The sequence below is a fragment of the Apium graveolens genome, chromosome 4 (assembly GCF_009905375.1).
Source record: "Apium graveolens cultivar Ventura chromosome 4, ASM990537v1, whole genome shotgun sequence".
NCBI lineage: Eukaryota > Viridiplantae > Streptophyta > Magnoliopsida > Apiales > Apiaceae > Apium > Apium graveolens.
In genome coordinates this window covers 259,538,904-259,683,082 of record NC_133650.1, presented here as the reverse complement: position 1 = coordinate 259,683,082, position 144,179 = coordinate 259,538,904, and the positions used below count along the sequence as shown (strand labels likewise).

General features: G+C 37.4%; 4 protein-coding genes and 2 non-coding genes across 6 annotated transcripts; all 6 read left to right on the top strand.

Annotated features, from left to right (window-relative positions):
• Positions 1 to 16,116: 16,116 nt before the first annotated feature.
• LOC141719564 (uncharacterized) lies at positions 16,117 to 16,557 on the top strand. Its single transcript, XM_074521941.1, has one exon. The coding sequence runs from the start codon at positions 16,117 to 16,119 to the stop codon at positions 16,555 to 16,557; it is 441 nt and encodes a 146-aa protein (XP_074378042.1).
• Positions 16,558 to 44,680: 28,123 nt separating this feature from the next.
• Positions 44,681 to 44,787, top strand: LOC141722703 (small nucleolar RNA R71). Its single transcript, XR_012575708.1, has one exon. It is a non-coding gene; the product is annotated as a small nucleolar RNA R71 (small nucleolar RNA).
• A 3,651-nt stretch (positions 44,788 to 48,438) lies between these two features.
• LOC141720878 (small nuclear ribonucleoprotein SmD3b-like) lies at positions 48,439 to 51,976 on the top strand. Its single transcript, XM_074523530.1, has 5 exons — positions 48,439 to 48,685; positions 50,180 to 50,232; positions 50,324 to 50,390; positions 50,506 to 50,562; positions 51,615 to 51,976. The coding sequence occupies exons 1-5, from the start codon at positions 48,527 to 48,529 to the stop codon at positions 51,675 to 51,677; spliced, it is 399 nt and encodes a 132-aa protein (XP_074379631.1). The 5' UTR covers positions 48,439 to 48,526; the 3' UTR covers positions 51,678 to 51,976.
• Positions 51,977 to 59,000: 7,024 nt separating this feature from the next.
• Positions 59,001 to 59,106, top strand: LOC141722160 (small nucleolar RNA R71). Its single transcript, XR_012575186.1, has one exon. It is a non-coding gene; the product is annotated as a small nucleolar RNA R71 (small nucleolar RNA).
• Positions 59,107 to 73,813: 14,707 nt separating this feature from the next.
• Positions 73,814 to 74,137, top strand: LOC141719562 (uncharacterized). The gene has a single exon (XM_074521940.1). The coding sequence runs from the start codon at positions 73,814 to 73,816 to the stop codon at positions 74,135 to 74,137; it is 324 nt and encodes a 107-aa protein (XP_074378041.1).
• An 18,809-nt stretch (positions 74,138 to 92,946) lies between these two features.
• Positions 92,947 to 94,628, top strand: LOC141719561 (uncharacterized). The gene is made up of 3 exons (XM_074521939.1): positions 92,947 to 93,569; positions 93,873 to 93,974; positions 94,031 to 94,628. Exons 1-3 carry the CDS (start codon positions 92,947 to 92,949, stop codon positions 94,626 to 94,628), a joined length of 1,323 nt encoding a protein of 440 aa, XP_074378040.1.
• The last annotated feature ends 49,551 nt before the right edge of the window (positions 94,629 to 144,179 follow it).

The window sequence follows — 144,179 nt, the reverse complement described above, 5'->3', positions numbered from 1 at the left end:
GATAGTAGAATATCAGAAAAAGGCTTCATTCTATTACAACCTAAGGGTTAAAGAGAGATTTTTCAAACAAGGAGATCTAGTCTTGAGAAAAATAGAGGCTTCTGGTGTCGGACAGAGAGGAAAGCTTGCCCCGAATTGGGAAGGGCCGTACAGAGTCAAGAGCGTTCAGGGTAGAGGAACCTACAAGCTGGAAACTATGGAAGGTTTTGAAGTCCCGAGGACCTGGCACGCACAAAACCTGAAGGTTTACTACGTGTAAGCTAGGCGAAGTACGATTCTCACTTGTCATTGTGACAAGTAGGTTTAAAAGCACCTTGAAGCTTTGCTTGCGTAGGATTTTATATTCCAGTAGAATTTACATTGTCTAGTTATTGTTGATTAGGGTCGAACCCATGCTGTGTAAGGTTTTGGAAAACCAGACTTCATATTAAAGAGTTTGAAGTTATTTCTATCTAAGGATGTTTAAAGTTCAAATGCATATTAAGATTGTAAAGTTAAAACAGAAAGAGGCAAGAAAAGCAATATATGAAATATAACCCTGAAGGGTAACAAGTTTAGATATGAATAAAGTTCAAAAAGAAGATATACAAAAAGTTAGGCCTTGGAAGGCTGAGATTCCTCAGAACCACTATCTGAAGTCTCCTCGGAAGTCTCAGTCGTTCCTTCGGACGTCTCGGTTGTCCCCTCCGAAGTCCCTGTAGAAGTTCCCTCTGCAGGAGATGCTGGCTGTTGAGGCGCTGCTTTTGGAGGCTCTTCCACCCTGGCCTTCTTAGCGACAGGCTCAAACTCCTCTTCGGAAGAATCTTCCTCCTCTCCGTCCTTGATCATAACAGCAAGCTTCTCTGTAACACCTCCAAGCTCTGGAACCCGCACAGGGCAAGGAAAGGGGGACTGCTCAAGGACCTCTGGAAACTCATCCTGGATGGCCTCCACAGCAGCATCCTAGCCCTCTTTATAGCTAACTGGGTGAAGAAGGGCATCATGCTCCACCATCAAGTCCTTGAATTCTTGGGTGTCCATCCAGCCATCAAAGGCTTTGTCCTTCTGCGCCTTCAGAATGACATTTTCGGCCCGGGCCGTCTCCAGGTCAGAAGTGGAAGAGGCCAGTTGAGCTTCAAGGGCCTCTATTTTTTGGTTGGCCTCCTCCAACTTCTTGTTGGCATCTTCCAGGCCAACCTTCCAAGCCTTAGCTTGGTGAATTGCCCCTTGGAAATGGGCGTTAGCCTGCAAGAGAAACAGCGAAAGTTTAGAAAAGAAACATGGAAAGATAAGTACGAAGGGCATAAGTAAAGGACGTACCGTCGCCAGAGCCTGGGCTCCAAATAGCTCATTCCCCTCTAAGTCCTGTTGAAGGACAACATCTTGATAATCCACCGGGGAGATGGAATGCTTAGACCATTCCTTGGACAGCGCCGTGCTGCCCACAATTGAGTCCTTGCCCCGGATCCCCCAAGCAGGTTGAAAATAGGCCCCTGGCCTCTGCTTGGTGCGCAGAACTTGGCTGGGGCCTTCCTCATCTGGCTCTGTTGCCTGAAGAAGGAACTCGGGGAAGCGGTCACCCAGTCGAGGGTCTTTAAAGATCTTCCCGGCCCTCTTCATCCTGGTTGTCTCCAGGTCCTTCGGCTTGGTAGCCTCCTCAATCTTCTCAGCCACTGCAACAAACAAAGTCAGTTGAAAACCAATGAAATAAAAGTGCAAGAAATAAAGGAGGTAAGAAAGGGAACTTACTTTTCTTATGAATGGGCGAAAGGCCGCGTTATACCAGGACGGTCTCCCGGATAAGGTCCCAAGAATGCAAAGTACCGTTGTCTTGCGTAAGGAGGTTGAAACCTCTAGCCTCCTCCTCAGACAAAGTTATGTCATTTGGGCTCCCGTCCACGGCCAGCCCAAAGGATGATCGAAACAGGGAGCCCCAATCTCCACCTTCCCAAATAATAAACAAAAAATCTTTCTTCTACCCCAAGTTGTTGTCAGGGATGGACTTCCCATTCACGATATGGGGGATAGTGGGGCGCTGGTTGATAGAAACCCAACCCGGACTTTTATCAGGGCTGTTTTTGAACTGAAAAATCTTCCTGAAGACAGCAACAGATGTGGGGACGTTGTGCTTGGCGCATTGCGACAGATAGCACAGAATCAACCTCCAGGAATTAGGGGGAAGTTGGCAAGGGCTGATGCCCACATCAGCCAGTAGCAAAGGAATGAATGGATGAAAAGGGAGTCTAATACCTGCCCTTAGAGTATCCCTATAGACGCATAGCGCGTCCTTCTTCCACTGACAGGCCCTGTCGGCCGGACCTGCAAGAACCAGCTTAAACGGTTCCTTGATTCTGAAGCAACTGATCAACTTTTCCAGCTCCTTGGGATCCCGTAAGGCGCTGATATGATCGTGTGCATCCAGATGCGCATCAGACGGGTACTCGTCCCCTCGAGTGTTGATCATGTCGATTAAGGAAGTATACCTCGATCGAATAGGAAAATCGTTGGACTTTCTAGCCACGTTCATCTTGGCCAAGCGAGTCATTCTTTTGTCAGCCATCTGAAAAAAGTAAGGGGCATGTAAATAGGCTATCTTAAAATGGCACATAATGGAAAAATAGACACGAATAGCAAAGGGAGGAATCTTACCTGAAGAAGCGCTCCTGAAAAAGGCTTTGAGCTCCGACTTGCTGTTATTGCTCTGAGAATCTTAGCAGGAAGATAAAGAAGAAAACTAAGAAATGAGAAGGTGAGGAGTAATAGCCTTTCCTCATTCCTTTATATAAGAGGAAAAGGAAGTTGAAGGGACGAAAAGCCCATTGAGAACAAAGGCCCATAAGAAAAGGCCCAGAAAAAGGAATATTCTAGAATATTCCTAGGAATTCCAGAGCATTCTAAACAGGGTGTATTAAGCCCAGTAATATTTGGTAAAGCCCAATAAAGAGGCCTAGTAATATTTGGTAAAGCCCAATAAAGAGGCCCAGTAATATTTGAAAAGTCCAATAAAGAGGCCCAGTAATATTTGAAAAGCCCAAAAGAAAAAGCCAGGCCCAAATCCAATTAGGATTTGGAAAATTCAATTTTAGCCCTAAAAGATGTAAGGACCAATGGAGAAGGCTAGAAAAAGACCAGAATCCAGGTCGAGATCCAGATCGTGAATCCTGCCCGAAAACTTTCGAGCAGACTCCCGAAAATAACGGGTAATAAAGACCAGAATTCAGGTCGAAATCCAGATCGTGAATCCTACTCGAAAACTTTCGAGCAGGCACCCGAAAATAACGGGCAAAAAAGACCAGGATTCAGGTTGAAATCCAGGTCATGATCCCTGCCCGAAATTTTTTGAATAGGCTCACAAAAACAACGGGAAAAAATAGGATTAAATTGAAGTCGAAATTTTGACCAGGAATGAGGTCGAATTAGCCAAGCATCTTTCAGGAAAAAAGATTAAAAACCCAGGTCGAATTTCGACTAGGATCCTGGTCGAAATCCAGGTCGTGGATCCTAGTCGAAATCCTTCGACCAAGAATCAAGAAAACCAAAGAATTTTCGACCAGGATTCAGGTCGAAATTTCGACTAGGATCCTGGTCGAAATCCTAGTCGATGGGCTCAAGATCAGAAGCTAAAAGTGGGGAATTGACGAACTAGATCCAGGTCGAAATTTCGACTAGGATCCTGGTCGAAATCCAGGTCGTGAATCCTAGTCGAAATCCTTCGACCAGGATGACAAGGCTGACCCCTATTTTCGACTAGGATCCAGGTCGAAATTTCAACTAGGATCCTGGTCGAAAAAGGGCTGGAAATCTGAAAAATCCAGAAAATTAGGGAAAAATCTCAGAAAATTAGGGAAAATCCCAGAAAATTAGGGAAAATCCCAATAAATTAGGGGAAAATCCCAAAAAATTAGGGAAAATCCCAGAAAATTAGGGAAAAATCCCAGAAAATTAGGGAAAAATCCCAGAAAATTAGGGAAAATCCCAGAAAATTAGGGAAAATCCCAGAAAATTAGGGAAAAATCCCAGAAAATTAGGGAAAATCCCAGAAAATTAGGGAAAAATCCCAGAAAATTAGGGAAAAATCCTAGAAAATTAGGGAAAATCCCAGAAAATTAGGGAAAAATCCCAGAAAATTAGGGAAAATCCCAGAAAATTAGGGAAAAATCCCAGAAAATTAGGGAAAATCCTAGAAAATTAGGAAAAAATCCAGAAAATTAGGGGAAAATCCCGGAAATAAGGGAAATAAATTCCTGGAAATTAACATAATTCCTGAATAAAAGGAAAATTCATTGTAAATGTGTAGGTCGCTCCACACTTTACGAAAAAACGAAATCCTGTAAGGGAACGAATAGACTTAACTTCTGCGAAACCTAATCAATGTTTCCCAAAAGTTGGGGGGCAAATGATAGAGATAAATAAATTATGATTGTATAATTAAATACTGCATTAATTGTACAAGCTGTGGACTGCCAGGCCCAATAAAAAGATATATGATACTCAGACCAGAAAGGTTAAGCCTGATGGACCAGATCAGGCCTGATGGAATAAAAAATGCCCAAAAGCCCTGATTATTAATTAATTTCGTAATTAATTAATAAGGGAAAAATTAGATGTTGAGAAGAGTCCCGATAAGGATATAAATCCTTAGAGATTAGCCTCAAGGGGACCTAAAAGGATAAGGAATCAGTTTCCTACTATCTAGGACTCCAAAGTCCATTCTAATTATGAGACTTGCCCACCAAGTCTCCTATACCAAGTCCAATTCAAGGACTCCCAACATCTATATAAGGGGCCTCGCCCCACAAATCAGAACTACGTTTTTTGGCTTGATTCTCTAATTCACAGAGATACGTAGGCATCTCGTAAAGGCAGATCGAGCCACGAAACACGAGAGCAGCCATTAAAGGCCTTGAGCTCCCGAATCTTAGTAATAAATACAGCAAATAATAACCTTAGTTTTTTATCCATAACATTATCATTTTGTAAGCAGCTGTGAGCTTTTTGTACACAGAGTTCTCTGGATATATATTATATATCTCTAGTGGACTCATTCAAATCCACCAGAAAGTTTTAAAAGACTCTTGTTTTTAATTACTTGTGTTTTGATTCATTTCAAGTAACTATTCCGCATTCTGCTAATCAATCCACACATATATATAATTGAGTTAGAACAATTTTTATTCAAGAAAAAGTTTCAAGAATTTCATTCAACCCCCCTTCTGTAATTCTTGTTATATTGTTAAGGGAATAACAATATGGATCCCCAAGGTGAGCGAATTGAAAAATGAGGTTTTGCGAGAAGCTCATAATTCCAGGTTCTCTATTCACCCCGGGAGTACCAAAATGTATCAAGATTTACAGAAAAATATTCTGGTGGCCAGGAATAAAAAAGGAGATTGCGGACTGGGTCAGCAAATATCACGTGTGTCAGACGGTAAAGGCAGAACATCAAAGACCCAGTGGATTATTGCAACCCTTGGAGATTCCACAGTGGAAATGGGAAGAAATTGTCATGGATTTCGTGGTAGGATTGTCAAAGACAAAGTCAAATCATGGCCCTATTTGGGTAATCGTCGATAGATTGACTAAGTCAGCACATTTCCTCCCTATTAACGAGAGATATTCATTGGAAAAGATGGTTAAAATGTATTTGGATGAAATTGTAACCAAGCATGGAGTTCCCGTGCCCATCGTATCAGATCGAGACCCAAGATTCAACTCAAGATTTTGAACCAAATTTCAAGAATGTTTAGGATCTAAGTTAAATACGAGCACTGCTTATCATCCTCAGACCGATGGCCAAAGTGAGAGAACAATTCAGACAATAGAAGATATGTTAAGGGTTTGTGCTTTGGATTTCAAGGGAAATTGGGATGATCATCTACCGTTGATTGAGTTTTCGTATAACAACAGTTACCATACCAGCATTGGAATGCCACCCTACGAGGCCTTATATAGACGTAGGTGCAGATCACCTTTGTATTGGGATGAAGTAGGAGAAAAGAAAGTACTAGGACCTGAGTTAGTGCAACAGACTAGAGATGTAGTGGCATTGATTCAGAAAAGATTGGAAGCCGCTCAGGATAGGCATAGGAAGAATGCAGATTTATATTGGAAGGATATGAACTTTGAAATAAGATCCTTAGTATTGCTAAAGGTATCGCCATGGAAAGGGTTAGTTCAATTTGGGCAGAAATGTAAACTTAGTCCAGGGTATATAGGGTCATTTGAAGTCTTGAAGCAAATAGGGAAGGTCGCGTATGAGATAGCATTACCGCCACAGTTGTAACATATTCATAATGTGTTCCACGTATCCATGTTGAAGCCATGTATCTCTGATTCGAATCAAGTAATTGAGTATGAACCGATCGAGCTTCAATCAGATTTGTCCTATGTGGAGTGGCCAATCCAGATATTAGATCATAAAGAGCGTGTACTTTGGAATAAATATATCCCTATAGTTAAAGTACTTTGGAGAAACCCTAGGGTAGAAGAGTCTACCTGGGAGTTAGAGTCAGATATGCTTGACAAATATCCTCACTTATTTAATTAGTTAAGATTCTGGGGAGAGAATCTTTTTAAGGGGGGAAGGATATAACGACTCGTATATTTTTGTAATATTTAAATGTGTAATTATTGCGTAATTAATTAAATAAAGAATTTTATATTGATTTTGATCTCTGTGTTTTATTTATTATTATTTATATGTGATTGTTGGGTTGTGTGGATTGTTTGTATGATTAATTGTTGCACCATATTATTTTTGTTTCGTTTTTAGAAGTGATTTTATGACAAACTTATTTTCAAAATATTTGGATTGTCTTAAAAATTCTTTTTATGATTTTATAATTTTAATAATTTTTTTTGGGATTTTATAAAATTTACAAATCAATATTTTGTTAATTATTTATTTTTAAATGATTTTCTGATTATGTTTATTTGTAAAATCTATATGTAATTCCAGAATTCTTCAAAAATCATGAAACTCATATTTTATTAAGTTCATAATATTCTGAGAATTTTAAAATTATTTTGGAGATTTTCGGGATCAAACTTACCCGCGCATGGTTCCGTTTAATGGCTAAAAGCGGGTATAAATCGCGTTTCGAAAATTGTTTTAAAATTTCAAAAATGTTTTTACAAACTTCGGGATATTTGTGATATTTTAAGATTATTTCCGTAATTTTATGAAACTGTTTTGCGTGCACCTCAGTTCGTTAATTTCCAATTTTGGGACAAATCGAGCCACAAAACAACCCACGTATTAATCCTAAAGACTATGTGTCTATTTTGTATCACAATAGAAGACACGTGTTACTCGCCTATGCCTAGTTGCAATATCTGTTAAAAAAATATAATAAACCATTACCCCCACCCCCTGTACTTGGTTCCTCTTCCATTCTTGTTGTTGTCTTCTCTCTCTGTCCTCTCTCGCAATCTCTCTATCTTTGTTCCCTCTTATCTCCGTTTGCTTCTTTTTCAGTAATTCCTACAACGCCTATTTTCAGTTATTTTTCCGCCATTTGTTTCCCATTTCCGGCAACCTGTTGCCGCTGGTTCTCCGGTATGGTGGCGGCGGTAGGTGGTGGTGCTCGATTATGTGCACTGTGTGTGATTATGTGTGTGTATTGTGTAATTATATGTGTGTATTGTGTGATGTGTGTATGTGAAGTGTGCGTGTGTGTGTACTGTGTATGTGTGTGTGGGTTGTACAGAGTGTGGTTGTGTGTGTTGTTCGACCGTTGTTTGGCTGACCGTGTTTCTGTGTTCTGCGGGGGGGCTTCTCTGTTTGGGCCTCGCTGTTGGATCCTGTTGTTGGGCTTCTGGTTAAGCCCTGTGCATGCAGTTGGATTTGGTTATTATAATTTTTAATTTTAATTCCCTTTTTTTGTAGGGAATTATTGACTAAAATTCGTGATGTTAAATTATTCTATATGCGAGCAATAATTTTAATCGGTGAAATTTACTCGGACACCCAGATTTTTTTTTGGGCACCAATAAGTTTTGTCGCCGTGCGCGATGAATTCTTTTTACGAGTGCACGGTGGAAGGTGATGACCTGTATCTGAGTCCTAAATATTTTGAATAAATAAACGATTCGCATAAATTATTTTCGAACGTAAATGAATATTGTAGGACGAGTCATTTTGAATTGTGAACTGCGAATTGTGATTTGTTGGATTATGATGTCGATTGATGTTTCGACGGGTAGGTCTATAAATAGAGGAGTCGCTGTCTAAATTTTTCTAAAAACTACTTTTGAATATGAACCAAGTATACATATTTAAATAAATACTAATCGAACCCTAATTGTTACGTGTATTATTACGTGCATTACTACGTGTATATTATTATTATGCATATATGTGCGAGTCATGAATTGTATCGTTGGGTAATGTGTTTAGTGAGGATAAGTCAAGCATGACCGATCGTTTAACCTAGGTTGTTTCGATTTTGTAGGTTCGAGTCGAAGGGCCCAGTAGTCGAAGTCGGTTTAGGGCCAAGTTAGTGTCAGTGTAAAGCTTCGCAAGGCAAGTACCCTTGAATAAATCTTTTACAGTTCAGTATATATGAATGATTGTTGATTTAAATTACGTACTGGAACAGAACGTTTTAAGTTACGTATTCCCCGTATTTAAATATATTTTATTAACTGGTATTTTGGGGAAAAAGTAACTTCTGAAAATGCCTATCTCTAGATTGTGATTAAATTGAAAAGATTTTAGAATGTGTGTTATGAGATAATTGTTTAAAAAGAGATAGGTGTAATTAATTTTGAAAACTAGATAAAAACGGATCAGATGGTGGATGGCTATGTAAGAGGCCTGCAACGGCCCAGCATGGGTCGCATAAGAGGCTAAGTCGGTTGCGCGCCCTATTTAGACCGCTTAGTCCAGCATGACAGAGACCTAGCTAGTCTCTGAGTTCCGGAACAAATTGTGGTGGGATAGACTGATCAGCTGTCCCTAGGATTTGTCCAATTATATATCTGATTTTGGTTTAGTGGTTCCTGTAACTGAACAAATGGTTTTGGTGGTCCCCATAACGGGATAAATGATTTATGGTTCCTGTAATGGGACAGTGATTTTGGAAAAGACAATAGCATGCTAAAATTGGACTCTGGTATTTTTACACAACACACTACAGATGATATTGTTTTTCAGAGCATGCTAGTTTTGATATCCAGTTTGTACCTATTTTACTTGTTTTCATAAAAGAGATCTGATATATGTTCATATACTATTTTTTATATACACTGTTTTACTTGTTATTCATATAGTGGTACTATTGAGCAATTGATTGCTCACCCTTGCAGCTTATTTTGTACTTATTTATTGCAGATGTCTAGAAGACCAGGGCAGAGTAGAGTGTCAGCCCCTCCGGCTGAGGTAGTTGTATCAGACTCTGAGGTCTGATGAGTTGCTGTAATAAGTTAGGGTGCCGGATTATGGAATAATTTAGTTTTTGTGTTGTAACCTAAATAATACTTGAACCTGCATCGGCTCCGGGTTTGGGGTCATATTTTATAAAAAAGTTTAATTAGTAATTTATATTCGTAGCTTGTTATATTTTGGTGACGTCAGCCCCTGACCCCGGGGTTGAGGCCATCACATCCACTTCCTCCAACCTCGGGGTATAGGGGCATCCCATAAGGGGGGTTAGTGGTCACAATAGTAGAATACTCATACCCAACGGGTTGAGAATTCACAGGTGTATGTAGCTATTAAAATTGAGAATCGTCCCTTGAGAAGCCGGGGGATTCGTCCCTTGTGGCTGAGGCTCAGTTGCCTTTATCTTGGTTCCTCCTTGGGTAGTGGCATAGGTCGAATGCGGGGGTATCTCCACGGTTGATGAAATCGTTTGGGTAGTCCCAGCTGGTTCTCCTTCGGGGGCATTGTTTTCACTTCGTGTTCTTGCCATGGTTGTTGTTATGCCTTCCCACAGACGGCGCCAAATGTTATGGATAAAAAACTAGGGTGTACTAATTGCTGTATTTATTACTAGGGTTCGGGAGCTCAAGGCCTTTAATGGCTGCTCTCATGTTTCGTAGCTTAACTCTGCCTTTACGAGATGCCTACGTATCTCTGCGAATTAGAGAAACAAACCAAAAAATGTAGTTCTGATTTGTGGGGTGAGGTCCCTTATATATATGTTAGGAGTCCTTGAATTGGACTAGGGTTAGGAGACTTGGTGAACAAGTCTCAGAATTAGAATGGACTTTGGAGTCCTACAATGCAGGAAGTTCATTCCTTATCCTATGGGATTTCTTGGAGGCCAATCTCCAAGGAATTTTGTCCTTGTTTGGACTTTATCATCTGCTGATTTATCCCTTATTAATTAATTACAAAATTAATTAATATTCAGGGTTTTGGGCCCTTTCTAAAGGGCTTAACTGTCATCCAAATTCAGGTATAATTAATGCGATATTAATTACACAGTCATGGTTTATTTTATTCTCTATCAAATAGTTGTTGAACATATATTAATTTTTATAATTATTAAAATGACTTTTTATTTATTTCTCAGTATAATTCCCAAAAAAAACCACACATCAATTTAATGATTTGATATGGATAGAAAATACATCCCAAAGACACATTAAATGTCGCATTAATTACGCTTGGGCTTCTTGTCCGAAAAGTCCAATACAAACCTGTCTGGTCTAAACTTCATAGTAGACCTGTGTGGTCCAAAGTTTCGTAACAGGCCTATGATAGCCCAAATAACCAAGGCCCACCAGTAGAGGTCGTCCAAGTCCACAAACCTGAGTTGTTCATGGATTAGGCCCAATACGGCTGGAAGAGGAGAGATGTGTGTGTTCTAAACGGACTCAAAGTCCTGCATAGAAGGTTCTGGATCTCCTTCCTCAAGGGGACTCCTAATCACCATCTAAGTTGGAGACTTGTCCACCAAGTCTCCCAACAGAAGTCTAACCCTAGACTCACCTCTATATAAAGGGCTCTACCCCTCATTCTAAAACTATATTTTTGGCTTGATTCTCTACAACACAGAGATACGTATGCATCTTGCAAGGATCGATAGTCCCGAACGCAAGAATAGCCATTAAAGCTTGAAGCTCACCAACCCTAGCATTAAATACTAAAGTACTCAGGTTTTTATTCAACAACATTTGGCTCCGTCTGTGGGAAACTTACAACAACCATGGTGAACACACGGAGCAGAAACACTAGTGGAACAGACACTCATGTCCCATTGCGAACAATCGCATCAGCGGTGGAAGTACCGCCACACTCAACTTATGCCTCCACCCAAGGAGGAACCCTAGTAGGGCAACTGAGGCTCAGCCACAAGGGACGAATCCCCCGGCTCCTCAAGGGACGAACCCCCAACTTCAGCAGCTGCATGCACCTGTGAACTCTCAACCCCTTGGGTATGAGTACTCGACAATTATGACTACTAACCCCCCTTACGGGATGCCTCTATACCCCGAAGTTGGAGGAAGTGGACACTCTGGTAGGAGTGAAGCACAAGGGTTGATGCCCCAATACATACGTGGTTTGGCTCCTATTTCGGAGGATCAAGAATTCTCTGGGCCTTATACTGAAAGAGACTCCGAGTCATCGGATGACGATGTTGCTCCAAGAAGGAGGCGTGCTGGCAAGGAGCCGATGGCTGACACTGAACAACGCTCCAGGAGCACTCAAGGGATGAATCTCCAAGATGTTCAAGAGAGTATTAGGGCTCATGAAGAAGAGATCCAAAGACTGAAGTGAGACCTGGAGACATATCTGGCCCCAAGACCCCCACTCACTCCAAGGCGGAGAAATCCTCCTCCAATCATAGACCTGGATGGTCCAATACCAAGAAGGGCAGTTGCCCCAAGGGCTGATCGAAGTGATCTTATGCCCCTAGGAGATCCTGATGATCCAAACCCACCATTCACTGATGAGATAATGAATGCTCGTATCTCAAGGAAGTTCAAGATGCCCACCATTAAAGCATACGATGGTATTGGCGACCCCGCTAATCATGTTAGGACGTTCTCTAACGCCCTGTTATTACAGCCCGTGAACGACGCTATTAAGTGTCGTGCCTTCCCTCAAACCCTATCGGGCATGGCTCAAAGGTGGTATAGCCGTCTACCCCCAAACTCTATTGGATCCTTTAAGGACTTGAGTCAAGCTTTTATTAAGCAGTTCATAAGTGGTAGAGTGCATGAGAAGAGCTCAGCATCTCGCATGGGTATAGTCCAAGGAGCAAAGGAGTCCCTGAGAGAGTATCTGAATCGATTTACGAAGGAGGCTTTGAAGGTCCCTGATCTTGATGATAAAGTAGCTATGATAGCCCTGCAGCAAGGGACTAGAGACGAGTTCTTTAAGATGTCCTTGGCTAAGCGCCCTCTCGAAAGCATGTTGCAGCTCCAGGATAGAGCTGGGAAATATATTAAGGTGGAGGAAAGTATGAAGAAGATAGTTGTGAGTAACGAACCTACTGGGAACAAGAAGCGGAAGACGGATCAGGAGTATGATGCCAAGGACAAGTATCCACGAATTGGAAAAAACTCTGACTCCTCCTCTTCTAAAAAGAATCAGCAACCAAGGTTCGCTGAATATGCAAGGATGAATGCTCCAAGGAGCCAAATCCTTATGGAAATTGAAAAGGACAAAGACTTCAAATGGCCGAAGCCACTAAGGGGAGATCCCGAAAAAAGAGACAAGAGTCGGTACTGCAGATTTCACAAAGATGTCGGTCATGATACTGACGATTGTAGGCAACTTAAGGATGAGATTGAGTATCTGATCCGAAGGGGAAAGTTTCGACATTTCACCAAGCGTGAAGAGGCCGGAGGCCAAAAGAGAGATAATGATCGAAGAGATGACGATCGAAGGGGTAACGATAGAGATCGCAACCCACAGCCCTGAGGGCCGGTAATAAATATGATCTCAGGAGGACCTACTGCAGCCGGTACTACAATGAACTCCCGAAATGCTTATGCAAGAGAAGTGATGAGCATATTTGGAGAGCCATATAAGCATTCTAAGTCGGAGATGACACTTGAATTTGGTGACCCAGACCTTGAAGCTTTGAAATTTCCCCAGGATGATCCTCTGGTTATCACTTAGATAATTGGAAATTGTCCTGTTATGAGGGTTCTAGTGGACAATGGAGCTTCCGTGGACATTCTGTTCCATGACACATTCATAAGGATGGCCTACAATGATTCTCAGCTAACTCCATTCGACGCACCCATCTACGAGTTTAACCATATGGAATGTAAAGTCGAAGGAGCAATACAACTTCCCATAACTATCGGGGAAGAGCCCAGGGAGGCCACTCAGATGTTGAACTTTCAAGTTGTCAAGGAAGCCTCTACTTACAATGCTATCATGGGTAGAACAGGGATCCATGCTTTTAAAGCCGTGCCCTCAACCTACCACATGGTACTGAAGTTCCCAACTAGAAATGGTGCTGGAGAAGCAAGGGGAGATCAGAAGATGGCCCGTAGTTGCTATGTTGCAGCATTTAGGCCCGATGGAACAGGGGGCAAGTCCTCCCCATAGAAGACATGGATGTCCGAGAAGATGATGAACTGCGAGGGAAGCCAGCCGAGGACTTGCTCCCAATTCCTTTAGACCCTTTAGACCCGGAGAAGGTCACGTACATGGGGGCATCTCTAGACAAGCCCTTGAAGGGTCGAATGACAACTTTCCTCCAGGAAAACAATGATGTATTTGCTTGGACAACAGCTGATATGCCGGGGATTGACCCAAACCTTATAATATATAGGTTGAACGTTGATCCAACTTGGAAGGCTGTAAAGCAAAAGAAGAGAACTTATGCCCCTGTTAGGCCGGAAGCCATTAAGCAGGAGGTTGAGAAGCTTTTAGAAGTTGGATTTATTGAGGAAGTGCAATTCCCTGAATGGCTGGCTAACCCTGTAATGGTCAAAAAGGCCAATGGAAAGTGGAGGATATGTATTGACTTCACTGACTTGAATGATGCTTGTCCCAAGGACTGTTACCCCCTACCAAGGATTGATACCATAATCGATGCCACTGCTGGACATGAGATACTGAGCTTCATGGATGGCTTCAGTGGTTACAATCAGATCAGAATGCATAAGGATTACACCCCCAAGGTATCTTTCATAATTGACTTTGGTGTATTCTGTTATCTTGTTATGGCTTTTGGACTTAAGAATGCAGGAGCTACTTACCAAAGACTGGTAAACAAGATATTTGCCCATCTAATTGGGAAGACCATGGAGGTCTATGTTGATGACATGTTAGTCAAAAGCCTAAGCAAGGCCGATCATATTAGTCACCTCAGAGAGGCATTTGAAGTACTAAGGCACCATAAGATGATGTTAAACCCAGCCAAGTGTGCTTTTGGCGTTGGGTATGGAAAATTTTTGGGTCACATGGTCTCTAAGAGGGGAATATAGGACAACCCCGACAAGATCAAAGCCATCCTAGACATGGAGCCACCATGCTTCATCAAGGACGTTCAGAAGCTGACAGGAAGAATTGCAACTCTAGGGAGGTTCATCTCCAAGTCTGGAGATAAATGCCTGCCCTTCTTCAAAACCCTTAAGAAGGTGAAGGACTTTGAATGGACAACAAAGAGCCAAGAGGCCTTTAAACAGCTGAAGAAGTACATGACTGAAGCCCCGTTGTTGGCCAAACCAAGTCCGGAAGACATTCTTTATTTGTACCTCGCGGTATCTGAATAAGCCGTGAGTGCAGTCCTCGTGAAGGAAGAGCAGAAGCTCCAGAAGCCTGTATACTATGTAAGCAAGGTGCTCCACGGAGCAGAGTTGAATTACTCCAACATGAAGAAGTTTACGCTTGCTCTCATCTCAACCTCGAGGAATTTAAGACCATACTTCCAGGCTCACAAGATCGAAGTCCTGACCGACCAACCCTTGAGGAACATTCTTCATAGCCCAAAGGCTAGTGGAAGGCTCATCAAGTGGGTGATTGAGTTAGGAGAGTTTGATATCAAGTACAAGCCTCGAACGGCCATCAAGGCTCAGGCCTTAGCAGACTTCGTGGTCGAATGCATCATTAACGACCAAGAAGTTGGGGGCAAGAGATAGTAACCCCAGAGGGAGAAGAGAAGGAGAAGGATGAAGAAACAACCTTAAAAGAGTATTGGGTTCTCCATTTTGATGGAGCATCCAAAACAAAATCTAGTGGTGCAGGCCTAGTTTTGCAAATTCCTAATGGGTTTATGATTGAATATGCTTTGAAGTTGGACTTTCCGACTACGAACAACGAAGCAGAATATGAAGCATTGATAGCTGGCTTAGGCTTGGCTAGAGCCCTGAGGGACAAAAACTTGAAGGTCTGCGGAGACTCAAGACTTGTAGTTGCTCAAGTTAATGGAGAGTTTGAGGCCAAAGATGAAACTATGGCCAAGTACCTGAGAGTCGTAAAGGGAATACTGACTCAGTTCGATGAATGGTACGCAGAACATGTTATGAGAGAGGAGAACACTACGGCAGATGCCTTGTCTCAGTTCGCCTCATCTGAAATCGAGAACTATCCGAGAAGTATTTACTTCCAGGTCTTGAAGACCCCACTATTCATGTCATAAATCTGATAGCGCCAGCTGGTGTGGCAAGCTGTTGGATAGACCCGATCAAGACCCACTTAGAAACTGGGTGGCTCCCCGATGATGCCCAAGAGGCACGCAACCTGTCGGTTAGAGCGTTGAGATACTCGTTGATCGAAGGCCTTCTTTACAAAATGTCCTTTGTTATTCAGTATTTGAAGTGCTTAAGACCTCTTGAAGCAGAGGAGGCACTTAAAGAAGCCCATGAAAGAATTTGTGGACAACACTTGGGGGGCAGGGTCCTCGCTCATAAGATAACTCGGTTGGGATTCTACTGGCCAACTATGCTAGCTGATGCAAAGGCTTATGTTAAGAAATGTGACAGATGTCAAAGGCACGCTCCGATAGTGACATCCCCCAGAGAGGCTTATATCGATCAGCACACCCATCCATTTTGCAATGTGGGGAATGGTCATACTTGGACCATTTCCTATAGCATCGGGATAGAGGAAGTTCATTGTGGTATCCATAGACTACTTTAAAAAGTGGATTGAGGCTAGGGCACTGGCCAAGATAACCACCAAGCAGATTAACCAATTCTTTTGGGAGAATGTGATTTGCCGATATGGAATCCCACACATCCTTTGTCACGGATAATGGGAAACAATTTGATAATGCAGAGTTCGGAGAGTACTGCGATAATAACAGCATAGAACTTCGCTTCACCTCGGTTGCTCATCCTCAGGAAAACGGGCAAGCGGAAGTTGCTAACAGGATCATCCTTGATGGACTTAAGAAGAGGGTTGAATGCTCGAGAAACACTTGGGTGGATGAGCTGCTGCCTGTATTATGGGCATATCGAACCACCTGCAAAGTGACAACTGAAGCAACCCCATTCATGCTGGCTTACGGAGCCGAGGCAGTGGTGCCCCTTGAGATCACTCATGGATCCCCTAGGATCGAAGCTTACGAACCAGAGATAAACGAAGAAGGCATGAGGCTCGCTCTCGATCTCATTGACGAGGTCAGGGATGAAGCCAACACCCACAATACAGAGCATCAATGAAGAGCCTCCCTATATTACAATAGACGGGTTAAAGAAAGGTTCTTTTAATAGGGGGATTTGGTTCTGAGGAAGATTGAGGCATCAGGAGTAGGGGAGAGATGAAAGCTAGCCCCCAACTGGGAAGGGCCTTATAAGGTCAGGAAGACACTAGGACAAGGATCCTACAAGTTAGAGACCTTGAATGGTAATGAAGTGCCTCGCACTTGGCATGCTTCGGACCTGAAGGTTTATTATGTTTAGGACATTCACTACATGTTCCTATTACTTAACATTAGTTTTACAAATAAGGTCGACAAAACCATTTTATGTAAGGGTTGAACCCACTTCTTAGAGATATTATTTATTTATGCAAGTTTATTTCTATCATCTTGTCTGCCAATTTATTTAAGTACGAGCATCGAAGGAATGCAAGTCCCAAAAGACCAAATACCGAAAATAAAAGACAAGTATGAAATGAGATCAAACAAATTACATATATAAAAGATCCTGAAGGATCATAAGTTAAAAGTCCCGAAGGACCAATAGGTTACAAACCAATAAAAGTTTAAATAAATAAGTTCTGAAAATAAAAGCCACATGCAATCAAGGCCATGCAAGGCCACATCATTCACTCATCAGAAGAGTCCTCCCCCTCTCCTTTCGAGCCTTCCTCAGAAGAAGAACCACTGCTCCCTGGAATCGGCTCCCTCATCTTCCCTCGAAGGGCTGCCTTGGACTTGGGACTACCCGAAGGGGCCTTGCCTTTGGAGCCAGAACCGGATCCCAAGTGGCTGGAGCTTGACTGGGACCTCATACGAGGAGTCGAGGGCACCGATCCAAAAGGTTGCTCAGATAGGTCCATAACAGGCATCTGCCAAGGGCAAGATAGAAGGCTTGGATCAACCACATCCGGCCATATGCCTTGAACATCTTTGACACCCCTATTCCAACCTATTGTCATGTTAATGGGGCGCATCTTGTCATCGTGCTCAGCCATCATTGTAGTGAACCTAGTGGATCTATGATAAGCAGCCTCGAGGTCCTTCCATTCCTTCTTCCTCCTCTCTTCCGAGCTAGCATACTTCTTCCCAATGATGGCAAGCTTTCCCTCCACCTCATGGACCCTAGACTCCCACTCTCCTGAAGAGATAGTCATCTGCTTCATAGAAGCCTGCAGTGCATGGTAGTCGCCTCTCATTTTGATAGCTTGAGTAGAGGACGCATAAAAATAAGCATTGGTCTGACAAAGAAAATATGAGTTTGAGAATAAAGGGCCGAGCCCCCAAGGAGTGATTTCTATAGTATTTTTCAAGTTCTAAGAAAAAGAGAACTTAAGCAAAAATTTGCATAAGTAGAAACACACCTGATAGAGGGCATGAGCCCCCAGCATCTCAGCCTCGAGGAGTTTCTTACCAGAGGAGACGGATAAGAGGTCGGGAGGAGTAATGCAATTTTTAGACCACTCAATAACAAGGGCCGGGTTGCCGAAAATGGAGTCGTTGGAAGAAATACCCCAACCGGGCTCGAAAGGAGTCCTGGCACTCCCGTCAAAATCCCTGGTCCTCTTAAGGCCAGATCCTGACGCCTCGAGGAAGGCAGGGACCTTTGGGATATGGTTGGCCTTCTTGATGGCATCTATAGCCATCCTTCCCATAACAGCACCGCTCGGCTTGGCTTTGGCGTCAAGAGCCTTAGCAGCTGAAATAAGAAGAAAAAAAACAAATGTAAGAATAAACTTGTACAAAGTAATGGAAAACAAGGATAAATACCCTATATGGAGAGGCAGCTAAGGCCAGCCTCGACAAGCTTGACTTCCGTCATGAACTCCCAATAAGGGGTCCTCCCGCCATCGTCAATAAAAAGATCTCGGGCGTGAAGCTCAACATCAGAAAGGTTGAGAATAAAGTGGGAGCTATCGACTGGGCTACTAAAATCGCGTCTGAAGTATACACCCCAGTCTCCGTCCTTCCACTCAAAAACCACAAACTTCTTGTTCCAGTAATGGTTTGAGTCATTTAGGGAACTGGTGTTCACCATTTGAGGAACGTGGGCTCGGTGATGAATCACTACCCAACCAGGCCTAGTCATAGGAGATGCCTTCAACATGAAGATGTTACGGGACATTGTCACACTCAAAGGGATGCCTAAGTTATGGCATCTCACTATGAATAGGATGATGAAAGACCACCCGTTAGGGTAGAGCTGGCACAGATGGATCTTCAGCTCGGCTAGAAGCCTCGAAATGAAGGGGTGTAGAGGGAACCTTAGCCCGGAGTTAAGGGCCTCCTTGAACACAAACAACCTCTGGTGGCAAAGATTACATGCCCTCTCACTTGGCTTGGCTCTATGAACCCTCAAGCAGTCGGGCCATGAGTAAGTCAACTTAATCTCCTCAACGTCCTTCTCCCAAAGTACACTTCGGTGATGGAATGCATCAAAATGGATGGTACTAGGGTTCTCGTCCGCTCTCTCGTCCAGCATATTCTTCAAACTATTAGAACAACAATTAATGAGAAGGGGGAGACAAGAGCTATACCTTGGAGTGAGCGTATAGTAGCCCTCTTATGTATAGCTTCCTTTTTGGAGAAAGAGGACTTGACAGGGCCTTGTCCACCTGACATACTTGAGAACTTGAAGAGAGTTAAGAGTTTGAGAGAATTTTAGAAGTTAAGAAATGAAGGTGTGAATGAAAATGAGCACTTCTCATCTTATTTTATAGGAAAAAGGTCACCTGCTACATCAGGTCGTAAGTCAGCCTGGTTCGCGCTAACAGGTACCTCGTTTAAAGAACACCGAAAGTAGTGAGAAAAAATGATCGAAAGGCAATAAAAGACGACAAAAATAGACAAGAAAAGCGATGCAGGACACCGCTTATCGTATCAGTCCTCCGAAACAAGCCTGGATGAAACCAAATATAAGTCATTAGTCTTAACTAAAGGATGATTATATTAATCATTATGATTAAAAATATTAGTAGGGATTAAGAGAAGATTAGCTTTTCAGTTGAACTCACGAGTACGAGAAGGAAACGTTCTCCTCTGTATCAGAGCCATGATGACCATAATTTGTGTGCGGGGAAGCCCCGACCGACCAAGAAACAATTGGAGGCCTTTTGGCCAACCAGGAACCTCTGTATTAGAGCCATGACGGCCACAATTTGTGTGCGGGGAAGCCCCGGCCGACCAGGCAACAATTGGAGGCCTTTTGGCCTACCAGAAGCCTCTGTATCAGAGCCATGACGACCACAATTTGTGTGTGGGGAAGCCCCGCCCGACCAGGAAACAATTGGAGACCCTTTGGCCTACCAGGAGCCTCTGTATCAGAGCCATGACGGTCACAATTTGTGTGTGGGGAAGCCCCGGCCGACCAGGCAACAATTGGAGGCCTTTTGGCATACCAGGGGCCTCTGTATCAGAGCCATGACAACCAAAATTTGTGTACGGAGAAGCCCCGGCCGACCAGGCAACAATTGGAGGCCTTTTGGCCTACCAGGAGCCTCTATATCAGAGCCATGACGGCCACAATTTGTGTGCGGGGAAGCCCCGGCCGACCAACCAACAATTGGAGGCCTTTTGGCCTACCAGGAGCCTCTGTATCAGAGTCATGACGGTCATAACTTACCTCCATAGTGGCCTTGGCCTACCAGTCAACAAATTGAGGCCTTTCAGCCTATCAGAAACTCCCGAAGGAGAACCATGAGGCCTTCAAAAGATGTCCCGGAGACCCTCTAAGGAGGTCCTTGGGAAATTTCTCGAAAACGATAATTCTCCGCAGAACCAAGTTTCGTGAAGACTAGAATGTCTACGAGAACGAGTTGGTTGGGGTGCATAACATCCTACAAGAGAAGTTTGGATTAGTTCAAAGAAGTATAAGGCTCCCTACAAAGGGGAAGTTGTTAGGGCGAAAACATGCGCTAATAACACACACAAGTATACGCGTTCGCAAGTAATATAGAATACTTTCTAGTTCATTCCCACAGAGACTCAGACTAATTATGTTCAATTAAACTCACTCACCAATGTATGATTACTTCTCAATGTTAAGATAATAACACTTAAAATTGATTAACTAGTTATTAACTACAATTAACTACGAGAATTAAACGCTTAATTAACACTTAAATTAACAATATTAAAACACTCATGAGATCACAACTTCATTACTACTTCCTTCAATAGCCATTGTTATCACCCTTAGCATGCAACAGTGATGATATTAATCGAATAACACGAAACTGATAAAAGCCGACTTTCATTGTACTAATACCATTCTACCAAGCATCCACAATTAAGATAGAAGTTGAATAGGCATCAATTATGTTAAGTCCCTGTATGTCTACAAAAATTGACAACATAACGATTTAAGCACAAGTTATTCCTTTTGATTACACAGGGCGAATAAAACGGTTAGAGTTACCCACTAATCATGCATACTCATACATGAATCTATGCTAGCATGACAAGTTCTAAATCTCAAGATCCACCGTCGCTTCACAAGAGATTAACACCCTATCTTATATGTTTGCGACGCACATAAGACGAATACACACAACCAATACTAGATATCATACAATCATCACACACTAAGGTATTAAACAACTAACTAAAGAATTCCATAGTAAATCCGATACAACCCCATGATCACGATTATCCCATGATAGCACTCATCGTCATCATGGGTTCATATGAAAACATGATAATAACACACGAGAATAATAACTAAAACTACTTATATTAAACCAGAGTACGTCACAAGAGTAAATAGGTTCAAAGTAAAGAAAACTAGCATCCAATGTTACAACGAAATAAAGAATCACAAGAAAATATGCTTCCTCTTCGTTGTGGTGTGCTAAAACGGTCTTCTTCCTTATCTCCTCGCTCTTCGATTAATACTACGATCCAACCTTTGTGAAACGTCTCTGAAATCTACTTATATAGGAGTCCCATAAAGCCCAGCTAACTCTGAAGTTGGAAGTCAAACAGAAATAGGAGTCTAAAATATTAATTCTGAAAATCCGACCCTGCGCGGCCGCTCAGCATTTCTGAGCGGGCGCTCAGCCCCCTTCAGGAAACTGATCCATTTTTCTTCCGTTTCTTCGCTGCAATCTGCTCTTATCTTCCCACTTGCAATGCTAAACACATGCCAAGGCTTATTATTGATGAATTCTCTCCCGAAATGCAATTAATACCCTGAAATGCACAAACACTAGAAAAATGCATCAAATACACAAAATACTTGATTTCAAGACACCAATTCAAGCTATTTTAAGACGTTCTAAGTGGTATAAAATGCCACTTATCACATCCCCAAACTTAAATCGATGATTGTCCTCAAGCGTCACAGACTCAAAAACAAAACAAAAATATGCATGAATATAATCTATATGAAATACAGCGATCCCCTTACTACGACCAAACCAACCAACTTACGACATCTCAACAAATGTAATTAGGCGAATAAAGTTCAATCAAATCATGCAAACTAACATACAGCCAGAAACGTGGTGTGTGCAGATGCTTAACAGATATGCTTCGAAACTAGATCCATTATCATAACTCAACTATCCTCAAGGCAATCGCATGATTATACGAAGAATAAAAATTCTAGGCACAAAGTGACTTGTAACACTTCAAGATTTTTGGAGCTTATTACGGAATCATGCTTTTTATTTATAACTAGAGCCGGCAAAATCGTACACGATACGAAAACACGACACGAAAACGACATGAAAATTATGGGTTTGGTTTTAAATTTTTAGTACATGAACACGAAAGTACACGAACACGAAATTACACGAATAAATTTAGTGTTGGTTTTGGTTTTACTCATACGTACATGACACGAAACGAAAGTACAGGAAATAAATAAATAAATATTTATTTAAAAATTATATTTATACTTATATTATTTATATATTATGCATAAATAAATAAATAATTTACATTGCCAACTGGAACACAAAGTGACAAAGTAGGAAACATAACATTGTTGACCAAATTGAATCCAGTCTTTAGTCTTTGTAACTTAAACATTTTAGCTTTTAGGGTTTCACTCACTCTCTTTCAAACATCGTCGTTTCTTACAAAAAAAAACTACTTTCTTCTTTCTTGTTGAGTTCCTGGGTTCTAAACTTCTAATGGAGGAAACAAATACTAATATTCCGGTAATCTTCATCATTTTACATATATCATATATCGACATATAGTATTGATTGAATATGTTTCTTAATTGAATATGTATGTTAGGTGTTTGATGGAAGTCCTGAAAAGAATTATATATATGCGTATTGATTGAATATGTTTGCGCATTGATTGATATCTCTGTGTTTGATTGAAAATGTATTGATTGAATTTCTTCGCGAGGATGTATGTATGTTAAGTGTTTGATGGAAGTCCTGTGTTAATATAGATGTCTGTAATGTTTATGCAGGACTATGAAACTCTTAGCGAGGATGAAGGAGATAATCACTGTGTTTTGTGATATATTCTGCCATTTGGGAGTCTACATAGTTTAGACTTTGATGACTTTTTAAGCATTTTAATATGTTATGTATGCTGAGATTAATAGCTATTTTGGTTCCTCTGGATTTCTAGAGATTTAATCCATTTTTAAGGTTTTTCTGATGTAAACATTAGCTTTAATTATTTGGTAGACTATTTTTTTTTAATTTTTATGTACTATTTTGTGTATCATTACGTTTTCGTTTTCGTTTTCGTTTCGTTTTCGTGTAGTACACGAAAAGTACACGAAATATTTCGTGTACTTTTCGTTTCGTTTCGTTTTAACATATAATGTTTGTTTCGTGTTTCGTTTCTTAACTTGGGTACACGAAATATTTTCGTTTCGTTCATGGATGATCATGTTGGTACACGAAAAACGAAAGTACACGATACGACACGAATTGCCAGGTCTATTTATAACAACAAATGCTTATTTGACCGTGCAATGAGTGAGGTCCACAAAAGACTTATGCAATGTCATCCATGTAGCGAGCGTTAGGTTAGTGGATCCCAGACTATAAAAGCCTTAGGTCACTAGGCACAAAGTCCCCTAAGAACTTAATAACTCGAATATCAAAGAGCCCACTCGTGATCAATTATGCATTAACTCTCTTTTTTTCTTCTTTTTTTTCTTTTTTCTATTTTTTTTTCTTTTTTTTCTCAAAATTTCTGAGCAAGTGCGTTTCGCTCCATCTTGCTCAACCCTAGACTACTCGCATAAAATACGAGCCGGCTACTAGCCATTTGACGCCTAGCCACAATTAGCAATGAATTCCATTTTTCACTCCATTTTTTCTTTTCATGCCTTTTATCACTAAGAACCTATTATAAAATTTTAAGCATAATCAATAGATTAACCTCGAAAACCATCAAACCATAACAACAATCTAGTCCTTAAGCATTCTCTAAGACTTAGTGAAATTACAAGTGTTTCTAGCATGCATATCAACCTACACGACTCAACATCACTTCAACGCTATCACTACACTCGCATAAACATCATAAATTAATTGATAAATAAGCGCAAAAGGGATCATGATATATGCATGAGCTACATGACATGATAAATAAAGCTATAAATAATAAAAAAACTATATGGCAAAAAATATGCAATTATATGAACTAAACTATCATGAATATGCAAATATATGACACACACACAAAATATTCCTTAACTACCACCCCCAAACTTAAAATCTTCACTGTCCCCAGTGAAGGTAGTAGAAAGGAACACATGGCATACCTACTCGGAGAGATCATCATCATCATCACTCTCAGAGGGTGGTGTATCAGGAGGCGGATATGCAGAGTCCTCACCAAAAACTGGCCACTGGATGTCAGCTCCAAGGCCTCTGTAATAACCCCAATTTTTGAGAAATTTTGAAACCCTTATGAATAGTGTTTTTGCTGAACGAGAAAACTTTTCAGACCACACTATATAGGAGTACTTTTATGGAAATTCTAAGATCGTATTAGTATTCCATAAAGTAAATGAGTGTATGTAAAGGTCGTTAAAATTCGAATCCGGACACTTTGATTTTTCCCGAAAATCCACCAGATACCGAAAGAAATGAGTATAAGGTAACATGATTAAAAGGATTTAAATTCAAGGATTATAAGAGAGGATCATAAAAGGAATATAAAATATTGAGAAAGCTTTAGGGGAACCCAAGTAATAAGATCCCAGATATGATCCCTCAAACGACGAACGAGAACGAAAGTTAAGCGAACCGTAAAACAAATAAGCGACCAAGAGACAAGCTTGTACAAGAAGCCAAGGATTATGACATCATCAAACCACAAGGAAAGGACATGTGTTAAAAAGGTGACACAAGCATGGTGACATAAGCATGACAAAAAGAAGTGTGTTGTTGGTTGATTCTTGGCCATGCAAAAGTTACCATGGTAAAAGATCAAAATTGCCAAGCCAAAAAGGAAATCAACCAAGCAAAATATCATAACACAAAAATTAAAAATTTGACTTTGCTCCCATGAAGAGAAGCTCTCGGCCAAAACAAACCCAGCAACTTGAAATTGTCATATCTCCTTCAATACTCACTCAAATGTTGTGTTCTATAGCTCTTTGGAAAGGTATTGAGATAGCCTACAACTCTTGTTCACAAGTCTCTTCCAAATAAGCATGGTAAGACCCTCATTTTTACAGTTCTTTAAATCGGACTTTTAGAAACTTCAAAGCCTAACTTTGCATTCTTGATTTCTTTGGAAAGATCAAGCTTGTAGGAGGCTCCATAAGGCTTCCTAGTAACTTTCCACCCTCCAAGAAAGGTATAAATCTTCACACCCTTTAGTAATAAGTTTTAATGTTGAAGTTTGGTGATGGTTTGGATGGATGAGTAGTTATTCGAACGATAAGCATGATTCGAGCTTAATTGTTAAGTAGTTTAGTTGAATTTGGAGATGTTATAATATATGATTGGATTGAGATCCTTGAGCTTATTATGACTGAAATCAGTATCATTGATATGTATCTTGAGTTTTTGTTGATTGGTAGTTGGATTGATATGATTTGGAATGGTTTAAAATATATTGGAAATCGCGTAAACATAGCCGTCGTAACGTCCGATTTTCTTTGGACTGTTTTTGTGCATAACATTAGGACCCGAGAACCCCCTGCTAGATTGTGACCACTGCCATGTTTAGATAGCTCATGTTACGAGCTTCGTTTTGATATGTAGTTCGTTCGATTCCGATTTACGGTTTAGGAGAAACGACCGTTTCAAGTAACGGCGTTTCACGAACGAAACTTTTTCCCTCGCCTTACTTTGAAATGTAGGTTAAAGACCAAAAAGGGTTAATTAATGCATGAAACATTTATGGTAAGTGTTTTAGGCAGTTGGTAAGTCACTCGCGAAGGAATCGCTTTAAAACTCGTAAAGGTTAAATTATTAAAAATGAAGGAGCCGAGGGTACCCGAGTGACTTAAGCAAATCAGTGAGCGCAAAATCAAGCGTTAGAGTCTAAGTTAGTTAAAGTATAGATTTACAAGTGATTTTGGTTTAATTCCAACTTACTTGTTGTTTATAGGTTACCAGACTCGTCCCGAGCCTTTTATCACCCCAAGTCGCTCAGGCAAGTTTTCTACCCGTTATACTGTTGTTGTGATGAATATATGTATATGCATTATCTTGCGATAGATGCATGTTGGTTAATTAGCAAATGTTGCGATATATTGAAGCATGCTGATATGGTATATATATATATGCATGCCTGTTTCGTATTCTTGATTTATATATCTGTTGGTTCAAGTGCTTATTCGTTGCATAATACCTATGCTAGAGATAAGCGGTATTTGCGTATACCCTTAGTATAGGGACCCAAAGGTGAAAACATTTTCTAAAACCGGGAGTCGAGGATCCCGAGTAGATTTTATATATATATATATATTTATATATATATATGGTTATAGTTTTCAAAACTATTAATCGAATAAGGTTTATTCGATAACTTTATTTTATTATTGAATATTATCTTGAATATTCATTCGAGGACTTATGACTCCTTTATATTATTTATTGAATATTATCTTGAATATTCATTCGAGGACTTATGACTCTTTTATATTATTTATTGAATATTATCTTGAATATTCATTCGAGGACTTATGACTCCTTTATATTATTTATTGAATATTATCTTGAATATTCATTCGAGGACTTATGACTCTTTTATTTTATTTATTGAATATTATTTGAATATTCATTTGAGGATGTATGACTCCTTTATTTTATTTAATGAATATTATTTATAATATTCATTCGAGGTATTATGACTCAGCTTATTTTATTTATTGAATATTATTTGAATATTCATTTGAGGATCTATGACTCCGATTATTTGTTGAGGTATATTCTTTATTCTATTAAAGAATAAGGTGTTAATAATCAAACTTATTTTCGATTATTCAAATAAAGATAATACTTTCATATAAGTATATCTTTGGTTATTTAATGTTTATTTCAAGTATAAGTTAATACTTCTACTTCAATTATTTTTATAAAGATTATTCTTTATGGGAATATTATTTAAAATAATAATATTCAGTCATTTTCTAAAATATTCTGGGGACTGATTTACTTCATTAAATCAGCCTTACTCCAAACACTCTTTAAAGTGTTTTCGAGTCTTCAAAATGATTTTTAAAAGTCAGAGCGGATCCCAAAAAAACTCATTTTTATATTTAAGATCTTCCTTTTAAGGGGATTTAAATACTCGCTCAAAACCTGGGGAATCCGGCTCTGTGGTGTATTTTATATTCGCAACAAGGTTGCAGATTTGGTAAATGAATTGATTACTTGCCCAACGTTCGGGAAGTAAGCCCCTCTCATTGAGTCGGCATAAGCGACAGGCCGAGGTACGGTCTATTATTGTGTAAGTGGCTCAGTGGGAGTCCATCAAATGCATAGGTGGCTGAGTGGCAGTCCAGCATAGGTCTTAATTATGACCAGGGTGATGACCAGTGGGGAATTCGTCCATCTACTAGTAGAAAAGGTTACTTATTGGTATCTTTGCCTGATCAGCAAGATATCGGGTTTATGCCAAAATTCTTTTCCTTTCCAAAATTCATTGGATGTTTCGAACTCTGTTCATACTTCACATAACAGAGGTTCCAGGAAATGTTTAAAGGGATATATATATGTGGTTATATATATATCGGGACTAAATAAAGTATCTCATAACTTTTTCATTCAATAATCTTTCAAAGATTGAATCTATTCAAGTCTTATCTTGTGGTCTCATCAGTGGGATGAACTTTTGAAATTGATTATAACTTGAACGGTGGTAGTTCAAGTAGTATTGGGAATGATATAAATGTAGTGAAGTATTTGGTAACTTCATCTTTTAAACTTATATCTAATTAATAATTGTCTTATGAATGACAAAGATTTTCAGAAAAACGTTGAGACAAGGTTAGATATATGAGATCACCTTGCAACGATATTTTTTATATACAGTTATACACTGGGACTTTGTGTATATTATGCATGGAAGAGGACTTCCAATATTTTGAAAAGTATATATGTATATATATATATACTGAATATTTTGCGACTTCATCGCATTAAGTTATCAACTTGGGTCATTTCTTTTGACCAAGACTTTCATGAGTATTATGAGTAGGCTCATATATTGTAAATAATTATGCATATTATTTTGGTGGGCTTGCTGCTCACCCTTGCTTTCTTCTTTCATCACACAACAATAGTTAGGAAAGATGACCAGACTCCAGCAGACCCAGCGCAAGCGCGTGGAAAGCGTTCCGCGTCTTCCCGTTGATGTCGTAGCTGCTATAGCTGTAGAGGTAGATCTATTATAGATTAGACCATCTGCTTTTGGAGAATCAATTATGTATAATTATAACTTGGGGCAGATAATGGCAATTAACTGTAAATTTATCAAGTAATCGTTTTGGGTTGTAATAACTTTTAAATTGTGGATTCAAAGACTTGTACTTATTTGAATTTCATCTCTGAGACTATAACGGGTTGTGGTGTATGTTAGTGTGGGGTCACAGCATAAGGTTGGTTATTATTAATTAAGTGAAGTGATATTGTGGAAAGAAAGACCGTGACGACCCGGATCCCCGACCCCGGATCTGGGGGTGTTACAGAAATGGTATCAGAGCTAAGCGTTATAAACCTCAGAGATGATGGGACGTTAAGATAATAAGTTCACTAAGATAATAAGAACTCTTGCCAAGTTCATAGTCGGACTACCTAACGTAGTACTGACAGTTAAAACCCTTATGGGAACCCTTATAAATGTAGCGATAGAAGCGTAGTTCATTATCGTATATGGTAGCGGGACTCCGAATCCTGAAGTTGAGGAACATCAACGCGATGATGTTTTATTACTAATTGGAGATGGGATTGTGGATCCGATAGAGTGTCCTAACGCAGGACCGGATGATGTTGATATTGAGGATGTAGCGGTTGAGGATGTTGTCCTAGAAGGGATAGTTGTTGAGGAGGATCCCATGGAGGATCCTGACAGGATTGGATAAAGGACCACTGATGAATTGATGACCATGGTTTGGTCGACTACCAGAGGTAGGATTGGCCGGTCACTACCGGAGGTTCGTTCAAGTTTTAAAGATAGTAGCCTCTTTAACGCGGCTTACTCGTAAGACTGAGAAGTTCGAATGGACAGAGAAATGCGAGAACAGCTTTCAAGAACTGAAGCAGAGGTTGGTGATGGCCCCTATGCTGGCATTGCCGGATGGAAAAGGTGATTTTGTGAAGTGTAGTGACGCTTCGCACAAGGAATTAGGGTGCTTCTTATATAGCACAGCAAGATAATCGCGTCTGCGTCAAGATAATTAAGGGAATTTAAAATTCGATATCCCCACCCATGAGCTTGGGCTCGTGGCAATAGTTTTACCCTAAAGATTGGAGGCACTACTTGTATGGAGAGAAGTGCGAGAATTACCTAAGCCATAAGTGCTCTAGTACATTCTTACGTAGAAAGAGCTCAACATACGCCAGAGGAGGCGGTTAGAGCTAATCAAGAATTATGATTGGGAGATTCTTTATCATTCGGGGAAAGCCAATATGGTGGCTGATGCCCTTAGTAAAAAGGAGAGACTCAAGATGATAATGTCTTTTGGAGAGTTTATAAGAGATTTTGAGAAAATGGAAATAGTAGTGAAGGTAACCGGAGCCGGTACCGAAAAGCTGTTGAGATAGCAATACAGCCCGAATTATTGGAAAAGATCATATTGTGCCAGAAAAGTTATGAATGAAGGCAGAGAGCCAACAAATAGATAAGAGGTTAATACCGAGAAAGATGAGAAGGGAATAATGAGGTATTCCTACAGAATTTGGGTTCCAAATGTTCAAGAGCTTAAAGATGAGAACTTAGATGAGAGCCATAGTTTGAGGAATAAGATTTAGAGTAAACCCTGAACGTGATAGTCAGGGAGGTCGCCATCAAGATAGAAGGAACCCATGACATAATGGAGTGGAAAATGAGGATTTTAAATTAAAAGATGACCCCAATTATGGGGAGTAGGATGAAACATTTCATAATAAGGAAACAGAAAGTCGAGTAAGGAAAGGAGACCCGAGACGGTACTCCTATACGGCAATTCATGGACCTGTCTAAAGAGAACTTAGACCATTATCTCCAACCACCACCCTGAGGAGACAGTGCGGTGGGAAATTCTTTCAGGACCTTTAAATCGCTAAGCTCTCAGAGTTCCAAGGAACAAACTGACCCAGTCGAGGCAAGAGCCTGGCTAAAGGAAATAGATGAATCATTTGAGATTCTAAATGATTGACGAACCACAAAAGACTGTTTTGTCACTTACCCTCCCAAGAGAGAGACCACCCGCTGGTGAAAGGCCAAGGAAGGCACGGAGCAAGAGATTATAATAAACTGATTAAAGTTCAGCCAATTGTTTTCGGGATCGTAATTCCCAAGGTTATGGAATAGTGTAAAAGCTTTAGAGCCAGAACAAAGGCAGACGAGTATGATGAATTATGAATTTAAGTTGTAAAAGTTGTCAAGATTCGTTCTAAGGGCACGAATCCAGAATGACGGGATGTCGAAATCAATGCTTATGTTGTGTTGGTTCATGAAATAACGATAAGAGAAAGGAATATAAAGGCAAGAGAGTTTGAGGAATGATAAGGGAGTCGGGTATGAGGAAACCCTAAAGACTCGTAGCAATAGAAATAAGAAAGTATGTAATCATTGGTATGAGGGTGATTCACCATGAGTTAAAATTGATGGTTGAAGGCATAAGAGTTATGTATATTTTATCCCCCTTTAAGTTGGGAGGATTCGAGGAAACCTTGAGATAATTCGAAGGATAAATAATGAGACGCGGATAGACTAAGGGGATAAGAAAGTAAGAAATTAAGAAAATTGGATGAAGGAAGTGACCTTCAAGAAGGTGAAGTGTAAGACCGGTGGCATGATACCCAGAAAGGGAGACGCCAGATATGAAAGATATCCCAACATTGAGGTGACTGTTGAGATAAACAACAAAAGTAAATAAGGAATTATTAAGAAGAAGTTCACGTTGAACATGACCAATATCTTCCAGAACATCCATGTTATCATTACCAAATCAGGAAAGAAAAGCGGATGACCATTGTTATCTTTTGGAGGCCATATGGATTGACCTCAATATTGAATAAGGATGCTATTGTGAAATTCGGTATAGACTATCGAGGTGGGAATGATTGAATAAGATACCCTTATCAGGGATATATGACTTTATTTATCCATGGAAGGATGCTTGTACTTTTTTTAAAGGTGGAATTAAGGATAGAGCATCGGTAACTTAAAATGAATCCTAGGGGAATGCATAAAGGTTGGCATTTCACCCTTAATAGGGACAGTATGAGTTTTGACAGTATGATTTGGAAAGGATTAAGGTAACAACAACCTTTAAGTATCAGTGGAGAAAATTTTTCAGAAACATATAGATAATGGTTCTAGTATTAGTAAAGGGTATGTTGATATGCCCTGTATCTAGGGAATACAGGAGGAACGAATCAAGGATAACCTTAGAGGTTTTACAAGGAGAAAGGTAATATTCAAAATTCTCAAGAATAGAAATGTTGATAAAGAAAAATGACGTAATTATAATGATGCCAAATGGGGCACGTGTTAAACCACGAGAAAGTATGGATCGAACCAGTAATGGTCGAAATTGTTCAGGGCAATTAGGACTTAAGATAAAAGATGTTCTAATTATGATTGAGAGTCAGTCATGACAGTGATTAACCTCTAAAGACTGAGGGGATAACTTATGGAAAAATGGAAATTTTTTTTTAACTCATCAGATTTTAAGGAAAACATCTTCACATAAGCTGTGATTGAAATGATGTAGAAAATTTAGTTGAAGGTGGTTAAAAGACATTGATTATAAGGAACTATTACTATCAGGAAAGGCCAAAGAGGTGGCCGACACTTTAACGGTAAAAGGATAATTATAGGCGCTTGTGCCAAAGGAATACAGTGATGATGGTTAAAGCTATGAAGGTTGTATTATGGTTTGGAAGATTGACATTCCTTCTGATGACTGTGCAATACCCAACCGTAATAGTAGTTGGTAAAGGTTTAAATTGTGTAATCGCCATGAACGGGCTATCTATCTTAGAAGGTCCTATCTTGAGATAAGCCAGGACCATGTTTCAAAAAGGACCAAACAAACCTTTGAGTTAAGTCTTCTATTGAAGGCATATGATTAAGAATGGTATTAACCTGCTATCGGTGCTTTGATTGAAACTCTTCTGAAATTTTATATGCTTCATGTCATGTATGTATGTCAGGATCAGGAGTGTTCTTCATGAATCAGGAATGGTGATTATGTTACCTCCTTAGAAGGATTTGTTACGACATGGATAGACTCCGTATGGTTAGCTATTAAGACTTCATGGAAAATGAATGACTACAGTGGGTCAGTGATGGACCATAGTAAGGCAGCAATGATTCTGTGAGTAATGAGCTGATTACAACCATGAGAGTTGTATTGGAATGGATGTTGAGATTGAGTACCACTAATCGGGTCGTGGTAATGTATAAGCTATCATTGATAGACTAATTAAGTAGAGTATCTACCAATTGAATATTTATTCCTTCTTATGAAAAGAGAGTCGTATTACTATATGAGGAAGGTTGCGGTGCAAGCATAGAATTCTAGTAACGGTGATATATAGAATGAGATCCCAAATTCGATTTTCGATGTCGAGGGAGTTTCAAAGGTGATTGTGTTTAAGCTCGAGGAAGAGCATGGGTCCATAGAATGATGGACGGAATGGCAAAAATATTTAGGCATGTGAAATACGATGCTATAACACTTGATGTTGATATAAATATATATGTTTCGTTCTCCTATGACAGACCTCTATAGTTCAGAGGTAGGTTCCAAGCCAGATATTTGGTGACAGTATATATTTTTTTTTTCTTTTCATATATACAATTCTCTTCAATTTGTTCTTTTCTCTTCTTTTCATTTCATATAAGCTGAGAAGAACAACCCTTCCAGAAGGGGAGGTATTGCTGAATGACTATCTATCTGTGTGATAGAAGCCGAGTAGGATACCAGCTGTTGTTTAATTGCTTGTCAAGTACTAAAGGCTGGCCACCTTCTGTACTAACTATGCGATATAACAAGTGTTCATGATCATAGTGATCTCTCAACGAATTCCTTTACTTCTATATGATTGATCAAATTTTGGAAAATAGAAACAACTGAAAAAGGAGTAATAAAGTGGTGGTAGTATGCGGAATGGGAACACATTCGTGATACTAAGGTTGGCATGGTTATTAAAAGGTTATAGAACGCTAACGAGCAAAAGTATAACCAGTATAATATTAGGAACGGAAGGTGATAGCGATTACGAACTGGAAAAGAATGAGTATTGAGAAGCAAAAGTTCTAATGCTAAAAGCTATAATGAGAGTCTGTGCAATAGACTTGAAAGAATTTAGAATGATCACTTAATTCGGATTGAGTTATCTTACGATAATAGATCATATGTCATTATCGAGATGTCGCCTTATGAGATTCTTGAGGGAAGATAATGTCGATCTCCCTTATGTTAGGATGAAGTTGTAGAGCGTAAGATGCTCGGACCCGCAGTAGTCCAAAGGACCAGGGATATAATAGATCTAATCAGAGGACGACTGGTAGTAGCCAGGAAGGACATAAGAAGTATGTCGATTTGACACGAAAGGACAAAGAGTATGAAATAGGGGACCTAGTAATGTTATAGGTATCCCTTGGAAAGGATTGATGAGGTTCGGAAAGAAAGGAAAGCTAATTCTACAATTTGTTGGACCCTTGGATATATTAAGACGTTTGGGAAGTTAGCATATGAGCTAGCCCTAACCCCGAACATGTAGCAAGTTCATAACGTGTTCCACGTATCAATGATAAGGAAGTGTAATTCGGATGCCAGTCAAATAGAGGCATATGAGCGCATAGATATGCAACCCGACGTAACCTATATGGAGCAACCAGGAAGGGTTATAGAATGAAAAGGAACAAGTGCTTAGGAGAAGGATTATCAAACTAGGCAGAGTTTGGTGGTAGAACCACAATGTGGAAAATTGACTCGAGAGTTAGAAAGTGTAATGCTAAGAAAGTATCCCCATTTATTTTCTATCTGATTCCGGGACGGAATCCTTTTAAGGAGGGGAGACTGTAATAACCCCAATTTTTGAGAAATTTTGAAACCCTTATGAATAGTGTTTTTGCTGAACGAGAAAACTTTTCAGACCACACTATATAGGAGTACTTTTATGGAAATTCTAAGATCGTATTAGTATTCCATAAAGTAAATGAGTGTATGTAAAGGTCGTTAAAATTCGAATCCGGACACTTTGATTTTTCCCGAAAATCCACCAGATACCGAAAGAAATGAGTATAAGGTAACATGATTAAAAGGATTTAAATTCAAGGATTATAAGAGAGGATCATAAAAGGAATATAAAATATTGAGAAAGCTTTAGGGGAACCCAAGTAATAAGATCCCAGATATGATCCCTCAAACGACGAACGAGAACGAAAGTTAAGCGAACCGTAAAACAAATAAGCGACCAAGAGACAAGCTTGTACAAGAAGCCAAGGATTATGACATCATCAAACCACAAGGAAAGGACATGTGTTAAAAAGGTGACACAAGCATGGTGACATAAGCATGACAAAAAGAAGTGTGTTGTTGGTTGATTCTTGGCCATGCAAAAGTTACCATGGTAAAAGATCAAAATTGCCAAGCCAAAAAGGAAATCAACCAAGCAAAATATCATAACACAAAAATTAAAAATTTGACTTTGCTCCCATGAAGAGAAGCTCTCGGCCAAAACAAACCCAGCAACTTGAAATTGTCATATCTCCTTCAATACTCACTCAAATGTTGTGTTCTATAGCTCTTTGGAAAGGTATTGAGATAGCCTACAACTCTTGTTCACAAGTCTCTTCCAAATAAGCATGGTAAGACCCTCATTTTTACAGTTATTTAAATCGGACTTTTAGAAACTTCAAAGCCTAACTTTGCATTCTTGATTTCTTTGGAAAGATCAAGCTTGTAGGAGGCTCCATAAGGCTTCCTAGTAACTTTCCACCCTCCAAGAAAGGTATAAATCTTCACACCCTTTAGTAATAAGTTTTAATGTTGAAGTTTGGTGATGGTTTGGATGGATGAGTAGTTATTCGAACGATAAGCATGATTCGAGCTTAATTGTTAAGTAGTTTAGTTGAATTTGGAGATGTTATAATATATGATTGGATTGAGATCCTTGAGCTTATTATGACTGAAATCAGTATCATTGATATGTATCTTGAGTTTTTGTTGATTGGTAGTTGGATTGATATGATTTGGAATGGTTTAAAATATTGGAAATCGCGTAAACATAGCCGTCGTAACGTCCGATTTTCTTTGGACTGTTTTTGTGCATAACATTAGGACCCGAGAACCCCCTGCTAGATTGTGACCACTGCCATGTTTAGATAGCTCATGTTACGAGCTTCGTTTTGATATGTAGTTCGTTCGATTCCGATTTACGGTTTAGGAGAAACGACCGTTTCAAGTAACGGCGTTTCACGAACGAAACTTTTTCCCTCGCCTTACTTTGAAATGTAGGTTAAAGACCAAAAAGGGTTAATTAATGCATGAAACATTTATGGTAAGTGTTTTAGGCAGTTGGTAAGTCACTCGCGAAGGAATCGCTTTAAAACTCGTAAAGGTTAAATTATTAAAAATGAAGGAGCCGAGGGTACCCGAGTGACTTAAGCAAATCAGTGAGCGCAAAATCAAGCGTTAGAGTCTAAGTTAGTTAAAGTATAGATTTACAAGTGATTTTGGTTTAATTCCAACTTACTTGTTGTTTATAGGTTACCAGACTCGTCCCGAGCCTTTTATCACCCCAAGTCGCTCAGGCAAGTTTTCTACCCGTTATACTGTTGTTGTGATGAATATATGTATATGCATTATCTTGCGATAGATGCATGTTGGTTAATTAGCAAATGTTGCGATATATTGAAGCATGCTGATATGGTATATATATATATGCATGCCTGTTTCGTATTCTTGATTTATATATCTGTTGGTTCAAGTGCTTATTCGTTGCATAATACCTATGCTAGAGATAAGCGGTATTTGCGTATACCCTTAGTATAGGGACCCAAAGGTGAAAACATTTTCTAAAACCGGGAGTCGAGGATCCCGAGTAGATTTTATATATATATATATATTTATATATATATATGGTTATAGTTTTCAAAACTATTAATCGAATAAGGTTTATTCGATAACTTTATTTTATTATTGAATATTATCTTGAATATTCATTCGAGGACTTATGACTCCTTTATATTATTTATTGAATATTATCTTGAATATTCATTCGAGGACTTATGACTCTTTTATATTATTTATTGAATATTATCTTGAATATTCATTCGAGGACTTATGACTCCTTTATATTATTTATTGAATATTATCTTGAATATTCATTCGAGGACTTATGACTCTTTTATTTTATTTATTGAATATTATTTGAATATTCATTTGAGGATGTATGACTCCTTTATTTTATTTAATGAATATTATTTATAATATTCATTCGAGGTATTATGACTCAGCTTATTTTATTTATTGAATATTATTTGAATATTCATTTGAGGATCTATGACTCCGATTATTTGCTGAGGTATATTCTTTATTCTATTAAAGAATAAGGTGTTAATAATCAAACTTATTTTCGATTATTCAAATAAAGATAATACTTTCATATAAGTATATCTTTGGTTATTTAATGTTTATTTCAAGTATAAGTTAATACTTCTACTTCAATTATTTTTATAAAGATTATTCTTTATGGGAATATTATTTAAAATAATAATATTCAGTCATTTTCTAAAATATTCTGGGGACTGATTTACTTCATTAAATCAGCCTTACTCCAAACACTCTTTAAAGTGTTTTCGAGTCTTCAAAATGATTTTTAAAAGTCAGAGCGGATCCCAAAAAAACTCATTTTTATATTTAAGATCTTCCTTTTAAGGGGATTTAAATACTCGCTCAAAACCTGGGGAATCCGGCTCTGTGGTGTATTTTATATTCGCAACAAGGTTGCAGATTTGGTAAATGAATTGATTACTTGCCCAACGTTCGGGAAGTAAGCCCCTCTCATTGAGTCGGCATAAGCGACAGGCCGAGGTACGGTCTATTATTGTGTAAGTGGCTCAGTGGGAGTCCATCAAATGCATAGGTGGCTGAGTGGCAGTCCAGCATAGGTCTTAATTATGACCAGGGTGATGACCAGTGGGGAATTCGTCCATCTACTAGTAGAAAAGGTTACTTATTGGTATCTTTGCCTGATCAGCAAGATATCGGGTTTATGCCAAAATTCTTTTCCTTTCCAAAATTCATTGGATGTTTCGAACTCTGTTCATACTTCACATAACAGAGGTTCCAGGAAATGTTTAAAGGGATATATATATGTGGTTATATATATATCGGGACTAAATAAAGTATCTCATAACTTTTTCATTCAATAATCTTTCAAAGATTGAATCTATTCAAGTCTTATCTTGTGGTCTCATCAGTGGGATGAACTTTTGAAATTGATTATAACTTGAACGGTGGTAGTTCAAGTAGTATTGGGAATGATATAAATGTAGTGAAGTATTTGGTAACTTCATCTTTTAAACTTATATCTAATTAATAATTGTCTTATGAATGACAAAGATTTTCAGAAAAACGTTGAGACAAGGTTAGATATATGAGATCACCTTGCAACGATATTTTTTATATACAGTTATACACTGGGACTTTGTGTATATTATGCATGGAAGAGGACTTCCAATATTTTGAAAAGTATATATGTATATATATATATATACTGAATATTTTGCGACTTCATCGCATTAAGTTATCAACTTGGGTCATTTCTTTTGACCAAGACTTTCATGAGTATTATGAGTAGGCTCATATATTGTAAATAATTATGCATATTATTTTGGTGGGCTTGCTGCTCACCCTTGCTTTCTTCTTTCATCACACAACAACAGTTAGGAAAGATGACCAGACTCCAGCAGACCCAGCGCAAGCGCGTGGAAAGCGTTCCGCGTCTTCCCGTTGATGTCGTAGCTGCTATAGCTGTAGAGGTAGATCTATTATAGATTAGACCATCTGCTTTTGGAGAATCAATTATGTATAATTATAACTTGGGGCAGATAATGGCAATTAACTGTAAATTTATCAAGTAATCGTTTTGGGTTGTAATAACTTTTAAATTGTGGATTCAAAGACTTGTACTTATTTGAATTTCATCTCTGAGACTATAACGGGTTGTGGTGTATGTTAGTGTGGGGTCACAGCATAAGGTTGGTTATTATTAATTAAGTGAAGTGATATTGTGGAAAGAAAGACCGTGACGACCCGGATCCCCGACCCCGGATCTGGGGGTGTTACAGCCTCGAAAAGCAGTCCCAAGTGCAAGGGTGAGCTCCTGAGCAAACCTGCTCTGTGTCTCGTACATAGCGTCCATCCTCCTCAACAGCCTCCTATACTGGGCATCAACCATCCCAGCACCCTCCTGAGCTCTAGAAGAACTAGCCTCATCTCGCCTTGGCATCGCCATGGTAGCACCTCGTGATGGACGTCCTCCTGGAAGACGATAACCCAGCCCATGCTCTTCGGGCTCACCACCGGTCCACTCCTGCATCGCATGCAGAGTCCCGGAGTCAATAGGAGCGGCTGGCAACTGCAATTGCTTATGAGACGGCCACTGAACTCCAACTGCTCGGCAAAGCTTTGTAACCGTGGATACATAAGGGATGTTCATGTGCTTAGCTCCCCTCAAAAACTTCAGAATTCCTTGGTAGATGAACTCACCAAGGTCCACATAGTACCCCTCATTCAAAATTCCCCATAATAACTGTGCTCTCTCAACTGTGACCTCATGTGCATGTGAAGTAGGCAGAATATTAGCGCAAATAAAAGCATTCCATGCACGGGCATACCTATTCATCGCGATCGCCGGAAAGTGGCGATACTCGTTAGTCCCAGTCTTGAAGGTCCAAACCATGCCCGGCCTACAGAGAGTAGCACAAATCAAATCCAAGTCAAAATCCTCAGCAGTCTTCTCATTCCAATTCTCCTCCGTGGGCTTCCTCTATTGCTGCCCAATCACACGGCGAATCGCCGCAGAGTGATAAGCCACCGTCATCCCCCGAACAACAGAATACCCATTCTTCTCAGCCTTCGCGTTCGCATAGAACTCGCGAACCACGCTCATCGGAACTGCTTCAGGAGACTCACAGAAAGTAATCCAACCCTTCTCAGCAATCATAGGCAACAAGTCACCATCCCTCCCCGATGGTAAGAACCCCCTCTCCTTCAAAATTGGCTTACCTAGAAGCCTAGCGTACTCCTCCTCAGCAGCCCTATCATTCAAACGAGGCCTCGCAGCAGTACCCCTCGAAGAATCAGCAGTAGGGATAGTGCTGCTGCTATTGATAGTCCTGGATCTCTTGGGTGCCATCGAAACTGAGTAAAAGTGTTTAAGATTTGTGTTTTTGGATTTGGGAGAGAGTTTAAGGTTTGAAAGTGTATGGGGAGTATATGGAATAGGTGTATGTATATATATAGGGTATAAATTAGGGTAAAATTTGATTAGGAGTGGGTTTGAGGATTAAAAACATGGGATAATGGGGAAATAGGTCGTGGGTAATGGGCTGTATTTTGTTTTTTTATTTTTCATATTTTTTGGGATTTTTATTGAACTTAAAAAAAAATATTCTCCCAGTCGGCCCCTGAGCGGTCGCTCAGCAGAGCTGAGCGGGCGCTCAGGTTTTCTGGAATTTTTTTTTCCTTGCCCTGTTTTTCTGATTTTTTGTGTGGTTTTGGATAGGTTACTAACTTCTAAGGGTTCCTGTAACAACAAATCATGGGTTGCCTCCCAAGAAGCGCTTCTTTTTCGTCATTAGCTTGACGTAGCGTACCTTACTCAAGTTGACAATAAAACGGCACTAACCACCTCCCAGTTTGCCGTGTCCGCATAGTAGTGCTTCAAACGCTGACCATTAACCTTGAATGCTTGGTCTGGATCATTCTCAAAAATCTCCACCGCTCCATGTGGAAACACAGTTTTGACAATAAAAGGTCCAGACCACCTTGATTTCAACTTCCCAGGAAAAAGTCGGAGACGAGAGTTGCATAAAAGAACTTGCTGCCCCGACATGAATAACTTAGGATAAAGCTTCCTGTTGTGCCACCTTTTCACTTTTTCCTTGTACATTTTGTTGTTCTCGTACGCTTGGAATCGAAATTCATCAAGTTCATTAAGCTGAAGCATTCGCTTCTTTCCAGCTGCATCTAGATCCAGGTTCAACTTCTTCAACGCCCAATAAGCCTTATGCTCAAGTTCCGCAGGTAAATGACATCCCTTACCATACACAAGTTGAAACGGGGACATCCCAAGTGGAGTCTTATATGCTGTTCTATAAGCCCAAACAGCTTCATCGAGCTTTAACGACCAATCCTTCCTTGACGGACAAACAACCTTCTCTAAAATACGCTTGATTTCTCTGTTAGACACTTCCGCTTGACCATTTATTTGCGGATGATAGGCACTAGCAACACGATAATTCACATTGTAGCGCTGCATCATAGAAGTAAACTTACGGTTGCAGAAATACGACCCTTCATCACTTATGATTACTCGTGGCATTTCAAACCTTGTGAAAATCTGCTTATGAAAAAAATTCAACACTGCCTTTGCATCATTCGTCGGTAGAGCTTTGACTTCTACCCATTTTGAGACATAATCGACTGCCAGCAAGATGTACTGATTATTGCAGGACGAGACAAAAGGCCCCATGAAATCGATTCCCCAAACATCAAAGACCTCGACTTCAAGCATCACATTTAACGGCATCTCATCCTTTCTCGTAAGATTTCCCACTCTTTGGCAATGATCACACCTTAGAACAAACTGATGAGCATCCTTAAACAAAGTAGGCCAGAAGAAACCTACTTGCAGAATACGAGTTTCCGTCTTCTGACCACCATAGTGTCCACCATAAACTGTGGAGTGGCAGTCTAGTAATATCCCCTCCGTCTCACAGAATGGGATACATCTCCTGATGATCTGGTCAGCTCCCTGTCTAAATAAATATGGTTCATCCCTCATATACCACTTCACCTCATGCAGAAACTTCTTCTTTTGAGTTGTGGTCAGATTAGGAGGCATTATATTGCTTACAAGATAATTCACAATATCTGCGAACCATGGCTCTTCCTCCTGAACTGCGAACAATTACTCATCCGAAAAAGATTCGTTGATCAATATCTTATCATGTAAAGTAGACTCGGGATTCTCCAATCTAGAGAGATGGTCAGCTACTTGATTCTCAGTACCTTTTCGATCCTTGATCTCTAACTCAAATTCCTATAGTAAGAGCACCCAACGAATGAGTCTTGGCTTCGAATCCTTCTTGGAAACCAAATAGCGAATGGCCGCATGATCACTGAACACTATCACCTTTGTCCCAAGCAAATAAGATCGAATTTTTTTGAAACCAAAGACTATAGCCAAGAGCTCCTTCTCAGTAGTGGTGTAGTTCATTTGGGCCCCATTTAAGGTCTTGCTAGCATAATAGACCACATGAAAGAGATTATTCTTGCGCTGCCCAAGAACTACACCCACAGCATAATCACTCGCATCGCACATTATCTCAAAAGGCTCTGTCCAATCAGGTGTTGTAATAACTGGTGCAGTTATCAAACTCTTCTTGAGAGTCTCGAAAGCCGTCAAGCAATCATCATCAAATTTAAAAGGCACATCCTTCTCAAGCAAGTTGCACAACGGCTTAGATATCTTTGAAAAGTCCTTGATGAAACGCCGATAAAAACCTGCATGACCAAGAAAACTACGGATTCCTTTCACAGAAATAGGTGGTGGAAGATTTTCAATGACTCCCACCTTGGCTTTGTCCACCTCAAGACCCTTGCTAGAGACCTTATGCCCAAGAATAATGCCTTCACGCACCATAAAATGACATTTTTCCCAATTGAGCACCAAATTAGTTTCCACACACCTTTTGAGTACTGCACGAAGATTATTCAAACATTCATCATACGAATGTCCAAAGACGGAGAAGTCGTCCATGAACACCTCGATATTATTTCCAATCATGTCAGAGAATATAGCCATCATACATCTCTAAAAAGTGGCCGGTGCGCCACATAACCCAAATGAAACTCTGTGAAAAGCAAACGTGCTAAATGGACAAGTGAAGTTAGTCTTTTCTTGATCCCCTGGTGCAATAAAAATCTGATTATACCCCGAATAGCCATTCAGAAGACAATAATACTCATGCCCGACCAACCTGTCAAGCATCTGATCAATAAACGGAAGAGGGAAGTGATCCTTCCTCGTGGCCTTGTTCAACTTTCTGTAATCCATGCATACCCTCCATTCTGTGACTGTTCTCGTGGGGATGAGCTCGTTCAGAAATAGGATAAATAATTCCTGCATCCAGCCACTTCAGAATTTCTTTCTTCGCCACTTCTTTCATGATAGGATTAAGTCTGTGCTGTTGCTCAATAGTCGGCTTACTACCCTCTTCTAGCAGAATCTTATGCATACAGTATGAAGGGCTGATCCCTTTTATGTCCGCTATAGTTCATCCGATAGCCAATTTGAATTATCTCAAGATCCTTAAGAGCTTGTCCTCCTCACTACCTGAAAGGTCAGATGCAATAATAACAGGTAAAGTAGATGCATCACCTAAAAAAGCATACCTCAAGTGTTCAGGCAATGGTTTAAGCTCCAAGGTAGGTGCTTCCTCAATAGATGGTTTGAGCTTTCCTTCAGCATTTTTGAGGTCAGAGGTACCAAGAGATTCAAATGGCAAGTCTAGCTTTCGCCTCCAGGGAGAAGCATTTAGATATTGTAGTTTCTCATTGCCATCCTCATCATCACTATCAAAATCCCCCACTAAGGCTTTCTCTAATGCATCAGTCATTAGCATATGATGACGTAACCACAGAATCAATAAAATCCACTTTTAAGCACTCTTCATCTTCTGTAGGGAATTTCATTGCTTTGAATACATTGAATGTCACATCCTGATCCTGCACCCGCATAGTAAGTTCACCTTTCTGCACATCTATCAAGGTACGGCCTGTAGCCAAGAAAGGTCTTCCCAAGATTATGGGAATCTTCTTATCTTCCTCGAAATCCAGAATAACAAAGTCTGCACGAAAGAAGAGCTTATCCACCTTTACTAGCACATCCTCCACTATGCCTCATGGGTATGTAATAGAACGATCGGCCAATTGTAAAGACATGTAGGTGGGTTTTGGATAACGCAAATTCAATTTTTTAAAGATCGACAACGGCATCAGATTGATGCTTGCTCCCAAATCACAAAGGCACTTGTCAAAAGATAACTTGCCAATGGTGCAAGGAATGGTGAAGCTACCTGAATCTTTAAGCTTTGGAGGTAACTTTTGTTGCAGCACAACACTGCATTCTTCCGTTAGAGCAACGGTCTCAAGGTCATCCAGTTTCACCTTCCTTGAAAGAATACTCTTCATAAATTTCGCATAACTAGGCATTTGCTCCAGAGCCTCAGCGAAAGGTATATTGATGTGAAGTTTCTTGAACACCTCCAGAAACTTACCAAACTGCTTATCCAGCTTTTGTTATTACAATCTCTTAGGGAAAGGTGGTGGAGGATAGAGTTGTTTCTCCCCTGTATTACCCTCAGGCAGAGTGTGTTCAACAGTAGTCTTCCTTGGTTCCGCCGCTTTCTCCTTTTACTTAGCTTCTTCATCACCAACTTTAGCTTCTCCTTCTTTTGCTTTTTCAGCATCAACAACTTTTCCAGACCTTAAGGTAATAGCCTTGACTTGCTCTTTAGCTTCCTTCCTGCCTGGCACTTCAGTATCACTGGAAAGTGTGCCAGGTTGACGATTGAGCATTGCATTGGCTATTTGACCGGTTTGATTTTCCAAGGTCTTGATAGAAACCGCCTGACTCTTGCACAACAGCTTAAGTTCCTCAAAATCAGCACTAGAGGGTGGAGCTGCACCTCCTTGTTGAAGATATGATTGCCTTTGAGCATAATGCTGTGGTTGCTGGAATCCAGGTGGATTGAACTGTTTACTCACGCCTTGTTGATATGGTTGCTGAATAGCATTCTGATTATTACTCCAGCTGAAATTTGGATGATTTCTGTTGTTAGGATGATACGTAGCTGGCACAGGCTGCTGCTAACGCTGATAATTGTTCACATACTGCACAGATTCATTAACAAGAGAACACTGATCCGTAGCATGAGAACCTGCACAAAGCTCACAGACCATAGCTATCTGATTGACCCCATAGGTGGCTAGAGAATCGACCTTCATAGACAGCGCTTGGAGCTGCGCTGCAATAGCTGTAGTTGCATCGACTTCTAGAATACCTGCTACCTTCCTAGGTATCATCCTTTGAGTTGGGTTTTGATGCTCATTTGCAGCCATAGTCTCAATAAGATTATAAGCCTCAGTATAGCTTTTGGCCCACAAGGCGCCTCCAGCTGCTGCATCGAGCTTGGGCCGAGATTGGGCCCCCAAACCATTATAGAAACCAGTGATCACCATCCAATCAGGCATTCCATGATATGGACACTTTCTCAACATCTCTTTGTAGCGCTCCCAAGCTTCGCACATAGATTCTGTAGGTTGCTGCGCAAACTGAGTAAGAGCACTCCTCATAGCCGCAGTCTTCGCCATTGGATAAAACTTAACCATAAATTTTTGCGCAAGATCTTGCCAAGTAGTGATAGACCCAGCTGGTTCAGAATGTAACCAGTCCTTAGCTTTATCCCTCAGAGAGAATGGGAAAATCCTCAGCTTGATAGCCTCATCAGTCACACCATTATACTTGAAAGTACTGTAGATCTCAACAAAATTCCTTATGTGCATGTTGGGGCCTTCAGTCGCAGCACCTCCGAAAGAAACAGAATTCTGCACCATGTGAATAATGCCCGGCTTGATTTCAAAGTTATTGGCCTCAATAGTCGGGTGCATGATGCTAGAATAAATATCATCAATTTTAGGCCGAGAAAAATCCATAAGAGCTGGATTTTCGCCTGAACAATACGATCACCCATGATTAATGGTTCTTTCTGCTCACTTCCTGAATCCGAATATTCAAAATCTATCTTCTCCAGAATATCAAGAACTTCGTCTGTCTCATCAGCCGTATCTAAAGTCCTCTTGCGAGTACGAGAACGAGTTTGCATAAACGCTCGCTAAAGTACCTGAAACACAACCGGAAATAATAAGTAACACGTCTTAATCACTGAGTCCTAATGACCAATGATGGTAAGTACATAAACTAAACAAATACGCTGAGTCCCCGGCAGCGGCGCCAAAAACTTGTTAGGGCGAAAACACGCGCTAATAACACACGCAAGTATACATGTTCGCAAGTAATATAAAATACTTTCTAGTTCGTTCCCACAGAGACTCAGACTAATTATGTTCAATTAAACTCACTCACCAATGTATGATTACTTCTCAATGTTAAGATAATAACACTTAGAATTGATTAACTAGTTATTAACTACAATTAACTACGAGAATTAAACGCTTAATTAACACTTAAATTAACAATATTAAAACACTCATGAAATCATAACTTCATTACTACTTCCTTCAATAGCCATTGTTATTACCCTTAGCATGCAACATTGATGATATTAATCGAATAACACGAAACTGATAAAAACCAACTTTCATTGTACTAATACCATTCTAACAAGCATCCACAATTAAGATAGAAGTTGAATAGGCATCAATTATGTTGAGTCCCTATATGTCTACAGAAATTGACAACATAACGATTTAAGCACAAGTTATTCCTTTTAATTACACAGGGCGAATAAAACGGTTAGAGTTACCCACTAATCATGCATACTCGTACATGAACCTATGCTAGCATGGCAAGTTCTAAATCTCAAGATCCACCATCGCTTCAGAAGAGATTAACACCCTATCTGATATGTTCGCGACGCACATAAGACGAATACGCACAACCAATACTAGATATCATACAATCATCACACACTAAGGTATTAAACAACTAACTAAAAAATTCCATAGTAAATCCACTACGACCCCATGATCACGATTAGCCCATGATAGCACTCATCGTCATCATGGGTTCATATGAAAACATGATAATCACACACAAGAATAATAACTAAAACTACTTATATTAAACCAGAGTACGTCACAAGAGTAAATAGGTTCAAAGTAAAGAAAACTAGCATCCAACGTTACAACGAAATAAAGAATCACAAGAAAATATGCTTCCTCTTCGTTGTGGTGTGCTAAAATGATCTTCTTCCTTATCTCCTCGCTCTTCGATTAATACTACGATCCAACCTTTGTGAAACGTCTCTGAAATCTACTTATATAGGAGTCCCATAAAGCCCAGCTAACTCAGAAGTTGGAAGTCAAACAGAAATAGGAGTCTAAAATATTAATTCTGAAAATCCGACCCTGCGCGGCCGCTCAGCATTCTTGAGCGGGCGCTCAGCTTCCTGAGCGGTCGCTCAGCAGAGCTGAGCGGGCGCTCAGCCCCCTTCTGGAAACTGATCCATTTTTCTTCCGTTTCTTCGCTGCAATCTGCTCCTATCTTCCCACTTGCAATGCTAAACACATGCCAAGGCTTATTATTGATGAATTCTCTCCCGAAATGCAATTAATACTCTGAAATGCACAAACACTAGAAAAACGCATCAAATACACAAAATACTTGATTTCAAGACACCAATTCAAGATATTATAAGACGTTCTAAGTGGTATAAAATGCCACTTATCAGAAGTTCAGTAGAACACAAAGCGTTCAGCAAGAACGAGTACGGAACGTCCATCAGGACGAGTACAGAACGTTCGCTGAAACAGCCATAGCAGAACCCTGAGGAACGCAAAGGCAACTTTGAAATTAATTCCATGGAAAATCAAGGACCACAAGAGCATGATAAGGATTTTGAGATTAAGCCTAGATTAGGGCCGATTAGTGTATATTAAGCATAATTAACCCAAATTATGGATACTTAATGATTTATGTGATGAAATTAGCCCAGATTAGGGTCGTTTAACCTATTCACTCTTGTAATTAGTGTGAATTAAGGATAATTAGTGTTTTATGCATACTGATTAGTCATAATTAGCCCCGTTTAGGGTAGATTAGCCTCGATTAAGGCCAATTAGTGCATTATAGCTTAAAATTAGGATCTTTTAAGCCTAATTAGCAACTTGTACATAGAAATTAGCCACAATTAGGGTCAATTAGCCCCGATTAGGGCCAATTAGCAGCTTTCACCCTATAATTAACCTTGACGAAGGTTAAGGGGTGATAAATGCTCGCTTTATAGTCCCGATTATGACCATTTAGTGTTGAACACCATCCAAATAGCCTCTACGGGGGCTTTAGGTGTGTATAATCACACTCATAAGCCGTTGTAAACGTGTAGGTCGCTCCACACTTTACGATAACGCGGCGATACCCACGAAGGGCCGATATCCATGAAGGGCCGATACCCATGAAGGGCCGATACCCGAGAAGGGCCGAAAGTACCCCGAGTCGCGATTAGACCATTATAACTTCCACGAAAACTCGAGCAATATTCACGGAAGTTGGGGGGAAAATGATATTAGATAGAAAATACATCCCAAAGACACATTAAATGTCGCATTAATTACGTTTGAGCTTCTTGTCCGAAAAGTCCAATACAGACCTGTCTGGTCTAAACTTCATAGCAGACCTTTCTGGTCCAAAATTTCGTAACAGGCCTAGGACAGCCCAAACAACCAAGGCCCACCTGCAGAGGTCGTCCAAGTCCACGAACCTGAGTTGTTCATGGATTAGGCCCAATACGGCTGAAAGAGGAGAGATGTGTGTGTTCTAAACGGACTCAAAGTCCTGCATAGAAGGTTCTGAATCTCCTTCCTCAAAGGGACTCCTAATCACCATCTAAGTTGGAGATTTGTCCACCAAGGCTCCCAACAGAAGTCTAACCCTAGACTCACCTTTATATAAAGGGCTCTACCCCTCATTCTAGAACTACGTTTTTGGCTTGATTCTCTACAACACAGAGATACATAGGCATCTTGCAAGAATTGATAGTCCCGAACGCAAGAACATCCATTAAAACTCGAAACTCACCAACCCTAACATTAAATACTAAAATACTCAGGTTTTTATTCCACAACATGATTATTCATTAATTAATAAAATCTGAAATTAAAAACGTCCTGAATAAAAAAGTACTAGTAAATAAAAATCGGGTCGTGTATTTGTTTTGGGTAGAAAAAAAAGAGAGAAGAATTCGACTATAAATAACGGTTTGTCTTACGGGTCCTTCCTCCAATTTTGCAAAAGGGGGAGAATAACTAGGGTTTTAGCAGAGAGCGGGAGAGAGAGAGAGAGCGAGAGAGAGAAGGGATGAGCAGAAGTCTAGGAATACCGGTGAAGCTTCTTCACGAAGCAGCGGGTCACATCGTGACCGTTGAACTCAAGAGCGGCGAGCTTTACAGGGGCAGCATGATCGAATGCGAAGACAATTGGAATTGTCAGCTCGAAAACATCACTTTTACTGCCAAGGTCCCTTTACTTTTACTAATTTCTCTTTATTTTATGTCATTATTATTAGCACCCACTCCAATTTCGATTTAATCAACATTAGTAATCTCTAGATGCTATCCCGTATGTTACTGCTTCAATTTATTATTGTTTCTTTGGTTTCTAGTAATTAGATGTTGTTTGACTGTGTTCCCTTTTAGGACTTCTGCCAGTATTAGGGTTAGTTACTAGTCTTGTTGGATTCCGGATTTGCTTCACTCGTATTTTTGTTCTTTTTAATTCATTTAGATGTACAGTTAAACCTCTTTAAAGTAATACCCTTGGGACCGGGAAAAAATATTACTTTACCGAATTTATTACTTTATCGATATAATAATATTTTATTACTTTATCGATAAAGTAATATTTTATTACTTTACCGAATTTTTATGTTTACGTGGTACAGTATAATATATAATGTACGTATAAAAACTAGAATTAATCATATACAATGTATTTGATCTAAAATTACTTTTATTATGATTACTTATATCCAAAAAGTTAATATCTTGAATGCTATTAGTTTTGCTAACATGGCTTGGAATATTGATGTGAAAACAACCACAATTGCAAATTGTTTTCGGCATTGCAAGATTCGTTCAGAAGAAAATGATGAACTTGGAGAAATAAATGAAGGTGTCGAAGGATTAAATGAAGTTATCTCTAATTTACGATATAGGAATGTGATGGATGTCGAGCATCTCTTAAACTATCCAAACGAGAATGATGCGGTTATGGAATCACCTACGGATGAAGAAATCATTGAGTCGGTAATGAGCACTGATGAAGGGACTGATCCTGAACCCGACGATGAACCCGACGATAGCAATGTCATCCCAAGCGTGTCATCAAAGGAAGCATTTCAAGCACTCACCACTTTGAACAATTACTTGTTACAACACGAGCAAAACATACCAGGAGTTATTTTTGCTTTACATAAAGTCAAGGACGAGATTAATTTTGGCTTTGGTGGAAAGAAGAAACAAGCTACAATAGATTCATATTTTAATAAGAATTAAATTTTGTAATCATATACATTATACAGTATATATATATATATATAATTATGGAATTATTACTTTACATATTACTTGGGCCCTTAATGACTTTCGAATTTTTTATTATCTTATGCTTTTAGCGAGAATATTACTTTACAACATTGGCCCAAGTTGGGACCGATGAAAATTATTACTTAAGCGAGGTTATTACTTTATCGGATATTACTTAATCGAGGTTTAACTGTAGTAATGTGTGTTTTGATAGTCTGAATTATAGCAGTCATCTGTTTCTATACTTTTGAATGAAATTGGCCGTCTAGGGATGTAAATGGCTTTAGCTATTGGCAGACGTGCTTTCTAATAAGGGATGTTTTTGTTACTGATGGGGGTCTAAGGGCGATAATTTTTGGGAGATTAATGTGTAAGGTGTTAGTGTATGTATATCCGACTCTAACTGATTACACCAATTCATTTGCAGGATGGCAAGGTGTCACAACTTGAACATGTTTTCATCCGAGGTAGCAAAGTCAGGTAAATTTGATATAATGTTACATTCTTTTATAATTGCATTAGTTTGCAGCATTTCTCTGATAATTTGGACCACCCCAAACCACCCAATCAGGTTCATGGTTATCCCGGATATGCTAAAGAATGCACCAATGTTCAAGCGACTTGAAGCTAGAATCAAGGTATAATTTTCTTTAAAAGTCTAGATCATTGTTAATTCTTTGTACACTGCAGATAATGTTATCTTCAGTCATGTTTCCTATGTTCTTCTAACTTCACTTACTGAATCTATGACAGGGCAAGGGTTCTTCGATTGGAGTTAGTAGGGGCCGTGCTGCAGGAATGCGAGCTAGAGTGAGTATTTTGTTTTGTGCATTGTGGAATATTATAAACAATATTACCACTATAAAAATAGGATTCGGTGGTAACTAGTTATACATCTATAAATTGTTCTGGTTGTTTACAGACCTGGTTTACAAAATAAGTTTCAAAATCTTCTACGATTTACAAATAATCTAACAATTTATAAAAGATGGTTTCCACAAGTTTCAATGTTTCAAAATTAGTAGCGATGGACTATTCAGATTTATTTATCTTTATTTAAATTGCAAAAAAACCATGTTTTCATATTCAAATGATATTCAAAATTTGAAGGATGTTTAATATTAATAATTGCTTAATTTTTTTGGGAATTATTACTCCCTCTGTTTTATTTTATCCGTCGCTTGACTTTTCTGCACACATCTCAAGATGCATTGACCGCATAGTAAAAATTATCATTTTTAAAATTTTCTTTTTGTAAATAAAAGTTTAAGTTATATATTTTTATTCAGGAAAAGAAAATTTTAAAAATTATTATTTTAACTATACGGTCAAAGCACCTAGAAATGAGTGCAGAAAAGTCAAGCGACTATTAAAATGAAACAGAGGGAGTAATATTTTTGATGTGTTTAATGAAAGTGGAGATAATTTTGAGATATCAAAGAGTTTGGATTTGGAAACATAAAGGCGAGAAGCGAAAAAGATTTAATTTTGTTAAAGTTAAGAGTGTTAAATGTGTAGTAGAGTGAGCTAGAGTAAGTATTTGATTTGTGCATTGTGAAATATTATAAATAAAATTACCATAATAAAAATAGGATTTGATTGAAATTAGTTATACATCTATAAATTGTTCTGGTTGTTTACAGACCTGGTTTTGTAATTGAACCAACTAGATCACCCTTCGGACTGTTTGTATTGCACCGATTGACTTTAGGGTTGGTTTATCAAACTCTGTAAAAAGCTGTTATATGAATAAATCCCACTTGTCATGATAAATTGGCATCCTTCCTGGATAAAGATACTGTATAGTTTAACATATTTATACAGTGGAAATTGGGCCTAAAAGTTTGGTTTTCTAAATGCAGGCACCTGCTGGTGGTCGAGGAGGTCCTCCTGGTAGGGGTGCAGCACCCCCACTACGTAGGTAAACAGAATCTTTCAAGTCTCAATCTTGTTCTCACGGAGCTCCGTTGCAGTTTTTTTTCTTGCGCAGTACTTGATTTGCAACAAATCTGTGAGGCAATTGTTGCGGGAGAATTAGAAATTCGACAATGTCCCATCGCCCTCTAAGTTGTGTTGGGATTATAAAAGAAACAATATTGTCCAGATTATTAAATGACATTAATGATGTTTGGCTTCCTTCCTACTCTCTATTAGTTGTAACCTGTAGATGTATCACTGCTTATTTTCTTCACCAGAACCCAATTAGTGATGTTTTTATATTGTACTTCAGCGGTCGTAGAAGTTTATTGATATTTTCTGTGAGCTTGATATTGAATATGTGGTTGGTGTCGTTTTAGCTAATAAATATATTTAGAGTCTCCATTATATAAATTGTCATCACATAGAAATGAACCTGTGTGTCGGAGAATAATGATAAATTTTGTCATTACTCATGTACTTCCATGATGCATCGTCTTGCATTCTAGTCTTTAAGCTATCACCAACATACAGGACTTCACATACATTAGTAATCAATGTAAAACAGACAGAAGTTATAGCAATAATTCATAAAGACTACGTTGCCTCTATTGCTGACATTTGGCAAGATCTGCATTCATCTGGGTGGGGTGTTTGAACTGCCAAACACAAGCCTTCATTTCAACTGCCACATAGCATCTTGAAATTGAAAATTGCTGTTTTTCTTCTTTTTCCTACTGTTTTTGGACTTCTATTGCAAGCTAATCTTTCAATATCTTTGAAGTTTCGTCCAAGAGAAACCAACCTGCCCCTGTCCTAGAAGAAAGAACATGTCCCAAGTACTCCCTTTGTCCTAAGTATTCTCTTTGTTTTCTTTTATATGTTGTTTGACCTTGTTGCACATAATTCTAAGTATTTTGACCGTATAGATTAAATAATTTTTTTAAAAATTTTCTTTTTTAAACTAAAGTTTTAGTTACTTTTATTCACAAAAAGAAAAAAATAAAAATTATTATTCTAACTATGCGGTTAAATCACTTAGAAATGTGTGCACAAAAGTCAAATATCATGTAATAAGAAACAGAGTAAGTGTATAATACATAAAATTAATATATAAGTATATGATTCTGTTGGCATGTGACTTAGCCGTTAAAATATTAGTTACCCTCGTCTTGATGAAGAATGATCCTTTTATCATCGAAAAAGAATGACAATGACGCCAAAACATTTGAGTATGTTATTTTCCAATACCAGTTAACTGATCTTATTCCTCTTTCGGTTCATACACAACCTTGGTGTACTAATATCCGATGTATGATGTGTCTCTTATATGGAACAATGAATAGAATACTGAACTCCTTTTATTAATGTTCTGAATCCTTTACTTTTTTCTGTTGAAACACAATTCATTTGTTCAAATATTGTATATATGAGATTTGTCTCTCATATTGAACAATGAATACTAAACTTCTCTCATTAATGTTCTAAATCCTGTTTTAATGGCTAAACTTCTCTCATTAATGTTCTAAATCCTGTTTTAATGGACCAAATATTGTATATATAGGGGTTGCCTCTCATCTTCAACAATAGATGCAAAACTCCTCTCAGTAATTATCTGAATCAAGTTTTATAATGGACCAAGCGGAGCAAGCAGATTGCTTATTTCAACCTATCCTTTTAAACGATCGTACCTGTGAAAAATCACAACTCTTTTATCATAATGTTAGAAATACAAAAATCATGTCATCTATGCTAATAATTTAGGTAAATTTGAAATAATGCGGATAATTATTTTACTTATAGAAAGACAATAATGCTACGACAAATCAAAACTCTAGAGAAGTTGGCCATGTCCTGGATTCTTGTCATAATATGTTGCATTCGAGACCTGATTTTTCCATCACTTTTGTTAAAAGATAAAGTAAACAATTTTGCCCATGAAATAGCTAGTCTTCCTTGTTTGCTTAATTCCCAAAATATATTTATGTTGGTAGAGACTAGTCGGTATGATTCGATGATTTAATAAAAATTTTGCATTTTGTTAAAAAGAAAACTCTGGAGTATTTAATGAAAATCTTCAAAATTATTAGAACCTTGAAGGATTCATTAATTGTTTTTTTTTTAAATTTGGTGATTTATGTTAAGATCTTATTAATTCTTGTAATGTTGGGTGATATTGTAGTTTGTTTCATTTTTTGGGGTTAAATCTTGATAAATTTTATTATTTTTTATATGGTCAGAGCTTGATTTTGTTTTTGCGTAAATCTAGGAGAATGCCCGACTATTTGCTCATTCATATTAAAATAATATTAATTATAATATATTCAAAATCTTTATTATTATTATTATTTTCTTAAAATTGGAATTAAGCTTATCTTTTGATATGTTCACGTGGTTATGATTACTCATACAACAACCGACTTCATACATTAACACAAAACAAATTTGTTTTGTATATTTTGAAACGCACTATCCAATTAAAAATATATATTAAAATTTAAAATCAAAAAAGATTAAGATATAGTATTTACATTATTAAATTTTAAATTATTCAGATTTTGTAACTACTAACATTTATTCAATTTAGATTTTTAAACGAGTGATAATAATCCATCGACTTTGAAATATTTTTGTCAATTTTATTTGTTTGAGAATTTTGACGAAAATGATAAAAAATAGGGTCTTCATGATTTTGTATATTTTTTTAGAAATTCTTCAAAATTTTGTGTATTAAAAAGATTTCAAAATATTAAAAATAAGAAATATTATGGTAAAAAAACCCTTCTAAAAACAGTTTCAAAATGTTTTATATTATTGACTACTAGATTAAAACCCGTGCGATACACGGATTCCGTTAATATTTATATATTATATGATTTTATTGAAATTCTAATATAAATAATTAAATACGTAAATTAATAACAATATAGTTATAATTTGATTGTGTATAACTTTAAGTTAAATCATATAGTATAGTATAAAATAGTATATGGTTGATGAGATTTGGACCATTAACTTTATTTATAAATAATAATTAAATGTTTGATGTTGGCGGGGATGTTAGGGGGGTTCGAACCTGTGAACATGGTTAGTGTATTTTTTTTTTATAAATATTAATATAAATGTTTGTTGTTGGCAGGATTCGAACCTAAAAATTTATTTGTTATTTTATAAATAATAATATAAATATTTGTTATTTACGGGATTCGAACCTGTAAAATTGGTTGTTGTATTTTTTTTAGTATTCGAATCTAACGGTTATTATCATTTGGTTAAAAGATCTGACGGTCGTGATCGAAAGTAATAACCAAAAATAGGATTAACCAAACTATAAATTATACCCTATTTGGTTATTATAGTTTATTATAAATTTCCTCACTAATGATAATGATATGAAGTTATGAACCCGTCATATTTGTATTTTATATCCCGTGTCCCTTGTCTATTCTTCTTATTACTCAATTTCTTACATTGCACTTGATCCTTGGGCCCAAAAAATGTGTATAATTATATTGACTAACAGAAAAGGAGGGAACATATTCCGGGAAATGGGAGTGGATAGAGTATTCAGACAACTCAGATACGAGTTCAGGCATGTGTTTTTTTAAAATTTTTGAAACAATTTTCGGGAATGTACCCATATTCATTGAAAAATTCTAGTAAATTCATCAAAATCAACCAATTTATCAAATATAATAAAATTCATGAAATTTTTATGTATCATCAGAGTTGAATGAATATTTTAGAATTAAAATTAAATACCACAAGATTTTAGTGGATTTTTAAAATCTATATTAAATACACTCAAATTTTACAATCCAAATTGAATACGTGTGGATTTTAAAGATTTTTGTTAAAAAAACTTAGAGAAAAAAGACACCTACATTTTTTTTGCAGAGAACTTGTACTGCTATATTTCTTGTTATTTCTTTTCTTCTTGTAAAACTCAAGATAAACTAGCTATTATATAGGCTTTATAAACATATTAAAACTAACGACTACTAAAACTAACCATTACTAATTAATGGGTAAATTACATGTTCATAATTTACTCCATAACTCCACTACCCCACTACTAAACAATTTTAAAATAATAATTTTCTCTAATAATTAATCTATTGCTAAATATCTAAAATATCTAATAATTAAATAAACAAATATTTATAACTAAATTTAAGATTATTCCAACATTCATCCCCATAATCTTAAATTTACGAAACACTTTCTCTTCGCCTGTGATGCACTTCTCACCACCATCAATTTTGATGCACTTTCTCATCAAAAACATTTTGGAGCACTTCTCTCCAAAAACACTTTGGAGCACTTTCTCTCCAAAAACACTTTGGATCTTTCCACAACTCTAAAGGAGTGGTTCTCCCTCGATCAATTGTGCCAACCTTTTTTCATCATTCTGAAATCTACAATTCTTTGACAGATGCCCATATTTTTTGCATTTGTAGATGCCATGAAAAATATTAAGGATAATATATATATATATACGTGTATTTTTATAAGAGTTTTATAACCCCTGGATCATATGGCTCTGATACCATGTTGGAAAAACTTAGAGAAAAAAGACACCTACATTTTTTTTTGCAGAGAACTTGTACTGCTATATTTCTTGTTATTTCTTTTCTTCTTGTAAAACTCAAGGTAAACTAACCATTATATAGGCTTTACAAACATATTAAAACTAACGATTTTTCTCTTAAGTTTTTTCAACATGGCATCAGAGCCATATGATCTAGGGGTTATAAAACTCTTATAAAAATACACATATACATATATATATATATATTATCCTTAATATTTTCCATGACATCTACAAATGCAAAAAATATGGGCATCTGTCAAAGAATTGTAGATTTCAGAATGATGAGGAAAGGTTGGCACAATTGATCGAGGGAGAACTACTCCTTTAGAGTTGTGGAAAGATCCAAAGTGTTTTTGGAGAGAAAGTGCTCCAAAGTGTTTTTGGAGAGAAAGTGCTCCAAAGTGTTTTTGATGAGATAGTGCATCAAAATTGATGGTGGTGAGAAGTGTATCACAGGCGAAGAGAAAGTGCTTCGTAAATTTAAGATTATGGGGGTGAATGTTGGAATAATCTTAAATTTAGTTATTAATTAATTATTTATTTAATTATTAGATATTTAGCAATAGATTAATTATTAGAGAAAAATATTATTTTAGAATTGTTTAGTAGTGGGGTAGTGGAGTTATGGAGTAAATTATGGACATGTAATTTACCCATTAATTAGTAGTGGTTAGTTTTGGTAATAGTTAGTTTTAATATGTTTGTAAAGCCTATATAATGGCTAGTTTACCTTGAGTTTTAGAAGAAGAAAAGAAATAATAAAAAATATAGCAGTACAAGATAAAAAAATTGTACGTGTCTTTTTATGGACATGTAATTTACCCATTAATTAGTAGTGGTTAGTTTTAGTAATAGTTAGTTTTAATATGTTTGTAAAGCCTATATAATGGCTAGTTTACCTTGAGTTTTAGAAGAAGAGAAGAAAAATAAGAAAAATAGCAGTACAAGTTCTCTGCAAAATGAGGTGTCTTCTTTTTTCTCTAAGTTTTTTCAACATGGCATCAGAGCCATATGATCCAGGGCTTATAAAACTCTTATAAAAATACACATATACATATATATTATCCTTAATATTTTCCATGGCATCTACAAATGCAAAAAATATGGGCATCTGTCAAAGAATTGTAGATTTCAGAATGATGAAAGAGTCTCACAAGCCTTAGAACATATAGCTCTGATGCCATGTTGGAAAAAACTTAGAGAAAAAAGACACCCACAATTTTTTTACAGAGAACTTGTACTGCTATATTTTTTGTTATTTCTTTTCTTCTTCTAAAACTCAAGGTAAACTAGCCATTATATATGCTTTACAAACATATTAAAACTAACTATTACTAAAACTAACCACTACTAATTAATGGGTAAATTACATGTCCATAATTTACTCCATAACTCCACTAACCCACTACTAAACAATTCTAAAATAATATTTTTTTCTAATAATTAATCTATTGCTAATTATCTAATAATTAAATAAACAAATAATTAATAACTAAATTTAAGATTATTCCAACATTCACTTCTTCAGTAAAAGCTACTGTCGCCACCTCACCAAAAGATCGTTTCTTTGTCAAAATGTCCTTTCAAAACTTTGTATATGATGGAACTTGAGAAACTAAATCATTGAAAAGAACAGTTACCTCAAGATTTTTGACAAGTGTCATGAACTTACCAAATTGTTGATCTACCTTAGTTGGTGGAGGAGCATTTACAATCTTCTCGTTATCCACTTTCTTGTTTCCTTCAGTTCCACCCTTATTTGTTTATTCAACATCATCCACTTTGTCATCTTAACTGGTTTCCTTCTCTTTCTCATCAGTCACATCAGTAGTAGGTATTGAAGGACCATCATAGGTAAAACCACTCCTAAGAGCAATGGCATTCACATTCTCTTTTGGATGAGTTGTTTGTGATGGTAAAGAGCCAGGCTGCTTTGTTGCGGAAGAACTAGCCATTTGTGCAATCTGAGTTTCCAACATCTTGTTATGAGTTCTCAACTCTTTGATCTCCCTCATGTTATCTTCTTGGTTCATTTGTACTTGTAGCAATATATTCATCATATCACTTGATTGATCAGGTTGTGCAACTTGAGGAGCATAGGTTTGAGAGGGCTTCTAAAATCCAGGGGGATTTTGAGGTCCTTGAGAAGGCCTATATTGCTGCTGATTAGGATATTGATATGATTGCTGATATTGTTGCTGCTGATTAGGAACATATAGATTCTGAGCATTGTCGTTCCTGTATAAAAAATTCGGATGATCTCTCCAATCAGGATTGTAAGTGTTGAAGTAAGGATTGTATTGCTGCCTTTGTTGAAAAACATTTGCTTGCTCCATCTGATTTTTTTTTGAATTTTGAACATTGTACGAGCATTCATTATCGAAGTGGCCTTTAACACCACACACTTCACATATAGGATTAGTCATAGAAGCCATGGATGACGGTGGATTAATACTCATAAGAGGAGCAGATGATTGTGAAGTCTTTAATGAATGAATTTCTTGAGTTAATGAAACGAGTTTAGATGATAAGAGAGAATATGCATCCACTTCACGTTTACCTCCCTACTTATGTGCTCTTGGGTTGTTGAAGTGATTTTCAGCCAAATTTGCAAGAAAAGCATACGTATCATCAACTCCCTTGTCTAGAAAAACACCACCTGCAGCATTATCAACAATACCCTTTATTTCAAGATCAAGACCATTATAGAAGCGTTTAATCAGAAACCACTTCTCAAGACCATGATGAAGGCATGCACGTTGAAGATCTTTGAATCTCTCCCAAGCATCTTTAAGAGACTCTCCATATTCTTGTTTGAAACCCGTCATCTTGTTGATCAAGTCATCAGTTCTGTTAGGAGGCAAATACTCAGTTAAGAAAGCTTGAGAAATTTCATTCCACCCAGTCACATTGACATCATTCAACCATTTTTAAGCTTTATCACGAAGAGAAAACCCAAACAACATGACTTTCAGTTGGTCTGCAGTGACACCCCGATGTTTGATGGTAGAGCACAGTTGTTGAAACCTTTGCAGATGAAGTGTACGGACTTTAGAGGGAAGACCAGCAAACTGATTCTGCGGGATCATAGTGAGCAACGCTGGTTTGATCTCAAAATTTGTTGCTTCCATAGTTGGCATAGCAAGGCCAGTGGACACACCACTCGAAGAGGGTTGTGAATAGTTCTTCAAAGATTTAATAGGAAGTTCTGTCATTATGATCTTTGAATCACCGAGATTTTGCTGCCTTTCTTTCCTTACTCGATCTATGTATTGCTGACAAGTAATCCCATAATCCGGACTAAGGGGAGTTACTTCTGCGTCTTTTTTGGACCTTGGAATTAACAACTAAAATAAGAAAAAGTAGTGAAATATGCCTCAATTGGAAGTAAACCTCCAATGAGATAAAGGAAACAATCTAAAACAATCAAACTAAATATATATAAACTAGGCGTCTCCCCGGAAACGGCGCCAAAAACTTGAAGTGTAAAATCATATTTAACCGCAAGCGCACGGTGTCCATTGCTAGTACAAAGTGGCAAGTGCAGGTCGTATCCACAAGGAGACTAAGTTTTAAGAATTTCAATTTAACTGTTTATTAATTATTTCTAAGAGAAGAACGAATGTTGAAGGTTTTTAACTAGCTTACTAATGCAAATTAAATATGTTTTTAAATTAATTAACTAAAGGTCTAGGGCGATGCAGGTTCACCATGTTTACACCTAACTAATCATAAAAGTATAGCAATTCAATGGGTTAAGTAATTAAAGTAAAAGTTAATCTTTCTCAAACATTAACACGTTCGGAAATCCTGTGATGCTCCTGCTCTCACTTTAAATTCTGCTATCGTATGTGTGCCTCTAGTGAGTAATATTTCCCGATCTATTACCCCTATTACATACAGATAATTTATGATATTGAACAATTACACAGATTAAGTATTAAAACATAATGACTAAAATTACTTTCTACCCATTAAACTACTAATCAAATTAAAGCATATTTATGGTGAAAACATGGCTTCCCTTTGCGCCCTAGAATTAAACTACTCACTCATGCTAGATATAAAATCAATAAAAATAATGATGAATGTCATGTAAAACAGATACTAATAAAATGATAATAGATAGGAATACCTTTAACTTTAGATTAATAAAGAAATCAATATACAAGCTAGAACAAAGTGTTATCAAAGAGATGAAGAAACTAAAAGCCCTAGCTCTTTAATAGTATGTACGTATGTATCTCTATGTATCTAGTTAATAAAACCGAAGTCCCCTCTAATAATAAAATTATTTTATTATTCTAATCCAATTACAAGTGAGAATTTTAGGCCGAGTAGGATTCTATAATTAAAATTCGTAGCTGTCTGTTCTCTGCAGTTGATGGGCTGTTCTCATTGGATTTTCCTTACTGGACCATCTCTAAATTAAAGAAAATTTCGTGGGCTTCGTGTGGACTGTAAGATCGTCAAAAACAGACTTCTGGAACTCAAGATACGGCCCAAACATTATTTGCAGCCTGTGGAGTCCAATAATACGAATTTTCTTCTATTTTCACTCCAAAATAGGACTGTTTGCTCCAAATCCTTGCAGATCTAGAATTTCGTGGTATCCTCTAATAAAACATCAAAATATATTAAATAAATATCCAAATCAACGCAAAACACAATAAATATGAGGACAAAAATAATCTAAAATATATATCAAAATATACTTTATTATCAAGGTTGCCGGAGGTGGGGACACAAAGGTTGGTGGTATTATCCCGCAATAGACAGAGATCCGAAAGCGGGGATATGAAACCAGCTAGTATTAACCTATAATGGATAGAGAGGAATGATCTTGATCTATTGGCTGTCTTTTTCCGGCCTGACGAGGCGTCAGGAGTTTAAGTGGGTGAGTTTGTAACATACAGTCCCACATCGAGGAGATTTGGGACTTCTATTCAGTTTATAAGGTAAAATAATACTACTACTTGCATCAATAAATCATGATTTTTGGGGGGTCTGTGCTGGGCTTGTTGTTTACTCAAGTTGGCTGCAGTTAGGACAGTAGATTTTGGTTTATTTTCGGACTCGAAATCGCGACTTGACCTGGTTTTCGAAAAAAACTCGGGATTTGACCTTCGTTGTCACAACTTTACATAATTATGTCACTTTTGCTTTCGGAAATCGGTGGTACTCGGATTTCTTTTTGGATTTTATTTCAAATATGAGAATTTATTTAAGGGTTGTATCCGATTAAAATTTTTAAGGATCTTTTTAGATTTTCAAAATTAAAGATTATTCAATTAATTTTTTTTTTTTACAAAATAAGTCTCCACCTAAACTTAAAGATCGTGGAAGTTTTTCAATTAGTTGTCATTTAGGTGCATTATTTATTAACAAAGCTTTATATGACTTAGGCACTAGCGCATCTGTCATGCCTCTCTCAATTTTTCAAAAATTAAATATGGGAGAGTTGAAATGCACACAAATGGCACACAAATGACACTGCAAATGGCAGACCGTTCTATAAAATATCCTTTGGGTATTTTAGAGGATGTACCTTTCAGGGTTGGAAAATTTTATATTCCTGTAGACTTTGTAGTGTTGGATATGGAAGATGATAGCCAAATTCCCATTATTTTGGGGAGACCATTCCTTTGTATTGCAGGTGCTGTTATTAATGTTAAAAATGGGACTCTAACTTTGAGTGTGGGTGATGATAAAATTACTTTCACTCTAACCTCTGCCCTTGTATCCCCTTTGCTTGAGAATACTTGTTGCATGATTGATGTCATTGATGAAATTGTTCATGATGAGCTACCTCAAATTTTGTTGAATGATGCGTTGAAAGCATTTCTTATGCTTGAAGCTTCGAAAGGGGAAGGACATGCTGAAGTTGACTCGTTGATCTTGAGTTGGATAGTAAGGCTGTTCCAAGCCAAGGTTGTGAGGTAAAAAATACTATTACTTCTTGTGATAACCTCAAGTCAAGAAACTAGAGTTAAAGCCTTTTCCATCTAATCTTAAGTATGTGTATCTTGATGATAATGAGTCTTGTCTTGTGATTATTAGCTATAATCTTGATGATGGTCAAATATCTAAGCTTCTTACTGTGTTGTGTATGCATAGAAAAGCAATTGGGTATAGTATTGATGATCTTATAAGGATTAGCTCGGACTTTTGCATGCATAAAATTCATCTAGATGAAGATCATAAGCCTTGCATACAGGGGCAACGCCGCTTGAACCCTAACATGCAAGAGGTTGTTAAAATGGAAGTTCTAAAACTTCTTGATGCGGGCATCATTTACCCAATTTCTGACACAAAATGGATAAGCCCAGTTCAAGTAGTTCCTAAAAAAGGAGAAACCACGATGGTTAAAAATGATAAAGATGAATTAATCCTTACTAGAGTTGTCACCGATTGGCGGATGTGTAGGATTTTATACATCACGGAAGCATGGTAAAACAATTTTCTTGATATAAAATCAAAATAAAGGCATACAAATCGTGATTAAATCATAAAGGAACGTTTCTAACCTTTAAAAACGATCCAAGAACGACGAGCGGATATACCTAGTAGCTGCTCCTCAAGTGTGAAGCACTCCACCGGTATCCACCAAGAGATCAATGTGATGGAGGAGGAAGGGGTGGGAGAATTAGGGTTTTCTTAACTTTTTAGGTTAAAGCAAAAATAGGGTTTATAATAGTATATTTATAGGCAAAATTTTCAGCTGAAAATTTTCCCATAAAAAATTATTATTATTAACCTTTTATTCTTATTAACCAATTAACTAATAATTAAAACACCTTTTAATTATTAATCCTTTTTCTAAACACTTTAGAAATAATTCTCTCACTTGATTTAATTTTCAAAAATTAAATTCCTAATTAATAATATTAAGAACTTTTTCTTAATTAATTTATAATCAATTAAATCTCATTTAATCAATTATTAAATTTTCCAATTAATTATTTATTACATAAATAAATAATTATCAGCCATTATTAATTAATTCCTCCACCATTAAATCATTCTCTTTTATGGTGTGACCCTGTAGGTTCAATATTAAGCCGATAGTAGAAATAAATAATAATAAAACTATTTTATCATTATTTATATAAATTCTCTAATTCTTTAATATGATTAATTAATAAATCATATTTTTTTTTTTTTGAAACAAAATTAATAAATCATATTTATTCTACATCGTGAGGGATACTTCTCAGCATATCGCGACTATCCGGATAATATGAATTCACTGCTTAGAATACCAAGAACCCATTCAGTGAATAGTTACCATACAATCAATTCCTTCTACCCTGCAATGTCACAATTAAATACAAGGCATGGAACTTGTGTCAAGCCTATCTTATTTAATCATATGCTTTCTCATTCACTATGCTTAGTTCTAATTAATGTAAATTAGAAACTCCTTTCTAATTTCATTCACTCTGGCCAGAGATTCCTGAACTAGCATAAGTGGATCAACATTGAACATTCTCTTCCTTCACTAGAAGGGATAGATCCTTTATTGATCATACACTATCTTAGTGTACAAATTCCTATACCCAGTAGAGCCCTTATAATTGTCCCTAGAGACTAAGAACTAAATCAAAGCATAGTTCAGTGTACACAAGATGACTATGATGATCTCAAGTCTAAGGATACTTGTACAACTATCACTATGTGAACAACTGCTGACACGTGAGTTAACTCCATCAGTTGTTCAGCTGTGTGAGTCATGTTCAGTGAACTTATTCTATAATAAGCACCTACATACTAGCTATAGTGTCACCACACAAATGTCTATGAGAACAGACAACCTTCATAATGAAGCAAGCATAGTATGTACCGATCTTTGCAGATTATTAATTATCAGTTAATAATCCTACGACCAGGAACTATTTAAGTTTAGAGTTATCATCTTTTAGGTCTCATTATTATGATCTCATCACAATCCATAAAAAGCTTTACTCTAAGCTGTGGTATATCTTATTTAAACACTTAAAATAGATAGAGCCCGCAATAAAAACAAAACAAGTCTTTTATTAATATCAATGAAATCAAAAATAGATTATTAAAAAATTTATTCCTAAATCCTCAAACATGATTGGACTTAGGACACATCTCTTTCAATCTTCCACTTGTACTAAAGCCAATCACTCTGGTATCTAATACCCATCTTGTCTTTATGACGATCAAAGTGACTTTGAGAAAGTGGCTTTGTTAAAGGGTCTGCTATGTTGTTATGTGTGTCAACTCTCTCGACGTTGACATCTCCTCTTTTAACAATCTCCTTAATCAGATAAAAGCGCCGCATGACATGTTTGGAATTTTTATGAGACCTAGGTTCCTTGGCTTGTGCTATTGCTGCGTTGTTATCATAATACAACACAATAGGCTCTTCAATGCTAGGAACAACTCCCAACTCAGAAACAAATTTCCTCATCCAAACGGCTTCTTTTGCAGCCTCACTTGCAGCTATATATTCTGCTTCCGCTGTGGAGTCAACCGTTGTAGACTGTTTGGAACTCTTCCAACTAATCGCACCACCATTCAGAGTAAACACGTACCCTGACATGGATTTGCTATCATCACTTTCTGATTGAAAACTAGAGTCAGTATAACCCTCTATTTTCAACTCAGATTCACCACCAAAAATAAGAAAAATGTCCTTAGTCCTTCGCAAGTACTTAAGGATGTTCTTCACTGCTTTCCAGTGGTCTTCACCTGGATTGGACTGATATCTGCTCGTCACACTAATTGAATAAGCAACATCAGGCCTAGTACATAACATCACGTACATGATAGATCCTATTGCTGAAGCATAAGGAATCTTACTCATACGCTCTCTTTCCTTAAGTGTCTTAAGAGACATCTTTTCGGAAAGGGACACTCCATGGCTCATCGGTATGAGACCTCATTTGGAGTTTTCCATGCTAAACCTTTTAAGCACTTTCTGGATGTATGTACCCTGCGTAAGACCTATCATTATTCTAGATCTATCTCTATAGATCTTCATACCGAGAATGTAGGATGCTTCTCCCAAGTCCTTCATGGTGAAGTTCTTCGATGGCCATACTTTGACTGATTGCAGCATCGGTATATCATTTCCTATAAGAAGTATGTCATCCACATACAATACAAGAAATATTACCGCGCTCCGACTAACCTTCTTGTAGACACATAGTTCATCTATGTTTTTGATAAAACCAAACTCTTTGATTGTCTCATCAAAACGGATGTTTCAGAGAAGCTTGCCTTAAACCATATATGGTTAGCAGCAGCTTACACACTAGGTGTTTATTTCCCTTGGAAAGAAAACCCTCTGGCTGTGTCATATACACTTCCTCTTCAAGTTCCCCATTGAGGAAGGCCGTTTTCACGTCCATTTTCCAGACCTCATAGTCGTAGTAAGCAACAATCGCAAGCAAAATCCGAATTGATTTTAACAGGGCTACAGGCGAAAAAGTTTCATTAAAGTCAATCCCTTGCCTTTGTTTGAATCCTTTTGCCACGAGCCTGGCCTTATAGGTCTCCACCTGGCCATCTGCTCCAATCTTTCTTTTGTATACCCACTTGCACCCAATAGGCTTAACACCTTCAGGCGCCTCAACCAGAGTCCATACTTGGTTGGTATACATAGATTCTATTTCGGATTTCATGGCACTATGCCATTTCTCTGAGTCAACACTACTCATAGCCTCATTATAGGTCACAGGGTCGTCATCATCAATGATTGACAACTCATTGTCATTCTCAATGACAAGGCCATAATACCTCTCAGGTTGGCGAGACACTCTCCCTGACCTACGAATGGGCTGTTCCACAGAAGGTTGTTCAGTCTGAACAGGTATTTCCACTTGATCCGTAGTAGTTTGTGCTTCTTGAACTTCATCAAGTTCAATTTTGCTCCCACTGTTTCCTTCAAGGATAAACTGCTTTTCCAAGAAGGTAGCATGTCTGGAGACAAACACCCGATGATCGGTGTAAAAGTAATACCCTACAGCCTCTTTAGGATATCCCACAAAATTACATTTTACGGATCGAGATTCCAGCTTATCTGGGTCAACTTTCTTGACATAAGCTGGACATCCCCAAATCTTAACGTGTTTAAGACTCAGTTTCCTTTCTTTCCATATCTCATATGGAGTTTGAGAAACAGATTTGGAAGGCACCTTATTCAGTAAATATGCTGAGGTTTCCAATGCATAACCCCATAGGAACACTGGAAGATTCGCATAGCTCATCATGGACCGAACCATGTCTAACAAAGTTCAATTTCTCCTTTCAGATACCCCATTCAACTGTGGAGTATATGGAGGAGTCCACTGGGAGACTATACCATTTTCTTTGAGATAATCTAGAAACTCTCCATTCAAGTATTCACCACCTTGATCTGATCAAAGAGTTATAATACTATGTTTGGTTTGTTTCTCCACTTCATGCTTATATTCTTTGAACTTTTCAAAGGCTTCAGACTTGTGTTTCATCAAATACACATATCCGAATCTAGATCGATCATCTATGAAAGTAATGAAGTATGAAAATCCACCCATGGCTTGCGTAGACATTGGTCCACATACATCTGTGTGTACCAATCCTAGCAAATCTGCAGCCCTCTCTCCATGTCCACTAAATGGAGATTTGGTCATTTTACCCAATAGACAAGACTCGCATGTAGGATATGATTCAAAATCAAAGGGGTCAAGTAACCCTTCCTTATGCAATGTCCGCAGTCTATTTTCACTAATATGACCAAGTCTGCAGTGCCACAAGAAAGTGAGATTTTCATCATCCCTTTTTCTTTTATTAGTTTGTTCAATCTGAAGCAAATTATGCTCTATGTCACATACATACAGACCATTATTTAAAGTACCACGTCCATAAAGAACATTATCTCTAAGAATAGAACATTCATTATTCTTAATAATAAATGAAAAACCATCCAAATCCAACTTAGGAATAGAAACAATATTCCTCACAATAGAGGGAACGTAATAACAATTATTCAAAATAATAGTCTTGCCCATAGGCATATGTAAACTAAATGATCCTACAAATATGGCAGCAACCCTTGCTCCATTGCCCATACGTAGAATCACCTCATCTTCTTCAAGAGTCCTACTTCCCTTTAGTCCCTGCAACGAATTGCAAATATGAGAACCACAGGCGGTATCTAATACCCAAGTAGAAATTTGACTTAGTGACATATTAACTTCGATCATGAACATACCTGAATCAGAAGCGGTAGTCTCACTACCCTTCTTCTTCTTCAATTCTGCAAGGTAAACCTTGCAGGCCTCTTCCAGTGCCCCACCTTGTTACAGTGAAAGCAAACAACTTTGCTCTTGGGGTCTTCAGCTTTTGGTGGAACCGACTTTTTCTCACCTACTTTCTTCTTCTTGGAAGGGTTCTTCTTCCTTTTCTTAGGATTAGAACCTTCACCAATTAGAAGAACAGAACTCTTCTTAGGGGGAAAATTCGATTCCGCAGTCTTCAACATGTTGTGGAGTTCAGGCAGGCTGACATCCAGCTTATTCATGTGAAAGTTCACAACAAACCGCGAGAACGAACTCGAAAGTGATTACAAGACCAAGTCTTGGCTCAGCTCCCCATCTATGGCAAAACCAAGTTGTCCAAGACGTTCAATCAAATTGATCATCTTAAGTACATGGCCATTCACAGATGATCCCTCAGACATCCTACAACCGAACAGCTCCTTCGATATCTCATATCGAGCTGTCCTCCCTGCCACATCATACAACTCTTGTAGATGCATAAGGATAATGTGAGCATCCATATGCTCATGTTGCTTCTGTAGCTCAATGTTCATGGAAGCTAGCATGATGCATTGAGCAACATTTGCATCATCTATCCACTTACAATACACAACATGTTCATCATTATGTGCATCGTTAGCAGGTTCAGTAGGCTTAGGTGAGTCAAGCACATATTCCAGCTTCTCAACCCTGAGAACAATTCTCAAGTTTCGAAGCCAGTCAGCACAATTAGGACCAGTCAACTTGTGAGCATCTAGTATGCTCCGGAGTGATAGTGCAGAAGACATAACGTATATAGTAAATCTGTAAATGATGAACACATAACAACACTTAGCAAATATTCAATTTCATTTCAAAACACTATATGAATCGGGTCTTTATTCATAAGTGGCTCCCACTAGTTTATCTAATTTATACAACCCCTAAGTGAAAATTAAGCATTCATAATGCTAGTGGGAATAGAGATCCTACATTCCATCACACAACCTCGGCTGTAGCCATAAACGTCATGTGATGTTCAATAGGCAGACAACTCTTGTCAATTACATCTTATGTTATTCCCTAATAAAACTTTAGCCTCTTGAATAATTGAGTCACGGCTGTAGCACGACATACTCAATATTCTAAGTCAAGTCTAACCCAGCATTTCATACAATTGAATTAGTCTCCAACGGCCCACGGCTGCAGCACGTAACGACCTTTAGATTCTAATTCAATGCACATCTCTATGTAATAGACAAGTATTTCTTATTTCGAAATCAAAGCCCTCGGCTGTAGCACGAAACTACAATGATTCAAAAATAAGAACTACTTTCTACCATGTTGGAAGGCTTTGACCGACACAAGCCTGTTGTGTCACTGACCAATTACTACTTGATATTATTTAATTTTAGAGGGATTATATTACGTTACAATCATAATCATATTATAAAGAGATTCTTCCTTTTAAATTAAATATTTCAAATCAATAATCGATAATCAGATGATTCCCAGATCGGGGGGAGCATTGTCAAGAGGCGTCACTTAATACCCCTTTCTTACAGATAGAAATCTGTTGTTGACAGAATCATCCTTTCTCTCAATATTGAAAATTCATATTCAATTACGTGTTTCATAAACACAAGAATCTCATGATTGTATTCATAATATTTATATTAAGGTCATGAAATAATTTCACTATACTAGATTGTCTAACATATGCCTTATGCTAATTAAGTTCACCTAAATCTATCATCGCATGATAAGTTAAGCATATATCACATATATAAGCATGAATAAACGTAAAGGTAGGCATGTTAAATCATGTAGCATATTAGTTTAAGCATTATACATCTATATGCATCACATGAGGCATTTAAAAGTAATTAAAACAGTTAAAAACAACTTTAAAATACTTTCGGGAATATAAACAGTTCAAAACTTTTATATATAAAAAAAATTTGACCACTCCTTTAGATCTGTCTCGAAAAAACGAATCAAAGGATATATTTCACGCCCAAAACGGAGTTACGAAACTCCCAGAAACCAAATTAAAAAAAATAGATGGGCTGTAACGCATTTCAGGAACGCGTTACAAGCCTTGTAACAACCCTTTTAAGCCATTAAAAGGTGTAACGCATTCCGTGAATGCGCCATAGGGTGTAACGCATTCCCGGAATGCGCGACACCCCTATCCCGCATGCCCTGCAGCAGCCGACTCCTGTATTCCTTTTTTTTTTATTGATAACAGCCGCCGCCGCCTGACACCATTGGAGGCCGTGCCTCCATCAACATCAACAGCCCTTCTTTATGATTACAGCAGCAAGATACTAAACATATATATATACTAACAGATTATATATATATATATTTAATTACGAATTTAATTAAAACAACTTAAAAAAATCATAATAATTAATCCACACATCAGAAAATTATGAAAAAAATACCCAGACGATCTACAACACTTGTAGAATCCAGATCTACAGTCAAAAAAATTTTGAGAAACAATTTCTAATCAATCATAATTAATCCATGATATAACTTTCAAAAATCATAATAAATTCATACTAGATCATAAAATTCTGAATTTTTTTATCTCAGATCTATATGCATACAACCTAAGCTCTGATACCATTATAGGATTTTATACATCACGGAAGCATGGTAAAACAATTTTCTTGATATAAAATCCAAATAAAGGCATACAAATCGTGATTAAATCATAAGGGATCGTTTCTAACCTTTAAAAGCGATCCAATAACGGTGAGCGGAGATCCCTAACAGCTGCTCCTCAAGTGTGAAGCACTCCACTGGTATCCACCAAGAGATCAATGTGATGGAGGAGGAAGGGGTGGGAGAATTAGGGTTTTCTTAACTTTTTAGGTTAAAGCAAAAATAGGGTTTATAATAGTATATTTATAGGCAAAATTTTCAGCTGAAAATTTTCCCATAAAATATTATTATTATTAACCCTTTATTCTTATTAACCAATTAACTAATAATTAAAACACCTTTTAATTATTAATCATTTTTCTAAACACTTTAGAAATAATTCTCTCACTTGATTTAATTTCCAAAAATTAAATTCTTAATTAATAATATTAAGAACTTTTTCTTAATTAATTTATAATCAATTAAATCTCATTTAATCAATTATTAAATTTTCCAATTAATTATTTATTACATAAATGAATAATTATCATCCATTATTAATTAATTCCTCCACCATTAAATCATTTTTTTATGGTGTGACCCTATAGGTTCAATATTAAGCCGGTAGTAGAAATAAATAATAATAAAACTATTTTATCATTATTTATATAAATTCTCTAATTCATTAAATATGATTAATTAATTAATCATATTTATTCTACATCGTGAGGGATACTTCTCAGCATATCGCGACTATCCGGATAATACGAATTCACTGCTTAAAATACCAAGAACCCATTCAATGAATAGTTACCGTACAATCAATTCCTTCTACCCTGCAATGTCACGATTAAATACAAGGCATGGAACTTGTGTCAAGCCTATCTTATTTAATCATATGATTTCCCATTCACAATGCTTAGTTCTAATTAATGTAAATTAGAAACTCCTTTCTAATTTCATTCACTCTGGCCAGAGATTCCTGAACTAGCTTAAGTGGATCAGCATTGAACATTTTCTTCCTTCACTGGAAGGGGTAGATCCTTTATTGATCATACATTATCTTCATGTACAAATTCCTATACCCAGTAGAGCCCTTATAATTATCCCTGAAGACTAAGAACTGAACCAAAGCATAGTTCAGTGTACACAAGATGACTATGATGATCTCAAGTCTAAGGATACTTGTACAACTATCACTATGTGAACAACTGCTGACACGTGAGTGAACTCCATCAGTTGTTCAGCTGTGTGAGTCATATTCAGTGAACTTATTCTATAATAAGCACCTACAGACTAGCTATAGTGTCACCACACAAATGTCTATGAGAACAGACAGCCTTCATAATGAAGCAATCATAGTATGCACCGATCTTTGTGGATTATTAATTACCAGTTAGTAATCCTACAACCAGGAACTATTTAAGTTTAGAGTTATCATCTTTTAGGTCTCATTATTATGATCTCATCACAATCCATAAAAATCTTTACTCTAAACTGTGGTATATCTTATTTAAGCACTTAAAATAGATAGAGCCCGCAATAAAAACAAAACAAGTCTTTTATTAATATCAATGAAATCAAAAACAGATTATTGAAAAAGTTATTCCTAAATCCTCATACATGATTGGACTTAGGACACATCTCTTTCAGGATGTGTATTGATTATCGTAGATTAAACATTGCCATTAAAAAAGATCACTGCCTTCTTCCATTCATTGATCAGATGTTTGAGAGACTTGCTAAACATAAATTATTTTGTTATTTGGATGGGTACCCAGGGTTCTTCCGGATCCCTATACACCCTGATGACCAGGAAAAGACTACATTCACATGTCAATATGACACCTTTGCATATCGAAGAATGCCGTTTGGATTGTGCAATGCCCTTGCTACTTTTCAGCGTTGCATGACAGCCATTTTTTCTAATTTCATTGAGTCTATTATGGAAGTATTTATGGACGATTTCAGTGTTTATGGTTCAGATTTTGATGTATGTCTGTATAATCTGTCTAAAGTGCTTAAACGTCGTGAAGAGGTTAATTTGGTTTTGAATTGGGAAAAGTGCCACTTCATGGTCAATGAAGGAGTGGTATTTGGTCATATTATTTCTAAACGTGGTATCTAAGTTTTGGTTTTGAATTGGGAAAGTACCACTTCATGGTCAATGAAGGAGTGGTACTCGGTCATATTATTTCTGAAAGTGGTATCTAAGTTGATAAAGCGAAAATTGAGGTGATTGAGAAACTTTCTCCTCCTGTTAATGTCAAGGGTGTTAGGAGTTTCTTAGGTCATGTAGGGTTTTATCGTCATTTAATCAAAAAATTTAAAAAAATTGCAACCCTTACTCAATTATTGCTCAAGGATGCCACTTTTGTCTTTACTGATGCTTGTTTGGAGTCCTTTTACAGGATTAAGGAAGCTTTGATAAGTGCACCAATCATACAACCTCCATATGGGAATCTTTCATTCAAAATCATGTGTAATGCAAGTGATTATGCTGTGGGAGTAGTTTTCGGTCAATGGAAAGACAAGATATTGCACGTAATCTACTATGAAAGTAAAACCTTCGATGAAGCTCAGGTGAACTATGCTACTACAGAGAAAGAGATTCTAGATGTTGTCCATGCTCTTGACAAGTTTCGAACATATCTCATTAGTTCCAAAGTCATTGTTCATACAGATCATTCCGCTCTTAAATATCTTTTGGCCAAAAAGGAAGCAAAACCGAGGCTTATTCGATGGATTCTGTTACTCCAAGAATTTGACTTGGAAATTAAAGACAAGAAAGGTGCTGAGAACGTGGTTGCAGATCATCTCTCGTGGTTGCGTTTCAAATCGGATATTATATTAGACACTCCTATTGACGATTCTTTTCTAGATGGTCACTTATTTGCGGTTGCTACTCAAACTCCTTGGTATGCAGACTTTGCAAATTACTGTGTTAGTGGATCTCACCCTCCATAATTGACCTATCAACAACGAAAATTGTTCATTCATGATGCTAAACAATATTTTTGGGATAACCCTTTCTTATATCGAAAGTGCGTTGATGGTATCTTTCATAAATGTGTTACCGAGTTTGAAGTAAATGACATTCTTCGACATTGTCATTCTCTAGCATGTGGAGGACACCATGGTCCATCTAAGACCGCTGCTAAGGTACTCCAATCTGGTTTCTTTTGGCCTTCTTTATTTAAGGATGCTCGTGCTTTCTGTCTGGCTTGTGATGCATGCCAAAGAACGGGTAATATTTATAAATGCCATGAGATGCCATAAACCAGGATTCTAGAAGTTGAAATTTTTGAAATATGGGATATTGATTTCATGGGACCTTTCCCAACTTTTTGTGGGATGAAGTACATCTTGGTTACTGTTGACTATGTATTTAAGTGGCTTGAAGCTATTGGATCCGTAACCAATTGTGATGAACCTCTTTAAAAATATTATGTTCCCACGCTTTGGAGTTTCAAGAACAGTGATTAGTGATGGTGGTTCTCACTTTCGTCATCAAAAATTTGAAATATTGTTGAAAAAATATGGTGTTACTCATAAAGTTGACCTAGCTTATCATCCTCAGACAAGTTAGACAAGTGGCCAAGTTGAGGTTTCAAATCGTCAAAATAAAATCATCCTAGAGACAATGGTTGCAAAGTCTCGAAAAGATTGGTACTTAAAGTTAGATGATGCTTTTTGGGCTTACCGGACAACTTATAAGACCCCTATCGGTACTACTCCGTATCGACTTGTTTATGGCAATGCATGCCATTTTCCAGTTGAGCTTGAACATCGTGCTTTTTGGGCTATCAAAGAGCTCAACATGGATTTGAAAGCTGCGGGTGAAGAAAGACTTTTTCATATTAATGAGTTAGATGAGTTTCGTTTTGATGCTTATGACAATTCTCGGCTGTACAAGGAAAGAACGAAAAGAATGCATGACAAGGTGATCCAGCGACGAGACTTTTAAGTTGGTGACAAGGTGCTGTTATTTAATTCGAGGCTTCGACTATAACCTGGAAAACTCAAATCAAGATGGTCCGGGCCATTCACTGTTACTGAAATTAAATTTCATGGTGCTATTGAAATAATGAGAACCGATGGAGAAAAATTTAAGGTAAACGGTCAATGCCTGAAATTATATGTGGATGGGGCATTTGTTAGAAAGTTGGAGACGGTTCGTCTCAACAACCTCTATACTGAGCTTTAAATCGTGGTTAAAAGGCAAGCTAATGACCCTAAAGAAGCGATTTTTGGGAGGTAACCCAACGTGTTGGTAATGTATTTTTTTCTGTTATTATATTATTATTTAATATTATTATTATTATTATTATTATTATTATTATTATTATTGTTATTATTATTATTATTGTTGCTGTTTATTATTATCATTATTAGTACTACTATTTCTGTATTTTATTTAATTATTTTTGTACATTTTTTAGGGGTTAGTTTATTTTTGTATTTATTTTTACTCCCTCAAGGTGTCCTAATAATTTTTATGTGAGGTGTTCAGGAGTGTAACAAAAAATAAAAATAAAAATACAATAAAATAAAAATCTCGCGGGATGATTTGACTAACTCCGGTGTACAACTGATTGTTAAAACTGATGTGTTAAAAAACAATACCCACGGTGCGTACATGCACCCGCAGTTGTCTCCCTTTCTGGAAAACAAACATGTACACGTACATGTTAACCCCCCCCCCCCCCGCGCGCACGTTCCCCTCCCCCGCGCTTTTGCCTCCTGGAACAATATGTAGTGTTTGAAAGGCATATGTCATAGCCTATTTGTTTATTCGAGGATTTTACTCAACTCAAATAAGAATGTAACAAGTAAATAGTGGATCTACCGTCAAAGAGATCTCTCAAAGTAACATCTGTTAAAGGATTCAGAAACAATGTTCATCAACAACTTGAGGAATTAATTCACTGGAAGAAGTTCAAGAAATTGTTCAAGCCTCAGTGATATAAATCAAGATTGTGGATTTAATCAAGTGACAGAGATCTTGTCAGGGTATCAAATAATTACAGGGATTTAATCTGAAGAAAATCAAGTTATCAAAGTCAAGACATGAAGAAACATCACAAAAGTTAGTCACTCATGAACCAGACAGTATATCGAGTGTCAACATTGAAGTGGTGGAATTGATTCATAATTGACAGTGATTTTCAGAAGAATGGTTGCTGTTGAAGAGTAGTATTAATTCTCTATTAATTAATTAAGTCATATAGTTTAATTAAGAAAATAAATTATATCTGCAAAGACTAATTTATTGATTAATTGAAATAATTGATTAATTAATTCTGAATTAATATTAAGAATTTTCAGAATTGATTTTGAATTTATATTCAATATTAATTCAGCATGACAATCAATTGAACTGGTATGACAATCTGGATTGTCATACCGAAAGTCATACTAGTTCAACAGATTGTCATACGGAAAGTTCTACCAGCTATGGGATTGTCTTGCTAGTTCAGGAGATAGTCATACCGATTGTCATGCTAGTTCAGGAGATAGTCATACCAATTGTCATGCTAGTTCAGGAGATTGTCTCACCGAAAGTCATGCCAACTATCAGATTGTCTTGCCAGTTCAATAAAGTTATGTTGATCAAATCATTTAAAAGACAAGAAGAGCAGCAGATAATAGGTATCACAGAATACATTCAACAAACTCAAGAACGAAAGCAGCCGCCCAAAATATTTCATCTCTCTGCTGAATTCAAGATTATCAATTTCTAGTTTTAAAGTTAAATCCAAACCACTAGAAATCATTCTCTTGTTCTTGTGTAACTATCTAGCAGATCAAAATCCCTAGAACTTAATCTTAAATTGTTTTTAGCATTTGATCCTTTTTATTGCAAAAATAGAAAAAGTTCATGTCGAATTTATTCTAGATTTGTGATAATTAATTTGAGATTAATTCCTTGTAATCGATACCGTTGTTGTAACACCTTTCAAGTTTAATAATAGTTTTATTTAACTTGAATTTTGTTTCAATTTTTTATTCCGCACTAAATTCGATTAAACGGTATAGTTTGTATTCAACCCCCCCTTCTACAAACATATTGGGACCTAATAATTGGTATCAGAGCCCTCTGATTAACGAACAAATCAAGATCCTAGACTTTTGTGCTTTTTCAACTCCTTGAATTTTTATTTATTCAAAAATTCATAATGACTTCACAAAAAGTTGGAAACGTGAAAATTCTACTATTTGATAAAGAAAATTATATTATGTAGAAGAAGAAGATGCTCTAGTTTTTACAAGTTACAAATCCCAAATATCTGAACTTGTTAAAGAAGGGTCCAAAAATTCCAATGGTTATTGAACCAGAGGTGATAGAAGATGATGTTGTAATTACCAAAGCTAGAACCTATACAAAAGAGCCTGAGGATTTTACTCCTGCTGAAAAGGAAGAAGCCTCCTTGGATGCCAGCCTTCAATTAATTTTAGTTGATTCCCTTGATTTCTTGATGAACAGACATGTGATGAACTGTAAAAATTCCAATCACATATGGGAAACTATTGAGGTGATTAATGAAGGTACAGAGGAAGTTAGGGAGAACAAGTTAGAGATCCTAACCTCTGAGTATGAACATTTTAAATCCAATCCAGGAGAAGGAATTAGTGAAGTGTTCGAGAGGTACAATACATTGATCAGCAACCTGAACATAAATGGAAAATATTATTCAATCAGGGAGATCAATAAAAAGTTCCTTTTAACACTGCCAACTCATCTTGAACATAGAATCACTGCCATAAGAGAAGCTAGAGATCTGAGTGAGATTGCTTTGGATAGACTCTATGGTGTGTTAAAAACCCATGAGTTGGAGCAGATTCAGCAGAAGGAAGTCTACGGGAAAGATAGAGTGGTCAGCACATCTACTGCTCTAGTAGCTAAAGGTCAACAACAATAACAACAATCTCAACAGTCAGAGAGAATGGTACAGTATTCCAAGGCTGAGGAAAATGTGTTAGTAGCAGAATATGATCCTCCTACTATAAATCAATCCAGTGATGATTTTTACTCCTTGGAAGAGCTGGAGCAATTGGAAGATGAGTCAATGGCCCAGATTGTCAAGAGATTCTCCAATGTCAGATTTAAGAGAAATCCCAAGTTCAAGTACAAGTCCAACTACAACAGATTCTAGAAAGATGGATCTTCATCCTCTAACACCAGCAGTGGCGGATACAAAAAAGGGATGGTTGATCGGAGCACCATTCGATGCTTTAACTGTAATGAGTTGGGACACTTTGCCACAGAATGCAGGAAGCCAAAGCAAGTAAGGAAGAATCTTATGATTCAAATCAGAAGATTAACTCTGAAAGGGCTTATCTGGCAAAGGGAAGAAGCTGAGATGATACTGATAGTGAAGATGAAGAAGATGGGAATCTTGCTCTTTTGGCTATTGATGGAAATACTTCATCGTCAAGAAAAGAGGTAAAATTTACTGATGCTGAATTAGTTTATCATCTAGGAGGTTCTTTAGATTGTGCTCATCGTGATAATGAACTGTTAATTCAACAGATCAAAGACCTTGAGAAAGAGGTCAATGAATTAAGACTTATGCACATTAATCAAGACAAATTAAAAGAACAAGTATCTTTTCTAGAGAATAGAGTTAACTGTTATAGAAAACTCGAAACTATTCTCAAAGACAAGATCACCGGTCTTGAGACTAAGGTTAAAGCTTACTTTAATTCTTGTTCGAAGGCTAAAGAGTTCTACAGTAAGCAAGCTGTTAATCAAACATCTGGAATAGGTTTTGATTACAATGCTTTTATTGGAGAATTAGGCATAAACTCCCCTCCTCATGTCTGTGCTAAAGGTAGGGAAGTACCACACGTGCTTAAGGGTGTTGATAAACCCCTCTATAAAGGATCAATTGCTGAACCATTTGATAAGACCTCCTTTATTATTCAAAAAGAAATACATGCTGAAGATCTTGCTAATGAGAAGGTTGTTTCCAAGTCAAGTGTGTCGAAAGTTCCAGTCAAAGTTGTGAAAGCAACTGAGACTAACTCAGACACACATGAGTTGGATAACAAAAATGCCATGTCTACCATGCATATTTTGCCTGTTGTTAATCCCTCTCATAAAGTATGTGGTGTTCCTAATTGTATGTCTTGTGCTTTAATTTGATGTATGCTTATTTTAATGGTAAGCATGTTTCTAGTGATAAGACTACTCCTCGTCAGCATGTGAATAATAGGAAGCATGATAGGTCTAAGACTGCCAGTCCTTCTAAGGCTAGAAAGGAGACATTTGTGCCTAAGCCTAAACAGAAATTTGTTAAGACTGTTTATAAGGTCAAATGTCCAGTCATTGAGAAAGTTGAGAATATTAAAGTTAAGAATGTTATTTTGCCTGACAAAGGTCAATTCTACAAGTATGCCGAGCCCAACCAAGTTTGGGTTCCGAAGAAGGTTTAATCCATTTGTATTACAGGGCATTAAATAGGTGGAACCGGCAGTGTAGATTCTTGACAGTGGATCATCAAGACATATGACCGGAGATAGAGCCCTGCTATCAAATATGGTTGAGAAAGCTGGCCCAGTGGTTACCTTTGGAAATAACATCAAAGGTTTAACTGAGGGATATGGCTATTTGCAAGCTGGTAATGTTATCATTGAACTCAAACTTCTTTCAACATTAGTGATTTCTTATTTCAGTTAAAATCTTTTGAAATCACTATTGTACATCATTTCTCTCAAAAGATTAAATGTATAATTTTCATTCATTATAGATCTTAAGTACATTTTATCTGTATTGCCATATATTCTGTGATACAGGTTCAGCCTCCAATGGATCTCTTTCATTGATAGTCATAAGGTTGAAAACCCACAACTTTTATCCCAGACTGTAAAGACAAACACAGAAACAGAACCCACCAACACTCTCTTACCACTAAAATGAAGTATGAATGAGCGTGAGGGAGATAGTGCCTTAGTGCACCACATAAGGAAGGTTCTGAAGTCAACCCAGCAGCCCTGTCTCCTACAAAGATGAGTAGTATTTAAACCAAGACAACTGCTAGCTCCCATACATCTTCTCAAAAATATGTAATGGCTGAAAAGGCACAAAAACAGTTACTAGATTCATCCTCTCAACAGGGTGCGTCTATTGAAATTTGCCTGTCGGCCAGGGTATTCGATGTAGTGTCACCACCTCAAATATAAACAATTCTTGATGCACAAGGAAAGGTTACATACACAAAAGGAGGAGTTGACGAAAACAAGAGTTTCGACCATTTTAAGGTCAGATTCGATTGTTCAAGGTTTTTTAATGGATCAATTGCCTTTACAGGTGTTAGGAGAGGATACTGATCCAAAAGCCATATGTCAGTGGTCACTGTCTACCTCCCCAGGCTTAAATCCCCTGGATGCATCTGCGGATAGTGGATCTGACATAGGCGCAGATTGGCAAATTGTTGACAATGATTCAGATATTAGCTGATGAGTCACAAGGAAATGTCTTCACAGACATTAGAAGGGAACTTTGATCTTTATGCTAAATTCTTTGGATCATTGTTTACCTTCCCAGAATTTAAATCTGGAACCCTAAAAGGAAAACTAGCAACTTGTAGATTATGACTCAGATTCATCTGACGAGTTTAACAAGGATGGGGATTTGCGAACTCCCATTGCACCACCCGTGACCTCCTTAAGGATGGCTAAGGTGATTTTCCTTGCAGGTACAGCTGAATTTTGGAGTGGAGAGAAGAGTGATACACTTGTAAGAATGAGTGTAAACACGAGTGGAGAGAAGAGTGATACACTTGTGAGAATGAGTGTAAACATGAGTGGAGAGAAGAGTGAAACACATGTGAGGTACACTAAACAGAATCACACACTCACAGTGAGGAAGAAAGATGAAACTACTTGTTATTTCTTTTCCAACCAAGTGAAATATGAGAACTCCTTCAGACAACGATATACATTCCTTCTCTAAGGGGGAGATAAAAGCTTAAGTAATAGTTTAGAGGATTCCTCAACTAAGGGGAGAAATAGCAGGGATGAAGAAAAAGGTAAAGCACATGTACACTACACTACACCATTGTTGTTTGTAACTACAGATCCTATTATACGGGAGAGGTGGTAAGCACAAGGTGATTTTCTAGTAAGGGAAGAAGCTATTTTCCAAAAGGGGAGTACCATTGGTTTTTATCTGCGGATCCTATTATACGGGAGATGTGGTAAACGAAGGTGATCTCCTTTAATCAGTTGATTCTCATAAGGGGAGAAGCAAGAGAGATATGCGCTTCTCAACAGGAAATGTGGTTGTACAAATGAAGATGAAACTACTTGAAGATATGTTCAGTCTAGAGGAACATCTATTTGGAATCTGGAAAAGGTTAAATATAATCCAGAACTTTTCTGCTATTTACTTTGCATTTCTGTTTACATCTTTTTCTTATTTGTTAGTTGAGATATCCTCTAGGTATTTGTTGTTATTTTCTAACAAACAAATAGGGGGAGATTGAAAGGCATATGTCATAGCCTATTTATTTATTCGAGGATTTAACTCAACTCAAATAAGAATATAACAAGTAAATAATGGATCTTCCGTCAAAGAGATCTCTCAAAGTAACATCTGTTAAAGGATTCAGAAATAATGTTCATCTACAGACTTGAGGAATTAATTCACTGGAAGAAGTTCAAGAAATTGTTCAAGACTCAGTGATATAAATCAAGATTGTGGATTTAATCAAGTGACAGAGATCTTGTCAGGGTATCAAATAATTACAGGGATTTAATCTGAAGAAAATTAAGTTATCAAAGTCAAGACATGAAGAAACTTCATGAAAGTTAGTCACTCATGAACCTGACAGTACATCGAGTGTCAATATTGAAGTGGTGAAATTGATTCATAATTGACAGTAATTTTCAGAAGATTTTCAGAAGAATGGTTGCTGTTGAAGAGTAGTATTAATTCTCTATTAATTAATTAAGTCAAGTAGTTTAATTAAGAAAATAAATTATATCTGCAAAGATTAATTTATTGATTAATTGATTAATTAATTAATTAATTCTGAATTAATATTATGAATTTTCAGAGTTGATTTTGAATTTATATTTAATATTAATTCAGCATGACAATCAATTGAACTGGTATGACAATCTGGATTGTCATACCGAAAGTCATACTAGTTCAACAGATTGTCATACCGAAAGTTCTACCAGCTATGGGATTGTCTTGCTAGTTCAGGAGATAGTCATACCGATTGTCATGCTAGTTCAAGAGATAGTCATACCGATTGTCATGCTAGTTCAGGAGATTGTCTCACCGAAAGTCATGCTAGTTCAGGAGATTGTCTCACCGAAAGTCATGCTAACTATCAGATTGTCTTGCCAGTTCAATAAAGTTCTGTTGATCAAATTATTTTAAGACAAGAAGAGCAGCAGACAATAGATATCACATAATACATTCAACAAACTCTAGAACAGAAGCAGCCGCCCAAAATATTTCATCTCTCTGCTGAATTCAAGATTATCAATTTCTAGTTTTAAAGTTAAATCCAAACCACTAGAAATTATTCTCTTGTTCTTGTGTAACTATCTGGCGGATCAAAATCCCTAGAACTTAATCTCAAATTACTTTTAGCATTTGATCCTTTTTATTGCAAAAATAGAAAAAGTTTATGTCGAATTTATTCTAGATTTGTGATAATTAATTTGAGATTAATTCCTTGTAATCGATACCGTTGTTGTAACACCTTTCAAGTTTAATAATAGTTTTATTTAACTTGAATTTTGTTTCAATTTTTTATTCCGCACTAAATTCGATTAAACGGTATAGTTTGTATTCAACCCCCCCTTCTACAAACATATTGGGACCTAACAGTGTTGTACTACACTTCTAGTACTAGTACATTTGTAACTTATGTAGTTTACTTCTTTTTTTTGTTTTGGTTTTTGTTCTTAATTAATGTACTTATGTAGTTATGTTATAAATATTTGTATATTATAAATATTTTATCAATATTAATATTAATATTTATTACTCTTATTTTTTTTAGTTTCTTAACTTAATTGTTTTTGTACAAACATCTTATACTATTTATATTTTATATATTATTTACAGTTATATTTCCATAAGTAATAGTTTGTAATTTAGATGTAACTATCTATTTTATTAGCTTATAAAGCAAATCAAATTTTTTTAATATAATTTTGTAAAATTTGTTAGTTATTATATGTACATAATTTGAAGTACGAATCATTGAGGCTCCGTAATAGCCAGCCTCTGGGGTCTTTTTTTGCTCGCCTACTTCTATAGAAAACATGACATGTGTGCATGTTCTAATAATACTTTTCCGTCTTCTTTCAAATTCCACGGCTTTTCTTAAGAAGCACCACTGGTCTCCTTATCTCCTACTGTTATCTACAGTTTTTTCCTACTCTGTCTCTACACTATAGGTTCATCTAAATTACTTCCAAAGAAGAAACAAAAGTAGAGTAGCAAATCATCCTTGCCCGATATTCAAAAATATCCAGCTATTAAAACCATTGGAGACACACAACGGTCCCAATATGCCACTTTATCTGAACGTCCGGTCCTTCCCAGCAGGTACATAGAGGTTGGTTATTGTTACATAATTCGAATATAAACTGGCTAAAGTTGGATGGAGTAATCTCTCGGACATGATTGGGTGTTATACCCAAAATTTGGTATTGGATCAATGCGGGTCAAACATGGATTAATTAAAGTCAAACTCGGCGCTGCGTTGTAAAAGAGGGGACGTGCCCAGGTCTGTAGGACGCGTCCACTATGGTGAAAGTGTCTTCCATAGATGGTCCTTTGGTAAAGAAGATTGAAGATGCGCCCAGGAGTACAGGGTGCGTCCTGTCTCTGTGGGACGTTATGAAAGGTGGTTGCTGGGAAAGATACAAACTTCATGAAGGTTAGGACGCGCCTAGTGCCCAGGACGCATCCTATATGTGGGAAGTGCATTCTCAAGGGTAAGTTCAGGACAACGCATGCATGGAAATGAGCAATGTAGGGTTATTTCTACTAACGTATTTGTTGCAGGTACTCTTTGAAGAATTCCCTCCTTGAGACGGTCAAGGAGGGGGATGTCCGTGAAAAGCTAGAAGGTCTCCAGGGGTATGCCTTATGATTGAAGGCCTCCTCCTGTATTCAACGGGTGTCCTTATTGGGGATGCGAGGTTAGCTTTGGTGTGTGTTTTGGGAACTCTGTTCTTGTATTCAACGGGTGCCCTCGTTGGAGAACTTTGGAGTCATCCTGCACTTTGCACCCAAGAGCTTGGGATCACCTGTCCTGTTATCTGGTGGGTTATCCTCATTCGGGGGACAGGGACACGTCCGGCATTTGGGGTGAACTGTGGCTATACCTGCGTCCGTAATGCAAGGGAGATAGCTGTAGTGGAGTGTTATCCTTGCGCAAGGAGATGCACTATCCGTGAAGTCCTAAGATTACGGACGAGCCTTGGGCCTTCGCGGTTAGGCCTCATAGTTGGACATTCCTAAAGCTAATAGAAGATGGATTCTGGATGGGCTTTTACCGGGCATAGGAATAAGAAGTTTAAGCCCATTAGATTTCTTGTTCCCGAAGAACTACGTCAGGATTGATCCCTATATAAAGGGTACGTAGGCACATTAAGAGGGGTGAGAAGTTGAGAGCTGATAAGGGAGCCACCAGTTACCCTGATCAATCTCAGCCTAAAACAACCACAAACCACCACACACCGCTTGATTTTTCGGAGAAGAACCACCGTCATAGATCTTAATTCTGGCGAGAAACCTCAAACTTTGTTGTTACCATATTCCTCCATCAACAAATTGGTGCTAGAAGGAGGGCTGCTGATTAAGATCATAGTCTTAGGAGGAAAAGATGTCTTACAATCATGATGAAAGTTCTTACGATGGAAGTGATAGTAGATCTAAAGGAGAGGGCGAGGGAGGCTACACTCGCCATGAATTCTACATACCCAGAAACATGGCAGATCCTCCGAGAGCTCCAGATGTGGGAGGAACGCCTCCAGTTCTCATCAGCAACGGTGATATCTTGGAGTAGTCATACTGCATGGGGATACTCTGAACAACTTTCACTCAAGGCTGAGTACGGTGGACCGTCGTAAAATAAGGAGGGGTCATCGTTTACCCCGCCGTGGCCACGCCATGGGTAAAACACCCGTGGTTGAGGGAGATGCCCAGGATGCTCGTGTTCAAGCCAGCGGGGGGAACTCGCGAATCACTCCGCGATGCTTGGAATATTCTGATGATGTAGAGCATATTGTGGAGCTTATTTATGAGGAAACTGATGGAAGAGAGAGGCCTCACACCAACAATCAGGTTGTCCCATATCCGTATAGGTCTGGGCGTACGATGGACGAGCATTGTCGTGCAGAAAATATTCAGAACCAAGATGAGGAAAGAAGAGATTTTTCAACCCTAAAGAGAAGGCTTGGCTTAGGTTAGAAGATGATGATTTGAGAATGTTGCTGTTAGAATGGAAAAAAAGGAAACGTTGGAGAAACGAGACCCCGTGATACGACGCGTGTGCCCCCTATAGATCCAAGGGATGATAGGGTGCGGCACCACGAGCATGAGCGTGCCCCTTCGCGAGGAAGGTTTGGAAATTACGGTCGAGGCTACCAAAGGAATGGATGAGGAAGGATGGGATACCAATATGGAAGGGCGCCATATAATGGGAGACGAGATGACGGGCCCTCAAATGATGAAGCGCCTGTCGTCGTTCCTGTGGCTTCTCACAGTGCTACAGGCAATGGGTCCCGAAAGCGTCTTCATGATCGGGACAGCGTTTGAATTCAAGAGAGGTTGTAAAAGAATGATGAAATACCAAGGCATGGTCATGAAGAACCTCATGCACCGGGGAATTTCCAAAATCAAGATGGAAATTTACCACAGCCGCAGCCTCAGGGCGACAAGATCCACCGGTACACTCGGGGGGTAACCAAGGGGAACAACAACAAGTTATGGAGCAACCCCAACAACTCAATGTTTAAACCATTATGGAGTAGGAACGTTTAATGTGAATGATCTTAAGAGGTTGCTCAACCATATCGAAGGAGGTAAGGTAACAGCAACTGCGCAAGCTCCATCCCTATTTTCTGCTATTGTGGGGGAAGCGCAGCTGCTTTCAGGGTACAGGAACACAACTAATGACTTGCGTTTTCATGGAAACTCCGACCCCGTGGAATTCTTTGGGCGTTTCAACATTGAAATACATGTATATCATGTACCTGACTTGGCACGATGCCGTCTTCTTGCGGCCACCTTTAGAGAAGGTGCTCAACAATGGTTCCAAAAACTTGGTCTAAGAGTGATCACATCTTGGGAACATATAAAAACCTTGTTTCTAACTCAGTTCCAGGCTGCAGTGAAGTATACGCCACCTGTTACCACACTGGCCAACATGAAACAGAAGGAAGGGGAAAGCTTGACTTCGTATTTCAAAAGTTTCAATGCAGAGTCTACCTTGGTGAGAGGCACAATTGATAAGACACTGAAAATACTTCTTATAGCTGGTCTGCGCATGGAAACAGATTTTTGGAAACACCTATAAGGAAAGGACCCTGTGTCATTAGCTGATGTACTTGCGCAAAAGGAATCCTTCATAGCGATTGAGCAATCGCTTGCCGAGACAAAGAAGACTGATAATACCCACAGCTCCAAGGGACAAGTTAAGAGGAGAGACCGATCTGTAAGTCCAGATTATCGGTGGAATACCCGAAGCCCTAATAGAGTGAATGACGTGAACGTGCGGAGAGAGTGGAGTCCACCGTCGAATTATGAAAAGTGGGTGAGCAATTACACTCCGCTGGCAGCATCCATTGATCACATCTTTAAGGTAAATACGGACAGAAGAATCTTCAAGAAACCAGACCGTTTGACTTCATGGCAGAGTAGAAACAAGAAAAAATACTGCGAATACCATGAGTCTACCGGTCACGACACCCACGAGTGTCGCCACCTAAAAGATGAAATTAAAGAGTTGATCAAGGCTGGATATCTGGGAGAGTGGATTGACAAGGTCAAACGACGTAAAGGAAGCGACGATAAGGGGAAAGATGAAAGGCATCCCCCACAGGCAGAGGACGTTGAAAAAACAGCGGAGGTTAAGTTCCAAAGAGCTGGTAGTATCAGGGCAATTTTTGGAGGACATCCATTTATTGGTGATAGTAATCGGGCGTTGGAAAGAAATGTAAGAGAGGAATGACACCCACCACTCACCAACATTAATAGCCTGGAAGATAGACCTCCAAAAATATTCAAAGGGGAATCGGCTGACATTACGTTCAGGGAAAGAAAGTCAAGATGGGTACATCATCCCCATAATGATGCGCTGGTATTAACTATGCTTATTGGGGTAATGAACGTGCATCAAGTCTTCTTGGACAATGGGAGCTCTGCGAACATCCTTTATTACAGCACGTACAAGAAATTAGGTTTCCCGAACAGTGACATAAATTTTAAAGATGCATCGTTATGGGTTCGGTTAGGCTTCCTTTCATGCTTGGGGAAGGAGCTCTGTCTGTTACAATGATGGACTTCAAAGTGCTGGATACGCATAACGTGTTGGTGGGCAGACCTTGGTTGCGAGCGTTCAGGGTGATAACCTCGATATATCATTTGATGATAAAGTTCCCAACATCTAACGGAGTGGGCAATTTGAGAGGGTCGTAGTACGAATCACATAACTTCTATCACAAGGCTGTTAAAGAATTTCGCAGAAGAAGGTATGAGGGAAAAGGTCTTCCATTTGAAGATGCGGCGGACATTCAGGAAAAACCAAGTGGAGAGGTTCATGCCCATTATTTTGTGGAAGATCCAGAGGAAGAAGAAACTCATGTCACCAAGACCCTTGATTTGACGTTGGGGAATGTTTCAAGGATCCGTAGTGTGGAGAAAATCGTGGTGAATCATACAGAAGGGATTATGCGGAAGGAGGTTAATGGTGAAAAGTTGGAAGGAAGAATTGAGATTTTACAAAGCCTAGAAAGTAACCTCAAGGTGGATGATCCTCAAAGGCAGGACGCGCCCTTGAAAAGTGAAAATGAAATTGAGTTAATGCTCCTCAAAATGAGGACGCGCCCTCCACACCTGCAATGCATAAAGCCATGCCTTGTCCTGAGGTGGGTGCTCCCACATATAGGGATGCACCCTCGAATATAGGAATGGAAGTCAAGGACCTCCGGGACTTTGATTTTGATTTGGATCCCAGGATCCCTATGCTTGCCGAGAAAACGGGGCCGGACGAAGACACAATATCTGTTTCGGTTGATACAGATGACCCAAACAAGGTTTTGAAGGTGGGATCTCAACTAAGTTATGACATGAGGGAAAGACTTACCCATTTTCTGATTAAAAATCTCGATGTCTTCGCGTGGAGTCATTCAGACATGGTGGTGATCGCCCTAGGGGTAATGTGTCATCGGTTGAACATTTTCCCTAATTGTACGGGCATACGACAAAAGCGTCGCCCGGTGAGTGGGGAAAGGGTGATAGCATTCAAGGAAGAAGTAGATCGACTATTGGAAGTTGGTTTGATTAAAGAATATTCTTACCCCGAATGGCTTGCAAATCCGGTGCTTGTGAAAAAACCAAATGGGAAGTGGAGGACGTGTGTAGATTTCACAGATGTAATAACCCCAATTTTTGGAATTTTTTGAAACCCTTATGAATAGTGATTTTGCTGATTATGCTGAATAAGAAAACTTTTCATACCACACTTTGTAGAGGTTCTTTTATTGTTATTCTGAGATCTTATTAGTACTCTATATGGTATATAAGTGTATGTAAAGATCGTCGGAATCCAAATTCAAACACTTTAATTTTTTCCCGAAAATCCACCAGATACCGAAAGAATTGAGTATAAGGTAACATGATAGAAAGGATTTAAATTCAAGGATTATAAGAGAGGATCATATAAGAAATATAATATATTGAGAAAGGTTTAGGGGAACCCAAGTAATAAGATCCCGGGTATGATCCCTCAAACGATAAATGAGAACGAAAATTAAGCGAACGGTATAACAGATAAGCGGTCATTAACCAAACAATTAAGCAAGGATTAGTATAAGAAGATGCTTCCACCACCAAGTGATGACAAGTGGCAAGAGATGAAGTCACCAAGATGATGTCATGCTTAGTCATACTCCACTCACTTTAAACAACCAAAAAATCATCCAAATATCCCATTCACTTCATTTTCCACCACAAAAACATTCAACAAAGCAAATACTCTCCCAAGAACACATAGCTCACGACTTTTTCATTTTTTCAAGGAGAAAAATTCCAAAAATCAAGTTTCTAGCTTTGTTAATTTGTAAGGTAATTACCCAAGGTCCCTTATGATTAGATAAGCATATCCTAGGAGTTTAAGCTTCTATTTCTTCATGAATCTCTTCCAATAAATCAAGGAAGAAGATGATGAATAGTGATTTCAAGATTACTAACTTTATTTTCTTTGATTTCCTTTAAGATCCAAGCATTCCTAAGCTATCTCAAGGCTTCTTAAAGCTTCCTAGCTACTCTAATCACTCCAAGGAAGGTATAACACCTCCAAACCCTAACTTTACTTTGAGTATTAAGATGGTTTTGATGGTTATAGTAAATGAGAAGCATGATGCTTGTGTGTTTAGAGTTTGGATTGGATTTGTAGTGATTTGGATGTTGAAATCTTGTTTATAGTTAATGAAACTTAAGTATAGCTAGTAGTTCATGTGTGGGGTTGTATAAATTGGAAAATCTTGAGGTTTGGGGACTGATGTAGTAAGGTTTGGATGAGGTTGGTTGTATTATTGGTTGTGAGTTGAATGGTGGTTGTTTCGGGTGGTTTAAAACTTGGTAATCACGTAAACATAGCCGTCGTAATGCCCGATTTACTTTAGACTATTTTTGTTCTTAACATTAGAACCTGTTAGGTTTTGACCATTGCCATGATTACATATTTCATGTTACGAGCTTCGTTTTGATATGTGGTTCGTTTGAATCCGATATACGGTTTAGGAGAAACGGCCGTTTTAAGTAACGGCGCTTCGCGACCGAACCATTACCCCTCGCCTTACTTTGAAACCTTGGTTAAGGACTTTAAATGACTAATTGGGGTATGAAGCAATTATGTTAAGTGGATTAGGCAGTTGGTAAGATATTCGCGAAAGAATTGCCTTAAAACTCTTAATGGTTAATTTATTAAAAATGGTGGAGCCGAGGGTACTCGAGCTACTTAAGTGAATCGTTAAGCGCGAAAGCGAACGTTAGGGGTCTAATTGGTTAAAGTCTAGTTTCTTAAGCGACCGGGGATTAATGTCGACTTATGTTGTTGTTCATAGGTTATCGGACCCACTCTAAGCTTAAGTCTATCCGGGAACACTCAGGCAAGTTTTCTACCCGTTATACTGTTGTTGTGATGTATACATATGTATATGCATTATCTTGTGATAGATGCATGATGGTTAATTAGCAAATCTTATGATATATTGGAGCATGTGATATGGTATATATGCATGTATGTTTCATAATACATATGTTGATATATATATGTTGATTCTAATGCTTATAAGTTGCATAATACCTATGCTAGAGATAAGCAGTAGTTGCGTATACCCTTAGTATAGGGGACCCAAAGGTGAACATTTTCTAAAACCGGGAGTCGATGTTCCCGAGTATATTATATATATTTATATATATATATAGATATAGTTTTCAAAACTATTAATCGAATAAGGTTTATTCGATAACTTTATTTTTATTAATAAATATTACTTTGAATATTCATTCGAGGACTTATGACTCGGTTTATTTTATTTAATGAATATTAATTTGAATATTCATTCGAGGACTTATGACTCGCTTTATTTTGTTTAATGAATATTATTTTGAATATTCATTTGAGGACTTATGACTCCGCTTATTTATTAAATGATATTCTTTATTTTATTAAAGAATAATGTTTCGATAATCAAACTTATTTTCGATTATTCAAATAAAGATCATACTTTCATATAAGTATATCTTTGGTTATTTAATATCCATTTCAAGTATGAGTTTTAAAACTTTTACTTCAATTATTTTTATAAGGATTATCCTTATGGGAATATTATTTAAATAATAATATTCAGATATTTTCTAATATATCGGGACTGATTTATTTCATTAAATCATCATTACTCCAAATATTCTTAAAAATGTTTTCGAGTTTTCAAAATGATTTTAAAAGTTAGAGCGGATCCCAAAAACTCGTTTTGAGATTTAAGATCTTCCTTTCGAAGGAGACTTGAATATTCGCTCAAAAATCTTAGGAATCCGGCTCTGTGGTGTATTTTATATTCGCAACAAGGATGCTGTTTTGAGAAAACAATTTGATTACTTGCCCAATGTTCGGGAAGTAAGTCCATCTAATTGAGTCGGCATAAGCGACAGGCCGGGTTACGGTCTATGAAGGTGTAAGAGGCTGGGTGACAGTCCATCCACGCGTGAGTGGCCGGGTAACGGTCTAGCGCGAGGTCCTAATGCGGCCAGGGTGATGACCGGTGAGGAATTCATCCATCTACAGTAGAAAATGTTACTTATTGGTATCTTTGCCTGATCAGCAAGATATCGGGTTTATGCCAAAATTCTTTTCCTTTCCAAAATTCATTGGATGTTACAAACTCTGTTCATACTTTACATAACAGAGGTTTCCAGGAAATATATAAGAGATTTATGTGTGGATATATATATCGGGACTAAATAAAGTATCTCGTAACTTCATTTCTTTTGAATGATATTTCAAAGATTGAATCTATTCAAACCTTTTCTTGTAGTCCCATCTATGTGATGAACTTTTGAAACTGATGATACCTTGAACGGTGGTAGTTCAAGTAGTATCCGGAAAAGATATAAGTATATTGGAGTATCTTGTAACTTCATCTTTTGAACTTATATCTAGTAAATGATTATCTTATGCATGTGAAAGATTTTCAGAAAAATGTTGAGACAAGGGTAGATATATGAGATCACCTTGCAACGATATTTTTATACAGTTATAAACTGGAACTCTGTGTATATTATACATGTCAGAGGATTTCAAAGATTATGAAAAGTATATATACTTATATACTGAATATTTTGCGACTTGGTCTCGTTAAGATATCAACTTAGTTCATTTCATCTTGACCAAGACTTTCATGAGTACTATGAGAATGCTCATATATTGTTAGTTATTATACATATTATTTCGGTGGGCTTGTTGCTCACCCTTGCTTTCTTCTTACATCACACAACAACAGATAGAAAAGATGAACATGACCAAGCTTCCAATTTGCAAGCGGTTAGGAAATGTTCCGCAGTTTTCTGGAAGCGTTGATGCCGCCGTAGCTGAGGTAGGAGCTACCAATAGGCTAGGTTTTCAACTATTGATGAACCAGACTTATGTATATTTATGAATTGTAATAATGGCAAAGAATATGTAAATTATTCAGAAACCCTTTTTAAGGTGAAATGGTTTATAATTGTGGAATAAAATGACTTGTGTTATTTTTGGTATTCATCTCTGAGACTATAACTTGTGGTGTGTGGTATATTGTGGGGTCACTGTACGCAGTAGTTGGTTGACTGTTAAGATTAAGTATTGATAAGGGAAATGGAACTCGTGACAACCTGGATCCCCGACCCCGAATTTGGGGGTGTTACAATAGATCTCAACAAAGCTTGCCCAAAGGATAGTTTTCCACTCCCACGGATTGATCAGTTGGTCGACGTGACAGAAGGGCATGCCTTGCTAAGCTTTATGGATGCATACTCCGGTTACAATCAAATCCCCATGTACGGCCCCGATCAGGAGCATACATCCTTCATCACTGATAGAGGGTTATATTGTTACATAGGGATGCCATTTGGATTGATCAACACTGGCGCAACCTACCAACGGTTGGTGAACATGATGTTCAAGAATCAGATTGGAAGAACCATGGAAGTGTATGTAGACTACATTTTGGTAAAATCGAAGGAAGCAAATGATCATATCGAGCACCTGATGGAAATGTTTAACATTCTAAGGAGGTTTTGCATGAAGTTCAATCCACAGAAGTGCGTGTTTGCTGTTGAGTCAGGAAATTTTCTCGGGTTCATCGTCAACCATAGAGGAATTGAAGCTAACCATGCAAAGATCAAGGCACTGCTAGACATGAAATCTCTCACTAGTGTGAAACAGTTACAAAGCTTAACTGGAAGGATCGCCGCACTGAACCGATTTATTTCTAAATCGTCCGACAGATGCAAGGAATTCTTTAAGGCGATTAAGGTGGCGGGGAAAGACTTTGTATGGACACCAGAATGTGAGGAAGCTTTTAGGAGAATCAAGGAACAACTGGGGAACCCTCCCTTGTTATCAAAATCCTTGGATGGGGAGTCTCAGATCCTATACCTTGCAGTTTCTGAATATTCAATCAGCGCAGTGCTAGTGAGAGAAGAGGATGCGCAACCGTCGCCGGTATATTATGTAAGCAAGCGGTTGCACGATGCTGAAACTCACTATACAAGTATGGAGAAGCTGGTTTATACCTTAATCCTCGCATCAAGAAAGCTGCACCCGTATTTCCAAGCACATAGAATTGAAGTCCGTATAGCATACCCTCTGCGGCAAGTCCTTCACAAGCCAGAATTATCGGGAAGAATGTTATAATGGGCCGTGGAGTTGGGACAGTTTGACATGGAATATATGCCCTGTCAGCAATCAAAGGGCAAGCCTTATTTGACTTCTTGTTGGAGTTTGATTCTAAAGTTGATGATAAGGTTTGGTAATGTTACATCCCTCTCCTACTGAGGAGGTCTTGGAGGAGTTTCCACACCTCTGGTGGATTTTGTATATGGATGGAGCAGTTAACAATGGAGGAGCGGGCACGGGCATAGTACTCGTGTCTCCGGAAGGCCATCATTTGATGAGTGCAATTTATTTCAAATTTTATGCAACGAATAATGATGCAAAATATGAAGCATTGATCAGTGGCCTGAAGATCGCTTTGGAAATGGGAGTGCGGAACCTAATTGTAAAGAGCGACTCAGAGTTGGTGGTAAACCAAGTGAATGGGGGGTGTCAAGCTCGAGGACCGCGAACAGAATTGTACTTGAGGTGCACGCAGCGTTTGATTGGAAAGTTCAAAGAGGTTAGGCTGGAATGTGTACCACGGGAAAAGAACAACAACGCAGATGCCCTGGCAAAAATAGGATCCCAGCAGGAGGCTGTGTTGTTGGGATCTATACCTTTAGAAATCCAGGAGATTCCTAGTATCCCAGAGGTGGAGGTGATGCAAGTAGATGAGGCTCCCAAGGAAACATGGATGACGCCCATTCTTGATTATATTCATAAGGGAGCACTTCCTGAGGATAAGTTTAAGGCTCGACGACTTCGCTACCAGGCTGCAAGGTATGTGGTATATAATGAAGTTTTATATAAAAGGGGCTTCAATCAACCGCTGCTCAGATGTGTCGATGAAGAAGAGGGAAATTACATCTTAAGGGAGGTACATGAGGGAATTTGTGATAATCACTCGGGGGTAACTCATTGGCGATGAAAGTTTTATACCAGGGTTATTATTGGCCTATGATGAAAGAGGATGCCACGAATTTCGTTAGAGCATGTGATCGCTTCCAACGCTTTGCGAATTACACATCTATGCCAGCGACGCTCTTGACGTCTATGATGAGCCCATGGCTATTTTCCATGTAGGGGATTGATCTTATTGGAGAATTACCTAAGGCTAAATGAGATGTCAAGTATGCAGTGGTTGCAGTTGATTACTTTACTAAATGGGCAGAAGCTATGTCGCTGGCAACTATCACCACAAAGAAGATTAAAGACTTTATCTTCAACTCTATCGTGTGCAGCTTCGGAATTCCTTACAAACTTGTCTCTGACAACGAGAAGCAGTTCGATAGCAAGGAGTTGTGGCAGTTATGTGAGGATTTGAAAATTGAAAAGAAATTTGCAGTGGTCTATCATCCTCAGAGTAATGGACAAACGGAGGCCGTAAATAAAATAATAAAGCATACCCTCAAAACCAAACTAGAGGAGCGCAAGGGGAATTGGCCCGAAGAACTCCCGAAAGTGTTGTGGTCTTACAATACTACACCAAGATCTACCATGGGAGAGTTTCCGTTTATGCTCACTTATGGGTACGAAGCTATGGTTCCCGTGGAAGTTGGTTCAGGATCGCTGCGCAGAGATCATTACACAGAGGATGATGCAGAAGTTAACCAAAGGCTTCATTTGGACCTTTTGGAAGAGACGAGGGAAAACTCCCAGTTAAGGCTCACGGCATACCAACAGCGTACTGCAAGGTACTACAACAAGAAGGTAAAGGGACAGCTGCTGAAGGTGGGGGATCTGGTGCTCAGGAAGGTGATGCCAAATACAAAGAATCCCCAGCATGGAGTATTTCATGCTAATTGGGAAGGACCATACAAGAAAAGAACAATCTTATGAAAGGGGACTTATCATCTTGAAGATTTGGAAGGAAAGCTGGTTCCGCGAGCATGGAATGCGGAGCATCTTTGAAAGTATTATCAGTAAGGCGCGGCTTTAGCCCCTTACATATCATATTTACATTATATACTTAGGATTGTGCCCAAATTATAGGCTAGAAGCAATAAAATTCCTCCTAGCCTAGGGGGTAGTGCATGTACTACTTACCTTAGAACTAGTTGAAGGATCATTTTTCAACTAAATTCCCCACAGAGCATAGTAGCCATGGGACTGGTGCACTTTTAACACTAGAGCACATTATTAATAAAAACTTTGAAAAATTTCCAAATGGTTGTTTTCTTGCAAGTTTACTTGGTTATATGACGCGTCCTCATCATAGGACACGCCCTAAGAAGTAGTCAGGTGAAACTGGAACTAGGACGCATCTTGGGTCTAAGGACGCGCCCAACCTATGCATAATCTTGGTTGATGCTCCTTTAATTTTAGTATTCCATAACTGATATGTCAAAATACTTATCTTCAAATCTGAAAGGTTGACGTTTCAAAGCACTAGGACGCGCCCATATATTGTGCGTTGCATAAATAAAAAAGTGTATAACAACATGTTATACTAAGGGAAAAATATATATTACCCAGGAAATTTAAACAGCCAAGGCACAAGAACTAAGCAAAATAAGACGCGTCCTCAGCTTAAGACGCACCCCATATATGTGAAAACAGAATAATCAACATGCATGAAAATAATAAAAAAGAAAAATATTATAAAAGTACAAGTAAACAAAATCCAGAAACAACAAGTCAGAAGTTTACAAGCTGCAAGGCTTAAAGGACCTGCACCTTTGATATTATCTATAAAAAGTTCATAAATATACGAAAGACGCGCCCAATACCGGAGGCGCGTCCTGTTGTTTTTCCTGGTCTTTTGGATGAGAAGGATGGGTTAAACTTGCTGGGGTTGAGCTTGGTATGGAGAAGGAGCAGGGGACGTGTCATCCTTTAGGATAATCCTCTTATCTTTAATGGAATCTGAAGCTCTGACTTTGAAATCAGCCACCCACTTTTGGGTATCTTCATCAAATTTGGAAAAGGTGTATTCTGGGTCGTTAGCTAGGAACCCAGAACACCACTCCTCAAAGCCCACTGCAAATCCATTCTAATACACCAGTTTCTTCTCCTCCTTCCAGCCATGCACTCTTTCATCATTTAGGAGGTCTAGCTCCAGTTGCATTTTGGATTTTTCAGTAGTAACTCTATCAATAGCCTTCTCCATAGCAGTAAATGGCCATCAAGGCACGCATTTTCCAATTGCAACTCAAGAATCTCTTCATCTTTAGACTAGGCAAGGAGGGTTATTTTGTTCTCCAGAGATATGATTTTATCCTCAGCTTGGCTTTTTGCAGTATCAGTGGTGGCAAGACACGCCCTCAGCCTTGCAGCTATGTTGGCACTTTGCCTTGCATGCAAATGGAGTTCAGGTGCAACCCTCACCATGGCTTGCTCGGTCTGCTCCTCTGTCCTAAAGGTCTTGCCTCGAACTTCTTCCTCTATAAAAGTGCCATATGAGGATGCGCCCAGATATCTTAGGATAAAAGATTGGTCATCAGGCATTGTCTTCTGGCGCTTGGAGGGCGCGTCCTCCTTATCTGAGATGTTCACCACAGTGGTGTCAATGATCTTGGGGGGAGGTGAAGGAACCACAACTGGAGTAGGATCCTTGGTTTTTGGATCAGATTTCGCAGGAGCTTGCTCCTTGCTCTCAATTTTTCGGAAGCCCCAATAGCGAACCCTTTGGGAAGAGAACTCATATCTGTAAGAAAAACATGTAAAACATTAGACCAAGCCCAGAAAGGTGGACGCGTCCTCCAAACAAGCAAGTAATAGTAAAATGACAAGTACGTACATCTAAAGGAGAAAATAAATTTGGAGTAATAGCTAAACATTATGAAACATTGATACATAAAGCATGACATATAGGTCATTAGGCGCGTCCAAAATTGAGGAAGCGCCCAAAGGTTGATAAACCAAGAGGATAAGATGAGTATAAACTTAGACATGACAAGCAGTAACAAGGCCATGACACGTCCTAAGCATTATGGTAAGTTCATAATTTTAAAATGAGAAGCTAATTTTGTAGCTTTGGACGCGTCTAAAGATAAATGACGCGCCCTCTCTCATATATACTTACCTCGTTGTAAGTCAAATTGCTTACTGGTATCAATCTCAATCACTTCTGTGGCACTGAGGCCCTTGCCTTTTCCTGAGGCTGTGAGAACAAGTTTGCCATTGTGAAACTAACGGAATTTGCAGACAGAACCAACCCGGGCGGGCAACGCGCCCACTAGTTTGAGGTTGTCCTCTGTGATCATGTCCTTGAGATTAAAATGATCTTCAGCATACTTTAAAACCTTTTCTGCTCTCTTCTTCTTTTTTCCTGTTAATTTTCTTTGAGTTCTTTTGTCTAGAGGAGAAAGAAGAAAAATAAGTAACAAGACAGGTATATGGGAAAAGAAGAAGGGCGCGTCCAGGCCATTGGACGCGTCCAGAATGTAAAACTTACTTGGCTCAAGGTTAAAACGAACACGGGCTCTTTTTACGTCAAAAATATAAAAGAACGGCTGTAATATCCGGGATATCACGTGTAATTATTTTATCAATAAATGATTATTATATGATTATTATGCGATTTTTGGTGAATTATCTGTTGATTGATATTGATAAGCAGATGTATATATGTGAATAAATGTGAGTATATTAATTTTAATATGTCCAGAATAAAATATAGATATTTGTGATATTTTTCTGGTAATTTTTGGATCGTTATATGATTTTATAATGATTTACAGATTCAATAATAATTTTCTGAATAATTACAAAATTATTTTATAAAGCCGGGAATCATCCAACCTCAACCATTTTTACATTTTTACAACCCGAAACTCTTCCGAAAACTCCTTCCTAACCTAATCTGGTAATTCCGGACATTTTCTGTGTTTTGACTTTTTCAATCCGGATTACAGTTTGACCCGTAAGCGTCCCGACGTATAATTTTCGATACGATAATTATTTCGATATATCAACAAAACCCGTATTCTCGAAAGATGGGTTAATATTACATTATTTTCGTGTAAAGTGTTTTATAAAAAGCCCGGTTGGGATAATTATCCAATACGGGTATTAAATCAGATTGTTTTTGCAGTTACTTAGCGGCTAAGTAACTAATTTATCGATCCAAAATGATCCAATATTCCATAAATATATATAGCCCTTTTATTATTTCTTTTTATTCGTAAAATTCATAATCAATCAGTAAACATATAAGAAATACAGAGAAAAATCCTAAAAACGTTGTGTTCTTTAAAATCAATCGTACAAACGAAGACGTTATCGAACTCCGATTCGGGCCTGCAACATATCAAAACGAAGCTCTCGAAAAACTCTTTCTGAATCAACGATCTATTTGTGTGCATAAATGACGATATTTTTCCTATTTAATTACTTTATTTCAAATTATTTATGGATTAAATTATGAAAATTTGTTCTTGATGTTGTTGATATGATTTGATGATTCCATCGTGTAGATAATATTTTTCTGGTCAACTTGGTATATTATATGTCAAAAATAGAATTCAATAACATAGAGAAAATGATGTTTGATTCGGGAAATTGAAATTAAGGTTTTAAACTTTGACTGTTCTAAATCAAAAATTAGGGGTTTTATTTTTAATGAATCTGGGTTTGATTGAATGAAACCAGTGAATAGATCGTGCAAAAACAGTTCGATTGGTGTGTATAACATGATCTGAGGAGACCTGAACGCTGCTCGCCGGAAAAAATGACTCGTGGCGGCGTCGGAAAACTTCGACGAGGTTTTCCGGCCAAACCACGAGTCTATCGATCCATTTGAGGCCAAAAATAGAATCCTGGAAGATAGAACTACAAATCTGCACAATTTTACGTAATTCTGGGTAAAGGGGCACGACGACCGGCAGTGTCGCCGCCACCGGCGCCGCCAGGTCATCGGAGAAGAAGACAAATTACAAGTTGGTCCCCGACTTTTTGCATAACTTTCAAATTTAATATTGTAGTTATAAAATGTTGCATAAACCAGATTATTGTTTTAATCACTTTCAAAAATAATATTTTGTTAATTTTAAAAATCATAAAATGTATATTGATTTATTTTAAATTCAGAAAATAGTTATTTAATTATTTTTAAATTCAGAAAATTATTATTAATTATTTATTTACTTAAAAATAAATCTGATTTATTTTATTGATTTATTTTAATTAGTTTTTAATTACTTTAATTAATCAATTAATTGAATATTAATTGATTAATTAATTTAATTAAGTATTAATTAATTTTAATTGATTTAATAATTAGATTTAATTATTTAAAATTGATTTATAAATCCCGAAAAATAGTTTTGAGCTTTAAAATATTATTTAAAATTATTTTCAAAGCTCGATAATTAGTATTAAATCATTTTAAATTCCGATTCGGGTAATCAAACCCTGTTATTTAATTTTAAAATGATTTAGAGTTCCGTTTAAATTCCGAAAAATGTACAAAAATTCGTATTAAATATCTGGAAAATCATTTTTAACCCCGAATCTTCTTTGAATAATTATTTTAATTGAATATCTTACGTGCTACGTGTTATATGTGATCTGATTGATGCGTAATATGATTGTACGTGTATTGTTTGACTGTTTTATTCATATCTTTCAATCTGTACGTTGGATTTGGGTGAAACGAAGGGTAGTTAGAAGCTTGTAACGAATAGAATGTGATGAGAAGTGGTATTGATAAGTACATGTGATGTTTAACAGAGGAAGCAAGACGTAAAAAGGGAAAGCAGGTAGTCAGTGAGTGGGAACCACTTGACAAGTGCTAGTAAAGTGAAAGCGAATTGATAAGGCAAGTATTTCTATTCATCTTGATTATATTGCAAGTATTTTGAACCCCCTTCATTATGTTGCAATTATTCCAAACAGTTCTTATTCTATATTGCAAGTACCTTGAAGTACTTAATCCTAAACCCTGATTCTTATTGATCTTGAGCCATAAGCCTAATTCTTCATAAACCATTGATTGTTGAATTCTTAAATACGAACCATACATATACGATACTACTCCACAAATACATATATACCACACACTGATTTTTGATACTGAATTGCTTGATATACTAACCCATTTGCTTTGTTTAACAGAAGACCAATCCTTGTAACCCCTGAACCCTTGGTATTCTACTTTCTATTTCTTTCTTTGATTGAAAGTCAATTCCTAAAATTCCATTGTTATATCTTCTTGGAATCATGAATTACCCTATGCTTCGAGATAAATGTTGTTTATGATTCAGTTCATTGATCTACATTGTTAATCATATTGTTATTCTGGAATTGGATTGTTTTTAAATATAGACCAGATTCATGGTCGGACCAGATTCGTGGTCATAATAGGCCAATATGTGCCTTGGATCCAGTATATAGAGCAAAGCTGGGAGCCTTGCTCGGTGTTAGTGCGTGACTGATCAGTAGTGTTGTGAATATGTTGTGAATTTGATAATTTCATTAACAAAACACCTTAGTAGATTTTACTAAGTGAAAAATGTAGCACTCGACGGATAAGGATTGTAGTCCCGACGGATGACTCTATATAGTCCCGACGGATGACTCTATATAGTCCCGACGGATGATGATTTACCATCCATCGAGTGAGTAGCTTGTGTAATAATAAGTCTGTAGCACATTTCTGCATACACATTGATTAGATTCTGTAAGTAGTACTCAAATCATGTTGACTGTAACTAGATATGCATAATAGGTTGATTAATTGTACATAGATGATGTCTTGTAATTCTGCATAAATGAAGTGAAGTCAAGTGCCAGATAGCTACCGGACGGATAAACAACAATGCTACTCGACGGATGATCAACTAGGCTACCCGACGGATGATCATGTACCCGACAGATAATCAATTCAAACATCAGTTGACAGTGACAACACAATCACATGCGTCGAGTGTATGCAAATGGAATGTGGAAGCCTATTCAACTGGGTTTTAGAAAACAAAGAAGCATTACCATTTCCATGCTATTATGAAGACATTCAAAGATGCTGGAAAAGAGTAATGAAGCAGCATAGTATTAGACTAGATAGTTTTTGTCTTATTATCTTGTCTTATTACTTTGTAATCTTGGTGTTATATAAACCAAGAAGTAACAAATAGAAAAACAAGAACTAAGCAACAAACAGAGAAACATTTGTAAGCTGTATTCTTAGCATTTCTCTGCAATCTTAGTTGTTAGAATTTGTAAGCAGCTGTGAGCTAACTGCTACACAGAGTTCTCTTGATATATTATATATCTCTGGTGGATACATTCAAATCCACCAGAAAGTTTTTAAAGACTTGTGTTTTTAATTACTTGTATTTTGATTCATTTCAAGTTATTATTCCGTACTCTGCAAATCAATTCACACTGATATATATATATATATATTTAAGTTAGAACACCTTTATTCTTGAAAAAGTTTCAAGAATTCCATTCAACCCCCTTCTGTAATTCTTGTTGCATTATTAGGGACTAACAATTGGTATCAGAGCAAGCTCTTAATAAACAAAGAGTTTAAAGATCACAACAAAATAGCAAGATGAACAAGAAGGATGTTGGAGTCAAGATTACTTTTCTGGATAAAGATAATTACCATCACTGGAAGCTAAAAATGCATCTTCATTTACTTTCTCAATATGAGGCCTATGTAGATTGCATAAAAAGAGGCCCTCATGTACCAATGAGAGCTACAACTGGAAATGAGCCATCTATCCCCAAGCCAAGGCATGAATGGTCTGATCCTGATATTGAACAAGTCAGAAAGTATAAGAAGGCCATTGTAACACCCCCAGATCCGGGGTCGGGGATCCGGGTCGTCACGGTCTTTCTTTCCACAATATCACTTCACTTAATTAATAATAACCAACCTTATGCTGTGACCCCACACTAACATACACCACAACCCGTTATATTCTCAGAGATGAAATTCAAATAAGTACAAGTCTTTGAATCCACAATTTAAAAGTTATTACAACCCAAAACGATTACTTGATAAATTTACAGTTAATTGCCATTATCTGCCACAAGTTATAATTATACATAATTGATTCTCCAAAAGCAGATGGTCTAATCTACAATAGATCTACCTCTGCAGCTATAGCAGCTATGACATCAACGGGAAGACGCGGAACGCTTTCCACGCGCTTGCGCTGGGTCTGCTGGAGTCTGGTCATCTTTCCTAACTGTTGTTGTGTGATGAAAGAAGAAAGCAAGGGTGAGCAGCAAGCCCACCAAAATAATATGCATAATTATTTACAGTATATGAGTCTACTCATAATACTCATGAAAGTCTTGGTCAAACGAAATGAACCAAGTTGATAACTTAATGCGATGAAGTCGCAAAATATTCAGTATATATATATATACATATATACTTTTCAAAATATTGGAAGTCCTCTTCCATGCATAATATACACAAAGTCCCAGTGTATAACTGTATATAAAAAAAATATCGTTGCAAGGTGATCTCATATATCTAACCTTGTCTCAACGTTTTTCTGAAAATCTTTGTCATTCATAAGACAATTATTAATTAGATATAAGTTTAAAAGATGAGGTTACCAAATACCCCAATATACTTATATCTTTCCCAATACTACTTGAACTACCACCGTTCAAGTTATAATCAGTTTCAAAAGTTCATCCCACTGATGAGACCACAAGATAAGACTTGAATAGATTCAATCTTTGAAATATTATTGAATGAAAAAGTTATGAGATACTTTATTTAGTCCCGATATATATATAACCACATATATATATCCCTTTAAACATTTCCTGGAACCTCTGTTATGTGAAGTATGAACAGAGTTCGAAACATCCAATGAATTTTGGAAAGGAAAAGAATTTTGGCATAAACCCGATATCTCGCTGATCAGGCAAAGATACCTATAAGTAACCTTTTCTACTAGTAGATGGACGAATTCCCCACTGGTCATCACCCTGGTCATAATTAAGACCTATGCTGGACTGCCACTCAGCCACCTATGCATTTGATGGACTCCCACTGAGCCACTTACACAATAATAGACCGTACCTCGGCCTGTCGCTTATGCCGACTCAATGAGAGGGGCTTACTTCCCGAACGTTGGGCAAGTAATCAATTCATTTACCAAATCTGCAACCTTGTTGCGAATATAAAATACACCACAGAGCCGGATTCCCCAGGTTTTGAGCGAGTATTTAAATCCCCTTAAAAGGAAGATCTTAAATATAAAAATGAGTTTTTGGGATCCGCTCTGACTTTTAAAAATCATTTTGAAGACTCGAAAACACTTTAAAGAGTGTTTGGAGTAAGGCTGATTTAATGAAGTAAATCAGTCCCCAGAATATTTTAGAAAATGACTGAATATTATTATCTTAAATAATATTCCCATAAAGAATAATCTTTATAAAAATAATTGAAGTAGAAGTATTAACTTATACTTGAAATAAACATTAAATAACCAAAGATATACTTATATGAAAGTATTATCTTTATTTGAATAATCGAAAATAAGTTTGATTATTAACACCTTATTCTTTAATAGAATAAAGAATATAATTCAGTACATAATCGGAGTCATAGATCCTCAAATGAATATTCAAATAATATTCAATAAATAATATAAACTGAGTCATAAACCCCCGAATGAATATTCAAATAATATTCAATAAATAATATAAAAGGAGTCATAAGCCCTCGAATGAATATTCAAATAATATTCAAATAATAAAATAAACTGAGTCATAAGCCCTCGAATGAATATTCAAATAATATTCAAATAATAAAATAAACTGAGTCATAAGCCCTCGAATGAATATTCAAATAATATTCAAATAATAAAATAAACTGAGTCATAAGCCCTCGAATGAATATTCAAATAATATTCAAATAATAAAATAAACTGAGTCATAAGCCCTCGAATGAATATTCAAATAATATTCAAATAATAGAATAAAGGTATCGAATAAACCTTATTCGATCCATAGTTTTAAAAACTATATCCATATATATATATATATAAATATATATATATAATATACTCGGGAACATCGACTCCCGGTTTAGAAATATGTTCACCTTTTATCCCCTATACTAAGGGTATACGCAACTACTTGCTTATTTCTAGCATAGGTATTATGCAACTATAAGCACTGAAATCAACAGATAGATAACCAGATTACGAAACAGACATGCATATATACCATATTAGCATGCTCCAATATATCGCAAAATTTGCTAATAACAATCATGCAATATCACAAGATAATGCATATACATATATTTACATCACAACAACAGTATAACGGGTAGAAAACTTGCCTGAGCGACTGGGGGTTACGAATGGCTCGGGACGAGTCTGGTAACCTATAAACAACAAGTAAGTTGGAATTAAACCAAAGTCACTTGTGAATCTATACTTTAACTAACTTAGACTCTAACGCTTGTTTTGCGCTCACTGATTCGCTTAAGTCACTCGGGTACCCTCGGCTCCACCATTTTTAATAATTTAACCTTTACGAGTTTTAAAGCGATTCCTTCGCGAGTGACTTACCAACTGCCTAAAACACTTACCATAAATGTTTCATGCATTAATTAACCCTTTTTGGTCTTTAACCTACATTTCAAAGTAAGGCGAGGGAAAAAGTTTCGTTCGCGAAACGCCGTTACTTGAAACGGTCGTTTCTCCTAAACCGTAAATCGGAATCGAACGAACTACATATCAAAACGAAGCTCGTAACATGAGCTATCTAAACATGGCAGTGGTCACAATCTAGCAGGGGGTTCTCGGGTCCTAATGCTATGCACAAAAACAGTCCAAAGAAAATCGGACGTTACGACGGCTATGTTTACGCGATTTCCCATTTTTTTAAACCATTCAAACCCATTCCAAATCAACCCCAAATCCAACCTCAAATCCATCATACAACAATCATCCATCCTTATCACATCATAACAACCCCAACAAATCCATATTAACCATTTATACTTATTCCTCACATGAACTAAAAGCTTTACTTAGGTTCTTTAACTAATTACCAAGATTTACAACTCCAACAATACAACAAAACCAACTAATCTCTACAAACTCAACCAAACTTCAACCAATCAAGCATCATGCCTCACATATGCTATATCAAACACATTCAATCCTAATTACTCAAAACTAAAGCTAGGGTTTGTAGTTTATACCTTCCTTGGAGAGTGGAGAATCAAGAGGATGGCTTGGAATCACCTTTAAAGCCCTTAACCAAGCTTAATCTAAACAAAACTTCAAGAACACAAATTTTAGTTCTTGAAAACACTATTCACCATCTTCTTTGATGATTTATAGAAAAAGATTGGCTTGGAATTAGAAGCTTAAACTTATAGGAAGTATGTAACTTAACTAGGAGGAGCTAGGATAATTACCTTGGAAAATAACAAGTGGAGGAGCTTGGACTTCCCATTTCTTAAGAAACCACCCGAGAGCTTCATGAACAAGCCTTGGTTGCTTTTGATTTTGATGAAAATGGTTTTTGCTTGGCTTGGTTGCTTGGTTTTTGTGCTTGCTTTAGCAAATTACTACCTTGCCCTTGAATTTGTGTGGTTCTTATTCAACCACACCTCCTTCCTTCCTATGTCATGCTTACCTCATCCTCATGATGTCATCCTTCCTTCCTTGTCTTCTTTCTATTGGTTGGATGACATCATTCCCATTAATCCCTTTGATTAACTTCCTAATCGTTTGCCTAATGACCGCTGATCTGCTATACGGTTCGCTTAACTTTCGTTCTCGTTTTATCGTTTGAAGGATCATACCCGGGATCTTATTACTTAGGTTCCCTTAACCTTTCTCAATATATTATATTCCTTCTATGATCCTCTTTTATAATCCTTTAATTTAAATCCTTTTTATCCTGTTACCTTATACTCAATTCTCTCCGTATATTGTGGATTTCCGGGAAAAATCAAAGTGTTCGGATTTGGATTCTGACGATCTTTACATACACTTATATCCCATATAAAGTACTAATAAAATCTCAGAATATCAATAACAGAACCCCTACATAGTGTGGCATGAAAAGTTTTCTCATTCAGCAAAAACACTATTCATAAGGGTTTCAAAAATTTCCAAAATTGGGGTTATTACAGTCTCCCCTCCTTAAAAGGATTCCGTCCCGGAATCAGATAGAAAATGAATAGGGATACCTTCCTAGCATTGCACCTTCTAACTCTTAAGTAAATTTTCCCACATTGTGGTCCTACCACCAAACTCTGCCTAGTTTAATAATCCTTCTCCTAAGCACTTGTTCTTTTTCACTCTATAACCCTTCCTGGTTGCTCCATACAGGTTACGTCGGGTTGCATATCTATGCGCTCATATGCCTCTATTCATCTGGCATCTAAATTACACTTCCTTAACATTGATACGTGAAACACGTTACGACCTGCTACATGTTCGGGGTTAGGGCTAGCTTCTATGCTATCCTCCCAATACGTCTTAATATATCCAAGGGTCCAGCAATTCGTGGACTTAGCTTTCATTTCTTTCCGAACCTCATCAATCCTCTCCAAGGGATACCTATAACATTACTAGGTCCCCTATTTCATACTCTTTATCCTTTCGTTTCAAATCAACATACTTATCATGTCCATCTTGGGCTACTACCAGCCGTCCTCTGATTAGATCTATCATATCCTTGGTCCTTTGAACTACTGCGGGTCCGAGCATCTTGCGCTCTACAACTTCATCCTAACATAAGGGAGATCGACATTGCCTTCCCTCAAGGATTTCATAAGGTGACACCTCGATAATGACATATGATCTATTGTCGTAAGATAACTCAATCCGAATTAAGTGATCATTCCAAATTCTTTCAAGTCTATTGCACAGACTCTCATCATAGCTTCCAATCATTAGAGCTCTTGCTTCTCAATACCCATTCTTTTCCAGTTCGTAATCGCTACTACCTTCCGTTCCTAATATTATACGGGTTATACTTTTGCTTGTTAGCGTTCTATAACCTTTTAATAACCACGTCAACCTTAGTATCACGAATGTGTTCCCATTCCGCATACTACCACCACTTTATTACTCCTTTTTCAGTTGTTTCTATTTTCCAAAATTTGATCAATCAAATAGAAGTAAAGGAATTTGTTGAGAGATCACTATGATCATGAACACTTGTTATATTGCATAGTTAGTACAGAAGGTGGCCAGCCTTTAGTACTTGACAAGCAATTAAACAACATGTGGTATCCTACTAGGCTTCTATCACAAAGATAGATAGTCATTCGGCAATACCTCCCCTTCTGGAAGGGTTGTTCTTCTCAGCTTACATGAAATGAAAAGAAGAGAAAAGAACGAACTGAAGAGAATTGTATATATGAAAAAAATATACTGCCACAAAATATCTGGCTTGGAACCTACCTCTGAACTATAGAGGTTTGTCATAGAAGAACAAAACATATATGTATTTAATCATCATCAAGTATTATAGCATCGCATTTCACGTGCCTAAATATTTTCTATTCCGTCCATCATTCTATGGAACCATGCTCTTCCTCGAGTTTAAACACAATCACCTTTGAAACTCCCTCGACATCGAAAATCGAATCTGGGATCTCATTCTATACATCATCGCTACTAGAATTCTATGCTTGCACCGCAACCTTCCTCGTATAATAATACGACTCTCTATTGATAAGAAAGAATAATAATTCACTAGGTAGATACTCTACTTAATTAGTCTATCAATGATAACTTATACACTACCACTACCCGATTAGTGGTACTCAATCTCAACACCCATTCCAATACAACTCTCACGGTTGTAATCAGCTCATTAATCGCAGAATCATTACTGCCTTACTATGGTCCACCACTGACCTACTGTAGTCATTCATTTTCCATGAAGTCTTAATAACTAACCATACGGAGTCCATACATCTCGTATCTAATTCTCCTAAGGAGTTAACATAACCACCAATCACAATTCATGAAGAACACCCCAAACTCTGACGTACTTTCATGACATGAAGCAGATAAAATTTGCAGAAGAGTTTCGCTCAAAGCAATGATAGCAGGTTAATACCATTCTTAATCATATGCCTTCAATAGAAGACTTAACTCAAAGGTTTGTTTAGTCCTTTTTGAACTATGGTCCTGGCTTATCTCAAGATAGTATCTTCTGAGATAGATAGCCCGCTCATGGCGATTACACGAATTAAACCTTTACTAACTACTATTACGGTTGGGTATTGCACAGTCATCAGAAGGAATGTCAATCTTCCAAACCATAATACAACCTTCACAGTTTTAACCATCATCACTGTATTCCTTTGGCACAAGTGCCTATAATTATCCACTTACCTTTAAAGTGTCGGCCACCTCTTTGGCCTTTCCTGATAGTAAAATTTCCTTACAGTCAATGTCTTTTTAACCACCTCCAAATAAATTTTCTACCTTATTTCCGATCACTGCTTGAGTGAAGATGTTTTCCTTAATATCTGATGAGTAAAAAAAAAATCACCATTTTTCCATAAGTTATTGCCTCAGTCTTTAGAGGTTAATCACTGTCACGACTGACTCTCAATCATACTTAGAACATCTTTTATCCTAGGCCCTAATTGCCCTGAACAATTTCGACCATTACTGGTTCGATCCATACTTTCTCGTGGTTTAACACGTGCCCCACTTGGCAACATCATAATTACGTCATATTTCCTTTATCAACATTTCTATTCTTGAGAATTTCGAATATTACCTTTCTCCCTGTAAAACCTCTAAGGTTATCCTTCAATCGTTCCCCCTGTATTCCCTAGATACAGGGCATATCACAATACCATTTACTAATACTAGAACCATTGTCTATATACTTCTGAAAAATTTCTCCACTGATTCTTAAAGGTTGTTATTACCTTAATCCTTTCCAATTCATACTGTCAGATTTCATACTATCCCTATTAAGGGTGAAATGTCCACCTTTATGCATTCCCCTAAGATTCATTTTAAGTTACCGATGTTCTATCCTTAATTCCACCTTTAAAAAGGTACATGCATCCATCCATGGATAAATCAAGTCATATATCCTCGACAGATTATCTTATTCATCATTCCCACCTCGATAGTCGATACCTAATTTCATAATAGCATCCTTATTCAAATTGAGGTCAATCCACATGGCCTCCAAAAGATAACAACGGTTATCCGCTTTTCTTGCCTAATCTGGTAACGATAACATGGATGTTCTGGAAGATATTGGTCGTGTTCAACGTGAACTTCTTCTTAATAATTCCTTATTTACTTTTGTTGTTTATCTCAACAGTCACCTCAATGTTGGGATATCTTTCATATCTGGCGTCTCCCTTTCTGGGTATTATGCCACCGGTCTTACACTTCACCTTCTTGAAGGTCACTTCCTTCATCCAATTTTCTTAATTTCTTACTTTCTTATCCCCTTAGTCTATCCGCGTCTCATTATTTATCCTTCGAATTATCTCAAGGTTTCCTCGAATCCTCCCAACTTACAGGGGATAAACTATATGCATCTCTTATGCCTTCAACCGTCAACTTTAACTCATGGTGAATCACCCTCATCCTGACGATCATATACTTTTCTATTTCTATTAATAGGAGTCTTTAGGGTTTCCTCATACCCAACTCCCTTATCATTCCTCAAACTCTGTTGCCTTTTTATTCCTTTCCACTTCAATTCCTTTTTATTTTCTTTTCTCTTATCATTATTTCATGAACCAATACAACATAAGCATTGATTTCAAATATCCCGTCATTCTGGATTCGCGTCTTCAGAACGAATCTTAACAACTTTTACAGCTTAGATTCATAATTCATCATACTCGTCTGCCTTTGTTCTGGCTCTAAAGCTTTTACACTATTCCATAACCTTGGGAATTACGATCCCGAAAACAATTGGCTGAACTTTAATCAGTTTATTATAATCTCTTGCTCCGTGCCTTCCTTGGCCTTTCACCAGCGGGTGGTCTCTCTCTTGGGAGGGTAAGTGACAAAACAGTCTTTTGTGGTTCGTCAATCATTTAGAATCTCAAATGATTCATCTATTTCCTTTAGCCAGGCTCTTGCCTCGACTGGGTCAGCTTGTTCCTTGGAACTCTGAGAGCTTAGCGACTTAAAGGTCATGTAAGAATTTCTCACCGCACTGTCTCCTCAGGGTGGTGGTTGGGGATAATAGTCTAAGTTCTTTTTAGACAGGTCCATGAATTTCCGTATAGGAGTACCGTCTCGGGTCTCCTTATCTCGCTTCGACTTTTGTTTCCTCAGTCTAAATGTTTCTTCCTACTCCCCATAATTGGGGTCATCTTTTAATTTAAAATCCTCATTTTCCACTCCATTATGTTATGGGTTCCTTTTGTCTTGGTGGCAACCTCCCTGACTATCACGTTCAGGGTTTGCTCTAACTCTTATTCCTCAAACTATGGCTCTCATCTAAGTTCTCATCCTTACGCTCTTGAACTTTTGGAACCCAAATTCTATAGGAATACCTCATTATTCCCTTATCATCTTTCTCGATATTAATCTTTTATCTAATTGTTGGCTCCCTGCCTTCATTCATAACTTTTTCTGGCACAATATGATCTTTTCCAATAATTCGGGCTGTATTGCAATCTTAAACAGCTTTTCGGTACCGGCTCCGGTTACCTTCACTTCTATTTCCATTTTCTCAAAATCTCTTATAAACTCTCCAAAAGACATTATCATCTTGAGTCTCTCCTTTTTACTAAGGGCATCAGCCACCATATTGGCTTTCCCCGAATGATAAAGAATCTCCCAATCATAATTCTTGATTAGCTCTAACCGCCTCCTCTGGCGTATGTTGAGCTCTTTCTACGTAAGAATGTACTAGAGCACTTATGGCTTAGGTAATTCTCGCACTTCTCTCCATACAAGTAGTGCCTCCAATCTTTAGGGTAAAACTATTGCCACGAGCCCAAGCTCATGGGTGGGGATATCGAATTTTAAATTCCCTTAATTATCTTGACGCAGACGCGATTATCTTGCTGTGCTATATAAGAAGCACCCTAATTCCTTGTGCGAAGCGTCACTACACTTCACAAAATCACCTTTTCCATCCGGCAATGCCAGCATAGGGGCCATCACCAACCTCTGCTTCAGTTCTTGAAAGCTGTTCTCGCATTTCTCTGTCCATTCGAACTTCTCAGTCTTACGAGTAAGCCGCGTTAAAGGGGTTACTATCTTTACAAACTTGAACGAACCTCCGGTAGTGACCGGCCAATCCTACCTCTGGGAGTTGCCCTAACCATGGTCATCAATTCATCAGTGGTCCTTTATCCAATCTTGCCAGGATCCTCCTTGGGATCCTCCTCAACAACTATCCCTTCTAGGACAACCTCCTCAACCGCTACCTCCTCAAAATCAACATCATCCGGTCCTGCGTTAGGACGCTCTATTGGATCCATAATTTGATCTCCAATGAGTAATAAAACATCATCGCGATGTTGCTCCTCAACCTCAGGGTTCGGAGTCCCGCTACCATATACGATAACGAACTACGCTCCTATCACGATATTTATAAGGGTTCCCATAAGGGTTTTTAACTGTCAGTGCTACGTTAGGTAGCCCGACTATGAACTTGGCAAGAGTTCTTATTATCTTAGTTAACTTATTATCTTAACGTCCCATCATCTCTGAGGTTTATAACGCTTAGCTCTGATACCATTTCTGTAACACCCCCAGATCCGGGGTCGGGGATCCGGGTCGTCACGGTCTTTCTTTCCACAATATCACTTCACTTAATTAATAATAACCAACCTTATGCTGTGACCCCACACTAACATACACCACAACCCGTTATATTCTCAGAGATGAAATTCAAATAAGTACAAGTCTTTGAATCCACAATTTAAAAGTTATTACAACCCAAAACGATTACTTGATAAATTTACAGTTAATTGCCATTATCTGCCACAAGTTATAATTATACATAATTGATTCTCCAAAAGCAGATGGTCTAATCTACAATAGATCTACCTCTGCAGCTATAGCAGCTACGACATCAACGGGAAGACGCGGAACGCTTTCCACGCGCTTGCGCTGGGTCTGCTGGAGTCTGGTCATCTTTCCTAACTGTTGTTGTGTGATGAAAGAAGAAAGCAAGGGTGAGCAGCAAGCCCACCAAAATAATATGCATAATTATTTACAGTATATGAGTCTACTCATAATACTCATGAAAGTCTTGGTCAAACGAAATGAACCAAGTTGATAACTTAATGCGATGAAGTCGCAAAATATTCAGTATATATATATATACATATATACTTTTCAAAATATTGGAAGTCCTCTTCCATGCATAATATACACAAAGTCCCAGTGTATAACTGTATATAAAAAAAATATCGTTGCAAGGTGATCTCATATATCTAACCTTGTCTCAACGTTTTTCTGAAAATCTTTGTCATTCATAAGACAATTATTAATTAGATATAAGTTTAAAAGATGAGGTTACCAAATACCCCAATATACTTATATCTTTCCCAATACTACTTGAACTACCACCGTTCAAGTTATAATCAGTTTCAAAAGTTCATCCCACTGATGAGACCACAAGATAAGACTTGAATAGATTCAATCTTTGAAATATTATTGAATGAAAAAGTTATGAGATACTTTATTTAGTCCCGATATATATATAACCACATATATATATCCCTTTAAACATTTCCTGGAACCTCTGTTATGTGAAGTATGAACAGAGTTCGAAACATCCAATGAATTTTGGAAAGGAAAAGAATTTTGGCATAAACCCGATATCTCGCTGATCAGGCAAAGATACCTATAAGTAACCTTTTCTACTAGTAGATGGACGAATTCCCCACTGGTCATCACCCTGGTCATAATTAAGACCTATGCTGGACTGCCACTCAGCCACCTATGCATTTGATGGACTCCCACTGAGCCACTTACACAATAATAGACCGTACCTCGGCCTGTCGCTTATGCCGACTCAATGAGAGGGGCTTACTTCCCGAACGTTGGGCAAGTAATCAATTCATTTACCAAATCTGCAACCTTGTTGCGAATATAAAATACACCACAGAGCCGGATTCCCCAGGTTTTGAGCGAGTATTTAAATCCCCTTAAAAGGAAGATCTTAAATATAAAAATGAGTTTTTGGGATCCGCTCTGACTTTTAAAAATCATTTTGAAAACTCGAAAACACTTTAAAGAGTGTTTGGAGTAAGGCTGATTTAATGAAGTAAATCAGTCCCCAGAATATTTTAGAAAATGACTGAATATTATTATCTTAAATAATATTCCCATAAAGAATAATCTTTATAAAAATAATTGAAGTAGAAGTATTAACTTATACTTGAAATAAACATTAAATAACCAAAGATATACTTATATGAAAGTATTATCTTTATTTGAATAATCGAAAATAAGTTTGATTATTAACACCTTATTCTTTAATAGAATAAAGAATATAATTCAGTACATAATCGGAGTCATAGATCCTCAAATGAATATTCAAATAATATTCAATAAATAATATAAACTGAGTCATAAACCCCCGAATGAATATTCAAATAATATTCAATAAATAATATAAAAGGAGTCATAAGCCCTCGAATGAATATTCAAATAATATTCAAATAATAAAATAAACTGAGTCATAAGCCCTCGAATGAATATTCAAATAATATTCAAATAATAAAATAAACTGAGTCATAAGCCCTCGAATGAATATTCAAATAATATTCAAATAATAAAATAAACTGAGTCATAAGCCCTCGAATGAATATTCAAATAATATTCAAATAATAAAATAAACTGAGTCATAAGCCCTCGAATGAATATTCAAATAATATTCAAATAATAGAATAAAGGTATCGAATAAACCTTATTCGATCCATAGTTTTAAAAACTATATCCATATATATATATATATAAATATATATATATAATATACTCGGGAACATCGACTCCCGGTTTAGAAATATGTTCACCTTTTATCCCCTATACTAAGGGTATACGCAACTACTTGCTTATTTCTAGCATAGGTATTATGCAACTATAAGCACTGAAATCAACAGATAGATAACCAGATTACGAAACAGACATGCATATATACCATATTAGCATGCTCCAATATATCGCAAAATTTGCTAATAACAATCATGCAATATCACAAGATAATGCATATACATATATTTACATCACAACAACAGTATAACGGGTAGAAAACTTGCCTGAGCGACTGGGGGTTACGAATGGCTCGGGACGAGTCTGGTAACCTATAAACAACAAGTAAGTTGGAATTAAACCAAAGTCACTTGTGAATCTATACTTTAACTAACTTAGACTCTAACGCTTGTTTTGCGCTCACTGATTCGCTTAAGTCACTCGGGTACCCTCGGCTCCACCATTTTTAATAATTTAACCTTTACGAGTTTTAAAGCGATTCCTTCGCGAGTGACTTACCAACTGCCTAAAACACTTACCATAAATGTTTCATGCATTAATTAACCATTTTTGGTCTTTAACCTACATTTCAAAGTAAGGCGAGGGAAAAAGTTTCGTTCGCGAAATGCCGTTACTTGAAACGGTCGTTTCTCCTAAACCGTAAATCGGAATCGAACGAACTACATATCAAAACGAAGCTCGTAACATGAGCTATCTAAACATGGCAGTGGTCACAATCTAGCAGGGGGTTCTCGGGTCCTAATGCTATGCACAAAAACAGTCCAAAGAAAATCGGACGTTACGACGGCTATGTTTACGCGATTTCCCATTTTTTTTAAACCATTCAAACCCATTCCAAATCAACCCCAAATCCAACCTCAAATCCATCATACAACAATCATCCATCCTTATCACATCATAACAACCCCAACAAATCCATATTAACCATTTATACTTATTCCTCACATGAACTAAAAGCTTTACTTAGGTTCTTTAACTAATTACCAAGATTTACAACTCCAACAATACAACAAAACCAACTAATCTCTACAAACTCAACCAAACTTCAACCAATCAAGCATCATGCCTCACATATGCTATATCAAACACATTCAATCCTAATTACTCAAAACTAAAGCTAGGGTTTGTAGTTTATACCTTCCTTGGACAGTGGAGAATCAAGAGGATGGCTTGGAATCACCTTTAAAGCCCTTAACCAAGCTTAATCTAAACAAAACTTCAAGAACACAAATTTTAGTTCTTGAAAACACTATTCACCATCTTCTTTGATGATTTATAGAAAAAGATTGGCTTGGAATTAGAAGCTTAAACTTATAGGAAGTATGTAACTTAACTAGGAGGAGCTAGGATAATTACCTTGGAAAATAACAAGTGGAGGAGCTTGGACTTCCCATTTCTTAAGAAACCACCCGAGAGCTTCATGAACAAGCCTTGGTTGCTTTTGATTTTTGATGAAAATGGTTTTTGCTTGGCTTGGTTGCTTGGTTTTTGTGCTTGCTTTAGCAAATTACTACCTTGCCCTTGAATTTGTGTGGTTCTTATTCAACCACACCTCCTTCCTTCCTATGTCATGCTTACCTCATCCTCATGATGTCATCCTTCCTTCCTTGTCTTCTTTCTATTGGTTGGATGACATCATTCCCATTAATCCCTTTGATTAACTTCCTAATCGTTTGCCTAATGACCGCTGATCTGCTATACGGTTCGCTTAACTTTCGTTCTCGTTTTATCGTTTGAAGGATCATACCCGGGATCTTATTACTTAGGTTCCCTTAACCTTTCTCAATATATTATATTCCTTCTATGATCCTCTTTTATAATCCTTTAATTTAAATCCTTTTTATCCTGTTACCTTATACTCAATTCTCTCCGTATATTGTGGATTTCCGGGAAAAATCAAAGTGTTCGGATTTGGATTCTGACGATCTTTACATACACTTATATCCCATATAAAGTACTAATAAAATCTCAGAATATCAATAACAGAACCCCTACATAGTGTGGCATGAAAAGTTTTCTCATTCAGCAAAAACACTATTCATAAGGGTTTCAAAAATTTCCAAAATTGGGGTTATTACAGCCATGAATATTCTGTTCAATGGAGTTGATGGTGACATGTTTGACAACATCAACAATTGCAAAACTTCCAAGGAAGTTTGGGATACTATACAGATTATCTGTGATGGGACTGAGCAAGTAAGGGAAAAACTTATTCAGCAATATGAGCATTTTCATAGTGAAGAAAGTGAGTCTCTCACTGACATCTTTAGTAGGTTTCAAAAACTACTAAATGCTCTGAAGTTGCATGGAAGGGTTTATCAGACAAAAGACTCCAATCTTAAATTCCTTAGATCTCTTCCAAAGGAATAGAAACCTATGACAGTCTCATTGAGAAACTCTCAAGATTACAAGGAGTTTACTTTGGAGAGACTGTATGGCATCCTGAAAACTTATGAGCTTGAAATAGAGCAAGATGAGAGGATGGAGAGAGGAAAGAAGAAAGGAGGATCCATTGCACTAGTTGCTGAGTTAGAGAAAGAGAAGGAGATGAAGATGGAAACTGTTGAATCAACTTCAAAGGTCTGTGAAAATAAGGGCAAGGAGCTGGTAGCAGAAAATGAAGATTCTTTGAGCCAAGATAACATGGAAGATATTGATGAACATCTAGCATTTCTTTCCAGAAGATTTGCCAAGCTCAAATTCAAGAAGAACTTTGGAGCAGTTAAGCCAAATAGAAACATGGTGGATAAATCAAAATTCAAATGTTTCAAATGTGGCTTAGCAGGGCACTTTGCCAGTGAGTGTAGAAAGTCAGATTCCAGCAAAAAGAAGTTTGAGCCTGTTGATTATAAACAGAAATACTTTGAGTTGCTCAAACAAAAGGAAAGGGCTTTCATTACACAAGAGAATGACTGGGCAGCTGATGGTCTGGATGAGGATGAGGATGTCAGCTATGTCAATCTAGCCCTAATGGCCCAGTCTGATGAACAGAGACAAGTTCTTCAAGCAATCAGGTAATCACCACTAACCTTGCACATTTATCTAAAGCTGAGTGTAGTGATGCAATAAATGACATGTCTACAGAATTTTATCATTTGTGTGTTACAATTAAGTCTCTTACTAAGGAAAATGCTAAAATCAAAGAAAACAATTTGTTTTTAAGTGAGAGGAATAATGTGCCAGAGTCTCAGTTCATTGAATTTGAAAAATTAAGAATCGAGTGTAAAATTGCTAAGGATGAATTAACTGAGTCCTTGAAGAAAAATGAGATCTTGAAGAAGCAGCTTGAACGAGAACAGGTTGTGATTAAGGGATGGAAAACATCTAGAGATGTTCATGCTCAAATCACCAAAGTTCAAGGTATTGAGTCCTTTTATGATGCAGCCTGGAAGAAGGATAAGGAGAAGCTGGAATCCAATTTGGTGGAAGGATTTCTAACAGATGTAGACTTGACGGATGATGAGGGTCATCCGTCAGATAACAAAAAGGGTTATCCGTCGAGTGATATAAATCCTCATCCGTCGATTGTGAGCAAGCCTGTAAGTAAAGCCAAGCTTGTCAAGCTAAATGAGAAATATGGATCAGTTTCCAAGAATTTTGTTCCAGGAGAATCTAGTCAAGTGATGAAGAAGGCTAATGTTGGTCATATGACTGTCAAGCAATTGAGTGACAGACTTGAAAAGATTGAGGTTAAAATAGAGGCTAAAAGGAAAAATAATAGAAATGGTAAAGTAGGGATTAACAAACACACTAACTACACACCTGATAAATACGCTCCTAGAAAAATCTGTGTCAAGTGTGGTAGTGTAAATCATTGGCCTGTTAATTGTAAATATGTCATGCCTACTTCCATATCTGTGCCACCTCACTTTCCCAACATGAATGCCATGCCTTCTATGCTATGCCTACATAGAATATGAATGCACAGTTTGCTAATATGCCATTTGCACCTAATCTTTACTATGCTGCATTTAGTATGCCACAAATGCCATTTAGCATGCCTTACTGGAATAACATGTTCACTAATAGCATGCCATTCCCTGTTAATCAAAATATGCATGATAATTCTGCTGTAATGAATGGTTTCAAAGGTTCAACTCAAATGACTAAGGATGAATCTGATATCCCCAAGTCGAATGAGATCAAACCTAAGAAACAGAAAAAGAAAGCTAACAAGGCAGGACCCAAGGAAACTTGGGTACCAAAATCAACTTGATTTGATTTTGATGTGTGCAGGGAAACCAAAAGAATCTATGGTACTTGGATAGTGGTTGTTCAAGACACATGACTGGTGATTCTACCCTGCTCACAGAGTTCAAGAAGAGAGCTGGCCCAAATATTACTGTTGGAGATGATAGCAAGGGTTATACTGTGGGATATGGCTTGATTTCAAAAGACAATGTCATCATTGAGGAGGTTGCCTTAGTGGATGGTCTCAAGCATAATTTGCTGAGTATCAGCCATCTTTGTGATAAAGGCAATTCAGTAACCTTCAATTCAGAAGCCTGTGTTGTGTCTAACAAGAGGAGCAACAAAGTGGTTCTCACTGGTGTGAGAAAAGGAAATGTGTACCTAGCTGACTTCAACTCATCAAATGCAGAATCTGTAACTTGTCTTCTCAGCAAAGCAAGTCAGGATGAAAGTTGGTTATGACACAAGAAGCTATCCCATTTAAACTTCAAGACCATGAATGAACTAATAAAGAAAGAACTTGTTAGAGGCATTCCTCAAGTGGAGTTTTCTAAGGATGGATTGTGTGATACCTGTCAAAAAGGAAAGCAGATCAAAGCATCATTCAGGAAGAAGCTTGATTCATCAATTGAAGAACCTTTGCAACTGCTACACATGGATTTGTTTGGACCAGTCAATGTATTGTCAATTTCAAGGAAAAGATTTTGCCTAGTTATTGTTGATGATTTCTCAAAGTTCTCTTGGAGATATTTCCTAAAGTCTAAAGATGAGGCTAGTGAAATCATTATCAATCACATAAGGCAAGTCAATAATCATCCCGACTTCAAAGTTAAAAGAATCAGGAGTGACAATGGAACTGAGTTCAAGAATTCTTCTATGAGAGCATTCTGTGAGGAAAATGGGATTATGCATGAGTTTTCAGCAGAAAGAACTCCACAACAAAATGGAGTAGTAGAATGGAAGAACAGATGACTTATTGAAGCTGCAAGGACAATGCTTGAAGAATCTAAGTTACCAACATATTTCTGGGCTGAAGTTATAAATACTGCATGCTACACTCAGAATATTTCTCTGATTAATCAAGCAAAATGCATGACTCCCTATCAATTGTTCAAGAACAAGAAGCCAACTCTAAATTTTCTTCATGTCTTTGGCTGCAAATGTTATATCTTAAGAAATCAAACTGATCAGAATGGGAAGTTTGATGCTAAAGAAGATGAAGGAATTTTTGTTGGATATGTTGTTGGTAAAGCATACAGAATCTACAATCTGAGAACCAACATTGTTGTGGAATTAATACATGTTGTGTTTGATGATAAAAAGATTGAAGGACTACAAGATGGAGATTACCATGAGAGCCTCAAGTTTGACAATGTGGAGATGGTCAGTGATGACAGTGATGATGAAAGTGATCAAGAAACTACTATTAGGGATTGTGCAGGAAAATCTACCGTCAATAAAGATGTTAACTCAACATCCATCGAGTTACAATCTGCATCATCCGTCGGTAGACAATCTGCATCATCCGTCGAGAGACAAGTAGCCTCATCCGTCGGTACTCAAAATTCACCATCCGTCGGGTTATCACAAAGGGCTGAAACTCAGAATAGATCACTTTCAGAAAATTCCCCTCTCTCAAATCAAAGATCCATAAACTCAGGGGGAGTTTCAAACAATCAAAACTCAATCACACATCAAGACAACAATGGGGCCTATTCATCCAGAGCTAATCTACCTCAACAAAGAAAATGGACAAAGGATCATCCTTTTGAGCTTATCATAGGTGATGTATCTTCTAGAGTTCAAACAAGGAGAGCAACTCAAGAAGAATGCCTATACAATAGCTTTTTTTCTAAGGAAGAACCAAAGAAGGTAGAAGAAGCTTTGTTGGATCCTGATTGGATTTTAGCTATGCAGGAAGAGCTAAACCAATTTGAGAGGAATAAGGTATGGAAACTGGTGCCCAAGCCTAAAGGAAAGAATCCAATAGACACCAAATGGGTATTCAGAAACAAGATGGATGAAAATGGCATAGTTGTCAGGAACAAAGCTAGATTGGTTGCTAAGGGCTATTGTCAACAGGAAGGAATAGATTTTGATGAAACATTTGCTCCTGTTGCAAGACTTGAGGCCATAAGAATTTTCTTAGCCTATGCACCCAATGCCAATTTCAAGGTCTATCAAATGGATGTCAAGAGTGCCTTTCTAAATGGTGATTTGGAGGAGGAAGTCTATGTCAGTCAGCCTCCTGGTTTTGAAGACTCAAATTTCCCAGATTATGTTTACTATCTATTAAAAGCACTCTATGGATTGAAGCAAGCACCTAGAGCCTGGTATGACACTTTATCAAAGTTTCTTCTGGAAAATTACTTCACAAGAGGTACTGCAGATAAAACTCTATTCTTTAGAAATGTTAATGGCTCTAGTATACTTGTTCAAATTTATGTAGATGATATTATTTTTGGCTCTACAGATGAAAAACTTTGCAAAAAGTTTGCCAAATTGATGCAAAGTAAGTATGAAATGAGTATGATGGGAGAACTAACTTACTTTCTTGGTATGCAAGTTAAGCAAGTTAGTGATGGAATATTCATTAGTCAAACTAAATACATTTATGATCTTTTAAAGAAGTTTGATCTAATGGATTGCACATCTGCAAAAACTCCCATGACCACTGCAACTAAGCTTGAATTAAACACTACTGAAAAGTCTGTGGATATTTCAAGTTATAGGGGCATGGTTGGCTCATTTCTGTGCTTAACAGCTAGTAGGATAGATATAATGTTTGCTACATGTTTATGTGCTAGATTTCAGGCTGATCCTAGAGAATCTCACTTAGTAGCTATTAAGAGAATTTTCAGATGTCTCAAGGGAACACCAAAACTTGGCATTTGGTACCCTAGAGATTCTGGTTTTGATCTAACTAGTTATTCATATGCAGATTATGCAAGTTGTAGAATTGATAGGAAAAGTACAACAGGAACTTGTCAATTTCTAGGAAACAAGCTTGTGTCCTGGTTCAGTAAAAAGCAGAATTCAGTGTCTACTTTTACAGCAGAAGCTGAATATATTGCTGCTGGCAGTTGCTTTGCACATATTTTGTGGATGAAAAATCAATTGCTAGACTATGGTTTGCAAGTTGAAAGGATTCCTATTTTCTGTGATAACACAAGTGCAATTTCCATCACTGAAAATCCAGTACAACATTCAAGGACAAAGCACATAGACATCAAGTACCACTTCATAAGGGAACATGTAATGAATGGTACTATGGAACTACACTTTGTTCCAAGTGAGAAGCAGCTTGCAGATATATTTACCAAGCCACTGGATGAATCCACATTTTTAAGGTTGGTAAGTGAGTTAGGTATGCTAAATTATTCTTAAATCTTTTTAGATAATCTGCAAGTTATAATGCAGCCAGAAATTTAATTGATTTTTCAGCCTTAGATGGAATTTTGGCTAAGTCAGAATTTACATCTCGACGGATGATCTTTATCCATCGAGTTTGATCATCCGTCGGAATACGGTTTGTAAATGAAAATCAATTATTTTTCTAGAATATTTTATAACTCGACGGATAACTGATTTATCCTCATCCGTCGAATTGTCTTAATCTTAGCTGTTAATTTCCTGAACATTATCTATCGGGTATACTTACAGTTTGTAAGCATAACACGACGGATAATTGATGGAATTTTTATAGTTTATTTTTTCTAACGGCTATTTTGGGCAATTTTCATTGGTTACTTTATTTTACTTTATTATTTTTGACAGTTATTTTTGAGATAGTATAAAAGCTTATTTTCCTCTCATTGCTTTTCTTTTATCATTCTCAAATCATCTGCTCTAAATTCTCTCTCTCAAAAGCAACTATCATCTCTATCTCTGCAATTTGTACTCTCTAACAATGGCACCAGTAGTCAAGATCATATCACAAACTGGATACATCTATGAGAAGAACAACTTCACGGCTCTAGTAAATAAGGGGATTCAACATTCAAGTGACTACCACAAAATGATGGATTTTGTGAAGAACTGCAAACTCAGCTATGCAATGCTAGAATCACTCACCATCTTCTATGAGGTTGTTGAAGAGATGTGGACTACTGCCTCATACAACTCGACAGATAAGACCAGCACACTCACCATTAAAGGTAAGGAATTCTATATCAACAGTGATGTTATCAAAGCATGTTTCAAGATTCCTGATAATACTGTGACTTCACAACACACAGACACTGATATAGTTAATATGCTTAATTCCATTAACTATGCACTCACTACTTCTAAGTTAAGTGACATTAGGAGATTGGGTCTTGGGAAGGAATGGAGTTTCATGTGTAATATAGTGACCAAGGTCTTTTTCTGGTAAAATCAGTAATTTTGATTCTGTCAATATTTCTATGCTTAACATGCTAGTTACAGATAAGTTTTTCAATTTTAGTGATCTTATTTTGTTTGAGATGGGGTTTAAATAAGAGGGGTAAAAATATTTATTATGCTAGATTTTTCATGATGTTAGCTAACCACCTCTCTGAGGAAATTGTGCTTGAGAACCCAAACAACAAATTAGATTGTTGGGTTCAACAGAGAAGAATTATTGCAGATTTGAACAGGGCAAATCATCACAAGGAGATGCCACTCTTCTATTTCCCTGTAATGGAAGCACCTCAGGTAAGTGAGGTAAGTTCATCTGTACCTACTATTCCAACCTCACAAATTTCTTTGAATTCTAGTGTAGCTATGACAACTGTGTAAATGACCCAACAGTTGCCTACCCAAGCTACCAAACCATCAAAAGTTATAAAATCCAAATCAAAGAAAGCCCCCTCTGGTATCTCTCAAAAGATGCTAGTTGTAAAATCCACCAAAACCAAAGAGGGGAGTGTGAAGGTCGTAAAGGTAGGTGAGGGACAAGGTGAACATAAAGGAAACCCTAAGGATAAGGATGGAGAGTTGAGTGGTTCCCAGCCTAGCCACACTGCAGTTTCCCAACAAACTGCAGTGATTAATAAGGACAAAAGCTCATTTCTAGTTGCATCCTCTCAAAAGGATGTGACTATTGAACAAAGCTCTCAACCAAGAGCACAGGTCAAAAGGGTAAGGGACACTAGCTCACCCCAAACTTATGCCAGAAAGAAGAAATCCAAAACCTTTGGGGATGCACAGGGTTCACACACTGTGCAAACTGGTGCTAAAGACACAGTCACTGCACCTTCACAAATTTAGCTTGATGTGGCTCCAATAAATGTGGAGTCACAGCCAAAATCTCTAGTTATAGAAGCACCTCAAACACCAAATTCTCCCACAAACTCTCTGGATGTGGATATGATCAATACATCAATCTCTGATTCCCCTTCTTTAACTCTATTGGAGAAGCCAAAATCTAGTGCAAGTGAGCATCATCTTTTGGATGATTTGTTGGCTCACTTGCCAATTCTTTCAGGATCTGTTGAATCCTCTGTGCCCAAAATCTCATCAATCAGCACATAGTCCACAATAGTTTCAATTCCAAGTTCATTCATTTCTACTCTCTCGATGGATATTGTTCATCCGTCGAGTAGTGATTGTATCCCGATGGATAAGCTTAACAGCAGTTATCCGTTGGCTAGCCAAACTACTACCCCGACGGATGTCCCTCATCCGTCGAGTGTCTCTGCACAGCTTCTCATTTCCTCAATTATCTCAAGTGCAGAAGATTTAGTAATAGTACAATCACTTCTAGGATTGAGAGAAGGGAGTGACAATATGAGTGAGAGTCTGGGTTGCTCCCAGGAAAAAGGAGACGAAAATAGTGAAAATATGCAATCCACTTCTTCAGGATTGGCAAAAGAGAGTGAGAGGAGTCCCACCTTAGATGGTGAAGGTGAGGGTGTGAGGGTGGGAAGCCAGGGTGAGACCCTGATGCAACAAAAGAGAGAACAAGATAGAAATGCAGGTACAGGAGTAATAAGGATGGATGTTATTGCTAGTGAGTCAATGAATGTCCATGATGCAGACAGGGAGGGACTATCTCAGCAACCTCAAGCTGTTATAGATTCCACCTCCCTTGATGCTGAGGCATTTACTCACCCTGTTCCAGCTTATCAACTTCTAGCTGAACAGGGCAATGACAATACAGAAAGGATGCTCAATTTGGTGCATACCACTCAGTCAATGCTAAGAGCTAAGGATGCCATCACAGCTTTGCCCTCTACAGCTGGTGATGTTGACTATGAGACTGGTGGTTCAGCAGATTTCTTTGGAGATGAAGGTGGAGATAGTGAAGAAGAGGCATTGGACATAAGGGGAGAAGTAGGTTCCAGTTCAAGATCAGGCATACCATCATGGGCATTTTCAAAACATTATGATGAACACTACTTCAAGACAACCCTGTTCCAACTCATAAATCAGACAAATTCTGCTCTTCAAACCACTACAAATGCCAACACCAAGAAGATCCTTCAAGCACATCTTGCCTCTCTGCAACTACAACAAATTCAAGGCTTTCAACATGCTAGAGATGTCAACACCATCAAGGGTGATATTGATGAAATGAAAAAGGCTATTTCTGACAAGATGGACTCTAAGCTTCCAGAAGCTACAATGCTTGACATCAAGAGACAACTCAGGAAAAATTCTGATCTTGCCATAAAGATAGATGCCTTAGATACAAGAATGACAACCATGGAAGCATCTCTAACAACCATTCATCTACATCAAGCTCAACAAACAGACTTGCTTCAGAAACTGGTGGTTGCACAAACCTCCTCATCTACTCAACTTGATGATAATAAAAAGGGGAGAAAGGACCAAATGAGGGGGAGAAGCTTCACATTCAAATCAGTAAAGTAATTGTGCCTACAATTGCTCTCACCAAGCCACCAGTAACAGATAGTATTGATCTGATCAATGAAGCAGCAACCAACATAAGAGCAGCTGAAAAGAAGAAGTTGAGTCCAATCAACTGGGAGAAAATTGTTGAGGACATACAAAAGAAGTTTAGACTAGTAAAGAAGCCAGAAAAGTTAGCCATTCATCACTCTCAAGTTAAGCAAATTTATGTGAATGAAATGAGCATGAACTATCTGGAAAGAGGACAACCATCTTGCATCAAATCTCCAAAGGCTGAAATAATTCCTAAACCAAGGGTGAACTATCCAAAATCATCATTAAAGAACCCTTTGGATACAGTGTATAAGACACCTAAGCCCGATGAGAAGAAGATTCTATCAAGATCAATTGCCTTCTACAAGGATCCAGCTGATTCAGCTTTAAAAAGGAGAATTGCTAAAGTTTTCAGAAATGGTAAAGAAATTTGTGTGGTGGCTGGACATCCTCAATTTGCTCAAGCAAAGAGAGAAGAAAAAGCAAGACTAAAGCAAAAAAAGAAGCAAGCTGCTCTAGATGCCAAAAAGGCTAAGCAAAAGAAAGAGCAAGCTGCTATCTTGGCCAAGCTACAAGCTGTAAAGCCAACACAACAAATTTCTGTCAGCCATCTGAAATCACTAAATCTCAAGATCCAAAGAAGCAAGTTGAATCACAACAGAAGAAAGCTTCAAGATACAAGGAATTGGCCAAAAGAACCAAAAGGAAATTGGTCAGTTTTCCAAGGAATCCACTCCAACTACAACTCAAGCATCAAAACCCTCTGTGGTATTTGAAGACATCAAGGTGGTGGATCCTTACAGGAACATTCATGGTGAACCTATTGTCCTTAAGGATGAACCAATAGACTGGGAGAGTCTACAAATTCCTGACTTCAATTTGCCAATCCTTAGCAAACCAAAAAGAACAAAGTCAAGAGCAGTCAAGAAAGTGAAGTTGTCACCTCTCAAATCCAAATCTCTAACTAAAGCTCAATCCAAAGTCAACAAGGGAGATTACATGTACTTATATGACATCAAGGAATTCTATGATCTAAATCTCTATCTAGATGAACTAGAAGAAGTGAGAGGGATTGATGCCTACACGAATCTACCTGAAAGGTTAGTTTTCAAGTACAAAGGAGGAAAGGAGATTCAATGGCCACTTCACAGGATTCTTCAAGAAAGCCAAACTGTGCTGATAAAGGTTTATTCATCCTTCAGGAAGAACTTTGGATTCAATGTAACTGCAAGAAGACTGGTTCTAAAGAAGATTGAAGAACTGAGGAGTTTTAGAGCTAAAGATGTACTCCCAAAGACTCTAATCATTCCCTACACAGGGAAAAGAGTGCATCTAAGGCCCTACTGGATGATGGAGTTCATGGATGACAAAGGAGTGAGAAGATTTTTCGGATTAGAAGACCAATTGAGCATCTCTAGCAATGAAACTCTTTTGGAAATGTAGGAAAAACTAAATCTCTCAGAATTTGATGAACTGGAATTCCACAGACAGCTCCAAAATCGGATAGAAGAAAACAACAGAAAGCTTGAAAAGAGATCCAGATCTTCAAGGAAAAAGATTAATTTGCTCAGGCTAGAGGAGCACCTTGAAAATGACTGTGAGCAAATCTTTGTACATTTTGTTAATTGAAGCACTTTACGGTATTTTTTACTTTATTTTGAAGCTGTATTTTTAGGGTGTTTTGTTATCATCAAGTTTCTCTTAATTTATGGCTATAATTCCAGTAGACATAAATTGGGGGAGATTGTTGTGAATATGTTGTGAACTTGATGATTTTATTAACAAAACACCTTAGTAGATTTTACTAAGTGAATAATGTAGCACTCGATGGATAAGGATTGTAGTCCCGACGGATGACTCTATATAGTCCCGATGGATGATGATTTACTATCCATCGAGTGAGTAGCTTGTGTAACAATAAGTCTGTAGCACATTTCTGTATACACATTGTTTAGATTCTATAAGTAGTACTCAAGTCATGTTGACTGTAACTAGATATGCAGAATAGGTTGATTAATTATACATAGATGATGTCTTGTAATTCTGCATAAATGAAGTGAAGTCAAGTGCTAGATAGCTACCCGACGGATAAACAACAATGCTACTCGACGGATGATCAACTAGGCAACCCGACGGATGATCATGTACCCGATGGATAATCAATTCAAACATCAGTTGACAGTGACAACACAGTCACATGCGTCGAGTGTATGCAAATGGAATGTGGAAGCCTATTCAACTGGGTTTTAGAGAATAAAGAAGCATTGCCATTTCCATGCTATTATGAAGATATTCAAAGATGCTGAAAAAGAGTAATGAAGCAGCATAATATTAGACTAGATAGTTTTTGTCTTATTATCTTGTCTTATTAATTTGTAATCTTGGTGTTATATAAACCAAGAGTAACAAATAGAACAACAAGAACTAAGCAACAAACAGAGAAACATTTGTAAGCTGTATTCTTAGCATTTCTCTGCAATCTTAGTTGTTAGAATTTGTAAGCAGCTGTGTGCTAACTGCTACACAGAGTTCTCTTGATATATTATATATCTCTGGTGGATACATTCAAATCCACCAGAAAGTTTTTAAAGACTTGTGTTTTTAATTACTTGTGTTTTTAATTACTTGTGTTTTGATTCATTTTAAGTTATTATTCCGCACTCTGCAAATCAATTCACACTGATATATATATATATATATATATATATATATATATATAAGTTAGAACACCTTTATTCTTGAAAAAGTTTCAAGAATTCCATTCAACCCCCCTTCTGTAATTCTTGTTGCATTTTTAGGGACTAACAAGTAGCCTAACCTTGGTTTTTATAATGAAAATGAATATCCAATTCTAATCATTGTGTAACACCCCCAGATCCGGGGTCGGGGATCCGGGTCGTCACGGTCTTTCTTTCCACAATAACACTTCACTTAATTAATAATAAACAACCTTATGCTGTGACCCCACACTAACACACACCACAACCCGTTATAGTCTCAGAGATGAAATTCAAATAAGTACAAGTCTTTGAATCCCCAATTTAAAAGTTATTACAACCCAAAATGATTACTTGATAAATTTACAGTTAATTGCCATTATCTGCCACAAGTTATAATTATACATAATTGATTCTCAAAAGTAGATGGTCTGATCTACAATAGATCTACCTCTGCAGCTATAGCAGCTACAACATCAACGGGAAGACACAGGACGCTTCCCACGCGCTTGCGCTGGGTCTGCTGGAGTCTGGCCATCTTTCCTAACTGTTGTTGTGTGATGAAGAAATAAAGCAAGGGTGAGCAGCAAGCCCACCAAAATAATATGTATAATGATTTACAATATATGAGCCTACTCATAATACTCATGAAAGTCTTGGTCAAAAGAAATGAACCAAGTTGATATCTTAATGCGATGAAGTCGCAAAATATTCAGTATATATATATATACATATATACTTTTCAAAATATTGGAAGTCCTCTTCCATGCATAATACACACAGAATTCCAGTGTATAACTGTATAAAAATATCGTTGCAAGGTGATCTCATATATCTAACCTTGTCTCAACGTTTTTCTGAAAATCTTTGTCATGTATAAGATAATCATTTACTAGATATAAGTTTAAAAGATGAAGTTACAAGATACTCCAATATACTTATATCTTTTCCAAATACTACTTGAACTACCACCGTTCAAGTATAATTAGTTTCAAAAGTTCATCACATAGATGAGACTACAAGACCAGATTTGAATAGATTAAATCTTTTAAAATATCATCAAAATACAATGAAGTTACGAGTCCTTCATTTGATGCAAACATCATTTTGAAAACTTGACCCTGCCAACACTCAACAATCGCCCAACCGTAGCCTTTCTATCGAAGTGCTCTGGGTAGTGTTGCAGAAATATCCAATTGGATGATGAACTCATTACGGGAGTTTACCGCGCCAGGAAGACCACTTACGATGATCAGTCGTAGTAGTACAACCCCACCATTTTCTACATGTAGAGGAGAACCTGTCGGATTTACTTGTCAACCGAACACTGAACTCCTAAGGAATGGACCGCCTTAGCGGAACTTCCAGGCCATTTGGGCCAATATAATAAGGCTGGGCCGGCGCTACTCGACCACTTACGCCACTCCTAGTTCAGATGAAATCCATGACTCTGAAACATAAAGCTCGTTTCCCCCTTTCCCCAAGTAGAAACTTGTTGATACGGCTCCACCAAGAAGTCGTACCTAGTTGGAAAGGAAAACTCACCGATATTTCCCAGGCGATGCCTGTTAATGGATTAACTTGTTCCAAGAATTTTACTTCCCGAATATTGGGTAAGTAATCAAAAACTCTTTTACCAAGACAGCAACCTTGTTGCGAATATAAAACACACCACCGAGCCGGATCCCCCAGGTTTTGAGCGAGTATTTAAATTCCCTTTTTAAAAGGAAGATCTTAAATATAAAAATAGTTTTGGGATCCGCTCTAACTTTTGAAAATCATTTTAAAGACTCGAAAACACTTTAAAGAGTGTTTGGAGTAAAACTGATTTAATGAAGTAAATCAGTCCCCAGAATATTTAGAAAATGTCTGAATATTATTATTTAAATAATATTCCCATAAAAGATAATCTTTATAAAATAATTGAAGTAGAAGTATTAAAACTTATACTTGAAATGAATAGCAAATAATCAAAGATATACTTATACGAAAGTAATATCTTTATTTGAATAATCAAAAATAAGTTTGATTATCGACACCTTATTCTTTAATAAAATAAAGAATATATCTCAGCAAATAATCGGAGTCATAGATCCTCAAATGAATATTCAAATAATATTCAATAAATAATGTAAAGGAGTCATACGCCTTCGAATAATATTTGAAATAATATTCAATAATAAAATAAAGTTAAAGTTATCGAATAAACCTTATTCGATTAATAGTTTTAAAAACTATATCCATATATATATATATATAAATAAATATATATATATATATATACTCGGGAACATCGACTCCCGGTTTAGAAATATGTTCACCTTTTATCCCCTATACTAAGGGTATACGCAACTACTTGCTTATTTCTAGCATAGGTATTATGCAACTATAAGCATTGAAATCAACAGATAGATAACCAGATTACGAAACAGACATGCATATATACCATATTAGCATGCTCCAATATATCGCAAAATTTGCTAATAACAATCATGCAATATCACAAGATAATGCATATACATATATTTACATCACAGCAACAGTATAACGGGTAGAAAACTTGCCTGAGCGACTGGGGTTACGAATGGCTCGGGACGAGTCTGGTAACCTATAAACAACAAGTAAGTTGGAATTAAACCAAAATCACTTGTAAATCTATACTTTAACTAACTTAGACTCTAACGCTTGTTTTGCGCTCACTGATTCGCTTAAGCCACTCGGGTACCCTCGGCTCCACCATTTTTAATAATTTAACCTTTACGAGTTTTAAAGCGATTCCTTCGCGAGTGTCTTACCAACTGCCTAACACACTTACCATAAATGTTTCATACATTAATTAACCCTTTTTGGTCTTTAACCTATGTTTCAAAGTAAGGCGAGGGAAAAAGTTTCGTTCGCGAAACGCCGTTACTTGAAACGGTCGTTTCTCCTAAACCGTGCATCGGAATCGAACGAACTACATATCAAAACGAAGCTCGTAACATGAGCTATCTAAACATGGCAGTGGTCATAGTCTAGCAGGAGGTTCTCGGGTCCTAATGTTATGAACAAAAGCAGTCTAAAGTAAATCGGACATTACGACGGCTATGTTTACGCGATTTCCCAATTTTAACCATTCAACACCAACCACAAACCAACCTCAAATCCAACATACAACCAACATCCATCCTCATCACATCATAACAACCCCAACCAATTCAATTTAATCATTCATACTTATGCCTAAACTTAACTTTAATCATACTTAAGTTCCTTTAAATCAAAACCACAACAATTACCATTCCATTTCACTACCATTCCAAATCCCAAACTCTAAATCATAACAACAAGCTACAATATCAACCCACTAATCAAAATTATCTTATAATATATAGGAATCTAGGGTTTGGAGATGGTATACCTTCCTTGAAGTGGTGGGTGGAGCTAGGAAGCCTTAAGAAGCTTTGAGAAGTCTTAAGAATGCTTGGATCTTCAAGAAAACAAGAAAAATTCAAGTTAAAAACTTGAAAACACTATTCATTGTCTTCTTCTTTGATTAAATGAAGAAGATTGAGAAGGAATTAATGGCTTAAACTCATGATATAGTCCTAACTAAGCATGAAGATGATTAGGGAATTATCTTACCAATTTAGGAAGCTTGGATCTTGGATTTTGAATTTCTCTTGCCTTTTGAATAGTGAAAAGCCGTGAGCAATGAAGAACAAAGCCTTGGTTGCTTTTGATTTTTGATGAAAATGATTTTACTTGGCTTGGTTGATTGGTTTTTGTGCTTGCTTTAGTCAATTACCTTCTTGCCCTTGGATTTGTGTGGTTACAAAGCCACCACACCTCCTTCCTTCCCATGTCATGCTTATGTCATCCTCATGATGTCATCCTCACTTCCTTGTCCTCTTTCTATTGGTTGGATGACATCATTCCCACTAATCCCTTTGATTAACTTCCTAATCGTTTGCCTAATGACCGCTGATCTGTTATACGGTTCGCTTAACTTTCGTTCTCGTTTATCGTTTGAAGGATCATACCCGGGATCTTATTACTTAGGTTCCCTTAACCTTTCTCAATACATTATATTCCTTTTTATGATCCTCTATTATAATCCTTTAATTTAAATCCTTTTTATCCTGTTACCTTATACTCAATTCTCTCCGTATCTTGTGGATTTCCGGGAAAAACCAAAGTGTTCGGAATTGGATTCTGACGATCTTTACATACACTTATATACTTCATAGAGTACTAATAATATCCCATAAGATCAATAACAGAACCCCTACATAGCGTGGCATGAAAAGTTTTCTCGTTCAGCAAAAACACTATTCATAAGGGTTTCAAAATTTCTCAAAAATTGGGGTTATTACACATTGCTTATCAGTAAACTTGATTCCTTATATCATTTCAATTGATCATTGTTAATCTCAGTTACTGTCATTGTGACTTGCTGAGCTAGTTAGCTCACTCGTGCAAATCTGTTTATATTCTTTTCCAGTGAAAAAGGAAACTGGTGGTAGCGAGGATCCCAGATAAGTGTGCGAGCTAGGTATCCAGGTTGAAATGGAATATACTAGAAGATGATGTTTAGCTTGGTTGTGTTGATAGTTTCTAATAAATTTTAAACTTCAGTTGTAAGATAAATAAACTGGGATTTGGTACGTTTGTGTAATAAATAAGATTGTGGCTTGTGGACATACTTTAAACTGCGTCGTTCCATGGATTATGGTAAGTAGGGTCATTTCATATATATTATTATATTCATAACATGTTTAAATATGGTGTGTGTGTGTTGTGGGCCCCAAACTTCTGATCCAGGTTTGGAGGGCGTTACAGTTTGGTATCAGAGCTACGGTTTAAAGTCACTGCCACAAGCCTAGATTGTCGGGAAGGGGTAGAGGGTTAATATTAGTATTAGGAAATAAAGAAATAGAATGTCGAGAAGTTGAATACGACTAAATAGTAGGTTTTAGTATGATTCGTGCTGAGATTCGAGATTCTTATCTAGCAATGTGATTTTCTGATAGCAGCGTTGGTAGATTCCTTTATTTCGATATCATCTGATTACTTGGAGCCTTTCGTCAGAGGACCGTCATCTGATCCACGCCCTGCTCTTCCGCCGATGTCAGCCATAATACCCGTTGCGACGGATGCAGCAATGCGAACTATTCTACCTCCAAGTGTGAGACCAACTATTCAAGGACCTCAACCTGCTGATTCTACCAGAAATTCGGCTGCAGGTGTGTCTTAGGATTCTGTTAATCCCATTATAAATCAGATTCTCTCCTTCCCTATTTGTGAATTTTTCTCTCTAAACATTGTTTCTTTCCTCTGTGATTCTATCGGATGATTGAGGCAAATAATGCATATGCGTTGACTATTTGTCTGTGTGACAAAAGGGTCTGGTGGGATGCCACCGAATTATGTGTATTGAACTATGCGGTACTAAGACTGGCCATCTTATGTACTTGTATGGTTGCTCTCAGTCATACCTACATCTTCTTCACTATTCCTTCTCATTCGATTAACTTGATTTTAAAATTTCATTTGGTATTCTATGATAATGAATTTCTTCAGTAATCTATAGTATGAGGCTCTTCTTTTGGAGTGAGAAGCCCTGTAGGGCACAGGTCCGGGAACTACAACACATTATCAGGACTATGGATGTCGGCGGGAATGTGAAGGAATTTCGGAATGAGATTCAGGTGACCCAGAGAGTACTTGAAACTAGACGACGGAGATAATGTGACAGCTGATATATGTATAATATTGTGCGATATGTAAGATCAGACTTTTGGTGGGAATATAAATAAACAAGACTTGCTGACTAATGGATAAACCTGTTGTACCTTTGCCTTCAATAAAATGTTTCACGCTTGTACCACCAAACTTTGATATACACCAGTACCTTTCCTTTCTAGTATGGTCATCTACCTTACTATACCTGTTTTGTTTTATTGCACCAGTTATAAAACTCTTGTGATAACCTGTATTTTTCCCCTAACTATTTATATTCTGTAAAGAAGCATGCAATTTACTTAGTTCGACTATTGAAAATGTTTTCAAATTGTTATTCCCTAACAATACAACAAGAATTACAGAAGGGGGGGGGGGTTGAATGTAATTCTGGCCTCTTTTGAGATTTATAAAAATGTTCTAACTCAATATATATATATAAGTGTTTAATTTACAAAGTGCGGAATTAAGAATTCATTAAATCAAACACAAAGTAATAAAAACACAAGTCTTTAAAACATTCTGGTGGATTTGAATCTACTAAGGTGTTTTGTTAATGAAATCATCAAGTTGACAACATATTCCCAACAATCTCCCCCAATTTATGTCTACTGGAATTGTAGCCATAAATTAAGAGAAACTTGATGATAATAAAACACTCTAAGAATAACGATTGAAAATAGTAGATAAAACTGATAAGTGCTGCAATATTTACTGAAAATTTAACAATGCAAAGTATACAAAGACTAGCTCACAATCATTATCAAGGTGCTCCTCTAGTCTGAGCAGATAAGTCTATTTCCTTGATTGTCTAGGTTTCTTCCCAAGCCTCCTGTTGTTCACTTCTATCTGGTTTTGGAGTTTTCTGTGGAATTCAAGTTCATCAGCTTCTGAGAGATCTAGCATTCCTTGCATTTCCAATAGAATCTCATTGCTAGAGATACTCAATTGGTCCTCCAATCTGAAAAATCTTCTAACTCCCTTTTCATCCATAAATTCCATCAACCAATAAGGCCTCAAATGTACTATCTTTCCTGTGATGGGAATAGATAGAGTTTTTGGAAGTGCATCTTTGGCTCTATTACTCCTCAGCTCCTCAATCTTCTTTAGAACTAATCTTCTAGCAGTAACATGGTACCCAAAGTTATTTTTGAATGATGAGTAGATCTTTATTAGAACAGATTGGCTTTCTAGGAGAATCCTGTGAAGTGGCCACATGATCTCTTTTCCTCCCTTGTATTTGAATACCAGTCTTTCAGGGAGATGTCTGTGAGCATCAATTCCTCTAACTTCTTCCAATTCATCTAAGTAGAGGTTAATGTCAGAAAACTCTTTAATGTCACAGATGTAAAACATATCTCCTTTATTGACTGTGGATTTAGATTTGACTAGGGTCTTGGATTTGAGAATCACTGGTTTCACTTTCTTGCTAGCTCTTGTCTTTGTCTTATTTTTATTGAAGATAGGAAAGTTTAGCTTAGGAATATGCAAGCTATCCCAGTATACTGGCTTATCCTATAGAATTATGGGCTCACCATGTATATTCCTAGTTGGATCCACCACCTTGAATTCTTCAAATACCACTGAGGGTTTTGATGTTTGAGTTGTAGTTGTGGACTTTTTAGGAATATTATCTTCCATTTCTTCATCATTAAAGTCCAATTTTCTCTTGGAATGGAGCTTGTATTTGAATCTTCTTTTCTGCTGTGGTTCTTCTTGTACTTTCTGATCCCTAAGTTCAGCAATTACAGTTGGTTGTGCAGGAATTTCTGTTATGGATTTTACAGCTTGAAGCTTGGCCAAGATAGCAGCTTGCTTCTTCTTTTGTTTAAGTTTTTTAGCATCCAGAGCAACTTGCTTCTTTTCTTGCCTGATTCTTTCTTTCTCTTCCATCTTAGCTTCCACAAATATGGGGTGTCCAGCCACCACACAAATTTCCTTACCATTTCTGTAAATCTTGGCTAATCTTCTTTTGAGTGCTGAATCGGTTGTATCTTTGTAGAAGGCAATTGACCTAGCCAACAACTTCTTCTTATCTGGCCTAGGTGTCTCATACACAATATCCATAGGATTCTTGTCCAAAAACTTTGAATAGTTTCTTTTAGGCTTCATGATGAAATCTGCTTTTGGAGATTTGATGCAAGATGTTTGGCCTTTTTCCAGATAATTTATACTCATTTCATTCACAGAATTGTTCTTGACTTGAGAGTGATAAATGAATATTTTGTCTAGCTTCTGAATTGGCCCAAACTTTTGTTGAATTTTTGCATCTATCTTTCTCCATTTTTCTTTCAGCTCCTTCTCAGCTGCTGCTACATCAATCTTTAGCAGTTTGTCATCTATGTTTAATTTTGCTGCTACCAGATTTATGATGTCAATGATGTCCATGGCGGGTGGCTTTGTGAAAGCAATTGTTGGCACAATCACTTTGCTGACTTGGATATTTAGCACTTTCTGCTCCCCCTCACTCCTTGATTCCTCTTGACTGATTGGGATAATAAAGCTTTCTTTCTCCCCCTTTTTGTTATCAGCAAGTTGAGTAGAGGAAGAGATTTGTGCTGCCACTAGCTTTTGAAGCAAGTCTGTTTGCTGTGCTTGATGTAGATGAATAGCTGTTAAAGAAGCTTCCATAGCAGCCATTCTTTTATCCAAGGAATCCACTTGAGTAGCAAGATCTGAGTTCTTCCTTAGCTGTCTTTTAATATCAATCATTGTAGCTTCTGGAAGTTTAGCATCCAATCTTTCATAAATGTCCTTTTTCTTTTGATCAATCTCACTTTTGACAGAAGTGACATCCTGATTGTGTTGGAAGCCTTGGATTTGTTGTAATTGAAGAAAAGCAAGATGTGCTTTTAGGAGCTTCTTGGTGCTGGCATTTGTTGTGGATTGAAGAGCAGATTGTGTCTGATTTATGAGTTGAATGAGGGTGGTATTGAAATAGTGTTCATCATATTGCTTTGAAAATGCCCAAGATGGTATACCAGATCTGGAACTAGGGCCTACTTCTCCCCTATGTCCAGTGACCCCTCTTCACTATCATCACCAAAGAATTCTTCTGATCTACCAGCTTCATAGTGTATGTCATCACCAGCTGTGGAAGGCATAGATATGATGGCATCCTTTGCCCTTTGCATGGATTGAGTAGTGTGCACCAAATTTAGCATCCTTTCTGCATTTTCATTGCCCTGTCCATCCAAAAGTTGATATGTTGGAATAGGATGAGTAAATGTCTCTGCATTCAAAGAGGTGGAATCTATAACAGCTTGACTTTGCTGAGATAGATCCTCTATATTTGCTTCAGTGATATTCATTAACTCACTAACAATGATGTCTACCCTTATTTCTCCTATACCTGCTTTTCTCTCATGATCTCTCTTTTCTTGCATCAAGGGCCCCCCTTGGCTTCCCACCCTCACACCCTCACCTTCACCATCTAAGGTGGGACTCCTCTCACTCACTTTGGCCGGTCCTGAAGAAATGGACTGCATTTGTTCACTCTTTTTCTTTCCTTTTTCCTGGGAGCAACCCGGACTCTCACTCAATTCCCTCCCTTCCTTAAGTCCTTAGAGTGATTGTACTTCAGTCCTAAGAGTGATTGTACTACTACTAAGTCTTCTGCACTTGTAAGAATTGAAGAAATTTGAAGTTATGCAGAGACACCCGACGGATGAGGAATATCCATCGGGATAGTAGTTTGGCTATCTAACGGATGACTGCTGTTAGGCTTATCTGTTGGGATATAATCACTACTCGATGGATGATGAATATTCATCGGGATAGAAGAAATAAATGAGTTTGGAGTAGAGACTATTGTAGACTCTGTGTAGATTGATGAAAATTTTGGCACAGATGTCTCAACAGACTCAGAAAGAAATGGCAAGTGAGCCAACAAATTATCTAAAAGATGATGCTCACTTGCTTGGATTTTTGGCTTCTCCAAGAGAGTTAAAGATGGAGAATTTGGAAGTGATATCATGTCAACATCCAGTGAGTATGGGGGAGAATTTGGTGTATCAGGTGCTTTAATTATTAGAGATTTTGGCTGTGACTCCACATTTATTGGATCCACATCAATCTGACTTTGAGATGGTGCAGTGATTGGGTCTTTAGCACCATTTTGCATTGTGTGTGTGCCCTGTGCATCCTCAAGGGTTTTTGATCTTTTCTTTCTAGCATAAGTTTTTGGTGAGCTAGTGTCCCTACCCCTTTTGGCCTGTGCTCCTGGTTGGGAGCTTGTTTCAATAGTGACATCCTTTTGGGAGGATGAATCTAGTAATGAGCTTATTTCCTTATTAACAACCACAGTTTGTTGGGAAACTGTGGTGTGGCTAGGTTTGGGTACTCTCGTCTCACCAGCTTTATCCTTAGGGTTTCTTTGATTTTCACCCTGTCCCTCACCTTTCTCACCCACCTTCACACTCCCTTCTTTTTGTTTAGTGGATTTTGCAACTGGTTTCTTTTGAAAGAAACCAGAGGGGGCTTTCTTAGATTTGGATTTTGAAGCTTGTGATTTAGTAGCTTGGGCCGGCATCTGTTTGGTCATTGACACAGATGCCATTGCTACATTTGAAGGCAAAGAAATGTGTGAGGTTAGAAGAGTGGAGACATTAGAAATTACCTCACTTACCTGAGGTCCCTCAATTACTGGAAAATAGAAGAGGGGCACCTCTTTGTGGTGGTCTGCTCTATTAAGATCTGCAATTATTCTTTTTTCTTGAACACAACAATTCAGCTTATTGGTTGGGTTCTCAATCACAATGTTCTCAATGAGATGGTTAGCAAGCATCATGAAAAATCTAGCATAATAGACACTGTTATCTCTCTTATTGAGTTCTCCTAACTTAAAGCCTAACTCAAACAAAACCAAGTTAAAGTACTTATCAGTAACTAGCATGTAAAGCATAGATATATTAATAGAATCAAAGTTACTAATTTTACCAGAAAACACTTTAGTTGCCACATCACATAGATAACTCCATTCTTTCCTAAGACCTAACCTTCTAATTTCACTTAATTTAGAGGTAGTGAGTGCATAGCCCATGGAATTTAGCATGTTAACTATATCAGTGTCTGTGTGTGGAGCAGCAATAGTATTATCAGGAATTCTAAAGCATGCTTTGACAATATAACTATTAATGCAAAACTGCTTACCTTTAAGAGTGAAAGTGATGGTCTTGTCAGTTGAGTTGTATACTGCAGTTGTCCATATCTCCTCTACAACCTCACAGTAGATAGTGGGAGATTCTAGCATAGCATAGTTGAGTTTACAGCCTTTCACAAAGTCCGTCATTTTGTGGTAATTGCCAGACTGTTGAATCTCCTTGTTCACTAGAGCTGTGAAGTTGTTCTTTTCATAGATGTACCCAGTTTGAGACATGATTTTGACGACTGGTGCCATTGTCAGAGATTTGGAAATTTGTAGAGAAAGTATTTGCTTTTGAGGAAGAAAGAAGTTAGAGCGATTGAATCTTCAGAATGATAAAATAGTAGAACAAAAATGAATTCTGCTTTAATACTATCTCAGAAATAAACTGTCAAAAATAATAAAGTAAACTAAAGTGACCAATAAAAATTGCCCAAAATATGTAATATCCCATATTTTCAGATATTATTATTATTTAGAATTATTTATGTGAATTTTATGTGAATTTTAGTGAATTATCTGGTAATTGGAATTGATGTTTTGGATGTTTATACATGATATTCTTTGAGTATACTAATTTTTATATGTCCAGAATAAAGTATAGATAATTATGGTGTTTTCCTGGTAATTTTTGGATTGTTATATGATTTTATTATGAGTTATAGTTTTAATAATTATTTTTCGTATAATTACAAAACTATTTTATAAAGCCGGGAATCATCCAACTTCAACTGTTTTTACGTTTTTACAACCCGAAACTCTTCCGAAAACTCCTTCCTACCCTAATCTGGTAATTCCAGACATTTTTCGTGTTTTACCTTTTTCAATCCGGATTGCGGTTTGACCCATATGCGTCCCGGCGTACAATTTTCGATACGACAATCGTTTTGATAAATCAACAAAACCCGTATTCTCGAGAGACGGGAAAATTTAGATTATTTTCTCATAGGGTGTTTATATAAGAAGTTCGGTTTTGATAATTATCCAAATCTGGTATTAAATTGTATCATTTTTATATTTACTTAGCGGCTAAGTAATTTATTTTCAAATCCGATATGATCCAGTGGGATACTGGTTGTGTGTTTTAAATGAACTGATCCGTAATTTGGACGTGTGTTTATTAGCATATTTATCGAGTTATTCGTTTTATCTCGGTTATGTGCATCTGAATGTATTTTATACGTGTTCGGGTTTTTCTGTTAATTTAAGTATCATTTTTATTTTTCGAAAATTAACGGACCAGGACCCCACCGGGACGTCAAAGTCCACAAAATCTGTGTTTTTATTTTTATAAAATCAATCGTATTTCAAATACCCAGTATTTATATATTTTTGAATTATTCGTAATTTTTGGGAAATTTTGATATAAATTTTGTATTTTATCGCGTTTAAAATGATTCCCTACAATTATTATTTTGGGGCCTAATTATTTTAATTATGGGAATAAAAAAACCCTTAATTGATTTAGGGGTATTTATTTTCCAAAAATATAAATAACTGCAAAATTTCTAATTATTTTATTGATTTTATTAAAATTTCAGAAAATAGAAAGAAAACAAGAACAACTTTGGGGGTGAAATTCATTTATCAATCTTTGATTCATGATTTCCAGAGATTTACCAAACCAATTTTGTTGCTCTGCACACCAAATTGAAGCTTGTTTCGAGCCCGATCTGTTAATACCAAAATCACAAATCGAGGTTAAGTAATTTACAAAATCGATTTTAGTGTTCTTGAGTCGAATTTTGCCTTTTGATTTCTGTTGATTTTTGATCGTTTTTGAGGTTATAAATAGCTTTAAAATGATTCAAAGAATCGATTCATGTATTTATGTGGATTCTTTTGTTGCTAAATGATGAAAGTCGAGTATATGGGTTTTGCTATTTTTATTTTCAAATGTTCCAGATTATTCTTGAACTGATTGTTGATTTGGTTGGGTGGAATAGACTATACTGATACACAGCTTTATTTTCGTATGTTAAGCATTTGAATTGGTATAGAAATGACTGAAATAGCTGTTCGCCTGATTCCTTCTAAGCTTCACCCGATTCCATGGCGATTTTGGCCGGAATCCGGGTTTGGCTGCTGTTTGCTGTTAACGTGGGTTGTATTCGAGTGCTGGGGACTGTTTTGGTTGTACCTGGATTAAAAACCCGTTCGAACGATGTTGGAATTGGTTGGTTAGAGTCGATGTGGGTTCGCCGGATTCCGGCGTCGACTCTGATGAACATGCAGGCTGTTCTTTGTTGGCCCGATTATCCGACTGCGACCCGTTTCTTTTATTTCCTGACCCGGGTTTAATCCTCCCGAACCCTTATTCAGTTTTAAAAAAAAACTATTTTTGGAATTCCGATTTTAAAATAAATAAAAATTTCATTTCTATTTTCGAAAATCATTTATTTTAATTTCAAAAATCATTTACTTATTATTTTAAATTCTAAAAATTATTTTCTTAATTATTTTAAATTCTAAAGATTATTTCTTTTATTATTTTCAAAAATCTACATTTGTTTTAATTATTTATAATTTATTTTAATTAATTATTTATAGATTTAATTAATTGGTTAATTCATTTAATCAATTAATTTTATTTATAAATAGTTAAATAAAATACAATTATTTATAATTAATTCAAATAAATCCTAAAAAAATTGTTGAAAGATTTTAAAAATTATATTTTGGTATTTAAAAATCAATTAATGTTATTATTAATTGATTTATTCCTAATTATTCGTATTTTTATTCGTAGAAAATAAACCGTTCGTCCGTTTAATACGAAACGAACGCGTATAGACTCTGAAAAACATTTCGCTTCCAATAAAAATACTTTTGAGACCTAATTTCTTTTGTATTGAAAGGCCGTTTGATTTTTGAATCTTTCTGAGTTGATTTTTGATCGAAAAATCATATTTTGACCCGATTTCAGTTTCAAACATAAAAAGTCGAACTTTTTGACGAACTGAGGCATGTGTGATATGAATTATGTGATACGTAAGTTATGTGTTTACGTGCTATATGAATTATGTGCATATGTGGGTCAATAGTCGTGTGTTTGGCTGTTATAATTATGTGTGGGCTATCGTATGGGTAGATGATAGGATTTTGACACGCAGTTCATCGAGTAATTATCGTTTAGACGATTAAAGTTGTATCTTTTAATTATAGATGTGGATCATTTGAGTTGATCAGGACAAGACCTTGGATAAAGAATGAAATAGAATAGATCAAGAGTACAGTGGAGCAGCAATGCATACCTGGCTTCTAGCAATCGCAAGAGCAGTATATCAGTGAAATGTTGGAATAAAAGACGAAGATGCCTGAGATGTCAGAATGAGGGATTATGTTATTGCGAGTGTGACTAACTGCTAAACACCAAAGGCAAGTATCCCTATCATCACTTATTGTTCAAGTGATATTTATTTTGAATCTTATCATGCAACTGTCCCTATTCTCATTTTTAGAATAAATAAAAGTTTTACATATCGCTGAATTAAATGATTCCATTTATGCAAGTACTCTTTTGCTATTCTATGTTCAGAATAGCTAAGTGATTTTACTTATCAAATTACCGGATTTAAAAATGTTTTAGATTTGGATAAAAATGATTTAGTTGCGAGTAATCCTACCCAAGTGAATGGGGGAATAAAATTATTTAGGATGTCGATTGATTAAGCTCCTTTTCAATAAAAATGTTTTAAGATTGGAATGGTTACTGGTTACTGGTTACATCGTAGGTGATCGAGACAACGGTCCAGCTGTAATTTCTTTCAAGGCAAATATATTCCTTTTCTGGCGCCCTATAGGTACCGTATGACTGCGAGATACAGGTAGTACCTATATTTACAGTATGGCTGCGGGATACCGGTGCTGTTTCATGACTGATCATCAGGAATAGCATGAAATATAATTGGTTCCAATCTAAACCGTTGTTTCTAAATTGTTCTGATAATCATAGAATAAATGATTTATCAACTGTTTCTGTTTTGGACTAATGGTGAAATGCAGTTTTGATTCAGTTTCTGATTTATGCTTATACTTACTTTGTTGTCAAATATCAAAAGTTGTATTAGTATAGATGATTGATGTTTACTTCAGTATGGGATTTTGTGAGCATCAAAGTTCGTATTAATATCTAATTTGATATGATAACAAAATGAGTATTAATATCAAGAGTTCGATTTTGAATAAAGTTTGTGATTCATTCCATAATCATTATTTCATGTTATTGTTGTTTACGATAGTTCCGTGATAGGGAATAAAATAAACCCTGATTGTATGATTAATATCGCATTAATTATATTAATATCGGGCTAGCAGTTAAGCCCATTAGAAGAGGCCCAAGCCCTTGTTAGGGGCCCAAAAATAGCCCAGGAGTATAATTGGTGTTAAAATTAATCATACCAGATGCGATCCAATGACGAAGCCCAGTTAGAGAAGGTCCAAAATCCTGAATATTAATTAATTTCATAATTAATTAATAAGGGATAAAACAGCTGTCAAGATAAGTACCAATGAGGATATAAATCCTTGTAGATTAGCCCCCAAGGGACCTAATAGGATAAGGAACCAGTTTCCTACTTCCTTGGACTCCAAAGTCCATTCTAATTCAGAGACTTGTCCACCAAGTCTCCTAATCCTAGTCCAATTCAAGGACTCCCAACATCTATATAAGGGGTCTCATCCCCACCAATCAGAACTACGTTGTTTGACTTGATCCTTGGCAATCAGCAAGGTACATAGGCATCTTGTTAAGGCAGATTGAGTCACGAAACACAAGAGCAGTCAAATCGAGCCTCGAAGCTCACGTTCCCTAATAATAAATACATCAATTATTATACTTTAGTTTTTGATCCATAATATTTGGCGCCGTCTGTGGGAATCCGCAACAACAACCATGGCGAGAACACGAAGAACAAGCAGCACCCTTGAAGGAGGAACACAAGCGGGGACAACCCAAATGATTTCGTCAACCATGGAGGTACCTCCGTATTCAACCTATGCCGCCACCCAAGGAGGAGCCCAGGTAGGGGCAACTGAACCTCAGCCACAAGGGACGATTCCCTTGACTACTCAAGGGATGAATTCCCAACTTCAACAACTACATACACCTGTGAATTCTTGACCCATTGGGTATGAGTATTCAACTATTGTGACCACTAACCCCCTTATGGGATGCCCCTTTACCCCGAGGTTGAAGGAAGTGGACATGCTGGACGGAGTGAAGCACAGGGGCAGACACCCCCTACATACGCGGTTTGGCTCCTATCCCGGAGGATCTGAAATTTTCTTGTCCTTATACTGAGAGAGACTCTGAATCTTCGGATGATGAAGTGGCCCCAAGAAGGAGACGTGCTGGCAAAGAGCCGATGGCTGATGGTAACCAACGTCCTAGGAGCACTCGAGGGGTGAATCCCCAAGAAGTGAGGAGAGAATCAAGGCCCATGAGGCTGATATTCAAAGATTGAAGCGCGACTTGGAGGCACACCAGGTTCCCAGGCCCCCATTACCCCCTAGGGGGAGGAATCCTCCCCAAATCATAGACCTGGATGGTCTGTCACAGAGAAGGGCTATAGTCCCAAGAGCTGATCCAAGCAATCTTCTTCCCCTTGGAGATCCTGATGATCCTACTCCACCATTCACTGAAGAGATAATGAATGCCCACATCTCAAGGAAGTTCAAGATGCCCACTATCAAAGCTTATGATGGCACGGGAGATCTCGCTAATCGTGTCAGGACATTCTCCAATGCAATGTTGTTGCAGCCCGTGAATGACGCTATTAAGTGTCGGGCCTTTCCTCAAACCCTGTCGGGTATGACTCAAAGATGGTATAGTCGTTTGCCC

Bases quoted from the DNA above. Each gene is read 5' to 3' on its own strand.
- LOC141719564 (XM_074521941.1), top strand. From the start codon at position 16,117: ATGGAATCCCACACATCCTTTGTCACGGATAATGGGAAACAATTTGAT.
- LOC141720878 (XM_074523530.1), top strand. From the start codon at position 48,527: ATGAGCAGAAGTCTAGGAATACCGGTGAAGCTTCTTCACGAAGCAGCG. The intron at 48,686-50,179 runs GTCCCTTTACTT...ATTCATTTGCAG, and splicing joins ACATCACTTTTACTGCCAAG to GATGGCAAGGTGTCACAACT. The intron at 50,563-51,614 runs GTGAGTATTTTG...TTCTAAATGCAG, and splicing joins CTGCAGGAATGCGAGCTAGA to GCACCTGCTGGTGGTCGAGG.
- LOC141719562 (XM_074521940.1), top strand. From the start codon at position 73,814: ATGGTTGCAAAGTCTCGAAAAGATTGGTACTTAAAGTTAGATGATGCT.
- LOC141719561 (XM_074521939.1), top strand. From the start codon at position 92,947: ATGTTACATCCCTCTCCTACTGAGGAGGTCTTGGAGGAGTTTCCACAC. The intron at 93,570-93,872 runs GTATGTGGTATA...TTTTCCATGTAG, and splicing joins CTTCGCTACCAGGCTGCAAG to GGGATTGATCTTATTGGAGA. The intron at 93,975-94,030 runs GCAACTATCACC...TATCGTGTGCAG, and splicing joins GGGCAGAAGCTATGTCGCTG to CTTCGGAATTCCTTACAAAC.